At 38.3% G+C, this 114,177-nt stretch overlaps 1 protein-coding gene across 5 annotated transcripts; it reads left to right on the forward strand.

Moving 5' to 3' along the window:
• Positions 1 to 6,095: 6,095 nt before the first annotated feature.
• Positions 6,096 to 110,240, forward strand: LOC113045332 (retinoic acid receptor alpha-B). Of its 5 annotated transcripts, none has more exons than XM_026205667.1 (11): positions 6,096 to 6,264; positions 35,691 to 35,761; positions 48,935 to 49,599; positions 96,326 to 96,474; positions 101,875 to 102,016; positions 105,314 to 105,319; positions 106,339 to 106,499; positions 106,605 to 106,781; positions 106,893 to 107,097; positions 107,630 to 107,788; positions 107,870 to 110,240. In XM_026205667.1, the coding sequence occupies exons 3-11, from the start codon at positions 49,431 to 49,433 to the stop codon at positions 108,064 to 108,066; spliced, it is 1,365 nt and encodes a 454-aa protein (XP_026061452.1). In that variant the 5' UTR covers positions 6,096 to 6,264; positions 35,691 to 35,761; positions 48,935 to 49,430; the 3' UTR covers positions 108,067 to 110,240. The 5 variants fall into 5 exon arrangements, with proteins under 5 accessions (XP_026061452.1, XP_026061442.1, XP_026061460.1 ...); XM_026205657.1 differs by lacking the exon at positions 6,096 to 6,264 and adding an exon at positions 12,167 to 12,511; XM_026205675.1 differs by lacking the exons at positions 6,096 to 6,264; positions 105,314 to 105,319 and adding an exon at positions 12,174 to 12,511.
• The last annotated feature ends 3,937 nt before the right edge of the window (positions 110,241 to 114,177 follow it).

A 114,177-nucleotide genomic window follows, 5' to 3' on the forward strand; every position in this document is an offset into this window, starting at 1 on the left:
TGCAGCAGTAACGCTGTCTCAACAAACGCATAAGTCATATGTCACACTGCACTGTTAGTACAAGCATACAAAGCAGCTTAGCGTCAACTCACTGTCAGGAACACCACAGTATGATGATCATGAACACAGCAGCCAGTGGATTTTGAGCACAACTGAATAAATATCATTTGCCAGTAAGTATTGGTTTAAAATGTGTCTAAATAACTTGTGTTTTTGTTTGTATATTTTATTTCAAATTGTGTTTTTATTTAATTGCTATTATTTTAATAAATAAAAAAAATATATATGAAAATCAAGTGTAGATAGAAGCTAGGGGTTATATTGGAACTGGATTGGGACATGATCTTTTAAAAAATAAAGCTATTAAAATGGTTTCGCAGCGATGCCACAGAAGAAGCAACACCCTGATTCTTAGAAGAACCTGCTCATTTCAGCAACGGTATCTTTTCTGCACACTGTGTTTTGAAGTTGTAAGTGACACGACATACAATCTTTAAAGAAGCCAGGAAGTGAGAGGGGTGAAGACAGGAGCAATGGGTTTGAGAGTGAGGGTGGTGAGTGTTCTGAGATGAGACTGCGGTGACTGCCATTCTCATACGTTTCACTTCCTCTCGTGGCCAGCCTTGTCACGCAAACCTCACTCTCAGCTCATGAGATAAGACAGTCAGCTCTTTTCTCCAAGACCTTCACAGTTTTTCATTTGACTTTGAGGTTCAGCAGTGTGTTGTGTGAACCAGGTATCAGAGCAGAAACAGCTGCCTCTAATTTACTCTTCATCTGTACTCAAATGTTTTGTGATGTCTGCTTTTTTTTTTGGATTTATATTCATAGCATGTTTCTATTTCTAGGTCTTTTGGGTTGTTCCTTGAATCTGACTCACAATCATGTTCTGCAGTTTTGAGAAGTTACTAGGGTGTAACAGGTGAAAAAGAGGAAACCTTTTTTTTGTAGCACTGTACAATAATTTGAGTATAATAAATGACATGTAAAACGATCCAACAAGATGATTATGTTTTCTAAGAATTCAAGTTAAAATAATGACCTGCAAAACAGAACCTTGACATTTTAAACCCTCATTTACTATTATTTATTTTATATATACCTTATCATATATATCTCACAGTTTTGGCCTCAAACTATAGCCACAGTAAGTATGTACACATACACATACAGAGTAAGATCTGGTCTGGTGGCTGTAGTGGTCTCAAATAAACCAGCTGCTGTCTAGAGCAAACCCTCTACCTCTTTCACTCTTAGAAATATAGCTTAGACACTCCCCTGGATCCCTAAACTATTGTGTGCATGTAAATGTGTATGACTGAAAGAGTCAAGACAGCAAGAAAGAAAGAAAGAGAGAGAGAGAGAGAGAGAGATGAATAGAGGAGAAGAGAAAATAGTAGACTGAAAAGAAGTTATTACGGTCATTAGCAGTGGAAGCCAAGCTATAAGCTACTTTGTTAAACTACAGTCAAGCTACTGAAAAAGTAGTTAGCAACAAGTACAGGTACTATGCGAACTTTTATTATTTTGCAAACATTTTGAGACCACTATTAAAGATCAGACTTTAAACAAACAATCTATAAACATTACCAGAAGAACATTTATTCGTAACTTTGAGATGACTTCAATATTAGCTACAGTTCTGAGAATGTTTCCTGTTTGCTGGGTGTATAGCAACAATAATAATCCAAAAATATAATTTCTGATTTAATTGTTAAGATAGATCCTTCAGTAAGGTAGAAAATGCATAACTGATTCGGCAATGCATGGCCTATTCGACAATGCATAAACGCATAATCGATTTAAAAACAGTGTGCCTAGTCCAGAGATTTAAACTGTTGAATAGTTTTAATCAGTTCATTTGCATGAACCACAGAAAAAGAATTAATTCATTACAATGAATCTGACTTTCCAAAGCTATATATTATTGAGAGGATCATTTTGAGAAATAAATAAATTATTCACCTGAATGAACTAGAATGCTTCAGACTTTGCCATGTGTACGTGTGTGAAAGAAGCCCGTTTAGTTATGTGCATTTGATTACTCTGTCAGTTCAGACTGGAAAATAAACACTGTTAAAAGATTTGCTCAGCTACTGTCCTTCTGTTTTAGGTAGGCTAGTAACTCTCTGTCACTTGTCAAATGGTCTATAAATATGACAGACTGATTCACACAGAGTTCCACAGTTACATTATCACTAATAACAATTAGCTTGAAACAAATTCAATATAAAGTAACTTTATACTGAAAAGTGAAGATTATTGTATTTCATATCACATCCTCAAAGCCAGTCAGAGTTCAGAGGTGTATTCATGCCAGACATTTCTCATGACCTTGAATACTGACATGCTCATCAAGACTGAAACTTCTGATGCCTGCCACTTCCTGTCTCAGTATCTACATCCTGTATTTTCACACCATGACCCTGAGTTACCACACCTCAGTGGGTGGCACGTTAACTTTTGTAATCTGCTCTCATGCTGTTTTGTTGATATTTATCTTCAAAGTAAGTGTACCAGGGCCTTTTTTTCACCCCTTGCAATGGAAATTTCATCTTTCGATTGAGCATTAAAAACATAATGACATTCAGTACAGAAACAATATCAGTGTGTGCACAAACAAAATGCAAGGCATGAAATCGTTAAATTAAACTCCCAACAAAATTGTATGTGCCATCAACCTTTATACACAGAGAGTTTTGACCGCTATTTTTCATAGCTGAAAACTTACATTTAGAACATTCTTTCAGCTAATGTGCAGCCTACAGCTTTTTAGGATTCAAACAAGCAGTTGCAGTTCAATGATACTAGAAAATCAACTGAAGAAGATGCATAATAACATTTGCACCAGCCATTACATCCCTTCAGGTTTAATAGCGAAACCTAGACATAACTAAAAACTTTTCTAATTGAATACAAACCTAACAATCTACCGTCTACCCCCATTCCCATATTTACATCCTCTCTCTCTCTCCTCCTCTCTCTGATCCCCCATACTTCCTGTTTTGCTGGCTAGACTTCACTGGCAGATTTACAACTGTGGGGTCAAAGTTTTACAGCAGCGTCCTATAAATCGTGTTCCACCCTCTCCCCATGTGCCCCTCGCTCTTCCTCACAGCACATACCTGTGTGTGGTACTGAGAGAGGCACACAATGCAGTTGGAAGTTATTAGCATTAACTCTTGCAATGTTTCAGTAACATTCACAACTTCATTTTATTATTCAGGAGGGGAGAGCAGGGATAATGGCAACACTCAATAAATGTAACTTTGGGAATAACATGAGACACAAAGCACTCGGAGAGCCCATATCAGGTATGTTAAAGCACAAGTCAAACACTTTTGTTAACTAAACTTGACCTAAAATTACAATAATTTGAGAATGTTCGCATGTTTATGGATCTCTGACATCAGGTAAAGGTCACATGACATGGAGGTAAACAACAAAAATATAATAGTAGTATATTATATTAGAATTATTATTATTATTATTGATTTTTTCCCCCCATTTCCATAACCATAACTATTTCATGATTTAATTAATTAATAATGTTTCATCAATTCGCAAACCCCAGTTTTGGAAACCTTGCTCTACCTCCTTACAAAAAATAACTAAAAATTTAGTTTTTCATTAATAACACACATATTTAAAACAAATAAAAAGTTTTGATTAAGGTTAGCAAGTAAAAATGTCTTATCACAGTAGCTTTTGACTTTATGGTTATAATTTATTAGGAATATTTAATCTTATATGTTGTGGTGTTGTTTTTGGGCCTGATTTAGTGGAAATATTTCAAAATATAAAAATAAACCAGAAACCAAACCAAATCTGTGTTCCTCACTTTAAGTAACGTTTATTAATGTAGGCTCTTACAGCAATCAAAACGAGGGTCTGGCTCATGTACACATGCAGTACAAACAAATATAATACGTTATAAATATATATAGTATATAGAATATTATTAATAGTTAAAATATGTTTGTAATACAATATACAAATATCATTATTACATTCATATTTAAAACATATTTAATCTGCCTTGATTAATTTATGCAGTTAAAAGACACAGGAAGTAGCCGCTAATGTGTCAAAGATGCTGTAGGATATAAACTACATGTTGTCTGCATAAACGAGCAAAACAACCTAGCCATATTTCACTAGCCCACTTTAAAACTCGATTTGCCTTCCCAAGTTACTCCGTTACAAGGCAGACGGTGGGAGACTAAGCCTCGAACCCCCACTTTTTTTTTTTTTTTTTGATATCGTGCCCACAAGCACACACTGAGCACAAATCCGAAACAGATGCAGCGTGATCCCTCACATCTGCACGCTGACACACAGACTCTCACCGCGTGTAGGATCGATAAGGTGCATTGATTATGCCTGGTGCTGACAGGCCTGCTGCAACTCTGCCTGTTCTGATCAATTCAGAGCTGCACTGGGATGGCTTGAGGTTAATTATATTTATCAAGGGGATCTACACAAGGGTGTGTGTGTTGAAACTCAGGCTTAGATAGCACAGTATCAGTTTGAATGGGAGGCTGGGGCTTATTTGAGTTATTTCGTATGTATGTGTTAGTCCAAAGGGTGTAGGTGTAATATTTCATAACTGCAATAGTGTGGATGTATTTGAGTATGTTTGCTAAGGACTGTGGGTCATTGTCGGTTTCCTTTCTATTGAGCTTCATCATTGTCTAAAGGTTGTTTCCATTATATTTTCAGCAGTTAAAGAATTACACTTTGACGTTCAGTTCCTCATGCAGTTGTGCAGTATGTCATATGACGTTTATATCAGTGGTCAAAAATGGTGCAACACATAAATATAAACACACTGGGAGCTTTTCATTTAAATTTATTTATTTATTTAGTTAGCTTTGTTCTTACACTGTGGAGATTGGTGACCAGTACGGGTTTTACTATATATATACACGACTGTTCAAAAGTTTTAGATTTAAAAGGATGCAATGAATTGATCAAAAGTGACAGGAAAGAGATGTATAATCTTACTGAAGATTCTATTTCAAATAGTAAAATCTATTGTTTTGAACTTTCTGTTCATGAAAGAATCCTGACAAACAAATCATAGCTTCCACAAAAATATTACGCAGCACAACGGTCTTTAATAATATTGATAATAATATGCAAAAATGCACATTAGAATGATTACTGAAAGATCCTGAGACACTGAAGTCCGGAGTGTTGACTGCTGAAAATTTACTTTGGCTATCATTACATTTTAAAATATATTTAAATTGAAATTTAAATTGTAATACTATTTCAAAATATTACTGTTTTAATGCATTTTTGATCAAATATGCAGCCTTTCAAAAACATTAAAATATCTTATAGACGCCAACTTGAACTTGAACAGTAGTGTTCTGAATGTTATTGTTTTAATATGAACATAAAGTTTGGCTGCAGTAATTGCTGCTTAATGAAAAAAGGGAGCTTTGTGACTAATATCTTCGTTAACACCTAAACCCTGACACATATACACATTAAAAGCAGTCTTTCGCTTCTGGGAAAACTAAAAATATTGATGACTCATCCAGATTTGTCCAATCAAATGCTCTCTGGAATGATAAGGTCCCGCCCCATATTACTACCTAGCAACGAGCAAATCATGGCGCCACTTTATAAACAAAGTTGACAAGCCCTTCAATTTGTCTCACCAAAACTTCTTGTTTCAACAGGAAGTACATCAACACAGGAAGGAAAGATTTGTCAAGTGATTTCAATAAGTCTTTAAGACACATTTGTATCTCAGGAGACATAATACTAATGCTTGCTCATGCTAAATGTACATGCTAGCTCTGATAACACTATATTTGTGTTACATAATTCAACTTTATGTTATTGCAGAAATCTAAAACTTTGAATCAGATTCATCCATTGTTCAAACAAAGATTTTTTGTGTGTGTGTGTGGGCATGTCTGTGCACCCAGAATGCCCTGAAGTGACCCCGGTTTCACTTCTCTTTTCAGAGGGTGTTGATGATAGTGCTTGGGCACCAAATAAACAGCAAGAGGAACAGGAAGCCCTTGGTGAGGAGCATTGCGTGAGAGACAGTGAGAAGTGGGCTGAGGTTTTGAGCGTATGTGTGTGTACGTGTGCGCTTCTGTTCTTCACTTTAGTTTTGCAGTGGCATGTACTGACGGGTGAATGTTACCCAGTGACCTGACTTTTCATATATAAAATCTGCATATGAAGTATTCTGGATATATGAATCTTTAAGAAGACTTAACAGTGTCACTCTCTCTTCAGGTAAGAAGAAATCGGATCAACTCTAGAATTAATATTACAGCAGTCTCTGTAGCGCTCGTAAGGTGCTATTTTAAGAAAAAAATCTAGAGTGTTACAGTTTCCTCTCACATAGATAGATTTTCAGGACCTCTGGAGGAGAGGATGTGTGTTTTGTGAGGGGCTCCTGCTCGCGAGGGCTGACTGCCCGATGCCTGCTCACTGTAATGTGAAGCGACAGCTAGCCTTCACGCACCAGTGGGCTCCGTGTCCTAAAATGGACACAGGAGGACTCTTTCATGAAAGAAAAAAAAGGGGTAGAGGCAGGAGTATGTGGGAACATCTTTTTGTAGAAAGTGAAAGACATAAAAAACAACCTGATTGTTTGTTGTGCAAGCATTTATTTATTTATTGTGAAGTTTGGACTTGTGTAGAATTTTTTTTTGTTTTGCGCAATTTGGACCAATGTGAAAAATAAACAACATCTCTATTTTATCTTAATCCAAAATGCTTCATATCTGAAAAAGGACTGTTTTTCAGTCTGTTTTGAACACACACACACACACACACACACAAGAAAGCACAAATGTAGGTGAGTTGATTGAGTTCAGAAACAAATGGGAGGAATCGAGAAAGACAAGGTAGGAAGCAGCATGTATACATAATTCACCCCGACACCCACAGTACCATGCGGCTTATATAGTGAAGTTGATGTTTATTTGTGTTACTTTTTACAGAACTAATGTATTCTTACGATGGTAATATCATGGTTGTAGATGATAGCTATATTTACATGCTAGTCCATGGTACCACAAATGTTACTATCATAGTACATTAAACAACATGGTATTAGTCTGGCAGATGTCATAAAAACAGTATTTTGTTATGGTATTGTAACATGTCAGTAGAGCATAGTGCAATGCAATGGAAGTCAATTTGGATAAAAGCATCTGGCAAATGCAATTTTGAAAAAAACAACAACAATACTGTGGTACTTTTTGTTGGAGTACTATATTGGTCCATGTCATGTATTTGTACCTTTGCCATCAACTGAACCCATGTAAACCAAAACAATAAAAATGGGCAGCAGAGTGATCTTTCTCTGGATTGTAATTGAGGCAGCAAAGATCCTTCTCCTGGTCCTTCTCTAAGGCTTAATGATGTGATCAATAACTAATTAAAAAAACGGACCAGCAGATTATCTATGTTAGACTCAAGCTTTCAAACAAGACAAGCAGTAAAAACAGGAACGTCTGCCCGTCAAGTGTCTGAATGCATGTTGTCATGTTTGTAAAGCGTAGCAGTTAGTGCATAAAGAAAACCTGTGTACACTTCCTAAACTTGCGGTCTTTTAACAAGCATCAATTTCCACCTAATTAGTGCCTAGGATTTTAATTGCAGTTTACGGAGTTGTTCGGTTTTATTGAGCTTGTGAATGTGTGTTTGTGTACAGTCAGAAAGGGCTCGGCATGCATCAATTGGAGCAGGCAGCTTCTATTTATGCAACTGTTGTGACTGGTTATATATTAGTGGCACTGACATGTATCTGTGATCTTGCTACCAATGAAAAATTAACTAGAAGAGGTTTGATTTTTTTAGTGATGACAAAAGGTTACGAATATGATTCAGATAAATAACACCACCACATTGATCCAGTAGTCTTGGGCAACTTTTTGATCTTGTTGTGAATTTGGGTCAGTGGATGTTCAGAGAGCACATGAAGAAGACAAGGTAGGATGTGGTAAGTGAGGTGAATAATTCATTTGTCTGTCTTCCATGTGTGCCCTGTCTGCACTTTCATCACCCTCATTATCCCTGTCATCGCTGGGCTCTGTCCTCTCCACGGGCTCCTGGTGCCATTCACTCACTGCCTCTGAGAAGGCAGCACTGTGCCTAATGCGGATCTATTTCAACAGATTAGTTTCCCTGAGAAGAGAGGATGGATTGAGAGTCTTTTGTCCATCAAACTGTACCTACAGTAGCCTAGCTGGAAACATTTACAAACTATCATACAAAATTTATTTCATGCACTACTATTTAAAAGTCTAGGGTTAGTAAAATGACATTTGAAGAAATTAATGCTTTTATTGAGCAAGGATACACTAAATCTATTTAAGAGTGAAAATAAAGACTTATAAGAACCCCATTCCATTCTGAGGTTCATAATCATTACTTGTATTCAGCCTCAGCCAACCATTATTCCAACAATATCAGCTCTTTGAGGGCCATACTGTCAGTCCTGATCTGATCCTACCTTCCTGTTTTGATAAGAAATATGTCAACCAGTCTAGGGGTAAGAAGATGAACATTATGCACTTTGAAAAACAAATAAAACTGAACTAGTGATTGTACAAGAAACTCATTGAAAACCAACCCCACTTCTTTCTGCTCTCCTCAAAGTACATCTCAGTAATTCTACTAGCCTCATCTTATGGCAGTACCTCCGACCTACATTCTGCCTTTTTTCCCCTCTACTTTCTCCCCACTCACTTAGTTCTGTCTATTGTTATCAGTCTGTGTAACAGGCTTCATTCCATGGCTTTGTTCTGGCAGTCGAATGAGCACAGAAAGGGAGGTGGAGGGTTGGCAAGAGAAAGGGCAATCGAGTTTGTTTCTTTAAAGGATATCAGTCACTTCGATACGATCGGCCTCCCAAGCAGCAGATTCACAAACACGAGACTTCCTCTCCCTGAACCAAAGGCACCAACAATCATACTTCAGCTCTAGCACTCACATATGAAGGGTGTTGATACGCCAATAAAACAACTCTAGACATGTTTGAAAGCTAATAAATGGCACAAATAGTCAAATAACAGAGGGATAATCAGTCATAAAATCAATAATGTGCTACTACAACTGTTAAGTATTATGGTGACTAAACAGTCTGTATGTCTGGCGCAACTTACTTTTGATGGATAAATGAAAAATCCAGCGTATTTTCTTTTGCACTATAGACTATAATGACTACAGTGTTAACATTGATATAAGGTTATCAAAGAGAGCCGACAAAGATTTGAAACAGCCCATTACGATCTCTGACGGTTGGCAAGGAAAATAAAGGAGACATAAACGTGCGCTAACACGTGCACTTTAAATAAAAGTAAACCTGACTGCTCTGCCTATAGATGCTAAAGGGTTAAGTACGTTCACTGCCCGCATCTGGGAGTCATTTAAAACATTCCACAAGGCTTACCACATGCTTTCATACAGGCTAAACCCCATGAAGCAGATTTTTCTATCCAGAGCTGGAAGTTTTCAAAGAGTAAATATCAGAAAATTAAACTGTTATAACATTTTAAAGGCTCTAGATGAGATGGTGCGAGGATGGCAAAGAAGAATGTACTCGTCTGGAGATCTGTGACGATCTTTGCCTGTCTTTGTGTACCAGTGCATGTGTGGATCAGTAGTAAGGCTGTCCTCTTTGAAGTGGTGGGATGCTAAACGGCGCTAGCTCTTTCCCACCATCTGATAGGATCTTCACAGGCTTGCGTTCCCAGCTCATTTCCTCTGGTCAAGTCTTGTGACCCGTCAAGACACAGAGGAGTTTTAGGTGTTTGCTCTAGCTGCAATACAAAGGCCATACAAATTAAACCTTGTGCAATTAAACAATGACAAAATGACAAGCACACGTAACCCAAGTAGGCCTAGTAAATTTCCTTCCAGAACTGCAGTAGGGAATCATCTACGAAAAAATTAGAAATCTAATACAGTCCAACATCCAAATAACTCCATTCCTATAGCATGGAGGTAGTAACATCATGTTGTGGGGGTGTTTCTCTGCAGCAGGGACTGAAGCACTTCTCAGGATAGAAGGAAAAATGGATGGGGCTAAATGCCATTAAATACTTGAGGAAAATCTGCTGCCCAGAAAGTTGTCAAAGGGAAGAAGGTTTAACTTCCAACATGACAATGACTCAAAAGCAAACAGCAAAACAGATCACAGAGTGGTTGAAGAAGAAGAAATGTCCTTGCATGGCCTGATCAGAGCCCAAATATAAAGCCCACTGAAAATCTGTGGAATGACTTAAAGACTGCAGTCCACAAACGCTCCCCATCGAATTTACCTGAACTTGAGCAGTTCTGCAAAGAAGAGTGGGTAAATATGAGGTATTATGAAGTGACCATTTAAAACAGGGATCTTCAGATTTTTCTGGCCAAAGACCCAAAGTCAAAAACTAAAACAAAAGATCCCTGTTTTAAATCGTCATATTATAGGCTTCACTAATTTAGTTCCATTATACCTCTGAAGAATTCATAACATGAAGTAACACAACTAAAGACTTTGCCAAAACTGGGTGAAATCCATTTTTTCTCAGAGAGAGTGTCCTGTCTGATTAGGAGTACTCTAAAAACTCCATATAACCTTACACATGGGATATGTTTCTAAATATATAACAGAGAACATTTTGATTTCCCCCCAAATGTCTTGCATTTCATTTTTTTATAGGTTGAAGAAGGGGATTATGGGTCATTAGAACAACCACTGAAGCCCATCAGCCAAGCAAACCACATGTGACATGACTCCATCTAAAGGATAGTTTCTTTTTCTCTTCTATTAATGTTACGTTCCCTCATTTGCAAGGTGATGGGCCATTTAGTCAAAAGGTCTTGGCATTCTTTCAGCAGTTGTACTATTTGCAAACACACTCAGTAGGGAAACCAAGAGGGGTCACTCAGAGTGGGCAGTAATATTGTACACGATGAGCAGCAAACAAGTAGAGGCAAAGGCGGCTCCTAGAAATAGCTCTTGTAAACAAGATGAGAAGAGACAAACTGACAACACTTCCCTGTTGTGGGGAGAAAAAACATATTAAACCAGTGTTTGCTGGTCTCTCAACGTATTTACTCTAGTCCAGTCTGGCTTGAGATTTCTTCTTTAGTGGCTTAATGACTTTAGTCAGCCTGTTTAATTGGTGTTTCACTGTGGATGGCTTCTCTTCTGTTTGAAGTTCTTTGTTGCAAAAGAAGACCTTTTGCCACATTGATACGGTGTCCTTGTTGTCACAGTAAAGTGAAGAAAGGTCATATACTGAGTGTGGATGAGCTTGTGTAAATTCAAGGCATCATCACAAGATCAATGGTGCTTGCAGTTATTTTTCACACAGTGCACATCACCATGTTGACACAAGTGTTCTGAGACCACAAAGGACAGCAATGCAAATGTTGCTTAAAGCCTTTTGGAGCGCTCTACTACCATATTATACACTGTAAAAATGAAAAGATACTTGAGGCACCATTGAAAGTTTTTCAGATTTACACACTGGTGGAACTTCTAGGCACCTGAAGACGGCTCAAATATTCAACTTTGCACTCTAAGAACTTTATTAATTTCTTTAATTTCTTTCAAAAGCCTTTCCCGTATGATTTAGGGTTACTGGAGGTACTGGTGATTGTGTTAAAAGAGTTCTTGTTGAAATGTATGGATTCCATTCGGTTCCTCATATCCCTATTCAATCAAAATGGTGCTGTTTTTTTCACATATATTTGTCAATTCTAAACAATACACTTTAATTTTAGATAGACAAACCTCTTTAATCCATTAACATGCTTATTCTTATTACTTTGATAATCACATCGTTTGATCAGGTTATAATTTGCTAACTTCCAAAGCAAAATGTGTAGTGGTTCTATGGTACCCCTTCATTTTGTCAGGAACATGCCTCATATGTCTCCTTTACAGTGTTTCCAACCAACCTAGAATTTGGGTTCTGTCAGTCTTAGGGACCTTAAATGGTTCATCCAATCTCTTTTCATTTTTTTTTTTTTACAGTGTAATTGTGCAAGAGCTTCCAGATGATGTCTGCAACTGTTTTTTCTAAACAGCAGTGACCTGAAACATAGCCTTGCCCTAATGCAAAAGCACTAAACTTCCTGCATAACGCGCTGTGGTTACATAAAGACAGGCACCAGCTGAGCTTACGTTCAGTGGTATCGTGCCCTGAAGTGACACCGTGCTCAAGGGGAGGATGGGAGGAGACGGCGGCGTGGGCTGGCCGGTGTTCGGTTTCACCAGCTCACACGTGACCGCAATGGCTGCTTGTCTGTTCCTTGCGGTGCATCATTCCTCTACCGCCCAGCGAATGTAGGCTACAGTAGTTTGCTCGCTTCGCTGAACTGTCAGTGCGGCCACTTACCACCCTCCGAAGCGAAATTCCTCTACAGGTTCAGCCGAGCAGCTTACCGGCTGAGAAGAACCGCATTCGGGAGAGAAATTAAACCGTCTTGAGGTTCAACGTCCACCAACCAACACAGCAGTAGGAGGAGTCAACAGGTATTGGCGCTCTCTATTTACGTGACAATGCGAACGCTAGGCTGACAGGTATTCATACTGACAGCGTCTTGACAGATGTGGAGCGGTGAATAGGCGCCTCTTTCGGCGCTCAGGTGCGGTGTGATACTTAACTGTAGCTTTCCGTTGAGTTTGATCGAAACCGCATACCGGGGGTAATAATGACCGGTCCGCGGCAGCAGCGTAATAAAATGCGCTGTATTGTTCCCTCACTTGAATGGCAAACGTGTCGTTGAGAGCGTTTGCAGCAGGTCTTTCGTAAAAAGCGTCGCTGCGCTGCACTAGCTGAGCCTGTATCGACTTTATTCAAGCTATTTGTTTTTTGTTGCTGGTCTTTTAAAATCTTAATCATGTTATGCATCTGATAATATAGGCACATATAACACGCTAAGCGCGATTTAAGTGTGCAGTGTCATGTTAGATCACAATGAATTGAAATAGGTCACAAACAAAAGCTACAAATGCCTCTATATAAGTAATTTCCTGCGTGGATTAACTAAAAATAATTTAAGAGCATTTGGTTCAACATGCAATATTAATACTGAGCATACTGAGACACAACGTCAGGGTTAACTTGTCTTAAGCTGCAATTTAAAGTGATAGTACACACCGAAATTCAAATTATTAGTAATACAGGAGTGGAAAATGTACTCCTTGTCTTGTTGTTTAAACCCTGTATGACTTTCTTTCCTCTGTTGGGAGTCCCTTATGTTCTGTTTAATAACAGTTTACTTTCCTTACAGTGAAAGTGAATCGGGACTGAGACTTTCATGCTGTCTAATATATCTTATTATTTCTTCAGAAAAAAAAGGTCAACATGAGTGAGTAAATGACTATCCGTTTAACTGCAGCAGTATAGGGATGAAATGAGTCACGCTTGAGATGCACTGAAACTGTACAGCATAATTTTGTAAGAAGCGAGGTGTTTTGGGTAAGTTCTGTTTTCGCAGTCAAATGGGAAGTTCCTCAACCATCTGTCTGCAATAGAAAGAGGAATGGGTATGATATTTGCTTCCTCTATGCGCTGTTACTTTTATGCCTGTCGTCTGCAGAGACATCTGTCACAAAGCTTGACATTTAGATTTTTTTTTTTCTACTCGTGCATGCTCACTGTATCACCTCCTGTGGTGTTTGTCTCAAACCTTCCATCAGGGCTCTCTAATGTTCTTCGTTGTTCCAAAATAGCAGGAAGGGGAACACAAATCAGGGTGCTGTCCAAGTCCTTGCCATTTTTTTCTGAAATCTGATATTTAACAGACCATGTTTTCACACTGCTGGATATTACTAGGTGACACGCCTCTCTTTATTTTTCTATACCTGCCCCCCCCCTCCCTCCAGTGCATGGATTTTAGCGTAATCTGTCATTAATCATTTCAAATTGTCCACAGTATTGTTGATTGATGGAAGTGATGATTAAATATGCTGGATCCCGGTCTTTAAAAGCTTAGTTCACCCAAAAATTCTGTCATCATTTACTCACCCTCATGTCTTTCCAAACGCGTAAGACTTTTGTTCATCTTTGGAACACAAATGAAGATTGTTCATCCATTTGAAGTCTTCGTAGTCATCATTTACAAACTGTGTATGGACATTATAAAAGTAATCTAAATGAATTGAGCAATTCAGTTCAGGCTTTATATAGTGAACAGATTTTATTCTAGACTTTTATTCACTTACATTTTAAGAAAAGTTAGTAAAGTATAGGCCCCAAAAAAAATTCTGTATCAATTTTTCACAAGTGTTTCTCCCATAATTTGAATTATGCGTTGCATTGTGCTGTGTTGTAAAGTTAAAAGAAATATCCATAAACTTCAAATAATATAGCTTCCATTTACCATATTTGATGTGCTCTATTTATGTGCATTTATCATTGCTTTCTGTTCTTTCTTTCTTTCTTTCTTTCTTAGATAGACCAGGTTTTTCATGAAATTAAAGATTCTGAATTGCCGGTCAAACTTCTTTATAATGATCCATGTCGGCAAATAAACAGTGCGAGATGTTGTTGGGTGTCAGATATGCACAGACAAACATTGATTTTGATGTTTACAATGAAAGAGAGCTATTAATATAATTAACCAGAGCAAACCCATAAAACTACATTTCTTGAGTCTCAAACCCGTCTTGAAATGTGATGTTTCAGTGTTAATATTACTCATTACATACACATAATGTGTGTGAGTGACTGATACTGATCTTTTCCCATTGTTTTTTTATTTTTATCAGAAAACATGCAGCTGCAAATAAATGACTTTGACCTCCATAATTGTAAAGAAAATAAGTAGGTCATATGAGAAAAGAAACAGAAATCTTGCCGTGAACTCTGCATAGACAGCACTGAGTAAGAAGGTTCAAAGCTGCAACAACATGTAAAAGCTGACATTAGTTTACTGGAGATTTTTTTTTTGTTAATTTTAGCTGTAGTTTTTTTTTTTTTTTTTTTTAATACAGTACTTAAAAGTAGTCCAGATTATGTTTATTTTGGCATCTTTCTCATTTTGTCTTACATTTTTTTCTGTATATGGGACTCATTAATTTAGCTCATCCTGCTCAGAGCCCTGGCAGACCTGCTTCATTACACCTGCTTCTCTTGTTCCCCAGTTTATGTTGTAGTGGAACAGGTGAGAATGGGATTTGTTTTATTAGGGTTTCAGGGATTGTCAGATAAGGACAATAAAAATTGCTGACCTTTCTTGAAATGGGATATTTTCATCTGTCTTTTTTCATAGTCTACCTGACTTGCTCTGTCAGTTTGGTAAACGGACAACCTGTCCATTAGCACCCTGTTATTGGCATTGTCTCTATTTTTACTCCTGTGTAGTCTTTACATGTCTTATTTTTGTTGGTGTGGACTCAGACTACATTCAGCACTTTTGCCTTAAAGGGATAATTCACCCATGAAGGAAATTTCTGTCATCGTTAACTCACATCATTTTTCGTTCCAAACCTGTATGAGTTGCTTTCTTATGTTGAATATAAAATAAGATATTTTGAAGATTGCTGGTAATCAAACAGTTGGTGGTTGCTATAGACTTCCATAGTATTTTTTCCTACTATGGAAGTCCATAGCAACCACCAACAGTTTGATTACCAGCAATCTTCAAAATATCTTCTTGTATGTTCAACATAAGAAAGCAGCTATGTAAATGTGCCCAAGAGAAGCAGGTGATCCTAGTCCTAGATCCTAGAATTATTATTCAAGCTCACTTAAAACAGATTAATCAATAAATCATTTGGTCAACCCACCCCAGAATACACGATTTCGATTTTCTTCCCCCACATGCACTTCTTTTTTACAAGATTATATCCTGGTAAATGTATAAAAGATGTTATGTCTGCCTTCCCATTTGTATATTTGAAAAAGAAAAGGCCACCCAGGCTTTGTTCACATGTCTGCAATGTTACTAAAACATCCCCAGATGAAGACAAGACATTAATGACTAAACCTTTAGAAAGAGAAGCAGGAAGTAGGTGTGTTTATTTCCCGTCAGTCACAATTTCCTTTTGTAAAACTTGCTATTCAGCTAGGCAACATATCTTTGTTTTGAACACATTGCCTGATGAGTGGCATCACATGCAGCCTTGGGCAATGCAATCTGAGGACAGACTCGGTTCTAATGACCGGAATGATTTCACGAGAAACATGCGCTCAGTCCGTGACACAGTCGCTTTGTGTTTTTACTTGATATATATATACCAAAACCTGGCATTTATGACATGTAATTGGAATAGGATTTGATGTTTTCCTTTTAGGCATGTCTCTGTTGTAGGAGTAGTGAGTGTGTCAGGACGGGGAAGCTCATGGGCTGTACAGCAGGAGACAGATGGGTGGAGGGAACTTAAACAAGCTGCTCTGGCCTTCTCTCCTCACTTTGACAGTGTGCCAGCCACGGCGCCGGGTCTCTGTCATTATTTAACGGCCGGCGTTAATGGGCTCTGTCTGCCTGGCTGCCCCCTTGGCTGCCGGGAGAAAGAGAATGAAATTTGAAGGGAAAGGGTTGTGTACTTCCTTGGCCATGCAGTGTGTGTGAATGAGACAGAATTTTCTTGTTTCCTCGCAGAACATAATGGTTTCTATGCTAGTAGCTGGTGGTAATTTAGGTTCTTCTCAAGTCGTGCATGGACCACTGTGACATAAAGTCACAACAGCTTTTCTGCACCAATTGTTTCTTGCCATCAGTGGCGTATTTATCTCAGTCACCCTTGAGCAGTTTTGGTGCAAGGAATGGAAAAACATCTGGATTAGCTCTGTAAACCCCAATAGCACGAAGGGGGAAAGTCATATTCACATCTAGTGCACAGTTGAATGGTGCTTTGTTAGGGCACATATCAGTTGAAAGTGCTCACTCTGAAGCACTGAGCACTGTTTGTGAGTTTCTCAGTCTGAAGGGAATTACTTTTATGTTCATATTTGTCACTTCTTTTTTAATAGCAATGTTATGTTCGTACATAGCAGCAAAATATATCCAAATTGTTGATCCAAATACATTACATTTTTGTATCAAATGTCAAGTTTGTTACAAAACTTGCTGATGGTCTCGCTTTGTCTGTTTTGTAAAACGCACATGGAAAAAATGTAAATATATTTCAGATTCTTCAAGAAGAGGGATTTTATCTTACGAATAAGGCAATTAAATTGCCATTTTATGTGTACATACATACTATTAAAATGTTAACTTAACTTCCTAGGACAAAAGAAGATCTTTACAGAAAGGTGAAACCAACCTGATCCAGATATGACTTTCAGGGTTTTGCATACTTTGTAGTTTCAGAGAACAATGGCTCTCATTGCGCATGCACAAATTTGCATATGAAACCTGCATACGAATGTCTTCACGTACAAATCATTATTCGCTAATACTTTCCTACAATCTTTTTTTCATAAATGTAAGAAAAAATATAAAAACAACTGAAAGCACAAGTATCTTAATCAGTGTAGTTAAAACAAAATGTATATTATGTATAATTTTATATAATTACAATAAAATTTATATTTAATCTTACAATTATTTAATCAGTAAAGGAATAAGAAAATCTGCATAGCTCGAGCTGCAAGGTTTCTCTTGATAACAGCACATGTACAGCCGGCTATTGGGAGCTCTGTAAACTGGATCTATATAAAAGGTGTTTTATTGTGAATGAACTGGTTTTGAGGACTGCGCATGGCATTGCTCAAAGATATGGTGAGATTGTGTCTGTAGAAAGTGTCACAAAGGGTTGCGTGGAGTATTTTTGAGAGAGTGCTGAAAGGCTGTAAAGGAAAGTTTGTGTGGAAAGCACTTATATGGAGATAGTATGGGCGTGTTTTGGAAATGTCTAACCTTGTGCACGCAGCTGCTCATTTAGAATAATTAAAATTCACTAACATTTGGATGAGGTTCAGAACAAATTCAAATGTGTACACACATGTTGTGAATTAGGCTGAGAGTTTTCGTGAGAAGTTCAAATGGTAACACTTTAGTATAGGGTCCAATTCCCACTAATAACTAGTTGTTTATTAGCATGTCTATTATTAACATATTGGCTGTTTATTAGTGCTTATAAAGTGCATATAATGCATGACATCCATAATCCTACCCAATACCCTAAACTTAACAACTACCTTATAAACTATTAATAAGCAGCAAATAAGGAGTTAATTGAGGCAAAAGTCATAGTTAATGGTTAGTTAATAGTGAGAATTGGACCCTAAAATAAAGTGTGACCGTTCAAATATAAATAAAAATAATCTACGCAATTATTAGTGACCCAGTGATTTCCTAATCCAAACTGGATTTCCTTTTATTCGCAGCAGGCCTTTAGTAATGGAAAGAGACTTGGAGAAATAGATAAAATGAGATGAGATGATATGATGAACTTGACAGGTCCAATAAATGGAAACAATTAATGTAAAGTGAACACACTTATGAATTGTTTATGTGATTTTCTAAGTGTCATGTCTGTCTGTTTGCATGACCGAATGAGGGTAAATTAAAAATTTCATGCTGGAGGTGGGTCATCAGTATACAATTACTCAAAGACCCACCACACTTAAATATGTATTCCAGAAATCGGGAGCTGCAAGCACCTTTTCCAGGCTTAAAATCCTCTAGTTGAAAGAAAAATGAGAGAAAAGTGTTTTTTTTTTTTTTTTTTTTTTTGCAAATACAATAGTAGTATCGATTTATATATATGAAAACGTTTATTGGTGTTTTACCACATGCAATTTACAATTTAAAGCTGCAGTAGGTAACTTTTGTAAAAATATATTTTTTACATATTTGTTAAACCTGTCATTAAGTCCTGACAGTAGAATATGAGACAGATAATCTGTGAAAAAATCAAGCTCCTCCCAGTGGTCCTATTGCCATTTGCAGAAAGTCATCCACTCCCGGTAAAAAACAACCAATCAGAGCTGCGGTCTGTAACTTTTTGTTTTGAAACTTTGTTTAAAAATTAAGAAAAATGAACATAATAAGCAAGTACACCATGAATCCATTTTCCAAACCGTGTTTATAGCTTGTCCTGACTCACTAGGGTACACCTATAATAAGTGTTTATATTCAGACTATTTTAGATTGCTTCGGGGATACCGCAGCGGAGTAACCCAGTACCTTTGTGATTCTTCATAGACATAAACAGAGAGAAGTAGTTCCGGCTACGATGTTCTTCCGCAAGACGCAAGCAGTTCTGTTTATTAACCGCTAGAGCGTCAAAAGTTCCCTACTGCAGCTTTAAGTCAATGAATAAAACTTATAATGTATTTTGGAATACATTTTTAGACCCAGACAAACAAATGAGCATCATGACAATAATTCATAAAACAGTTTTTCGATTTACTAGAACTCTGACCAAGAAATCTTAGATACAAAGCAAATATGCTTTAGAAAATGTAATTCATTGTTGTGTTAGGAAATGTTAGTGTTATTGTATTCTTGCACAGTGCAAACCGACTGTGTGGCCTGCAGTCAGAGGTGGGAAAGGTGGAAAATCTGTTGGGACATGTTAGACCGAGCCACTGATCTTTGGAGGTGCATGACAGTGGGCCTCTTCATGTCTCCCCTGTGAGTATTTGAACCTCCTTGTGCCATGACACAACAGTTCAAAGGCTCCTCTCTTAACTCAATGCGCTCGTAAAAAACCAAGATAGCATGTGTGAATATGAAACAGAAGTGTCGCAGCGCTAGTCCCCTCATTTTTGATTTATGGCCCCCAGTGCACCATGGACACTAGTTCTCTAAGTTGTAGCCCAGCCATGGCAGAATGCCCCCATAATGGTGAGCATGTAAAATGCTCTTAGCTTTGTTCATCCTTTGCATTCCTCTCTTGCAGTTCTTCAAACTTCATAGGGGCTTGTTTTTTAATGCTTCATATTGCCATTAGAAACTACAGAATCTAAAAGATCCATGAGTGGTGAGGCACAGGAATATAGCTTTTCTGCACCAGAGTTCAGTCATGAAACTCAATGAAACTCTAATGATATTCAGAGTTAAATGACTTGGCACAAGTTGATTGGTTCATGCTGCATATACAGCCAATTAGCTTACTGCCTTGAATTTAAATGGCTGGCTAGCATTCACTTGAGATTCCTGCAGCGTGCTTTCAGAGTTTTCTGAAACCCTCCACCTTCCCCAGCTCCACCTATATAGATCTGCTACAGGTTATTTTATATGCTATTTGTTCAGCAGCAGTATGTCTTAAATACTGCACTGTATAGTCATATGCATATATAATATATATTGGTATAACCAACAGCAGCAGCAATTTAGCAGCAGTGTAGCAGATCTGTTCTGCCAATACCAAAGACATTAACATTGCCATATTCATCACCATGTTAAAATGTTCCGAGAGCTGTCATGATTGAAATACAGTTAAGCTAGACAAGGGACTACATGTGACACACTCGCTTAAAAACACACGATCATGCTACAGTTATTCTGGCTTTGCTAATACAGTATGATGACTAAAATGGTACTTTGGAAGATTTTATTGAGATTATGCACTGAATCCATATGATGTATTCTTGGATACTAAAGGAGACTCTGACTTATTGCAACTAGCGTTGACTAATCCAAAATGCATATCGGGAAAATCAGGGCAAAAATCTTGTAGTGTATTCCAGCCTTTATTGAAGTGAAATAGATCCGTAAAGAGACTTCTTCAGGTCCATTTTCCATAAACTCAAGTCAGATTTGTGGCATCATGTCTACATCTGATAGTCTGTTTAATGAAATGACTATAAAACAGTTTAAACGGATAGTTCACCCAAAAATGAAAATTCTGTCATTGCAAATTTGTATGACTTCCTTTCTACTGTGGAATATTAAAGGAGACTGAATGAGTGTAATGTACGCACACCCAAAAAAACATTGGGCAGGTGCACGATCATATGAAACCCTTCACAGTCAATAAACAGAAATCGGCACACTGCCGCTAATGCTTTCAAATATTTATTAAAAGACATTTTTGATCACATTCAAGCCCATATGATCCTCAGGGTTACTAATCCCGTGAGGATGTTACTTTGTTTAGTTAGCCAGACTTGATAAACCTCTTTAAATAATGCTAGACTCCCCATACAATCGATTCAGCTTTGTATGATTCTTTTAAAAGGGATAAGTTTGGTTGATCTGAAGGTGGCGTTCTCTTGAGGATGAGACTTGACCGGTGGCTGAGCAAGTGGCTGGTCTGACAGACGTGTCCTATGATGTATGATACCTCTATTCTCCCCTACACTAGTGTGGCCTCAGCCACTCTGTAGACCTTGAAAAGAGAGGCCATTTGGTGGATTATCATGACAATGGAGCAGATCTTCCTAATGGGGATGACAATGAAGCCCAGATGAGCTATGAGAGCAATTCTCCTATCTTGGGCTGTTTCTGTGCTCTCAAGGTTGGGATCATTATGTCCTGTAGTCTGGTCTTGATGTCTTGGAAACTGTATTAAATAAAGCAAAAGGAAGTGCTTTGCTTGATTGTGTGCTGTAAGGACATCCTCATGGTTTAAAAAAAGTAATAGGTTGTTTGCTATTCAGTCATGCTGGAGCTGATGGATTCAGTGAAGAAAACACTGTGATGTTGATCAGTGAAGCGAAGGCTGAACTAGACTATTTCAGTCCACAGTTTAAAGACAACAGCCGCTTTAAAGGAATGCTCCTGGTTCACTACAAGTTAAGCTGTCTTGACAACATCTGTGGCATGCTGTCGTTTACCTCAGAAAATAACTTGGACCCTTCCATCAGTTTGTACAAACAAACAGTACTGTGCTTACAATGGAAATCTCTGGGGAAATATATCCTATTTAAACAAAAATGCGCAGCTCATTGTTTGTAAAAAAAAAACTTTTGACTTTTCTGGGTTATTTTTCATGTATTGTTTTTATTTTTGTATTTTTTTTTTATAGTTTTTTTTTATTCCATAATTTTTTTCTTTGTCTTCATTTAAATAATCTGTTGGCAGCCATATGCATCAAATGCATGTTAAACGGATTTCTGGCTTTGTACGGTCATGACAGGAGTAGGAAAAATATGATATCATTTTGCACAGATAAAGTTAATTTCATATTAATGCATGTAATGTTTTTTTTTTTTTTTTTTGATGCAGTGCCTTGTATGGAGTATAACAGAGTCCATTATGTTTTTCTCTAAAACACAAATCCGTTTGCAAAAACTGAGAAACCCATCAAAACTGTTTTCTGTGGTCAACAACAGCATGTTACAGATTTTTAGAACAGTTCTGCACTTATTAAACCAGGAAAATGTAAGTTGTAATACAAAACAGTTGAATTTTAAGCATGTCCATATTCAAAATGTAAACAATGGTCAGGGATGAACCTTCTCATTTGGAAATTAATCTAGATGAAGAATGAATGCAGCCTGAAGTAGTCACTTAAATTCAGGAAGACCAGTCATTATAGACTGACCATTAGTTTCCAGACATGGTAAAAAAAGAATAGACTCAAAGGAACAAAGTTCCTCTGTGAGTGGAGTTGAGGTTGGACGGGGTCCTCACATGAGGTTTGCTGATACCAGAGACACAGGATATCCTGTGGAGCTGGCTCTGGAATAGGAAGTGCCGCCACGCCACTGGCACCAGTGTAGGAAGCAGCTCTGAGGAGACGCCTGGGATATTGGCAACCATTTTCGAAGTGTTAAGTGCGCCGATGACTTCTGTTTTAACAGAGACTTCCCCTTTTTGGTGACAGTGAGTCGCCTTTCCTCTGGATGATCCTTTTATCGCCATCTGCTCCTTAGTAATGCTAGATGCCAAAAAGGAATTTTAAAGCTGGGAATGGAGGCTTGAGCCGTTGATTGATTTCTAATGCAGTTATTAGTGAAGTTATTAGAAAGAGAGCAAGAGAGACGGAGACACACAGAGAAAAGAGAAAGAAAGTGAGATGGAGAGAGCTCGTGTGAATTAGGCTAACGTTCCTCTGTGCTGACTGTGCATCCCTCAACAGTGTTCTGCAGCAGCTTCTCTAAACAGCGCTGTTATTACCTCGCTAGTGAGAAATGTCATGGGTAGCCTTTAAGGTGCTACACTATATATAGGCTAACTGATAAAATCATCAAGGCAGTCTTGTCAACACCTTTTTGTGCAAACTGCATGACCGTTATTACTGTTAACTACGTGAAGTGATATGAAACCTGAAATGTGGTCAAGAGAGCTGCCTACAGCTTTGTTTGCCATGCATTTCCCTGAAAAATAATTGCACACCTCAGAACATATATATATATATATATGTGTGTGTGTGTGTGTGTGTGTGTGTGTGTGTGTGTGTGTGTGTGTGTGTGTGTATGTATATGTATATGTATATGTATATGTATATGTATGTATATATATATATATGTATATGTATAACAATGAATGGGGAAAAGTGCAATACATAGAATAAGAAATCCAGGCTTTTAATAAGAGCCAGTCACTAATTGGTAATAAGTGCTTGTATTTGTACTTGATATTGGCTATATCAAGATGTGTTTTTATTTTATATTTTAGAAAAAAAAAAGCAACAAAGTATGTTATTTAAATGGGAGTTTTGTTAGTGTTTCTTTTTTAATTTGAGTCTTTCTCAATTCAGATAGTAGTTAATATTTCATGCCTGAAATAGCTGTCCGGAACACGTTGCAAAAATGGTTGCAGAGTGAACTGACTTTATGAAAGGCACTGTTACTCAACAGTGTTCTGCATTACTTCCACAAAATATAGGCTCGAAGGAGGACCGCAAGGGCTTAGGGTGGCACTTGGGACAGGACCCATGTCTGTATCTGCTCATAATCTCCCAAATTACTCTGGGACATGCATAAAACATAAGTAGGGAACACATGAATCAGTTGGTAAGTCCAGCAAATTGCTAGGTACAGTACAACTTAAAGCTAAAACCAAAGATTGGCAGAGATGGATCTGGATCAAATTAGACTAGTAATTAGCATTATATTCTCAGATAATTAATGATAATCTTTACTTATAGACTCAAAGGCACATTGGTCCCCTAAAACTGATGCTAATTCTTACGAACAAAGTGAATTCCCGTAAAGTTACAGTACAAGGGTTTCCTCCTTTTGCAGAAAGCGCTCTCACCGCAGCATGGAAAATCCTTCGCTCTTCCCTTTAGTTTGGGAAGAGGGCCCTAATTTGGCTGCTTACCTTGGCATACCGACTCTAATGAAGTAAGTTCAGCTTGGAGTGTGTGGTCTGCAAAAGCACCTGTGTGTGTGTTCAGGCGTTTGTGTGTGTTTGCGTAAAGGATCGAAGATGTAGATGTCATTGTTGTCTTTTTTTCTGCAAGCACTGCATTGTCTCCGCTCGTCAGTATTGTTGGCTGAGTTAAGCATGTGTTTGACTGCATGTCTGTGATTTGTGAGTGTATAACTGAATGATTTAGGAGGGTGTGCTAGAAAGAGGGAGTGAGTGAGTGCAGGGTGGAGGAGAGCGGAGTACGTGTGGTCTGGATTGGCTTATGAGTCTCATTCTAGTAAAATAAACACTCTAGTCTGCTAGCCCAAGAGATTATGCTACAATTTTGATAGCCACAAAAAAATAAAAAACCCCAGCTGGAAGGTCTGCATCATTTCCTCGACCTCATTCTGGCATGGTATCGTCAGTGTGAGTGTGTAGCGATCTATTTACTTTTTCTGTGTTGTTGAGAACAGAATCTCATAGGTCTACTTAATGATAATGAAAAGTGCCAATATGTTTTATAGAAAAAGGGAACAAAGAACCTACTCTAAAGCTGTCAGTCTCTTCAGTTCAGTGCTGAAACTCGCAAGTTATGTATATAACAAAATCATATTTACGTTGTACAGTATGTTGGTGGTGATGGGAGCATTCGCAAAAGTGCAGAACCCAGCCAGTGAGTTTGCATTTTATATGACATAGAGTGCTGCTGGAATGAGTACTAAAGCCTGAGGTACAGCAGTTTCAAACTTCTGGTTCCATTGTCCCAAAGTCAGTGGGTTTTTTCGAATGCGTTTTTGGTTAAATGCCAGAAGTAAGATCTGTGGTTAATACAAGCTTTTATTCTATATCAGATTTTTTTTCAAGCTTATACTATACTTGAAAAAGGCAGTTGTGGCTATACTGGGCTCCAGAGGTTGTGGGGGACTTTAAACGTCATCACACTGAACGGGAAAACTCATCTGCTCGCTAGTACACTTTTACAGCCTTGTTATCCCTGCAGCACTCGATTGAGCTGATTTCTTCTGCTGCTGTTAAATGCCTCTGTTTGGCCATTACATTCACAGGCTCAACTTGAATGTCTGTGATTGTCTACAATGCTCAACATAGCAAAAATACAGTTCAGAAACCCTTGACACAATAGGAGTGAATCTAAACAGAACTGCCGTAATCGACACTGTTCACGATTAGTTAACCGCGGCAGCTCTAGATTATTGTGATATTTGCTCCCCAAAGTATTCAATAAAAAGCTATATGAGAGTTGATTTGCCAGTGCATCTTATTTATGTGTTTTGTGTATTGTGTGTGAGATGATAAAATGGGCTTCTTTTCTGCAGATGTTGTGTTGTTGTAAGTCCATCCATTCTTACCCAGTAATTCAGTTTGACACGTCTGCTCCGTGCCTGCCAAATACCTGTATTCCCTACCCTTCTTCTCCATGTTTTTAATGTGTGATTGAAGACAGATGTGGCTCAACATCTGTACAGCCCTGGCAGTACCGCTGTGTTTCTACAGCTGATAAATCGGTGAATCTGCTAGTGCTGAATGTTCCCAGCGTTGCACACGCAGTACCTGCAGACGCCTCATGATCCTCTTGCCAGATACTGTTGTCAGAAAGTCCCCCACGGTTATTTGAGAATAGAAATGTGTTTCTGCACAGGATCCTGTTGGGATGATCAAAGGGATCTCCTTCGTCCACATTTAAACACTTTTTAATGATCAACACAATGTTAGCACAGCTATACAATGACCTCTGTTCACAGTTTATTGGGTCAGGTCCATCTGAAGCTGTCCTCTGTTCGTTGGTTCAGATTGTGCAAGATCACGCACATGCTTCAGAATCCCAGTGGAAACACTTAGACAACCAGGGAAACTGACCCAACCCCACCTTTTGTTCTTTTTGTACCCTGTGGAAATGTCTATTATGAATTTGGACACAAGTAATAAGCATAAAGATTAAACAAATATTAGAAATTATAACACAGGGAAAGTAAAAAATAAACCCAAAAGGGCATAAAAAGTAGAAGTAGTAGTAAAACAAATCATGCTACCATATCAGCAAATAAAAATTTAAAGAAGAAACTTGGTGAAAACAAGAAGTGTGCTAGAAGATCCTCTGTCATTACCCGATACAGAGAGGCCCCTAGATAAAACTAAACTTCATTCAAGAGAAACAAATCACCGCGAAATGAACAATCTGTCATCATGTACTTTTTCCAAATTCGTTTTCTGTTGATCTGTCTGTGGGACACAACAGGAGAATTCAGAAAAATCTTTACACACCAGTTTTTGATACAACAGCAGTGACCTTCAGCTGTCAAGCACAATAAAAACAACTTTAAAAGGGGTCCATATGACTCATGTGTTTTATTCCAATTCTGCTTGATTGCTTTGCGAGAACAGAACGACATTGAAGTCATTATTTACTCTCAAATCAAATCATTCATGCACATCATTATACAGCTCTCAAAACAAATACAGTGTTTATGGTGCAGGTTATATATTACCCCCATCAAACGGAATTCATTCTCGTGTGTTTTGGGTCCAAGCATAATGGTGTGAAATCTGCACCATATTTAATCTGAGCACTGTATAATAATTGCATGAAATTGCATGATTTGAGAATGAAAAATTACTTTCAGTCTTTTCTATTTTAATGGTCTTTTTTCACTATTGTTGTATGGAAAATCTCTTTTTAAATTTACGTTTCAACGCCATGGGGGTGAGTATCGAATAACTAGCAATGGAATTTTCCGTTTTGAGAGGTGCAACACTTAAAAAGAAACCCAGTAGACCAAAGTATTTTTTATTTGTTTATTTAATTTTTTTAAAGTATTTATGAACAGTTTTGCACCTGGCAACTGGGCAAGATTTAAAATAATACATTCACAATCAAAATGTTGTTTTCAGGCTAAAGTTTTAGTTTCTTGACTGCTTTCTTCACGTTTTTATGTGCCATTTATTAGTTAACAAGAGCCATTGGTGTTCCTGTGGTCTCAGAGGTCTTCAAGGCTTCCTTTCAAGACGTTCTTATCAATGAAGACCTGGACTTTAGAATTTAGACTGGATTCTGACTGAGTACTTACAAACAAGTGAACAATGCTTCTGTCAACACCCCCAGCAGGCACAGACTGATCTACAATCTAGGAAATCTGGTTCCCTGGGCAGGGCAAGAGTCTCCAGGATTTAATCCCACAGTAATCCTTACCTTCACGCAACGATAGTGCAAGTCTGAGAGAAGGATTGATTTTCCTAGAGGGGGATGGAAAGGAGGGGGAACGACTGACGAAGGCCTCTCTATTTATGCTCATGGGCCCGGAGGGGGAAAGTTTCAATTTTTCATGGCACAGCTCGCTGCCCCACTTTCCAGAGTTAAAAAAAAATACAGCTCTGTCTAAAACGATGAGATTAGTCACGCCTCACTCTGAATTGCTCAGGTTTTCTACACTAACAGAGCTCCTAAAATGAAACACAATCTGGCTGTGATTAGCTCTTGCAAAGGAAAGGTTTATGTGCTCTGATGTGTCATTGATCCTCAACAGAGCCAATAGCACTATTCAGATGGGATTAGATTTCAAAACGATGTTTGAGGCGGTGATTTCATGTACTGATTCAGACGGGATTGGAATCACTGTAGTTTTTACTGAGATGGGAGTGTCTATGTGGACATTATGGATGGTCATGTGATCTGGATGCAGTTGTCATTAAGCCAGCTGAAATAAACAAGACTTCTTCATATTTTGTGATATAATTGGAACATTATGTTTTTATGGGAAGAAATTAATTAACGCAAGACACTGCTACTGTAGTAGTCTGTATGTTTCCATCTAAGCTGTGAAATTAATGTATGAAAAAAATAAAAATAGATCACAGTATCGAATAAAGCCTATTTAGTAAAGCCTTTTATATTTAGTTATCATTGCATTGTTATTATTAAAACAGAAATGTTTTAATAATAAACATTTCTGGAAAAAAATTTATTTTTATTTGGTCAAATGACAATCTGAGATAAAGTAAATGTTTATTTTTATGCATATTTATGCACAAGTCCTCTAACCCAGAATATCCCAGAACTAGCAGAAAATGGATGGAAACCTGGCTCTTTATTGGACTTTCTTTCTTTTTTTTTCTTTTTTTTGTCGCATAGAAAGACGCAAAACAAGAACTATGAAATGTAATTTTACCTGTAAAGTTAGCAAAAAGTCCGTAATTAAGGAGCATCAAGCAGCTATAACTAAAATTTTTTGAGAAGCCTAATTTATTTAGCAAAAATAAGACCACAAATAACAAACAATCTTATCTGATTCCACAGTTTTTTTTTTTTTATGTTTATGAGTAAATGATAAAAGGAATCAGTAGGTAATATACATCAAAATGTTTGCAGACGTTGTTTGAGGAAAAGCAGACATGTTCAGTTTGGACTGTACATCTGTGGTCGCCATGATTTTGTCAAGTAAGACATGTCCCTGGATCAACATAATTACCCAAAAATATAGATGTAACCCAATTCCTATCCCTAAACCTAACCCTACCCATCATTTATTCCTAAAATCATTGGGAAATGATAACTGATTAACAAGACTGTAGAAGCACCTAACCCTGATTGTAAGCCTAAAGCAGATATTTCCTGTGTAGTTCAATTCTGATTGGTTGATTGGGATGTTGATCCAGGAACATGTTGTACTTTGTGAAATCACGCTCACCGTACATCTGTATTACACAGATTTCCCTGACCTCCACCGGGGAAACTAGTCCTCTCCAAACAGAGCTAATGAGTCCAACATTTATTTTCTTTGCATAAACACAAACATTTGTAATTGTTATGATAAATGAAAAAAAAAGATTGATAAAAGATTTGAATATAAATAATTTGTTATATGGATTCAAGTTCAGCTGCAGCACCAGGCTGTTTACCATTTTTTTCTAAGATGTGTTTCCTCACCACTTGAGACACACAGAACAGAAAGTACAGCCATGGAGCTCAGAAATGCAGTCTAGTACTCAGGCGTACACACAGTACCACACTGCCTCAGAGCGCAGTCTCCAGAGGCTATTTCTGGGCAGAGAATCGATTTGCATGTAGTGGAGTCTGGCTAGCTGGTCGATAGCAGCCTATTAAAGAGATGTACCTGCTCAGGCTGCAGTGCCACTATGTGCGGTCACTGGCTGGAGCCACACTATCTTCTGCTATGTAGAAGAGTGTGATTTGTGCTTCGTATTAGTAGGAATTCAATATGGCTACTTACACAATTGTCAATTTATTATAGACCACTGAGGCACTTTACTAATGTGTAGGGACCGACTTTCACAGAAGTAAACAAAACGGCTGAATTTAGAGTGTCTTATTAGAATACCTTCTATTTAGAGCAGAGTATTTTAGTTGCAGTATGTTCTGATCTGTTTGGAGTGTACAAACTCTGTTCGACTGTCACGTCATAGTGCTATGAAGGGTGATTGTTTAAGGTTGAGGTGTGGCCATAAGTAAAGTCAAGTTTTTGATGGAACACAAAAGGTGTGTTGACCTAAGCTGCTTAGACACCACCCAAATGGAGAACGAAGTATGCGCACTACCATTCAAATGTTTGGAATCAGTACATGCATGAAATTTATCAAAAGTGACAGTAAAGGAATGTAAAGGAATCAAATGTTTGTATTAAAATAGGAAACTGTTATTTTGGAATAATCCACAATTCTACTGCTTAACCGTATATTTGATTAAATGACTGCAGACTGAGTGCGCATAAGAGACTTCCTTTACAAATATTTAAAAAAATCGTACTGATCACAAACATTTGAACAATATACAATGGAAGTTGTTTTGTTAAAATACTTTCTATCCCAGCTTAATATGCAGAGACAACCAGAGGTTAACCGTTTGCAGCCGCATCCTAAAGTGGTTCCAAAACCTCTATGATTTGTTTCTTGTGCAGAACACAAAATAAGATATTTTAAGATTGATAAGTTCCAAACAGCTTTGGACCCCATTGAGTTCCACTGTATGGACAATCACAGAAACATTCTTAAAAGTATCTTCATCTGTGTTCCAAAGAAACAACGTTGTACAGGTTGTTGGAACAACTTTATGGTGAATAAATGATAACAGAATATTCATTTTTGTATGTACTGTCCATTTAAAGCTTTGCTTAGAATATTGATTTTTTTTTTTTGCCCTATGGATACATTGGACAGACAAACAAATTTTGATTTTATCAGCATTCAGAGCACCTACAATATGCTTCCCAATTTCAATCCAGATATTTACATTCCCCCTTCCCTCATGCATTGTGCTGTGAAACACTTTCAGAAACCTTCTGATATCCTGACATGTTCTCTCATTATGTATGACTGTATTGTATTGGTCAGCACCACTCCCTCCCCTCTTTACTGAAACACTTCGCCTGACCTTTAAAAGCAACTTTTCAATCTTACGCCTCATTTCCAAATCCACCTACCTTCCTAATACGGTACATTTTACCACTGATCTTTGGAGTAAGGGTTCAGAAAAAAGCCTGACACAAGCCTATCCTGCACCAGCCCTTGAATCCATTGGGGAAACATGTGGCACACACTTCAGCAAATACGGCTGTGTCTCAGACTCCGGGGACTCAAGGACAGTTTTGTTTTTATCACTCGATTCCCATCAATCCTTAGCACCCAAGGACAGAGTGTCCTGTGTGCAGGGGCTTCCCTCCAGGGATCGCCTGTTCCCGTGATTCATCCCCTCTCTCCTCTCATTTCGGCTAAAGCCAGAACTGTGTTGCGTTTAGTCACCCGCTTTGTCCCTGTTGGCCCGGGTGCTGTTACTCATGGCTTATTTTAGGCTACAATTCTGGCTACCACAGGAGGTGTGGCTTGGCCTTTAGACAGAGATGACACAAGCAATGCTCCCTGTCTTTAGACTTCAGTCTGTCTTCTAGCATGGAGACTTGGAGAAGCATGGAGAATTTGGGTGTCTGGATTGTCTTTCGTGTCCTCTGTCTGTTTAGGTGGCAGATTTATGACTAAAATTGTAATTTTGTAATTTTTAAAATACTTTGTATAACTGCAGGTCAGCCATTTGTCAGCAAAATGAACAGTTGTAAACATTCTGGTGCTTTCAGATCATTGTTCCGTTTTTTTCTTTTCTTTTTCTGAGCATTCCAACCAGCCCGCATAGCAACACTGACTCAGCCAATGGCGTGAGTTTGGGGCGGGACTATCTGTTCGACTGACCAGTGACAGATGACATGATTTTTCAGGAAACCTCTTTGTAAACAATCATTAATTTTGCAGTTCTTTTCAGTTATGTTAGTTCATTTCGATGGTAAATTACTTTAGTTTTGTCCCAGTTTTTGCAAAAACTTTTTTAGCTCTTTAAAATGGTTTGATTGAGCTGCTTGACTTATCAGCTTGAGACTGAACCAATGGAATAGTTTAGGGCGAGGGTGCCTGATTGTTGCTGGGCAAAAAAAAAAAAGAAACTGTCGCACATACAATAATTCTTGACAATAAACAATAACTAAAAAGAACTGCAAAATTAATGATTGTTTACAAACAGGTTTCCTGAACAATCATGTCGTCTGTCACTGGTCAGTCAAACAGATAGCTCCGCCCCAAACTCACGCCATTGGCTGAACCAGTGTTGCTATGCGGGCTGGTTGGAATGCTCAAACAAACAGAACAATTATCTGAAAGCACCACAGTGTTTACACTGTTCAGGGGGATTTTGCTGACAAATGGAATATATATATATATATATATATATATAGTAAATATGTATAATATTAACTTTAAAAAGTTCATTGTTATTAGTATTTTTCATTATAGTTATGTAATAAATGGTTTTAAACTTTATATTAACCTTTAGTAAAATAAAAATTTGGAGTATTATATTAAAACTTAATGTTTTAATGAAATCCAGAAACTTTTAAAACTTTTAGCTTAAAGGTAGAGTGCATCAATATTGCATTGTTCCACTGTGACACCTTTTCAAGATTTAATTTTGTGCATACTTTTCCTCACAGTTTCCATTCACTGTGTTTCATTGGCCGTCAAATTGTGTGCCTAATGTGGAATAGATTATTTAAACATGACATATGACAGTTTTAGAGATTTTACTCTTTCACTATTCAAATATATATTATCTGAGATGTAATCACCAGAATGGCTGCCGAGTGAACTGACTTGCTTTAAAAGGGACATTGACAAAATTAGTGTTTGGAAATCTGTTTGGAAACTTTCTTTTTAGTTCCTTTCATCGGCACTAAAAATTTAGACACCTTTTAATGTGGGTGAATTGTCTGGATGAAAGATATCTCTTGACATTTGAGTTTGGTGGCTGTTTTTCCATTATGCTATAGAGATTGGTGTCGTTTAGTGAAGGAGCCCATCTGCTCAGGATTTTTAGATTGCTATTTTGGACAGGTGTTGACATAAAGAATATACACAACTGAAAGTCACCCTGTTGAAAGATATACACACTTACTCAAGTGACTTTTGTATTACCGGTCTTGTACATATCTGTTTATATCTCTCTTTATTTCTATGTCCGTCTCTGTCTCTCTTTCTCCACCTCCCTCCCTTTCTTTTCTCATGCACACAGAAATACACTTTTTTCCTCCCCAAGACCTCCCAATGTATCTCATTCAGACCCCCATTGTAGAAGATTGTTTTCAGAGTTCAGCGGGTAGAGGTGCTTCATCTTGTGTCACTAGAGGGTGGTCCTATTTAGATAGACCAGGTTGAGGGGGGATGAGGGTGACCTTTAGCCTTTACAGGGTCATCACCCATTAAGATGTGATGGGTGGAAGTCACTAGTCACCCTGCTATGACAATTTGTCTTCTATAATATTTTCTTTCTGTCTCTCCAACTGCTCTTTTCAAGCTCAATCTGCCCCCCCCCCCCCCCCCCCCCCCCACAAAAAAATGGTGATGCCCCTATTTCATTCTTTCAGATTGAAGCCCACATATCTCTGTTGTTTCCCCCGATCTCTTTTGTTCTTTATCCGGCTCTCTCTCTCTCTCTCTCTCTCTCCCTCAACAGACAGCTAATAAATTCCAATGTGTCTGGCAACCTTTGGCATATCAGCTTTAAGAAAGGCAGTTTCTTTCAGTTTGATCAGAATTTGAAAAGCCTGGAGTCAGTCATGGGAACTGTGGTCTCATGACTGCTCTGCGTTCTTGTGTAATTGTTATGTAATGACAGGTGTTCTTTCAAACTGCGTAGCTCCATAGCAGTTAATTCATGGAAAGCAGTTTCTGTTCAGCAACACTGTCATCATGTAATCCTAAAAACACGAGTGATGTGATTAAACGACACCACTGACTAGAAAGCGGATTACCTATGGGTAAAAATAAACCCATTCAACCAAGAGTGACATCTACAGTATACGGTAATGAAACTCGCAAGCCTGTCAAGAACAAAATGACCTCAAAAGGTAAAGGAAAGAGTGAGTAATTATTATTACAATACATTTTTATAAGAAAAACAAAGCCTGTATTTAGGAATATAATGTTTGTTTGTTTTTTTTCATTATGACATTATACTGAAAATGAAGTAGCCTACTTTTTACTACAATTCTCATTATCTCAATGTGAAAAAAGTCTGAGACCACTAACAAAAATAATACAAGTATTTTATTAAAAGTATGAAATACAGCTAAAAGTATTTCAATATGGTCTTTTGTACCTGACTGTAGAATGTCTATAGTATTTATACCTCATGTCAGTTATTGTGTGTGTGTGTATGTGTGTGTGTATATATATATGTATATATATATATATATATATATATATATATATATATATATATATATATATATATATATATATATATATATATATATATATATATATATATATATATATTGTATCCTGTAATCATGCTAATTTTAACCCAGGTGTTATTCCAAAATGTAATGCTATAACACTGAATGTTGTTAAAGCCTCTTTCTGGCTTGTGCTTGATAGAGATGTCAAAAGCCTGGAAGAGCTCCCATCAACAAGAGACACTTGACTTTTAATATAACAGAAATAGAAGGAATCTGGTGGGTTGGGAACATTGTGTTTCACTGCACTAATGCTGTCACCCTTTTAAAATGTCATGCACTCTCACCATCTGAAGGTCAGGATGGGTGACGGGACCACTGTTGATAGCAAGAGCACTCGGACAGGACAGGTGACCTGCTGACAAAGCTTGCTCATGTTTGTCAGGCTAGGAAGATGGCACATGTGGCCTTAGCGCTGTGTGAAACGACATTTCAGTGTCCCTGAGCAAACGGCTCTTGAAGGCGCATCACTGGCACCTTGTTTCAGAGTTTGAGTTGAGAGGGAGTGGACAGGTAACTTTGAACCAATCAGATTCTTGTGGATTGATGAGGTCAGATTTGGCAGACAGTGCTTGATATAGGCTGGATTATTTCTGCTATTTCTGTAGCTAAAATACTAGAGCATTTGCAATGCCAAGTTATTGTTGTTAAACCACATACAAGTTGTCAAATGAGAAGAGAAAATGCAGTAAACTTACACAAATGTACAAAAGGAAGTGTGCATCTATATTTTCACTCCAAGCTTGCTGGATTAAGAGAGCAAGTTTTTGAAGACAATCTTTCTGGTACACACACATTCACATATACACTACCTTTCCTTCACTGTCACATTTTTCTTACGAAGCATTCAAATGCAATAAGCGTGAGCACATGATGAGACAGGAAATGTCAGAGTAAGACAAGTCAGGCTCTTCCATCTCTTGTCTTACTGCTGTCTCCTCCTCCTATTTATCAGATGTGTGGCTGCAGTCCCCCTGATGAGTTTGACCTCTAAAATAAGCTTCAGAGATCCATGAATCAAGACCTTCAATATGTGTGAAACACATGACTGTTTGTTGTCACCTCCTTTATAAATCACAAAGCCGTCACAAGATGACAAGCGATTCTTTTAAGCGAGTTCACCTGAATATTCTTTGACAGGAGAAAGAAGCTTTGAAGTCCATGAATGAAATATTCAGTAATGCGTCATATGTTTTACAATAGATCAACACTGAGGATGGTGGGAAAGAGATATGTAATGTTATTTGTGGCCTTTAATTTGATTTGTTTGGGGTTTTTTTTTCTTAATAAATATACTCAAGCCAATAATTGATATTTTTTATTACATTTTTCACATTATTATTTTTGAAAATGTTTGATTTACTACAGTGCAAACAAACAAAACTCCGTGATTTCCACCACCGAAATCCAAACTCCGAACAAGCTAAGATCACAACATGTGACAGTTTTGAATAACTTCTCACAAATTTTTACTGTAATATGTGACTGATACTGAATAGATTTGTAAGTTTAGATTTTTAAGTTAAAAATCATGAAGCTTGCAAATTTTATGTGTTATATTCTACTTCCTTTTTCAGTCCAAGCGTCTTCCTTAAAGAATAAATAAAATGAAATATCTATGTCGGTTTCAATTAGTGTGGATGAGTGCTGGAGCAGAGAAAATATACTAAACCGCTAAATCCTGTTCTCTTTTTCTCTTTCAAGTGTTTCTCTCTGGTGTGGTGCTGTTCCTCTGACTGTCTGAAGAGATTTAAGACGGAGAAATCCAGCAGCAGGTAACTCTACTCAGTCATTAAGAGCGGTTTTATTTGGCCCCTTCTTAAAGGCTTCAACAGCCGGAGAAATGGAGAATAAATGAGGTAGGCGTCAAAATGGACTCATGTCATATTTTATTTCCATGTAGCTTCTAATCAGATTGTAGCATCTTAAAGAGCGTTTCGAAAGCCAACCAGGATATGAGCTTCATGTGGAGTCTGTTTCCCTCCGCCAAAACCCATCAAAATAAATCATGTCACTCTTAGTCGCACGGCACAGATCTGTTAGCGCAGATGCAGAATGCTAAAATGGAAACAAGTCTTTCTGAAAATGAACTAAGATGACTTTGGGCATAGATTTGGGTGTGGATGGTTGAGACGTAAATATCGGTTTAAAGACCCATATTTAAAGTGACCACAGATGTATAATACAATTATTGAACATTTATAAAAATGCAGTGTGAGTGTGCACTTTGCTTATGCTTGATGCCCAAAAGCTTTTTTTTTATTTTCTTTTTTCTCGTTGAAAATTATTGGTTCAGGGTTTCTGGAAGTCTTAAAAAGTCTTAATTCGGCCTTCCACAGGCCTAAAAAGAGTTGAAATCGGAGCGAAAAGACTGAAATTTATAAAGTCATGGCATTAACATCTAATGCACTGCAAAAAAATAAGATAAAATGTAAATACGTCCTCATTATATTTTTGTTTTGTTTTCCAGTGCAAATTTCAAGACATCTTAATTTTTTTTTTAAGAATAATCTTACATCATTTTATTCGTCTTCTGTCAGTGGGATGAAAGCTTATTTTCCTTTTGAAATAAGTTGATTATTCTGAGTACATGGGCAGAGATTTATTCTAGTTTTAATGAAAAACTTAATTTGATCAATGTCTCATTAAACAAGACTTCTTATTTTATGCCATTTCACTTCTCAAGTAAATGCATCTTCATTTGTAAAGAATCCTTCGACAAATTCTTAGACATCTGCACTGGAAGATGACAAAAACACAGAGAAAGAATGTCACATTTTGACTGTGTGCATCAGAAGGTACAGTAAAGTCAATATCATTATGACACCTTGGACCACAAATCCAGTCTTTAGTATAAAGGGGTGTATTTTTAACAATTGCAGTGTTGTTCTGGTGCCCATTGACTTTCACTGTGTAGATAAAAACTGTTCTGATGAAGAAAAAAAGATGTCATAGATGTTTGAAAAAAAAAAACATGAGGATGAATGCATGATGGAAGACTTTGAGTCAACTATATTGCTTTAATTTTGAATGGCACTATATATTTGTTTCCAAGAAGGATTTATGAATACATCAAATTTTTAGTTACCCCTCCCTCAATACATCTCCAGTGCAATTCACAAGCCATTTAGTTAGTTCTTGATAATAAAAAGGAGCATAATGAGCCCACAATGCCTTGTCAGCTCTTAAAAAAAGGTCGCAAATGATCTATTGTCTCTTTCGTTCATTAGCATTTAGTTAACATCCTTTATAAGATAAAAACAAGTGGTTTCTCCTCTCAGAGTGGTTCGCCTGCGGATCTGCAGAGCGCGCATCACCCCAAACACTTCAGTGTTATCTTCTCTACTTCCTCCTCGTTCCCACTGGGACTCTCGTCTTTGCTTTGAAGTGGCTGCACTTGAAAAAGACATCTCATGCAAGCTGAGAGGAGTAATATAAAAAAACGTCATGAGGAGATTGGTTTTGGCTGCTCGAGTTAGAGGGATTTGTGGGTCAGACTCAAAAACTGTGCGCAACAGCAAAAGGATGTAATTGTTGCCGTTGCTCAATATCAAGCGTGTGCCGTTGTGAGAAAAACTTCTAAGCGATGGCAGGAGAACCCCACACGGTACCTTGTCTGTCTCTTCTGGCCCACTTAAAATAACGAGACCTCCCTTCTCATTTGGTTGTGAAAGCATCGCTCAGTCTTGCCAGTGTGTGTCCTTTCATGCATACGATCTGGCAAACAAGTGGATCTTTTGACCCTATAGCTTGTTTGCATATATAGTAAATGCTTTAATGTGCTCGCTCTGCTCGGTTGCTGCTTGCTTCTTTAAATCAGCCTATTTTAGTTGATGTTAAGTGAAGCCAAGGGGTAATGACAGCGCTGGCAGGCACACTTGCTCTTCTTTGCGGCGAGAATCAAAAAGCAGGCTGCAGCTTTCTGCCATTTTCAGTATCTGACACAAGCAATCGTTTTCTATCAGACACCAGGGATTTCATCTGGAATAATATGATGATGCTACGGGCTGTCATAATGAAGGATTGTATGATGGAGGCTTGTTTTGGCACATAACAGCTGGCTGACATCTATTTAGGTAGCCTGCTTTTTTTATGCATGTTCTGCGATTTGTAGGGCTTGTTGAATTTATATGGTTTTGGAACTGTATGGTTAATAAGAGGTGATGTGTTGTGATTGCGGTCGATATTAATTGGAGTCAAAATGCATGGTCAAGCCTTGATGAGTTATGTCTTCATTATGAAAAGCAGGCAAGATATGTTCAGGTTTTAAGAATGTATTTAGTAATATTGTATGGATTAACAGTTTTTTGTTTACATAAAGCTACCAATGTGTTTTCTGAAATGTTAGTGTGATTCATGTGATCACACATTTGAAAAATTCACAAGTTGTCTCATCCTGTGCCAACAATAACACATTCACACAGGAGACATAGGAGAGTTTTATTGTCAAAAAAAATTCAATATTAATTGGCCAGTAAGTTTTCATCACCTATTGACTGGGATAAAAAAAAAATCTGTTTTATTAATTCACTTTTAATTTTTGATCATCTTTAAGCTAAGAGTTCCTGTGAGTGACCTGCAGGAAATGGCAACTCTATGTAAATATTATACATAATTTAATATCCTCATAATAATATCATATGTTTTAAATAATTATATTTCAACCCATTTTTGCATATGTATTTGACATAAGTGCATCAAATAAAAAAATTAAAAAATGAAGGACAACGTATCTGTGGCCTAATATCATTTTCAGCTATTTGTCCTGTTCTCTGTGTATTTTGCTAGTTCAACCATGCATTATTTTGGAAAGAAAAGTAACAGACCAACTGGCAAGTCAAAGCTCAACCGTACCGTTATTTAGTGTTTGAAAACATGTTACTTTTGGATTCTGAAGACTTTAGGGCACATGGAATATTTTTTCTCTCTCAATGCATCCGTATTTCTCATCCAGATAACTTTTAAGGTGGGAAAGGGTTAAAAGTTGTAGACTTGGTTTATGGGGAGGCATGCAGTTTGCGCCAAAGCCATCTGAGGGGGTTTGGTTATTGCCGGTAATAGCATCATTAGGGGGAGAAGCGTTCCAAACCATATTAAAGCCTTATAGCTGTATCAGTCATGTGAAATGATATGCCTTTGTTACGCCAGAGTCAACCCACCGTTTCATCTACCTAACCCAGAGATATGGCTTTCATTGCTATCGGGCCCTCTGCTGTGATAGATGATGCAGTTTCATGTGCCAGCGGAGGCATATGTCTCTGCTTTTCACTTGTTTTTAATTAGCTTTCTGATCAGTGGCGGCTGGTCAATAGGGGGCGCTGGGGTGCCGCCCTCCTAGAGTTAGCCAGGGAAGAAGCTCACTTCGACATGTAAAAAATAAGTGAAATACATATTGCGAAATAATCACGAAATTGCTTTTTCTTTACTCATACTATTTCTGTGTATATTTAAGCACCTATTAAAAATACATAAAAAATAAAAACTCTATTTTGTTTGTTGTGTGTATTCGGTGCGCCGTAAAAATGGGCGTGACCATTTGTAAACTCTATGTGTGTGTGCTATTGGATGGGCTAAATGCAGAGCACGAATTCCGAGTATGGGTCACCATACTTAACAGTATGTCACGTCACTTCACTTTTTCACTTCTTCATTAGCAGTGTGAATCAGTTTTTTATTTTTTATTTTTATCACTAGCTGCCACTGTTTCCAGTGCTAATCAGGATGATTTTATTGAGTCCATCCTCACTCATTTTCCCTGGTATCATCTCAAAAACAGATTGATGAAAAGAAGAATGTTTACTCATGCACTTCGGTGCGATGATATATAACTCCCAGTAAGATCTTTCCTGTTTAATTTTGAGATAAGGTGAAACAGTTCGACCCTCCATGCTAAATCTCTGCACGTCGGCTTCGAAACCGGTGCACTTTAGTGTGGTTTCGGCGAAATAGTGTGAGAAGATATTCCTCTATCTCTCTCTCTCTCTCTCTCTCTCTGGAGTGGAAGGAACTGAAGGGAGGTAAGGTATGCATGAGGGGGAAAGGTTTCCTCTCTCTTCAGTTAGGGTCATGTGAGCCACTTGACGGATAAGCTTTGGATGCTGCGGGCTGAAAGCGCTAGAGGCGCAGTGCTGATTAAAACTCAGACTGCTATCAATCATCTGCTCTCCCCCCTCTGCCCCGGTCTCTTCCACCCTCCTCCAGCGCCGTCTTCCTCGTATTACTCTCTGGTGTGGGCGCCACGTAACAGATGGGTTTCCCAGAATCCAATAACGTTCAGTGGGGTAAAAGCCATTTACATGTGCCCATCACCCTCCTACAGAAGATACCCTTATTCCTTACAGTGTGAGTAGACCTCTGTGTCATGCATCTCTCTCTCTCTCTCTCTCTCTCTCTCTTTCTCTTTCTTTTCTATCCTTCTCGCTTTCACAGACCAATGTGCTAATTTCCCTCAGCCAGTCCTCTTATCTTTTCATGGTGTTAAATATACAATGCTTCTATTTACATTTTAATTTTACAATTTGTATGATTTTAATCATTTTCCAACCTAAAATCAGCAAGCTTTTATTTTGATGGGTTGCCGGCAAGTAAGAGCGTAAGTGAAGACAAATGTGAAGCATGTCAGTGAACGAAATGTCAGTTTTGCATTTTGCTGTGAAATGGCAGCGCTTTCAGTTTGAAGGGAGATCGTAGTTAGTCGAATTAAAATGGTGATTGTGCATTAACTGATGTCAACCATGTTGGTGCGTGAATGAGTGGTCTGAACTTTTTTACACAGTGCATTTTTTTATTTTGGTCACACATGCACGCTAGCGCACCACTTATATGTGCCCCGATCATGACTCTTTTACACTAACAGTGAATCTGAATCTGACCAGGAGCTGTCAAGATCCAGAAATCATAATCCATGACTTTTTTTTGCTGTTCCAAGTCTTCATTTCACAGCTTTTTGTAAGGAACAGACTGACAAACTCATTATTTGCTATAAACTCTCAAATCTTATGAAGTTGTTTAAATTTGACACAATGGAAGAAATGACACTTGGCATCATTGACATCAAACCTGGTATGACATGACTTAACATATACCACTGTTCTAATAAAAAGACATATTTAAAAAAAATATTAAAATGTTATTTCAAATTTCTGTTCATCAAAGAATCCTGAAATAAAATGTATCACAATATCTGCAAAAAGCAGCATAGATGTTTTCAGCATTGATAATAATAAGAAATATTTTTTGAGCAGCACATAAGCATTAGAGAATGTAACACTGAAGACTGGAGTAATGGAAAAGGCACCTTTGTCATCACAGGAATAAATTACAGTTTATTAAAATACAAAACTGTTGTTTCAAATTGTCACTATTACATTTTTACTGTATTTTTCAGCAAATAAATGCAGCCTGGGAGATTATAAGAGAGTTCTTTCAAATCTTAAGGATCCCAGACTTTCGAATGTTAGTGTACACATGTGAATGAGATTTCAAATCTCTGATAATCTTTTAAAATAAATTTTAGTGTCTTCCTCAAATAAAACCTCTGCATGATTCAGAAATGCATTTATCGCCATTTTTCACCAGCCTCAACATTCTCTGTTTCAGAAGAAAGTCAAGGCTCTTGGTAAATGTTGACCAAATGTTCACTTTTGGGTGGACTAAGATATTTAGAATTTCAGGATCTTCATTTGTAAATAAATACATTTTGTCAATGTGTGCCAATTTGTAATCTCTGTATGTGCCCTGAAGGTCATGTTCAGCTTGCTCTTGTTTGTTCCACTGGCTCATATAATACAGCATGGTTTGCACTTCCTGGGAATTTATCTAGATCGATGGAGGCACTTCTTTTCTGCTGGTTTGCAAAATGAGAAAGGTGAACATAACTTTTGCAGTTAGGGCATGAGGTCAAGAATTTGGTTTCTGTCTCATTCTGTGTGATATAAGAGCTCAGCATGCTTCTTTGTAACCAGTTTCTCTCTCTCTCTCTCTCTCTTTCTTGCTCTCATTTTCTGAGTCCTGGTGGCCTGTTTTTGAAGCCCCTCAGTAATAGGATTATGTGTGCCATGGCTGACTTTGTGAGAAAGAAAAAAAAAGATAGAGATGACAACACACAGTGTTCAAGATGGACACAATTGGAAAGACCTTTAAATAAAAAAATCACCTAGTAACAAGAGTACACCGTTGGGTTTCAGGGAAATTGTCTAGGTGGGAGATCACAGAAAAAAGGGCCCAAAAGACAGAAACAATGCATGAAGACAAAAGTTTACCATAGAAACATACTCATACCCAATGGTCTATATACTGTGTATATATTGGTCCATATATGTCTTCATTATAGGATATAGATATTTAATTCCTCTGGTAAATATGTACCATAACAATGGGAGCATTGGAATTTGGGACACACTCTTATCTTTGATGGATGCTACTAATCTTACTGGCCACCCACAGATAAAACACACACACACCATCCAGCCAGTAACTTTTCTCAAATACTGTGTGTGTGTAATTGGCATCATGGAAGTGTACAAAAACCATAGTAACACATGATCCTTTTTGGAAGGATATAGGGCTGCTTCTGACATGCAGGCTGCAGATGCATGGAGTGAATAGTGATCATGTGTGTATCTATAGATCAAGCCTTTCTTCCTTTCTAATTGAAACGCTCCCTTGGCGCGCTCTATATGCATGACGTATACATGCATTTAGCTCTCTCTCCCTCATAAAGGTGATAGTTCTCATTTAGTGCATAGATTTATTACCTCTGCTCATCTCATACCTATAGTAATGACCTTTGAAACTACCTCCCCTCTCTCGCTCTCCAACACCTCCCTCTGTCCCACTTGTCTCCTTTACCACATGTCTGCAGTCTCAATTCATTTCCCTTCATTTCATTTGGCTGTCTTAATGGACGAGGGGAAGGGGAAATAGAGCCCATTACTGGGCTATGGACTTTCATCATCTCTCTCGTTCTCTGTCTGCCCCACTTCTCCTCCACCTCCCTCTCTCTCTCATGGCTCTCTAATGACTAATGCTAATGAACAGAGACATCTTTAACAAAAAGACATTGGAGCAAAAAACAACCTTCGATTTCAGAGAGGAAATTGTGTTTTACGGTTCTCTCTCTCTCTCTCTCTCTCTCTCTCTCTCTTTCTTGGTTTGTGTGTGTGTGTAAGTGTGTGAATGAGTGTGACAGAACACATTTAGGATGTATATCTGATCTGTACATACATGCATGCATATTAAAACATGCTGGTTGGATGTCATTTGAATCATGGATGATGATAATACAGAATCTGAGTCTGTGTGTGAGAGAACAGAAGGTCTGGCAGATGAGGGAAATGTGCAATAACAAAAGGTCAAGGTTTGTGGCCTAAGATTCAGGAACCTTGACCTTTGCTACAGGCATAACTGAGAGAGACATGTGGACCTACTTTAGGAGCTTACACACACACACACACAAACACACACAGTTTCCCTTTCACTTTCCATCGTTGTCTGTTTTCATCGGTCCATGTCTCCTTTAATCTACAGAGGTACAGACTGCAACTGTCAACAGTATTTATTACACATTATCATCCCTAACTACAACCCTGCAACAGAATTGCCCATAAAATATATATCCATAAGTTAACCTAAAACATGTCCAAAATTTTCCATTAACGAGTATTTAACAAAGCACAACTTCAGTACGTATACTGTGGTTCAGAGGTTTGGGGTCCGTCTCAATTTTATGAAAATATAGGAAAAACAGTGATACTGTGGAATATTATTACAATTTAAAGTCTGCTTTAGCAATACTGAAAACAGGTGTGCTGCTTAATATTTTTGTTGAAACTCTGATTTTCTTTTTTTCATTTCTTATTTCATTAAATTTTTTTTTTTTTTTGTCATTTATCGGTATAGCTGTAGCTTAAAAATAATTACCAGCTAGAACTTATGATATCTGCGCATCTCCAAAAGCACTATTTTGTTGAGCACACTTTAGCACCATGTATTTAAACATTACATTTTTAGTCATCACTTATCTTTTTATGGTTACAGAATATCAATGATCGCAAAAATTACAAAAATAAAATAAAAATACTCCCACCCACACACATAGTAACATACAAAATCAGGGTCGACTGCTCTCTTGATACAAACAAACCAAAACCACCGGGAAATAAACCACCTTTATAAAGCACTCCCTAATCTGATAGACATCCACTCCGCACATAGATATAGATATGAAAGCTCCCTCAATACACATATGCAGCCAAACTGTACAGTCAGACACAAAATTATGTGTGAGGGGAGGAATATTAGAGTGAAAGTGGCACTCTTTCCATTTGAAAACTCCTCTGGGGACACTTAAGTGTGCTGCAAGAAACATCGGGCCAAAAGCCCTTGGAATCAGACCACACATTAAAGGGGAGTAAACGTAAGAGTATCTTTCAAAATAAAGAACTGGGTGTGTAAACATACTGCAAGGCAAGTAGAGGGAAAAAATAAAGGGAATTGGCAACCATCCTGACAGATTTTAAGGAGTAAGTGGTTGGATTGAATAAGCCAATGGAAGTTTAGAGTAAAAATAATTCCTAAAGGATCTGGCCGCTGTCTAGACCACAAATGTAGGGGGTTTTGAATGCCGTCCCTGAGGACTTCCTGGACTTGGACTGCAGGATTCATTGATTAGCATTTGTTCAAGGCCAGAAGGGTCAATACATTGTATTTGGCATGGTCATGTCTACAAGCACCACACTCAGATAAAGTGCTCGCTGAACACTCACACACACACACACACACATATCATTGTATTAGATTAATGTAAGTGCTGGTTTAAGGCAACCACTAAAACATGTACAAGATGGGACTGAAAGCACACTGCTGAAGAGCAACGCAATGAATGATGTCAGTGCATAACTGTGCCTGCATTGCGTGGAACTATGGAAATGGGTTATTGACATAAACCTTTTGTTTAGTGGATCATACATGAAAGCACAAAAGTCTGCTAAAATTATCTTTATACTTTAAAAAATAATGGGTTAAAAAAATGCTGGGTCGTTTTAAAGGGATAGTTCACCCAGAAATGACAATTTGATGTGTATCTGCTTACCCCCAGGGCATTCAAGATGTAGGTGACTTTGTTTCTTCAGTAGAACACAAACAGAGATTTCTCAAACAATCATTTGCAGTCTGTCAATCTTATAATGGATGTGAATGGGAGTCACGACTAAAACATACAAAAAAATAAAAAAACATACACAAGCAAAACCAAATTAAACTCTGTGGCTTGTGTCAATACATTGATGCGTAAAGAATAAACCAAACAAACCAAACAATCAGTCTGTGCAAGGAACTGAACAGTATTTATATTGTTTTTAAAAAAACACAAAACACAGCCTGCACGTGAGGCGTCTTCTTCATCTTCTTGCTTTATCTCTCAAATGGACCACTGACACTCCTAATTGAGATTGTAGATAGTCACCTGTCTCTCAAATGGATCATTGTCACTCTGTTCCGGAACAGTGTTTTAGATACAACTGAATCACTGATTTCTAGTGGTGTCTTCTTCTGGAAGGCCAAACCAAGTAGTTTCACTTTCACAATGAAACACACAGTGACTTCACGACATGGCGGCGGCGGCAACAGCGAGAATAAAAGTATGCCTTGTTTTTTAGGGTGAACATTTGGGTGGTGTTATGCAAATCTTCCCACATCGTGACATAGAGATGTGGGGGCGTGTTAGAACGAGACATTTTAGGAGGGTGTGATTTGACTCTTAAATTTTATAAAGAATATCACTTTATATTTGAGACTTTAGTCTTAGCAACTTTACAGATATTATTTATGCATAAACATACAGAATACATGACATAAACCACATTACACTTGATACGTTTAATTTCTATTGTGCAATATGTATATACAGTTTGCATGTGAACATGTGTAAAAAGCAGGCCCTTCTAATGTTTTGGTATGAAACATGGGTTTCTCACTCTTGAGTGAGAGCTTGTCAGTGATTTTGCTGAGCTGTGCATCACTTTCAAGTCTTGCATGTATGATTTGCATGGGAACTAATTTGCCTTTACCCACGCTTACTTTCAGTGACCGAGTATGTGTATATGATTGTGTTTTTATGTCCCTTATCCACTATAAAAACCATAAGCACCTACGATTATGCCCGTGATGTAAGCTGACATTGATTGTAATGTGTGTTGTGTATGTGGTGTAGCCTACATAGTGGAAATGTTAATGTAATTTCATAAAGAGCCAGTGAAATCTCTTTGCAAACTGATTTTTTTCTTACATGTGCTGATGTATTTCCTGAGTTTGAATAGTAATATTATAGGCTATGTATTTATTTATGTATGTATGTATTTATACATTTTTTTTTTTTACCTATACATATTTATATAGCCAATTGGCTTTCATTTACCTCACAGGCACATACCATAATTTGTTAATTGCAATGGCATTAGATGGAGGAACAATCTCATTCTAATAAAAAAAATTTAGTAGACCACAATTCTAGTGTAGGATGAGCCATTAATATTTTTGATCCAGTGCTCGCTAAAATTTATATCTACAAAATATGAATTTGATCAACTGTTAGAAGAATGCTAGCTATAGATTAGCCTCAAAACGAACAGACATGGACTAAAAGCAAAATGTACTTGTTTCCTGTTCCATAAATCTAATGTCAAGTGAAGTTATGCTTAAAACAGAGTTAATCATCTTATGGAAACATTTCACACAAATGTATGGCTAGTCTTTTCTCTCTTTTTCCATCTTGGTTTCTTGAGTCCTGTCTCTCTCTCTCTTTCACACACATACAGTCCTATAATCTCTTTTTATCACGTTCTCACACATTCTCTGGCATTGAATTAGTTTGAATTAGTGAGTCCATTGCTACGGAAAGGAGACCAGTGGGATTTAACCTACTTAGTACGCCTTTTAATAATGTATGAGTGAGATTTGAGAGCCGTGTGCAGCACAATAAGATATCTTCACTTGCTCTTTTTCGGCTTTGATCTCTCCCTCTTGCTGCCTTCTTTTTCTCTCAGTTTCTCATTCCAGCTTTGAGCGGTACCCCCAAGATGCTCTGCACACCTTCAGGGAGAATTATGATCCATATTCCATATGGGAGGGTATTTGAATTAGATTTATATATGCAGTATTTCTATTTCTGTTGTGTAGACTGGAGAATGGATGGGTAGAGTCGAGTAGAAAGACGCAAGATAATACAAATGGACTTGGAAGGTAAGGACAGATAGACGCTGGGATGGTGAAGATGCAGACGTACTGATTACAAATGAGCAGATTTTTTTGCTCATCACTGGTTCTCCACCTCAGTCCGTGCTCTCACATTTCCAGGTTATGCCCAGATAGATAGTGTTAATGAAGGATTCTGACAGACGGTCTGTGTGAAGATCCTGCTCTGTGTTCCTGAGAGAACGCTACAGTTAACAAGCTCACTGGGGAAGACCTTGGCAGCATTTTCCCACGCTGTCAAGCCGAGTTCAGTACTCAAGAACGGGCCCTGGGTGTTAAAATGTCAGGCGTTGCCTATTTCTTTCTCTAATTTCTCAGTTTATTTCCTCTCTGTCTGAAGTATGAAGAATACATTGCTACAATGATCGGCAATCAAAGTGCAGACTGTGGTGTATCAGACTGTATAATATGGGTTATTGGTTTTTCATTGGCCAGTACTGATAACGATATTTAGAAGGTTGGCCAATGAGTAGTCAGATTAGTATTATTATTATTATTATTTTATTTTATTTTTTTTTGGTGGAGATTTCTTTCTGTGGAGATTTAGGGGAAATTCTGTGGAACATGATATTGTGTTGAACAGAGCTGAGGTGGTACCAGTTCGTTCAACATTATGAATGCTGGCCAGAAGAACTGCTCCTTTTTCCTCTTGTTGAAATCAGTTTCCACAATAATATTAAAGGGTCACTCCACCCCGAAATGAAAATTTTGTCATTAATCACCTACCCCTATGTTGTTCCAGACTCGCAAAAGCTTTGTTCGTCTTCGGAACACAATTTAAGATATTTTGGATGAAAACTGGGAGGTTTGAGACTGTCCCATTGACTGCCAAGTAAAATACACTGTCAAGGTCCAGAAAAGTATGAAAGACATCATCAGAATAGTCCATCTGCCATAAGTTTTCCAACTGTAACATTATGAAGAGACGAGAATGCTGAAGAAACAAAAATAACGACTTTATTCAACAATTCCTTTTGTAAACAGTCTCCTCTGTGTCTCTCCACATCACCGTATCCTGTGTATGCTCTTCTGTATCAGCCGCGTCACAAGGATGCGCTGTTTTCTTTTAAATCAAAGCTGAATACACGTAGAAACAGTGCAACCTTGGGGATTAAATAGCTGAATTAAGTCATTATTTTAGTTTTCTTAGCTTACAAAAAGTCCTTATCACTTCATAACATTACAGTTGGAAAACTTATGGCAGATGGACTATTCTGATGATGTCTTTCATACTTTTCTGGAGCTTGACAGTGTATTTTACTTGGCAGTCTATGGGACAGTCTCAAGCCTCCCAGTTTTCATCCAAAATAATAATATATAATATATATAATAATATGACAGCAAAATTTTAATTTAAATTAATGCATTTAGCAGACGCTTTTTTCCAAAGCGACTTACACTGCATTCAGGCTAACAGTTTTCTCCTATCATGTGTTTCCTGGGATTCGAACCTCTAACCTTGTGCTTGCTAACACAATGCTCTACCACTTGAGCTACAGGAACACTAAATTAACCCAAAATTAATTGAAATGAAAAACTGTACTCTATTGAAAATATTGGTAAACAGCAAAAGTTCATTACACATTGACTAGACTGTGTATACACTAGGATTTATAAAATTCCATGCAAACATATCTGACAACTTAAAAAAATATCCTCTTCTCTGTTCCTTTACACTCTTTTTCTGTCTTTCCTAGGTCACTGTGTTGGACTGACTCGTCTGGACAGGTTTGACCCGAGAGCAGTTTGTCACCTCCGGAGCACTGCATCTCATTTCCTTTTGCGTCACATCGTCCTAGTCCGTCCTGCTGAAACCGGGTGGATTGGAGTGAGATCAGAGTAACAATAACCCCGTCAAACAGTGCTGGGATTTACTGCCTCAACACACTTTTATTACAAGAGAACTTTGGGATTGTATCCAGAAAGTTACATAACTCCAAAACAAAGAGCGCTACACCTGTGAGCTGTACACTTTGATCGAATGCCGTCATAACCACTCACAAGCACCCTGGATCACCAGCCATTAACCTGTTTCTGTCTCACAGCCACGAAAGCAAGCGGCCGCACGGACAATCACAGACAAAGCTCTCCTAGTTGGATTACCAAAAGTAGCTCATGATGGGAAAGTAGACATCCGGCAACACGGATAGCCTGCACAGAAGTCTGGGACTCAGTATTGTTTCTGAGCGTGCCATGTCTGGAAACGGCAACCCCTGCCCCAGCCCCGGAGGTCTGGGCACCCATTTAGGGGGCTTCCCTATGCCGCACTACCCTTACTTCTTTCCTCATATGCTAGGAGGGCTCTCCCCTCCAGCGCTTCCAGGACTTCCTGTCAGTGGATACAGCACTCCATCTCCTGCAAGTGAGTACCCTTTTTTTCGGGTGTGAAGCTTCTGCGTCTTTTTATCAGCCAATGCATTCAGGTGTGACACACTTAAAGATGTATCGCAAGATGACAGTAAACACAAGAAGTGCCCGTTATACAAGGTTTCAGTCATCGTTCAAAATAGTAAAAAAAAACTAGGACGGGAGGATAATTAAGAAATAAATAGTTTTTTACAATTATTATTATTATCATTATTGGAGGCAGTTAGATGCTCATGGAAGAGATGACTCTTGAGTTGTTTCTTGAAAATTGTTATGGATTAGGCTGTTCGGATGGATTTAGGTCATTCCACTAACAGGGATCAGCAGAAAAAGTCCTGGAAGGTGATTTTGTGCTTCTCTGCACAATGAGCCACTGCTTGTTTGTTGACCTCAGGCTTCTGCAAAGGAGAGAGTGGAGGTACAGTAGGAGGGTGAGGAGCCTGTGCAGTTCTGTAGGCAAGCACCAATGTCTTGAACTTGATGCAAGCCGCGATTGGACGCCAGTGCAGAGAGATGAGAAGCCGTGTGACATAGGATTTCTTGGGCTTATTGAAAACAAGACGTGCTGCTGCATTCTGAATCATTTGCAGAGGTCTGATCACAAGTGTTAGAAGAGCATTGCAATAGTCCAACTTAGAAATGACAAGCACCTGGACGAGAAGCTTTGTTTTGCATGCTCTGTTAGGAAGGGTGTTAGGAAGGGTCTTTTGGTGAAATTTTTTAGATAGCTTTCAAAAAGGCCATATCTCAGTGTTCAGTGATCTGATTGATTTGAAATTATAGGAGGTATATAGTAACAAACATATCAATTGGTCAAGACATCAGATATGATTTTATATATTTTATCATTTTTTTTTTTATAATCTGAGCTCAAATATGGAAGGTTGCTTAATGTAGATGTGAGCTTAATAGGTGCATTTACCCTAGTTTATTTTCTCCATACTGTAGTTCATAGAATGGAGATCAGTTTCTGCCACAGTGACCAGGGACGAAGAAGCGCCAGGAAGGATGAAAAAAATAGCACTATATGCATTACTTCTCAAAAGTTTTTGAAATAAGTATTTTATGCTCACCAAGGCTGAATCTTTTTTTTTTTTTTTTATACACACATTTTTTAAATGTATGTTATTTCTGTGATGTCAGCTGAATGTTCAGTAGTCATTGCTCCAGTCTTCAGTGTCACATGATCTTCAGAAATCATTCTAATATGATGATTCGCTGTTCAAGAAACATTTCTCATTATTATCATATTTTTTTCCAGGACTTTTTGATGAATAGATGATTACACTGCTATAAAATGAAATCTACTGTATGATAACAGAATTGTATTTTTCGGCTGAAAATTGGAGGGTTGGTAGTAGCTGTGATCGGTCTTTCTACTTGTGTGTTCACTACAGTTTAATTGAGGAATGTAAATCTGTTCTTGACAATATTGTGACTGCTATATCTGTGTGTGCTTTATGAATAACCCAGTGACCATATTAAACCTTAGGAGACCCTTGATTAAATACTGTTAAAGTCCAGCTTTAATTTTTGAACAACCACTATGTGACCATTTTAAAAACCCGTTCTTTGAGATATAGTCTAGCTTTCATAACTTTGGAACTTATCTCTTCATATCTTTTGAAAATCTATTTCAGCGTAGCTTGTGTGTGCATAAATGACTGAAATACAGTTTAAATCATTATGTTAGAGTGACTGACTATTTAAAATCCCTCTGAAGTTTTGGTTCATCGGTGCTTGAGATCTGACAGATGTTTTTATGCTCAACTTTATGCTCTTCTCCGCTGACATGCATTGAATTTGATTATAGCCCAAACACATTGTCCTGCTGTTCCATAAGACCTTGATGTGTCAGAACTCATCGGTTTATTCAGGTTATCTCTGCTATCTGTTGTTTGGCCTGTTCTGCACTTTGAGCTGTGAAAACCACCTAAATGTTCCTGGGCAAAACTGAGATGCCCGCTGCCCACAGTGCCTGGGGTCATGAACGCCCTTATGTGAACTAGACCTGTATGTGTTAGCTCGGGTATGTTTGCACATGAATATTTGCATGCGAGTACTTGAATGAAGCATGAAAAAGCATGGTTTCTTTATAGCTTATATGAAGCATGGTCATAGCAATCACAGCATGGTTTCTTCATTTTTATATTTATTTAATGCTTAAGTAAGCCATTCATATGTCGTTTCCACAGAAAAAAAAAATAAAGAAAAAAAAGAAACTATATTGCTGTGCTTTCAAAACTTTCAAAACAGTTTGTTTGTGTATCCCAAACAGCCCAGAGAAACACTGGCTCAAAAAGTGTGAATTCGGGGGCAGGACTTCATTTGAAAGTAGACAAGACATGCCACAACTTGAGAACAGCCAACTGGAATAATGACGCAAATCACAGAGTTAAAAATGACAGTTTGAACTGATCCACAGAAAAGAACCAAACTCTTACTCTAGTTTTACTACTACTATTAAAGAAAATGGCTTTTTAGAGTAGTGACACAAACCACTGAATCAAATTTCATTAAAAATCGCCAGAATTACAGTATAGATATTAATATATTGTCAAGCAAGACAATAATGATTAAATTACACAGCAGGGCGATTTCTAGTCCAGTCTTCAGTGGTAGTTTCCAGTCAACCCTGGCGAGAGGAAGAGTTGTTGTGTTGTTCTGTAATATGTGGAGACGTTCCCGTCCACTTTGCTCTCTAGAAATGACAGTACATAATGTTTTGACCCGGTGGGTGGGAGCGCATCTCGAGTCAGCTACTGATGCAGTGGCTGCCGCCAACCGCCGTCGGCAGAGGCTTTGGCAGTCAGTCAGCGGCAGCTCCTGCTGGGCCCGGAGCTAATGTGCCTCCCTGCATCGTGCTCTATGACAAACAACCCTCTGACGCTCTCAGGGGCTAATTATTACACACCCCCTGCTGACTTGCGGAAAGACTCTGCACGCAAAAATGTGGTGCCCATTGTGAGAAAAGGGGGTTGGGGGGTGTTGTGGGAATGTTATTTTGCTTCCAGAGGATGATGCAAAAGTTTGCATGGGATTACCTCCGGTGAACCTATTAGTCAGGGAGGCTGCATCACCGTGAAACCCAAATAAGTTTGCTGGTTTGGCTTTGGGCGGTGTATTTGCATGAGGTCCAAATAAGAGAACACGGATCGATGGCGTGCGGAGCATTTATTTATCATCTTGCACAGGAGGTGGGATGGTGAACGTGGAATATGGAATATGGATGGATATGGAGGTGCCTGTTATTGTCAGGCTCTCCTAACTTGACTTAAACAGCCGCTAGAAGGAATCCCCAAGGTGCTTCTTGTCACTTGCTGTGCTGTAATGATGTGTCAACTGCCAGGCACAGAATTCAAGCAGCTGGAAGGTACAGTGATTAGAGCTGGAGCTAGTGGACTTCCACCTCCAATTCGGGCATCTTAGTTAGAAGGATATGCGAGTGTTTCAGTGTGGTTGCTAGAAAGGAAGGTGAAAGGTTCTAATAAAGACCGACAGTGATTCTAAGTCTGATTCTCATGTATGTACAAAGTGTTTTAGTCTCGGCACTGAAGTTATGAATTGCTCAGCTCTCACAAGATGTTTGGTACACTAAAAAAGCAAGTGAGATCTCACAAAGTGTGAGTGAATTATGAGATGAATGACTTGTCTGCTAGACTCACTTGGTTTCCGTTAGTGTCTGGGATGGAAAATGATATATTTTGCAATTCAGCATACTGCTCTGCAAAAACTGTGCTTCCAAAATGCACATGACATTTTCTTGCAGTGTGAAGTTGCTGTACTTCATCTAAAAGCGAACAAAATCTTTCTCTGTTATTTATTGCTAATAGTTTGTATGACCTGAAACGTGCAATATTTGTGCAATTGTGTGTGTGTAAATGTAACATCAGCAAATTTATTTGTCCCCATGTATCAAATCTAGAGGTCTGTTTAGTTGTGGGTAGTTGTCAATGAACACATTTATGTATGTATTTATATGTGTATATATGTATTTGTTTGTTTGTTTTATGAAGAACATTTGTTATATATTTGTAAATAACTTTTTTGTTATTCAGAAATAACAAATTAACGTTTACTTGTAAAAACACATTTGGTATTTATGAATAAAACATTTATTCTTATTTATAAATAACTTTTAAATAATTGATCATTTTTCTAAAGAACTATTTATTTGTTAATGTATAATTATACATAGTTAACCCTAACCTGTTATTTCATTAAGCCAGTTAAGTAAGTTAGTAAGTAAAAGGAAGGAGGGAAGAAAGGATTATTTGTCATCTGCCCACATAACTATCGAGCTCAAGTTAATAAAGGAGATTATTCATATACATAATATCATTTGTTCACATCATGCTCCTAATTTGATTCACTCCTTTGCTACCTTCCAGTTCAATTGATTTGAGAGACTTCTTCAAGGAGCGTGGTATCGAGTAATGTTGCTAATCTCCGCATCATGGACTGTATAGGTTCGCTTTTTTTTTTTTTTGTCCTGCTCTTGATGCAGTCAGCACAGCTATGTGTCAATTAATGCAACTGATCTCACTCTAACTGACTGCAATTAAGATACTGATACATGTAGATGTCAATAAAATACACTCGATGTTAATTTATGTCTGCTGGTTTCTGCTGTCACGCTGTGTGCTCAGCTTCTCAGTTTCCAGCAGTGGTAGCGGAGCTAATGCAGTGCTAATGCAGTGTTCAGCTGATCAGAACTGCCAGGTGTTGTGGTCTGCTCGGTCCTCCAGACGTCTTTTCAAAGATCTGGGCTACTGTGTATTTTAGTATAACCCTAATCCTTGAAAGCTCAATTTCCTCGGATTCATACCTCTGTTCTGCCACCAGTCTCCCCAAGCTCCACTTGAGTTAAATATAGAAGGCAGTGTAATGCCACAAAGTGGTTCGCATCATCAGCTACCAACAACCCCTGCCTGCTTCCCTCCAGGGGCTCTTCAGAAAGAGAAAGCATAGAAATATTCAAAGCACGGCAACTGTGCTCCATTCTGTGTGGAAATGCAGACGCCTCTCCTTGGTTCGGTTTATTAATTTTTGATATGTTGTTGATGCTGTGTGTCACTGGATTTTCGTATGCAAAAGCAGCAGTAGCATGAGTTAACTTATGCGACACAAATGTCTTTTTATACTGTTGCACTCAATGTTTAGGTGACCTTTAGCCTTTCTAGTGTGGTTGTGCTGTGTTCAATCATTTTCAGGTTTGAGATGCATGTCTAAAGTAGCATAAAATGTTATGTGCCTCTCAGCATTGTATGCACCTCATGTCTGTACTTATGTCTTAGTTTATATCGTTACTAAAAGCTTAAAGCACCGGAAGTAAGCTTAACATTGGTTCCCTAAGTAGGACATACTGGATCAATGCCTTTGGTCCTTTTTTTTTTTTTGGTAGTGGATATTTTTTGGCCAATACTGGGTGTCTATTTTAGTTTTTTTAAAATAGTACGGGACACTTACTGTGTCAAAACATTTATTTATGTTGTTATTGGGTATGTTTTAGTTGTTCTCAATACCAAGTATGCGAAGTTCGGACTTGTGTCCTTGGTAGTTCAAACTAGGGAGGATGCAAGTCTGGTAATTCTTCAAATGGAACAGCAGCGAAACCTGATAACGTCACTCAGCTCACCTGGGCTACTCCAGTTATCCTCACTGTGTGTATGTTTACAATAAAATGAATTATGTTATCAAGCACCACTATAGCTAAACATGTTAATAGCCACACAAATGTAGTTCGGTATAAAAATGAAGTATAGTAAAGGCTTGTATAAAAGGAAATAAAAACAAAAGCAAACAATTCAATCAAACATGTGCTACAAAGTCAGTATTGTACTACTGTAAAGTTAAATAAATATAAGAAATTATGAAACTTAACTTTGTGCTCAGCCAAAATGATACAACCTGGAACTAATTTAGTTTGAAAATGAGTTTTCTCCTCAGCCATTACATTTCAGACAACTCACACAAATCAAACAAATCATTCGAATCCATTGGTTTCAATTCACTAAGCTCTATTTTTTGAATGCCTAAATTCACATACAGTACAATCTATTTATTTGAGATTTTAGTTGTAGCTCTTCTTTCTTTTTATTTTTTCAAAGCAGTATTGATTTATAGCAATAGCTATGTAGATCGATCATGACCCATAACATGGAAAAGATAATTGGATTATTGGTTTCTTTCAAAATTATAATGCCAATATTGATCATTTTGTAAAGACCAATGCATATTGATTATCAAGGAACTTTTTTTTTGTCCTATTGGGGAAATCATGTTATGCATGAATCGTTTGTCCATTATACAGCACATTTCTATGTGACTTTTGACCAAACATATCAAGACTTCTCCCTGATGCTCACCAGACTGATGGTTTGAAGCCAGTTCCCGATACAAGAGCTGCCTGTCCTGCAGCAGCTGTCTGGAACACATTTTGCTACAGTGGTTCACTCACAGTTGTGTGTGTGCGAGGTGATGGGTCTGTCAAAGGGTCCCTGGTTTCTCTCTGGCTCCTGGAAGTGTGAAAATGCTGCCTGTCTGCTCTGGCAGTGGCTGCCCATGTCGTTTAGCTTTAGGATGTCATCAGGATTCCCGTCTCCTCTGGACGAGGAGCAGACCACCATTGTTTGTCAAGCCTGCTGTTTCTTCTCCTCGTCACAGGGGATTTTTTTTTCTTGGTGCTGCAAATGTGGATGATGGATCTGCATCTGGCAGACTCTGCCTGGGACGTGCCAGCATTTGGCTTGTCAGGGTGATATTTATGTCTCCTAACCTTCCAACCAGGGCCACCATGTCACTAGTTCATTCATATGTAGGTTAGGATGTTTAATCACACTTCAGTTGCTTATGGCAGCTATTGCAATTAATTAGTCTTGAGTAGTAATTTGCATTAATTTAGATAAATTGGTCATCTTGAAAATGCGAAATGGAACCATGACGCAGACCCTCTTATCTACAGTGGTCAGTGCTGTGGCGTAGTGGTTAGTTAATGTCAAGCTGTGGAGCTCATGTCAGAAATGCTGGTCCGATACTGCATAACGGTACAAAAAATAGTTGTACTGTATGCTTTAGGAATTGTTGTCAGATGCACATGTTCCCGATGCTTGGATAAGGAAATAGCTGAGAGAGTACCTTTGAAGCCGGGAAAATTGTCACTGTCATTTTTGGAGCAGTCTGATTCGATGCGTGCTGATGTTGTTTACTTGCACCTGGCTGAACCGCTCAGCACATTCACTGCAGGCATCGGTAAGGCCCAATCAGTAGTTTTATAAATGTGAGTAGATATTGGTAGATATTATTGGTAGCTAGTGGTAGCTAACTGTTTTGCATAATTTCAACCAAAAATGAAAATGCTGTAATTTACTGGCCCTCATGTCGTTCCACACCTTCAGTGGAGCACCAATGAAGGCTTTTCCTTACAACAGGTCATTGTGCTCTTGTCTGTCAAGGTCTACAACGGACAAAAACAACATAGAAGCAGTAAAACGTAAGTTCCTTCTCTTTTTATGTTGTTAAAAAAAGCTTTGTTTGAAAAAACAGACCAGAACAGGAACAGACTGTTTTTACTATTTTTACTTATGACACACATAATGACCTCAAACCTGACACATCGGAAGGCAAGGCACCATGTTTTATTTAGAACTATTCTATGGCTTCAGAAGGCTGTTCATATATTTCGGGTTGGTAAGGTTTTTTATTATGTTTTTGAAAGTCATTGATGCTGCATTTGTTTGATTGAATGTACCCTTGCTGAATAAAATACTTTTGAAAAGTAGTGATCAGTTTTTTAAATTTCACTGAATACTAATATAAAATAAAAAAAAAATAATAATAATAATTGAAATCGATAATGAATATAATGGAGAAAAATCAGAGAAGTTGTATTTTTGTTGAAGTATTTAATAGCTAAGAAGCCAATGTTACTATTACTCAAAATGTTGAGTATGGAAAAGACAGTGTATGATGGAGAAAAGAGCAGGGAAGAGTTTTGGGAAATGGGCCTCGACCCTGCATCATGTCTAAGCATGCATAAGCATCCACAGCCCTGACAAGTCTCCTCCTCCTTTTCAACATGCCAATTTACCTTAAACCCAGTCAACATCAACCGCAAATGTATGTCTTTACACGTCAGTCCACCACATACGTTGAGTTTGTGTCAAGGTGTCAAGTTCAACCACAGTTCTCTTTCTACTCAATGTGTTGCAAGCTGATGAGAATGTGTCTTGTTGTATTTCAGTGCTGTTCATCATCAGACAGTAGTTGAGCACTGCAGTGCATCTGACCAGTGGCTATATGCTGCTCGCGTGCAGTGCATCTCATGTTGGCTCAGGCGGCATCAACTGATCCCAGTGTCCACATAATGTGCAACGGGGGGCAAGCAGACAGGGTGGCGACGGTGCAGCCTGCAGGCATCCTAAATCACCCTGGGTCAGGCGGCCTCTCAGAGAAGAATCTCTCCTTTGGGTCTTGAATTTCTTGCTTTTTCTCTCTCTCTCTCACTTGTGCTGCATCTTCCTGGCTAAATGACAACAGCCTTTCTGACTATCAGGAACTTGACTGTTTATTTGTGTTTGGTGTTTTTTGGCCTTTTTGTGACCGAGAGAGCTGGCAAATGGGTGTTTCTTCAATATTGCGTTATTTTATACCATATATATATATATATTTACTTACATTTTAAATGTATTTTGTGGCCTTGATAACGGTAAGATACTTATTTAAAGCTGCAGTCCATAACTTTTTTGGCACTTTAGCAGTTAATAAACAGAACTTTCTTTCAGTAAAATCATTGTTTATTTAAAATTAAATCATAAATGGTAACTATTAGAGATGAAAATTAAAATAAAAGATACAAATTAATGGAAAAGATTCAAATGAATACAACATCAGTACTGTGTATATTCTGCTAAACTTTCTAAGATAACAATCTAATAATCTTCAGAAGACAAATGAATTTATCCATTGTTTCTCTGTCTACATCTTGCCAAGTGTTCTCTCCTATCTTAATTAACCGGAAGCTCAGAGCTAGACCAGGTCACGTTGATATGTCATCGAGGGCCATAGATAAGATCTAATAAAACATTTTTACAACTTTTGAGCAGAACAGCAGATCTTGACAATTTTCAGAGGTCAAATAGCAAAGACCAGCTCTTGGAAAAGAGCATGTACCACAAAGAGAGAGGACAAATTTAGCAAATATCCTTGCAGATAAAAAAATATTTTTGCAGAGAGTAAGTTTTCAACATCCTATCCAAATATCAAAACAGGATGTACTTTCTTATGTCAAATGTAGAAAAATACATAACGTCAATGGAGCGTGCGTATTAATGGAAATAAAGAGAATAAATGAATAATACTTGAGTAAATGTGTAACATAAAACAATAATATAAATGTAAAAGAATCACTGAATTATCGTAAAGAATAATTTGCAATAAATATACTGTTTAAATTAATATACAAAATAAGGAAATATTGCAATATTGAAAAAATTGCAGAAACCAAACATGATATTTAATGAGTTTTTAGGATATATAACATGCTTGCTTGGAAACTATCTTTAGTTCAAAGCAAGGAATTGGTGAAACCATTTTTCTCCCACAATTTGTCAAATGTAATTTCTGTCAGTCATTTTTGCTATAGAAGGTTATAAAACAATTCTTGCATCATTCAATGTTGGAGATCATGGAAATGAAGAACAAATATTTATGGCTGATCAGAAAAGCAAAAAAATGATTTCTTCTGCGTCCAAAACTTGCCATAGTTAATGAAACCCATTTGTAGATAAACTCTTAATAATTGAACTTTAAATAGCAGCAATTATATGTTCAGTGAGATGTGTTCAAGTTCACTGCAAAGGATCGGTTTAACATTGAGGACCCTTTGAACCCTCCATCATGATGGAGCTGGATGGAGAGTGGTTTTAGTATAGGAGGGGAGAACCACTGGGATTCCCTTGAGAGTGGGAGGCTCTTATCATGCTCAGGGTGACACTGTTAAAATGCTGCCACTTCCAAGTTGCTAAAAGCCTATTAAAGTAACTGCTTTTTTTGCTCCTATTCTGATTCCTCACTCACAGTCTCGACCTTCATGAGTCCTAGCATTGGAAATGAGGGCAAGCATGAACACTTAGTGCTGAAAGGGAGGTACGTGTGTGGGGGGGTTAAATCTGATTAGTGCAGTATACTGTAGGAGTGTGAAAAGCACAATTTCACTCGTATGCTTAGAGAAAAAGTCTTCACACTCTATAGGCTACAGATCCAGCCCATTGTTTTAATATAACTTTATGCTCATAATTAGAGTATCAGCTAAGGTGGTTGGCTTCTGACTCATAAAAAGTATTTTGTGTGCTTGTATATGAGCAACATCTTCAGAGTCCAGTTTAAAAAAAAAAAAAAAAAACTCTAAGAAAACTCTATTTGGTCCTATGGGAGCATTGCATTTCATAGATGCATACTTATAATTGAATACTGAGAAATAGTTTATTAGTAATTCATCTAATCATTATTATTTTAGTATTTTCTTTATTATTTACAATTGTAGTATTTTAAATTTAATATTTTTTAAAGTATTTTTTAGTCATTCTTATGTTTTTGTAATTTTTATTAGGTTTATTTCATATTTTTATATCTATTTATCTTTTATTTATTTTCATTTTAGTTTTGGTATTTTTAGTGCTCAACTGAAATCAGTTGTGAGTTGAGTCTCTGTTGTGGAGAACTATTTTCGTGGCACACAGACTTGATGTCTATGTTGTGTGTTCCAGAACATTCCCTAATTAGGTTCCATGTATGCAAGAACGCTGCCATAGAAGCCAAATCTTTATCATCAGTTTCTCATCTCGAACACATTGTCTGGGGAGCTGTCTTGATTTGAGCGATTACACATTTTATTTATCGTGTAAAGGCAGTGTTTGTTTTATTCCTTTTGAAACCGTTTGAAGGTTGACATTTTTATATGATTTTATATGAGGACTCATTTTATTGATGAAATAAAAATGTGTGACAGAATGTGGGTAGTTTTTAGTGTAAAAAGAGGGGCGCTAGTCTGCCATACACCGTATCTATACATACAAACAACCACACACACGTACAGACATGCTCACATTGTCCCGTAAATCAGGGTCCCTCGGGGACGCCTGCTGCCGTTAACTCCTTAAGCGATTTAATAGGTCTATTTGGGGATGTATTTATAGAATGATTTAGCATGTGTTGATTTCCTGCACTTGTTTATTCTGACTTCTTCACACAAAACTTTTGTGGACTTTTAAAGGTTTTCTATAGCCGCCGTTGACAGACGGGGAAGTGAATTCAAGCTTGTATCCTCTGCATGTGCCACAAAAGAGAGTTTGTGGGACTGTGACATCATCAGCGTCTGTCCTCACAAGTGTGGCCAAAACCACTACTTCTGCCTCCAGCTCTTTAGAAGGTGTTTGATAGCTGTTTAATTACCCTTTATGTACCATAAACGCACATACTGAAGAGGATCACTATAATTAAATGCCAACATTTGCATTAAGCTGCCTGAAGCCTCCACATCTAATTCTTGCCTGTATAGGCCACAGCATTTCTGTAGGTTATTAGAGAAATGTTTTCATTTCACATTTTGGGGTTTTCTCAGCTGTGATGATTTATTTGACTCAGAAATGAAACTGTAAACTGTTACGCGTGTTATGTTTGCTGTTGACCAGATTCACCAAACGGAAGAAATTATAACCAGGTGTCATTTTCATGCTTCCAGTCCCTCTTTCACTTCTTATTTTCTCTCATAACAGAGCTGGCAGTAGTGACAGAAGCGTACACATGTATGTGTGTGAGAGGTTATTTTTGAGTCTGCGTTGACAGATGTTCCCAATCCAGCTGTGACAGCATCCACCCGCTCTACATTCCAAATCTCTCTCTCACACACACACACACACACACACACACACACACACACACACACACAAAGGGAATGCTGGTATGTAACACGCAGGATTTGTGTTGTAACAGATGCACTGATACAGCAGGTTTGACTGTAGTAGTCCCTGTAACAATCATATAATGAAAGGTTTTAAAGCTTCATATTTTACACATATTACACAAGCAGACATGGAGCTGACTGTGCCGGGCACTTCAGTGGAGAGTGGCCAATAAACCCCCTTTCAATCGAAGAAATGGCACAGCAGACAGCTATGCTTAAAACATGCAATTAATGAGATGCGAAGAGGACGGGGGGGTTCCTGGGTGTGTTTGGAGCACACCTGTGACCAGCCAGACTTCGAAATCGTCAGCTTCCATCAGATGATGAGAAGAATCTGTTCCATTATTGGCTGGATGTTTATGGGTGCATCTGTAAATCGTCTCTGAGCATGTGGTGTTGCTGGACCTCTGAGAGTCTGCTAGACTATTGAAGCTACAGTGTTTGATTTCAGTCAACATTCTTTAGTGTTATAAGCACTTTGCCAACTTATTAGAGCTGTTAGAAGATCGTAGGAAAACAACTTGCCAGATACTGCATCATGGTTCATTCTATTGGTCGGCGAGTGTTGTTGTTGTTTGTTTTTTTTTATGTGGCCAATGCCAGTGCTGAAGATGGCTGTTAGCTCATATAATGCAGATAATACAGTTTCATGATAACAAATGAGAATTGAAATCAAAGAACACAATTTTACTATATATATATATATATATATATATATATATATATATATATATATATATATATATATATATATATATATATATATATATATATATATATATATATAAATTTTTTTTTTTTTTTTTTTTTTTTTGAAAATCTGAATGATCTATCCAAAAATCTGTTGGTAGATTCTGCATCTGACACAGGAATGAACTGCTTGTATGAAATGGCTAAATATCAGGTCAACACAAAATCATTGCTATTTGTAAATATTTAGCCTTTTGGTGAATTAGTAGCTAATTCGTATGATTTTGTACGGTCTCATTTTTCTCGTTTTCATACAGTTTGCTCATGTCCCAGTGACGATTATGTTTAGAGTTGGGTTTCATGTTAACTCTTTTCCTTTTGTACAATTCACATGATATGAGTTCATAAGAAATCACGCCTTGTGAAACTGTGTTTTCCTTTGAGGTTGGGTTGGAACAAAAGCCAATGGGAACTTGTCAAATATTAATGGAAATATAACAAACATTTGTAGTATTTCTTTCCAAACGAATGTGCACATATATTTACACACATAAACAGTGAGTTTATCCTTCACTATATTTGCTATTTCCTACTCAAACATGTGGTTTCTTTCTGCCTGGTAAGTTTTACTTGTTAACTGTGCAGCAGGTGGTATTGCCTTTACTGGATACATTTGCTTGCCAAATTGTAATCTAACCGCTCATTGTAGTGTTAGCCAGTTGCCTTGAGTAAACCACCATAAGTGGGTGTACTGTGGTTTTAGGTGCTATAAAAATGAGCTGAAGCAGAACAGCAATGTAATTATGGTCAATGAAAAATAAATAAAGACAAATTAAGAAATTAGCTTTTAATTTGTGCCTTTTGTGTATGATTAATAAACATTCATTGTATAGTGAGGCTTTCAGAACACTTGATCATTGGTTTTACATGGACATTCAGTTTCTTTCAAGCAAGTTTTAATCAGACGCTTGCTGATTATTGTTTATTTGTGCGAGTGTATATGAATGTGTCTCCTGTGTTTGTTCCTTATTTGGCCTTTGATGTGCATGATGCATGCCACATGTATCTTGTCCCCTTTTAACTTGTTTATCTTTATATTTGTTTATCTTTATGTTTGGGAGTGTGTGTCTGCATTCACTTCCTGCGGCCCTCCAGACCAAAGCCTTCTCGCAGTGAGAGAATAGACTGGTTTATTGGAGGCCTGTCAGGCTCAGTCTGAATTTACTGCCCACAGACAATGTTTATCACTCAACAGAGGGTAATGTGAGCAGAAAGCGCTGCAACCAGAGAGGGAGGGATGGAAATAAAAGACGTGAGGGAGGCGGCAAAGCAGATCCAGAGCCGGGGAGGGCTTTCTGGCCCACTTCTCTTCTCACAATAGCTCATAAATCTCCAGACCCCATCCTGAGATATGTGTACTTACAGAGAAAGTGAAGAGAGGAAAGCAGGGAACAGAAAGGGGAGGTGGAAAGCGGCATGGCACTTTTCTATGCTATACTTTATTTTTTGCTGAAGCATGGAATATTTTGATATCTATCTCTATATCTGCAGTGATTGCACCGTCTTGTGTGTTTGTGTCCGAGTGGGATTGATTTTTCTTTTATTCAGTGTGCATGAATATATTTCATTCCGTTTTAAACACCACTAAGCCTTAAAAGAGGCATCAATCACGCAAAAGATCCTGTTAAAAGATGGTTCCCTTACATGTGAAAAGCCATATTATATTTGTAGTACTATCATGATTTAGTTGCAAATAAACAATAATTGTATGTAATTTTTTTTTTACTATTATATGGTCATTTTATGTTATTCCACTCTTCGATGTCACATGATCCTTCAGAAATCACTCTAATCTATCTTCTTTTATTTATTTGCGATAGAAATCTTTTGTAATATTATAAATGTCTTTACTGTCACTTGTCCTTACTGAATAAAAAAAGTATTAAATTAATTTATTTAAAATAATTTCACTGACGTCAAACATTTGTTATGCAACGCAACGCAACATATAACATAACACATAACACATAACACATAACATAGCATAACATAACATGTTTCAAGTAAATTCAGGAATCACAACTTTGCAGTAGGAAAGCATTGAAAACATGTACTAGTTAAATTAGGGCTTCCAATCAATACAAATGAAGACTCTTGCAGATAATTAACAAAATCTGCAAATACTGGCTGATGGTCCCTGTTAATCTGTTACCAGTTCACATACTGTGAAATCGTATTGTTGTGTATTGTCATATTAAAGTTCTCCGAGCTTCTTTGTGGTGTGTGTGAGTGCCTGATGCCTGGTGTGAAACCCTGTGACCCAAACGCCGTCCTCCCTCACACCTCGCATTCACACTTTCACACTCCACGGCTGCTGACATTTTACTGCGGCGTGGACGGTGTGATGGGTCGACGGAGTGTGAGGTGCATCGTGGGTGTTGTTCATGGAACAGCTCTCAATATAACTGAGGTTTTCTGTTAATATAATATTTAACAATCATTTTCTGTGTGATTTTAAAGCTTAATTTGTGGGGGTTTTTTCATTGATATTAGTGTTAATTAATTTCTTTATTTTTGCATATTTAACATACCGTTTCCTTTAACTGCTCAATATCGGTTTGTATATCCTCTCATACGGTACTCTCCCCTCGCCCTGTCTCTCTCACTCTCCTCATCCCTCTTCCCTGGCCGTAGGGCTCCCTATCCACTAAGGTGTTGAATAATTAATGGAGGCAGGCTTGGTTGATTAAAACAACACATCAGTCTGACCTCATTTAGTGAAGGCATGACACAATGACAGGAACCAGCAGTGTCCTCCTAATGACAGATTACTCCTGACAGCGTGTGCTACTGTAAAGGGATTACATTTTCACACACACACACACACACACACACACACACACTACAAGGTACACTTATGATGGTACCCGTACTAGTTATACCCATTCAACTGTCCAAATGAAAATATGGAATGTTTAGAAACCTGTTTTTTTTTTTTTTTGACTAGTTACAACAAGTAAAGAAAAGGAAGTTATACTGTATGTAAACGTTTTTTTATCAATAAATCCACATTTTTATAGAAAAGTTTCTTAAACAAATTTGAGCTTCAGGAGAACTTTCGCTGACAAAAACATCTAGCACTTCCTGCATTTTGTGTATTTGCTTTTGGCAAGCTTATTTCTCTCTTGAATGTATTACATGACGATTTGCTTTATAAATAGGCCTATGACTGACAGTTTAAAGCCTGGGGTGTCCTCACATTTGTTTGTCAGTATTTTTAGTCTCTGTGGATATCGAGGAGTTAAGGGTGACATTTTTAAAAGGGGGCAAATACAACGTGTGTCTCTGCATGAATTGGAAGTCACTGGCATGAAAGCGGATAGAGATTTGTCAGCAGATGATGACAGCAATGAGCTGTAATTTCCTCACACAGAACATTGTCACATCAAATCCACCACTGATTTCTGCTTGTATTTCTTACACATTCAGGAAATGTCTATTTTGAATATGGGATGAACGCCTATACCATATTTGTTTGGCAAAAAATAAAAATGTGATGCCTTGATTTAGGAACAATTCCATTTAATAAACAGCTTTGCCAGTATTTCTGTATACGTCATGCCAGTCCGACCGCTCACTGGAATATACTGGAAAGAACCGATTGAGGGGGTTTGCAGGAAGGAGGGAGGAATAAGCCACCTCTTTCGTCTGCATCAAAAAAAAAAAAAAAAAACGTTTATTTGTGGCACATGGAGCAAGTTTCTTTTCAATAATTGTGTCCAAGAGTTGCTATTAGTATACCTGCTTTGATTTTGTACTCTGCCCTGTGGCAGCTGACAAAGGCTGCTCTTTTTTTCTTTTTCTTTTTTCAATGAAGACTGACGATTAGAAACTGCTGAAATAAAATGGTATAAATGACTCATTTACATGTACTTTTGGGCCAAAGTCTGAGATTATACATTGTATGCATGAAGCTTAATTGTATGCGTCTAGCTAACATTTCTTTTGTCAGAACAACCAAACCTTACATTTTGATATCCATCATAGAATTAACATATATTTTAGCAGTAGTCAATCATATTTTTGAAAAAAAAATATAATTGCATTCAGCAAAGATGCAAAACATTAATCAAAAGTAATTTCTAAAGGACCATGTTACAATGAAGACCGGATTAATGGATGCTGAAAATTCAATTCAGATTTAAAATATATTAAAATAGAAAACATTGTAATATTTTACTGTATTACAATATACACTGTATGTTATCAAATAAATGCAGCATTAGAGACTTATGCTTACCAACTCCAAACATTTTAACAGTAATATATCTACAAGTGGGAAATGTTCTCAGTAGAGGCCTAATATTTAATTCCTATTGCTAAATCATAGAATGTCCCGAAAACCTTGTAAAAATCAGAGAATCACACAGGAAGCATCACACTGATAAGTATCTATGGATGGCTTGTTTTCAAGCACTTCTGAAGAAGTCTTGTATTACACTGTATCACATCAGTCCCATTGTTGACAGCACACTGAATCATGGCCAACTGATATTGTCATGATTGTGCCAGCTAATAGTTTCGACATGTATTTTTGTTATCAGGTTTCTCTGGGACTTTTATTTCTTTTTCAAAAGCATGCCATCTTTTTTTTTTTTTTTTTTTGCTTAGCAGATATCATAGTCTGAAGAGTCAAGCTTACAGTAAGTTAATAGAGATATCCAATCCTTAAAAACTCAAAGGAAGAGAGGGGGAAAACCCTGTTTAGTGAATCTGCTGAGCTCAGTCCTTTTCAGTCTCAGTGTCCTGGCTTGAAGACAAAGTAAAAATGGTGTATTGACATTTGCAGGAGTGTTTTGCCTCTGGCGTGGAGGGTTTGTATGATCAAATGGTGTGGTTTTGTTTGAACGCTTTCTTCAATTCATAATTAGTTGAGAATTTATGTGCAGTGAGCAGAAAACATTTTCTGACCTCTTTTAATCATCATGCTAAATATTACCTGGACTTTGAATGAATTTGATTAAGAGGTATTGTACTCATTCACAGATCCTAAACAATAATGCTATCATTCAAACATATTATCATAAGAGGCTAAAATATGGATAAAATTGACCTCTCTTCTTGTGTCTGATCTGTGTTCAGGAAGCTAATGTAGAGAACCAAACTGTTACTTGAACTCAAATAAAACAGGGCAAAGTCTTAATGCTCTGGTTTGCTTTTTAGTTTTAGTGGAATAGAAAAGGTGATGTTTTGAAGAATCCTGGCCACCTTTTTGCATGCAGTAAAAGTAAACAGGGACTGGTTATGTCAAGATCCCTAATGCTGAAAAAAAAAGATAGCTTGCAAATAAAATATTACACCTTACGATGCACCGTGTTCAGTATAACGTCAATGTCAACCAGCGGTTACTACAACACGCATGACAACGAGTGCCAAAATGGTTTTGATGTATATTTCAGAGACATTAAATAATAACTTAAATTTGTGTATGTTTCTTGCACAAAGTTATTGTATGACTTCAGAAGACATTGAAAGTAAAGTATGAGTCATATAGTCTACTTTTATGATCCTTCTATGGTGCTTTTTTTGTTTTTATTTTTCCGTCTTGTTGTCCTCTTTGAAAATCTTATGGTTTGGAATAACATGAGGGTCCGCAAATCATGACTGAATTAAACTGGGAACTGTTCCTTTAAGGTTTTCAACCTTTCTAATTTCCTACCACATTTTCCATTGTTAGAACTATGTCATATGTTAATGTTGGATTAACAGACATTGACAGGTTTTGTTTCTCAAGGTGTCAGCACATATTCTTTAACAAGAGAAATCTTAAATGTATTGCATGTGTTTGCATTTGCATGGGGATTAAAGGGCAAATCTATTTTATTCATCATTTCCTCTACATTTTTAGCAGTATTGGAGACCAAATTAATTTTAAAAGGCAATGCCAATGCCTTGTATAGATGCAGACTATTAAATCACATGTAATGTCAAAATTGAGCTGTAATTATACTGAAGCTATATCCTGTAACCCAGTGCACATTTGCTCCAGTTCAACTTTTGTCCTATCCAAAAGAAATCTGGTCTGCTGAAATATGTGGAAGGGCTTCTAGAGTGGCAGCATGCTTGTTTTCTTAGACTGGAGTTTGGAGACGGGAAGTGCAGTGGCTCTCGGAATGGGGACCAGAATGGCTGGCCAATTGGGCCGGGGGTCAGCGTGTTTGTTCCTGTTCATGTCCACAACGCAGCTGCTCTGGAGAATTAGGGGGAATCCCAACCTAACTAATAGTATAAACTGCAGGCCTCACATTAAGCAAGAAGAAAGGAACTCAAAATAGATCATGTCCTGAAAGTAAATGAAGATTGTAATAGAATTTTTTAGGAATGTGACATCTGCATAAAACATTTTTGAGCATTGTGTGTGAGCACTTTAGATGGTTGACTTAAATAAGTCATCTGCAGTGTCTGGAATCATGTAAGAATTGTTTTGCATGAAGTCATGGGAGTTGAGTGTTGAAATTCTTTCAAAATAATGTAAAAACGGCATTATTCATTTGAAGGCAAATGTTAGGCCCCGTCCACACGGAGACAGCGCTTACCCCAATCCGATCTTTTTTTTCCTCGTCTCAAGAAATATCCACGTCCACACGAAACCGCAAAATGATGTAGTATACATGCCAGACCAGTATGTGGCGCTGTAATTCTGCCACAGAGATACACTAAAAACAGAGAAGAAGACTTGGACAATGCTCATAAACCTTGCGCGTGGTACACAAACGAACATGGAACAATAAATTTATTAATCAGTGTTAATGTTAGTTAATAAAAATACAATCGTTCAGTGTTTGTTCATGTTTTTGTTGCTGTTACGTGACGTAGAGGTGTCTGACTAGGGGGGAGACGTGGGCTGATGACGTCATCGTTTTAGAAAATATACGGATTAGCCGTCCAGATGAAAACGCAAAGACGGCGTTTTCAAATTTATCCACTCTGGGACCCGGTTTCAAAAAATAGCGTTTTCACCTTGCGAAAACACCGGATACGTGTGGACGAAACGCCTATCGAAACGCGATAAAAAATTTGTGTGTATTCACAGAAATGCATCTCCGTGTGGACGGGGCCTTAGTTACTCCTTCAGAGGAGGACCCAGATGCGTGAGCTGGACTGTTGATGAAGGGGGGTGGTTCCAGATGGTCCTCCCGGGTCTGGTTAAATATTATCAGTCCATTGGCCTCCCCCATTACCACGCTGAGCCTGTAATCCATCGTAACTACCCAGCCCTCTTTCATCTCCCTTCTCTTCTCTTTTCTCCCTTTGCATTTCCCTCAGAGGAGTGGATTATAGGAGGTACTCATTCTGCATTCAAGAAGCACACTAGAAATGGATAGAGCGAGAGATCTCTTTATATCACACTGTCAGATACAGTGTGGACTGCATGTAGAAATATAATGAGATGTTCATATTATACCTACAATTCATATTATAGCAAAGCTTTTGGCAAACTGAAAAACACATTATATGCTTTGACAAGCACCCACAAATGTGATGTTCACCTTCATAATATAAAATCATATTTACATATAAGATGATAATGCATTTTCTACTGACCATAAGAGCACTGTTAGATGTGTAGATAAGAAAAAATAAAATTATTGTGATTTAATCTCATGAAATTCAATCATTTAAATGTAGAATTAAACATACATTCTATCAAATTTAAAAAATATATATTTATTTATTAGCACCTAATAGTAACAGTAATAAATAAATTGCATACTTTACTCAATTTTTTTTCTGTTTTCATTCATTTCATTCATTCATTTTTTACATTTTCCATGGACCTTCCTTGCAGTTTGAAAACCTATGACCTAAAATTAACCCATAGCCAAATAGCCACTCATGCATTGTTTTAGCAAACTCTAATTCGTTCTGCCTTCATTGCCGTATGTAACACCCTCTATTCACAATCAGTCTGCGCTGATTTTTAGAGCATGCATCATATCACCCTGTACAACATGAGAATTTGATATCCAAACAGCTTATTAACATTTCCCTCTTCATTTACTTCTCAAGGACAAAACCTTTTTATCTCTTCATGTTTGTTCTGAAGCACTCCGCCTCTCTGTGCTCTGTGAGTCCTGATCAACCCATCCCGTTCGTGGCCCCCGTCTGCCCCTCTTCCCCGGCGCAAGTGCATGAGAGCACTTGAAGAATGCTGTGCCTCTATTGTAATTGCATCAAGGGGAGGGGGAAAGATGGGTTAATTACCCTCTCAAAGTGGCCAGTGCACTTGGAGAGGAGGGTCAAACAAGTCATAATGGTGCATTTGCCAGGCCATTGTGAGAGTACTGTAGCAGAGCGACTAGCTCTTGTTCCTGCTTCAGAGCATTTTAGGGGGCTTTCGCTGATTAAAGCGGGGATTTGCGTCGGCTGCTTTCATGGGTCCTTGGCCCGGAGAATCGATGTGTCAATAGGCTCAGTATCTATATGCAAAGCGGAGGTTTGGCCAGCACATTCAGAGCTTTTTGATATGCATGGGGCTTAGGCTTAAGCTACTGGCAGTAAAGACCGAGCATTATCACAAAGGCTGCTTGATGTTCTTATGTGTGGTGATATGGGGTCCTCCATGGGGAGCGGGTCTGCTTTGATAAGATAGAGAGCTGGTGGCCTGGGAGGCTGTGGTCTGCCGAGGTGTGTTTTGATGACTCAGAACTCCTTTAAATGGAGAAATCACTGGCTTTTGTTTTGACTGCCCATCTATAGCCCCTTTCACACTGCACGTCGGACCCGCAATATTCCCAGAACATTGCCGGGTCGCCTTCTGTGTGAAAGCAACCTGTGACGAGCGCTGTGTGAACAAAAGCCAGATCTAATTCCGTGTGGAAGTTGCGTTATCGCGCGACTCTTTTACCGGCTGTTTTGAAGGAAGATCAACATTCGCGACGAAAGCATATGTGCAAACTGTAATAAAGCAGAGATCAGTTAGTTCCTCACTTTCCGTGCTGACGCCGAGATCGTTCGCTTGCTTCAGTGAAAGTATAACGTGCCTAGCGTTGTCGACTCGTACATTACACATCACGCACTGATGTAACGTGTCGTTACGGGATCTTCAAGGTTTTTTGTGTGTGAAAGCACGCACATATACCGGGTCAACACTGGCAGTGTGAAAGTGCAAAATCTAGCGACCCGGGAACAATTACAGGAACACTTTACCCCTATATTTGCCGGAATGGCAGTGTGAAAGGGGCTTATGTAATGTACCAGATTCTTCCTGCCTGAGGCCCACCTTCACAGCGTAGTCCCATTGGGTCCGTTGTGTGTTTGTCTCCATGTGAAAGAGAGCTGGAATGAGAAATCAAGAGCGAGAGTGTTGGGGTTGAGGGTCTTTCCTCTAGGGGGTGTCAAGGTAATGGGCCTGTTTAGAGAGCAGCCCCTATCTGTCTCTAGTCCTCTCAATATATCTCTGTTGTGCCGGGAGTAGAGATGATGGGGTTTCCTTTCATGCTGTTACCATCTGCAGAAGATGGAGTAGTGCGGGGACACCGGTCGGGGTCAGCGGACCTCCCCCACCCTGTACTCAGCTCCAACTCACTCTTAGGCTCTTTGAAATGGTGATGATGATGGGGTGACCCCATCTGCCCCCTGATGCGACGCCCTCAATGAGTCTTGGGTTTGGTAGATCATTCCACTGCCCCCGCTTTTCCCTCCCCAGAGCTCCACAGCAACCGCTGCCCCAGTCTTGGCCGCATTTGTCATGTCCAGACCCCGCAAGCTGCACCTCTATGGGGCTTTTGTTCCCCAACCTGCTGGCTAAGCAGGGGATTTCAGATGGACCATTAACATCTGAACCAGCTCGGCACATTTCCCTATTGCACTCGATCTGTGCCCGGGCAATATCATATAGGTCCCTATACATCGAAGAAGACCAATGATATCAGTTAAGAACTGTTAATTGTGGAGTTGTTAAGGAGACTATATAGTATGATGTGTTAGATGATAATAAAAATCACACTGTAGTACCGGACAAAAAAATCATTTATTTTGGTGGACACAAACATCATATTCAGACAAATCCTACATATATTGAACATACTCGCTGATATATAAACAGCTGACCTTATTCAAATGTGTCACTGAGCTGTTCATCTGTTGTTTGGGTCAGTAGGGGTCCGTAGGTCAAATAGAGTGTTATGGTGCATAGCCAGGGGGACAGGTGTAATGGACTTGACCAGTCATGCTGCACCCTAATCATAGCAGAACATGTTCAAACTGCCCATAACCAGGTCATCAGAATAAGATGAAATCAAATTTGATGACTATGACAAAATAGAGATGTATTAAAAGGAGAGTACACCTAAAAATGACAATTAATTTCGATTGTTTTTGTCCATGTAATCAAAGCCAGTGGGTTCCAAAACAATATTAGTCTCCTTTGTATGGAAGCCTATTTCTGTCACATAAGAAAAGAATGCATTGGTAAATCATAATTATGACATACAATATTTTTAATTATATGAAAATGTTTGGATTTTCATGTCATGATTATGACTTTTTGTCTTATAGTTTAAAGCTTTTGTCTTGATTTTGTCTTGATAATTTCTGAACTCATACCTTATAACTTTTTATCTGGTAATTTAATGACAGTTTTGTCAGTTTGAGCTCATACAAATATTCTGACTTCATGTATCTCATAATGTTAACTCTCTTAGTTCAATTTTAGTATATAGAATTTTTATGACTTCAAATGATTGACAAATGTGTCACAAATATGAATTTTTGTCATAATTGTATGATTTACCAAAACATGATATGTGTTTCTTAATTGGCAGAAATGGGCTTCCATACTGGACTCTCACTGAATATATTCTGAAACATTTTCCAAAATATAGTCTTTTGTGTTCCACGGAAGAAAAAAGTCATACAGTTGACATAAGGGTGAATAATTGATGACACAATTCTTTTTTTGGGTGAACTAACTTTTGAAAGTCTGATGACTGTAAATCTGTAATGACAATGTAAATGTCTCACATATTCCCCCTCGAATACACAAACCCACATTCAAACAATCAAACAACTCACCATAAGGAAGGTAAGAGGCAGGATCTGTTCTCATCACTTAATCCTTGACCTTGAGCCGAGAGTAATGAGACGGGACTGCTCAAGCAATCAGGATCATAAGTGGCCCTGCAGACTGTCAATAGCCTTCACCTGCTAACATTACACATCTGGCAGAGAGGTTCACGATAGCCAATCTCCACCAAATGTTTACCACAGCAGTAAGCATCAGCTGGCATATAGTAACAGCACAAACCTTTCAATGCATTTATATTGTACCATAATTTATAACACACCATGACATTTGATTATTAATGACTATATAAGAAATAACTCTCTTTTTATGTCACTTACTTTCAGGAAATTGCTTCAGCGAGGTTCACTCAAGAGTTAATAGCGTGCATGTCCGGAGATTGCGATCAAGGTTATGCCACTCAGATTAAACATATTGTCTGTGTGATCGAATTTTATGGGAAAATGGTTGACTTAGTCATATGCGTTTTTTTATATAGCTGGAGTTCAAAAGCTGTCACCGTTGAGAATGTTGAATGGCATCTTTCTCTTGACCTTTGTCAGTGTTAATAGCATGCGGCACATCCATACTGTGCTTCTATAATGAGTCAGCACAGGCGCTCATTGTAACAGTATTGAATGATGGCCCCTCCCTATCAGACTATTTAAAGGCATTGTGAGTGAATGCAAACACACATCTGTTCATCGGGGCAGGGCATTCTGGGACAAACTGGGTCATGTGACTGACAGAATAATGATAAGCATTTAAAACTGTATGCTGTCAGTATGCTAACACCTCACAAACCCAATCTAACAGCATTGACATTGCGTTACGTGTGCTCTCGAGAATGTGCATTTCTTCTTAGCAACAAATCACATAGCATTGATAAGAAGTCAAGCTTAATAGAAATTAAAGAAGGTTTTTTATGCATATTTCGAGGAAGTGAGGTGGGGGAGCTGGATTGAGGGTAATAAATAGCCTCACACTTCCAATTTGCCAGCAGGTTTTCTCATGCATTTCCTCCTAAAGCCCCATAAAGTCTTTGAATTCCTAACAGCCGCCATACAACCACCTCCTCCCCGATATAGTGATATACATAGATTAGCAATGTATATATAAAGCACCGATCACACAGAAAATTTGCATGACCAGTTGAACCTAATGTGAAATCTGCCGGGGAAAGCTTTTGCAATAACACGAAGTTCCTAATTGTGTGGATCCCTATTGATATGGCTGGATTTAGCCTGCGAAAAATTGCCAAACAATGCTAAATGTTACCGCACCTTAACTGGTGTTTACTGTTTGTATAGTATTACATTCACTTGGCATGTGTTAAGTCTTCTGTCAAACATTTAAACTGGCACAAATGTAAACCAGTATTATTTCAAGCCAGCCATTTCCCTCCTTCCTGAACATTTCATAGAAAGATTTATATGGGTCTGTTTGGATTAAAAGGACTGTCCATTAATAAACGTGTATTTATTGAATGAGTGGTCTTTTGTGTGGAGGCTAATATTTTAGATGGTGAAAAATCAATACAGTACCTCTTACATGTCAAGGACAAAAATGTGAGGGCTGAAGCCGGAAAATAAGGGGAGGCTAATATGTCGTTTCACTGATGGATGGAGCCATCAGCGGATGGCATCAACCTTGGTGCGTTGAACTGACGGATGCTGTTGGGCTGCAGCCCGAGTGTTCATTGCCTTGTTATGAACACTTCTCTCCAGACGGAGTCTATGGATTTTGTGGTGGGAAACTAGATAGTGTTGCAATGTGTTGTTTACCTCACTTTGTATTGATAAAGCAGTTCATTGAGTGTCTGCTCTTTACAGCGTGGTGGTTTACTGGAAGAGGTGATCTTTATATATATATATATATATATATATAAGCAAAGCGTTACCTCACCTCTATTAATCTACATAAAAACTTTAAAAATTCTTTATTATGAAACAAAGATTTATAAAAGTATACATATATAAGCTTGTTTGGTTTAGAACGTATTAATCCAACTGAAACTAATGTCATGATAACTTTCTTTTTAAGAAAGAAAGTCAAATAAATGTAAACGTCTATGTACAAACTTTATACTTCAGTTTGTTATGGCGGCAGATCCTCGTTAGATGTCACATTGATGAGACTGAGATTATGTTTATCAGCAGCCAATCAGAGAGCGGCACAGTCCGAGTGGGGGTTGACGGGGGCGGGGCTTGTGCGCAGCTGCTGACACTCGTCAAGAGCGGTGTGGGATAGCCTGGAAAGTGCATGCAGTCCAGAGTTAACGTTACACTGTCGAAGAGCGCTTTTGTTTTTCAAGGGAGAATTTTTCCACAAGTATGCGAGGGGTTCGACACAAGATGCAAAAGACATTACTTTGAGCTCGGTCTGGAAACACAGGAGCAAGTTCTTCCCGTGTCTGATCGGCAGACCTCCAACGGGATTATTCACGAGACCGAGCGCGCACTCTCTCGCTTTCATCGACGCGGACGACTGCGTGTTTACAGTAAATATGCGTCAATGCCTGTTTTTATAAAGTCTATGGTCAATGCAGGTCTGTTAACTTTATGCAAAGCTTTTAGAAAACGTTTCGTTTGGAGCAAGGAGGCGCTTGGGAGCTTTTCAAGACTGCTTATACTCATGTAGCAGTTTCACATCGATCATTGGGTCTCAGAGCCACAGTTTCAACAGCACAGTTGTGTTGCAACAACTGGCGCAGGATTTTAAAATCTTAAGAATGTAGCTCCTTCCCCGTGGACCGCGCGAGCTTCATCGACACACCGAGATCATCAAGTTATTATTCACGCGATTGTGCGAAATCCCACTTTTTGTTTTGATTAGGGTGTATTTTATCCCGCTATTCTCCAGTTACACATAACATTTCGAGTCTTTTTGCAGCGATAAGAAGGAATCATTTACTTTTGGAGAATATTTGGTTCTGTTTCACGATGTACGAGAGTGTGGACGTCGTTGGGCTGACCCCTAGTCCGAACCCGTTTTTAAGCATGGATTACTACCACCAGAACCGCGGCTGTCTGATCCCAGAGAAAGGCCTGGTGTCGGGAGCGGCCCGCGGGTTCAGGACCCCGCACTGGAGCGGCTCCAATCACTGTAGGTGGCCTTTTGTTTCCTTTATCCTTAACGCAGTCTCTGATCTATCATTATGCGGACAATTTAATTCTGAGTTCCTCCCCCGACTGCTGAATGTTTGGGGGGTGGGGGTCACTGGGGCTCTTAGAGGGGTCAGCTGATGAGTGTAGGTATTTTCCAGCATGTGTACATGTTGGCTGTTTCTCGAACCTAGTGAGCTGACTATCTAGGTGGCTAATGATCCGTGCGTGTGTGTGTGTGTGTGTATCAGTTAATTTTAGTGCCCGCAATGATAGAATTATGCTCTGTTTGTTCATTTATTTCCAGCCAGTATGCTATAAATTAATATTAGTCTTGTGTGAATACTGTATTTTTGTTATGGCTTTATGGAATGTTACATTTATGGGTTATCAACATCCTTTTAGGCAACACATTACCAGCTTTCTATTGATATTGTTGTCAGGAATGAGTAACAGACTAATCTAACTAAATGTTTGTTGGTTCAAATTCCTTAGGCTTTGGGGTCAGAGGTCAATTGTGAAGCAGTTTCTCACAGTGACCAATGTGTCTGTTCATTCTTAGAAACCATTAACATGTTTTGTTTTTTTTAGTTTGAGTGATTGTGTGCATTTAGTGCAGTAGTTTTTGCATAACATTTTAATTTTGTTAGTTGAAAGCATTATTTTTTTTAATGTCATTGAGATCAGATTGGTTTGAAATTCTATATTCAACTATTATGCACATAAGAATCAGGTATACATTTACATGTGCATTAATCAGTGTTTCCTGTACATTGTGAAACCTACAATATTTTGAACCATTTTCGCCATGTTTTGTTGTTCCTCCCATGTGTTTTGGTGTTCCTCCCATGTGCTTTGTGGTTACTGCGTGTTACCACCTCATTTTTTTAGTGTTGCTTATCTTCGTGGTTACATGTGGAAAAACATTTTACCTTTATGAATTTTGTAGCTGCATCGTTCATTTTACAAACTTTCATTCTGCGACATTTTACCTTCAATAAATGCAGATTAGTGTGATAAACTGAGAGAAATGCTAATGAGCAAGATCTGGAGTTCTATCAGCAGCTGTGTGCAGCCAACTTGAATAGAAGCTACATTAATGCCATCAGTTCCTGTGTGCTAATTTTACTACTGTCTTAAAGAACATTTGACATGCATTTTGACATTTGCCAAATTAAAGGTATGAAAAAAGTGTTTTTTCCCAGTAGCCATTGTGTCTACAATGGTTTAGGGCCTAATTAATCGACTGTTTTAATGCTTTACATTGTATGTTAGTTCTTACCAAGCAAAATACTTGGAAATGAAACTAGTTTGAGTATTTTAAATACCAAGTGTTATTGAATATTAGCATTTATATATTGTATCTATTAAATCTTTAGAGCATAATGGAAAATATTCTTCAGAAGAAATAGGCACCGTTTGCAATTCCACATCTTGTAGAAGGCCACTAGACAACGACGATGTCTTCTCACAGTGTATGGTATGTGTTTGCAACACGAGCGTGACATTTGAGGGGTCCAGAGTCTGTCTGGTAACATGGTCTCTACTGATTGTTGGGGCATGTCGACATTGCTAATCTTGTGTAAGCCTGTTGGAGGGATGATTTGCTCTGCAGCTCAGCATCCTTTTCTTATGGAGAACAGTCGTAGCAGCCAAAGTATTTATGGTCTTTGAAAAGGGCACGTAGAGCAAGGAGACTCTGTGGTGCGTCTCAACCTCTGAGCTTTAAGGAGACGAGATTTAAGTGTAGTCTTGTACAAATGATAAGTGACGGTCCTTAGGGCTGGACAATATATCCAACGATATGATCATGCACAGGGGCGTCGCTAGGCCCTTTTTAGGGGGGCTTCAGCCCCCCTAAACTTATGCCCAGCCCCCCTAAAAATTATTTGATTAATTAATTAGTGATCGCTTCAGTCCCCTTTAAAATCTCATTTGAGACGGTGGCAAGCTGCATCAAGTTCCGGCTCCTCCCCTTATCTGAGTCTGCATGGATTCAGCGCGTTTTTCAATCCACAGGGGCGCCGAGCAGAGCGAACATCAGAGAGTACAAGGTGTGTGTGTGTGTGTGCGTGTGTGTGTGTGCGTGCGTGTGTGCGTGTGGTGTGTGTGTTCTCGCATCCAATACCAGTACGTCTTCGCTGCGTTCACTTTCAGCCTTTATCACAGTGTGACAGATGTTTTTTTTCTTCCAACAAAAATGAAGCGATTAACACCCATGAAAACATACTTTAGAAAACGATCATGATTTATTTTAATTTACTTTTTGAAATTGAAAACATATTATTGTGTATTTCGGCATTACATTATGCAGCCATGCAAAATAAATTATTAATGACACACATCATTGTCTGAAAGTACTAAATGGCACAGAGAGAGAAACATCATGTGGAGTTATTTTGTTTTCTATTATTAAACATAATTTTGTATTAAGTAATAATTAATCATTAGTGTATCATGATACATATATTAGAGTAAGAGTAGGCTAAAGGGATCTGTGATTTTTTTTTTTTTAAAGTAATTGATTTATAGAAGTGGCAAATTGATAATGATGTTATTTTTAATAAATATAAATAAATATAGAACAGATTAAACATATTGCCAATAGACAATTACATTAATACATGTTTTGTCTATATTCTTAATGAATATTAGCTGGTTAGTTAAATGATTTGAAATGAAATAAATGTTCAGGGGCTGACTTGATGTATAACCAACCGTATTGTTGATTATAAAGGCTAAAAAGCTAAAAATTAATAATAATAATAATAATAATAATAATAATAAAAATAAAATATAATAATTTATATTTCATTGTAGATGGATATACAACATTTTTTTTGTCGTGCGGGAGTAGGTCTGCAAATGAGCAACAGTCAGGTGAGAATAGAACAGACAGCCTCACACACACACACAATACCACTGTATTCCCAAGATTCATTGCAGTCATTGAACCCTTATGTTGTTTTAATTTTCTGCCAATTTACACGTACATTTCATAAGAAAAAGCAGTGGTATCATCAAAGGATAAACATGAATGTCCTAATACTGAATCAGGAAGTCTTTATTGTAAAAAACAAAACAAAACAAAAAAAAAAATCTACATTCCCAATTCAAAATTTTCCAGTGACTGGTCACATGTAAAAAACTGTATTAGTTTTTTTTTACAGTGTTATATATGGCTCAGTCAGTACTCCTACTCCCATATATGAAATACAGGGAATACAATGGAATAGTGGATTGCAATAAGGTTAGTAGTATACAACCCTACCCTAATAGTAAAATAATATTTTTTAATCATACCCTTATTGGGGGCTGAGCCCCCCTAAAATCAAAATCTTAGAATCGCCCCTGATCATGCATGTGCATCTCGTCAGTAAAGCCGGTTCCATGATTAGCTGTAAATCCCCAACACTTTTTCTCAAATGGAACAGCAGTTAATACACAGAGCCGTAGTTCACTGACAAGCTACACTATATCGAGTTCATTATTGAAGATGAATCGCCTTCGATAATGAACTCGATATAGCCTAGCTGAAATTTGTGAACTTAAATCTACATTAGTCATTCAAAGATTTGTTTAAATTATATAAATGCGTATTTGCTTAATGCTGACGGCAAATGAGAAAGTATTATAATGTTTTCCTTTCTATTACTAATATTATATTAGCAATCGTTATAATACTTTCTGTATACATTAATTCCTTTAACCGTTCTATCAGATTATTAGACTTCTATCCATATTAGACCGAACTGTTAATGACGACATGAAACGAGAGAATGTGAGCACTGTGTGCCCAGCGACGCCGTTCTCAGCGCTGTCAAAATAAAAGTCAGCCTCGAACACATCGGCCAAACAGAAAAACGTATCGGCCGATGCTGATATTTCCAAATATCAAACTGACCACTAAATGACATGTGAATAATCCCACCCACTCTAAAGTGATACTAAACTGCAGTGAAAACGCAAACTGTGCCATGTCATATTTAACCGGTGGAAATAAGACCAGTATGTGAGAGATGTTTTTGCCTGAAATCCGAAAGAAGTGAGACTGATTGGCTGGTCACCGATCCGGGCCGACAATGGGGAAAATTGGCTGATTCCGACCCCTGGACGATTGATCTGTGGCATCTCTAGTCAGGAATAACCATGTGCTTGCTTTTTTTTTAACCCATTGTAGTTTCCACTTTGCAGGGTAAATCACAAAGTGCATGAAACACCCTAGAGGGCCATTGACTGAAGTGCAATGAATTGCTTTGCTCTTTCGGATAATCCTTAGAATAATTAAAGCCAGACAACAGCTTTTAATGACCACATTCCGAGTCTTACATAAGATCATTAGACTCTGAAAACATCTATTATTCAGAGTGTGTTCCTTTAAGTGACACTGAAGTGTGCTGTAGTGTTGCATTTTTTTGGTACTCCTGTCTGTTATTTTGCTTTCTTCTGAAGCGTGCCATGTGAATAGTCCTTAGTGGCCTTCAAACATGAGCACCTTCATGGCCATCAGGAGCGGATTAGGCCCTGCACTTCCCTGACCTCCGAGCCCTGCTACCTCTGTGCAGTGAGAGACTCTGGTGCTCTGTGTCTCAGGGAGGCATCCATCACGGTGTGTTTGAAAAGCTCTCCATCATTCTGAAGGCTGCCTGGGACCCGGCAAAATGAAAGCAGGCAGTCGGATCTCTCTGCTGTTCCTCCCCCACTAAAAGACCGTTAACTTTCTATTCACAAGCCTCCTCTTGACATTCCAGTGTAGCTCTTTTGTTTTAAGAGAGCTTGATCTGTTGTAAACATGCACTGTTGAGGAGTATGCTTAGATTGTGCATCTCATTGCTGTATCACACTTATGTTTGGTTTTATTTATAGCGTCACAGTATCAATATTTCTATCCAAGTTGTGAAATTGGCTTAAATAGAAAATCTAAATATTGCAAAAACATTTCATAAAAAGCCATCCCCACACCCTTGTGGGAAACGTAAAAAATAGAAATGGAAATTGTAGTTACTGGTAGGGGTGTGCGATATATATCCTCTGCGACTTAATATCAAAATTGTTGTTTTAACTGTGTGATTTAAAATGTTTGAGTGGATTACAAAAAAAAAAAAAAAACGCACCTTCAGAGTGCACACATACGTGACGTGATGAAGTAGGTTAGACTAGTGCGTTCTTTCACTGAGTGATTCGGTCTGTTTAAATAAATAAGGGGAAAATGCGCGTGTGTGTGTGTGTGTGTGTGTGTGTGTGAATAGATTTTTACGTTTACCTCTAGTTTTCTCTTCTCTAAAGCAATGCAGCATGGCCTCGTCCCCTTTGCTGTCTTTTCCTGAGGGTGGGGTTTATCTGTCTTTGTCATGTCACGAACCCGGAAAGTAACTTGTAGTCCCTACTGCCATTTTTGTAGGCACTAAACTGCCAGAATTTTAAAAGACATTTCTATTGAACATTCAGCTTTGTAACCTTGCAGATATTGTTTTTGCTCAAACAGCAACATTGCACACTAACTAATGTTCAAAAAGTGAAATTGCAATGAACCACCCATTTAAGAGACTTTCGAGACATTCGTTTTAGACACAATATTGACTGTTTTTGCTCTATTTCTCTGTTTTTGCTCTACATGCCATTTCCCTGCGATGGGTAGAGCTGAATGTAAAATTTAACACTTCATGCACCATCCTAACCCTCACCAAAGAAGAGCTTAACTTTAGGTTGTTTACAAAAGAATTCTGTCCGTGTTCTTTTCATTTTGTCTCTCCTTCAGCCCTTTTTTGTTCTTGCGGTAGTTAGCGGAAAGCAGTGACTGAGTGACAGAAAATATTGTCTATTTATTGTTATCGGTTAAAATTTGAACCCATTCAGCAGATTTTAAATGCATCCTAAAATTTGCATTACTGCCCTAGAAAAGTTTTTTTTCTTCGTCAATATCATGCATAACACGAAAATAATTATTGGCTTTTTGTTGCATCCCCAATTTGCATAAAATGCCAATGAAGATCCAGCCAGTTAAGCATTTATGCTGTTTTATAGTTGGCTTGATGAGCCTCGCATGGAGCTGCAGTGTGGAAGCCCTAACTAAGGAAACGCATGTGGTGTTTTATTGTTTCCCATGAACAGTGCTGTGCCGGTGGGAGCAATAGCTCTGCCTGGATGCAGCTGGGTGGGGATGGAAAGTGGGGGGGGGGGGGATTCCTGCAAAATAAGGGATGAATTAGTAGAGTTTGAGAGGGAAATAACTGCCCTGGTCCATTGGTTAACCGAGACTTGCTAAGAACGGGGGTTTGCCTGAACTCCAGACAGTGTGGCAGGTCTGCTGTTGGACACAGAACGGGAGAGCTGCTCATTTGCATTTTGCCAGCGGCCCTTTTTGGCACGAGTGACGCTTGTGTTGCTGTGGTTTTGGCTGGCTGACCGAGTGTTTACTACTTTTAGCCATGAATACAGAGCAGGACTTGCAATAGATACTGGGCCTACTAGCGCTCTGGCAGCACACATCCAGGCGGATCAACAGCCCCCCAGCCCACCACCCCATATCTGTGCCCTGTGGAGGGGGTGGATGCTGAGCCATACACAAATATAACCAGCTGGTGGTGTACCATGAATGGCTTTGGCCTGGACTCTGGATAGCACAGTAAAAATGCATGCATTTGTTATGCTTATTTAGTGTCTAAAACAATGACTGGAAGAGAACCCGAATGAAAGCATAGTGCTTCAAAGCCCGGTAGTCATGTAACATGGATTTGTTCTGGTTTTAGTTATGGATGCCTAATATATCTGAATATTTTATGAGTTGTATATCATATTTATTATTTGTTTAATCAAACAAAAATTATATATATTATTCAGAATTGGATATGTTTAAGTCAGTATTAGAGATTGCATTTTTACATTCTAGATTACCTTTCTAAAATGCTCCTTAAGCATGAACTATTTATTCATTATTTAACACGACATAATGTTAAATGCAATCCTTAACAGATCTCTTGATGTCAATTTTTCTCTAATCATCCAATTTTCATAATGTACATTTATAATGTTGTAATGCCTACATTGGTAGTGTATTTTTTTTTTATTTAGACGAAATAATATAGACTAGGATAACTGGACCATCCTCTCTTAGATTCACTGCAGAATGTCAAGCGTTTGTCTTAGAGATGAAGTGGTAACTGTATCATGAATGACAGTAGGGATCTGTATTAGTTTAGTGCCAAAGAATGGCCTTTGACAGGTTAATAGTCAGATGTGTATGTTTAGGATACGACACTCTAAACATCACTCGTCTGGTGTCTTAAAATTTCAGATCAGAGAGCTGACTTTTACCCCAAGGCTGAACATTAGCAGAGCTGTTCTGTAATCATGGCAGGGGAGAACATTGAGGTTTGTACCTGCACAGGGCCATAGGGCAGGATTTTGCAACACATGGCGCCCCTCCAGATCAGATGTGCACCCTCCAGCTGTAATGGCTGTTGCTTCCATTAAAGTGCTGCCATGTGCTGTAGTAGACCGCAAGCACATTTCATACATTAGGTCTCCTCTTAGTCATGTGCTATCAGGTTATGTTGCATTTCTCTATGGCAGCAGAATCCATGGGCGAGCTGTGTATGAGAAGGTTTGTGAGGACAATGTTTACGGGTTCTTTTAGTAGTCCACGCTGACAGACTGTACATCTGTTTTATTTCCAAACGGACCAGAAACAGTCCAAAAAGAGTGTCCGAACTCTATTTGAGCACTGTTGTGTCATCAAAAAAGCAGCAATTGATAATATGCATGAGATAGGAGCGATAAGCACCAAAGTTAAGTTGTAGTTGTAGGAGATGAATGTCATCCAGCTGTGCATGATCCATTTCAGAAGGCTGCGCTTGACCCATTGTGGTGTTTCCTGATGGCCAAAGACATCAAGTGAATTAATGAGAGCCGGATTCTGGTGTAGAGAAAAGAATTTGTATACGAGGTACTTCAACTCAGAGGGGGTGGAGGGCGTCTCTTATATTGAACGCCATAAAATGTCAAGCAAAAGAGGGCAGAAAGAGAAACCAAGACCAGATATAAACACAGGCAATAAAAATAAGGGAGGCCTGGGGGCTGAAACCTGCTCTGGTGAGGGGCCCGTTAGGAAGGGGTTGGGCAGCGCCTCACAGGGACCATTGGGCTGGGGAAGGTGAAAAGGAAAGAAATTGGCATGTCTGTAATGTCCAGCAGTTTTTTTTTATTTTTTTTATCTAGTCCTGAACGTCCCTGGTGGCCTTTCACTTTTTGCTTAGTTTCACATAACCGTGTGATTCATGCCTTAGAATTGTTTTATGGATCCCGTCTCAACTTCCCTAACCTGATGGTGAGAAGAAATAATGACTTTGTGTGCGCAGCTTCACTCTGTCTTTTTTTTTTTTTTTTTTTTTTTTTTTTAGTGAGAGCTCAAAAGTCAGAAGTGTATTGAACACCATCATAGCTGAAATATTCCTCCGGCGAGGGTGCGAAATGGACCACTTTGTCCTGCGGAGCTTGCGTTTTCCTCACTCGCTAGATTGTTAATTATCAGAATGAATTCTGAAGGGTGCTGCAAATGAATGTAGTGGCTTAATGAGGCGCGTACAGTTAATAGAGTTGCGGGAACGACTACTCTTTTCGTCCTGTGATTATCTACATCTTACTGATGGGAGAAATAACTCCGGGTGTCTGATAGCCTTTGCCTCGTAGCTTTAAAAAAAGACAAAGCGCCAAGTGATGAAGCCGCCACTTAGTAATCATCTTTAACACTAATTAAAACAGCCGTCACCAGAAAAGGACCAGAGAGACTGGTGTGGTACATAGTAATGCACATCAAGCATTTTATACTCCTTTGCGAGATGTTTTTGACGAGATGAAGGGCCATTTGTAGGGTCAAATAGCAATAAAGACTCTGTAAACGGATCCTTGACAACCAGTCAAACTAAACAACTCTCTAATCCCACTTCCACAGCGTCTGACATTTGACCTAGTTTGATTTCCTTTACCTGCTGGTTTGGTTCCCTGCCCCCCCCCCCCCTCTCTCTCGCTCTAGATACAATAGCTTTCATTCGCAACATTGTGGCATGAACAGAGCAGCTTGGGCTACACAGTTATTCAAAATAAACCTGAAATTGTGATATGCTTGGTGCAATTTATCAAATCGCAAAGACTGATTTAATTAAATGTTGCATCTTTCAGAGTGAAGTGGAGTACTGTTTTTAACATGCGAGCTGTTTGTGATCAGGTTTTTAGGGCTCCCTGTGATTTTTCTTTTTTTTTTTCTAAAAAAAAGGTTAGTTTAACTGAAAATGAAGAAATTAAACCGACTGAGCTAGTGTTGTCAAAAGACCCGGTACTTTGGTACCAAGTCGGTACTAAAAAAAATGACAATGTCACAGTAGCAGGTTTCTTTAAGTAAGACTCATAGAGTGCTATAATTTCGGCGAAGCAGAAAACGCGGACGGACTCTCAAAATCCAGTCATGAAAATGAAACTCCCATTTTAATCTGGACAGTCACGTAATTTGTCAAAGTTAGCATAAATTAATCAAATCTCCATATTGACCAGTATCTCTAAATGTTAAGCTGCAAAAGTTGGTTGAAATCTGAATCCTGCATGTTCTGCGTGTCTCTGTGTGAATAAATGAATGGCAGAGACGTACAGGTTTGTTTACTACATAGACTGAAGCATGTGATTGCAGTAATTTCAACATCTGTCGTCTCAATGAGGACATAAATACATAAACCGCATCACAAGAATCTTCGAAGTCACTTCACAAGCATTTTACCATTTCATTGGAGTAAAACCAGTGTCAATTTAAAGGTATTCACGGCAACCCGTCAAAATAAGTTCATTTTTACATAAAGGAAATATGCTATAAATATTAGTAGAATGTATTTGATACAGCTATTACTGTCGAAAAACATTATAAAACTTTTTAAAGAAATAAATCACACAATTTCTTCCATGTTTTAATTTTGATAGCAAATATTTTATTTATTTACAAAAAAAGTTTACATTTCATTAATTAAAATGTACTGTTTTTCACAATTATATTACTTGTAGAAAAACTTTAAACACAACTGTAAATCCGTATTAAGAGCGCCATTGGTTTAATTTTTAGTGATAAAATTTACTTTTTTTATTAGCATTTTTTTTTTTTGCTTTGGTACCGAAATTGTTACCGAGAACCATGGACTTTCACTTGTATCGGTACCAAATACTGAAATTTTGGTACCGTGACACCACTGATCACCTATTGTCGTCCCTTTTTTGGACTCAATAAAACGTGTTGTTTTTGCCAAGGTTCAAAAGGCTCTTGGCTTTATAGACTGTGTAAGAAAGGTACTTAACTGGTGCTAACAGTCTCGCAGCCCCTCTTTATGTGGAGTCCCTCTCTATGCGCTCACTGAGGCATGGGCTGTTGCGGATGAATGTAGGTCAGCAGCTATTAGTGGCAGATCAGGGGTTCCCTCAGCTATGACTGAGCTGGCCCCCTTTGCTAGGCCTTTTTGTAAGTTCACAATTTGCTAAGCATGCATGTCATCGAATGAACCATTCTTCGAGCTTTGGGGCTCACGTAACAGGCCGTTTTAGGGTTGGTTGAGATGCAGTGCACGGTGGGACATAACTGGATTTTGAGGGCCAACTCTTCCAACTAAACGAAAAGCTAATCACATTACTGGCCTTGATCTGATTAAAGCCCTTTCCTCTGCCTGTCTTTGTGTTTTATATGCATGGTTTAGGAAGAAGTCTTGATGTAGCTGTAATAAGGCTCTTTGGGAAATGCTAATTTTGTCTCCACGTGCTGCACCACACTTATTTGTTTGCGTTCAGGACTTCCTTTTCCCTTTGCTGTCCAAGGAACCCATAAAAATGTGGCTTAATTGGAAAATTGCTACCTCTTGTTCTTGACCACAATGAGCCCTGGCAAGCGTTCACGCTTCACCCTGCTGAGTTCAGCTGCTGTGATGAAACGGACTGCTTCTCTGTGCTGTTACGCAGCACTGTGGGCTCGCTAGCAGCGCTGGTCTTGGAATCTGCCATTCGCTGCTGTTTGGGCTGGTATTTATACACTCAGGACTGAGGCTGTCAATGATTCTTACATCTACACTGTCAAAATGAATGATTATATGGGGCAGTGGATGTTAAACATCCATCTGCTCTGTTTTGTCACATCAAACTTAAACGAGACATGAACAACACGCAATTTGTGAATTTTACTTTTATACATGATGAGGTCACTATTTTGGAAATGGCCTAAATACTAATCCAGGGCACACTATTGATAGTTTTCCCCCCTGCTGGCTCAATTGGGATAGTAGTACAAATTGTATTTGCACTGCCAATGGCCCTATCACACAAAAAACAAAAACTAATTTTTAGCAACATTTTGTGTGTGTGTGTGTGTTTTAGTATGCATTTTCTGTGCAACGTAATTTATAGGTTTCCATAGTAGTTCCATTAGGCAGCTAGTCTATAAATATATAAACGTGCTTTAATTTGATTTTTTTTTTTTTTTTTTTTTGCAGACCATATTCATAGAAAACCAAAGTTTGCAAGACCAACAGAGACGCATGAATTTGATCAGTGAAAGTGAGACGTCGTGGTACATTTGTGTCCAAACAGGGCAAGTGACCGTTCAGTCAACTTGAGCTATGAAATTCCATGTCTTTGTTAAAGTTGGCTTATTTCAATCAGTCAAATAAGTAGTAGGGATGTTGCGGTGACGGATTTTTTCCACCGGTTAATCGACGTGTAAAAAACAGTAATCCCGGTGTCACTGGGGTTGCATGTCGGGGATATCGTGTGGCCGAAATTCGGTCGTGCAGACGTGCACACGTCTCAATTTACTTTCAATTTAATTAGCTGCAATTCAGTAGCATTTGTTTGAATTAATCATGGGTTAATTTATTTTATTCTTAATAAAAATACTCAAAACAATAAGACACTCGCTTGTATTACACACATCTTTGTTGCAAAATGAATAACTTAACACACCATGCAAAAACTAAACATAAGCACTTATGAAACACTTTTAAAGTGCATTTATTAATAAAACGAACCACTGCACACATCGTGCAAGTATCAAACAAGAAATTATATTTAAAAAAAATCGCTATTCGTTAAATAAAGTGACTGCCTTTTTCAGCAAAAAAAAATAAAATAAAACACTGCACAACCATCGAATATGAAACGAACGAATATTGGCTGTCGAGTGTGGTTATGAGGTCTCTGAAAGATTGATTTTCAACAGTATTAAAAGACACCATTTCTTTGCATATGTATTTCGTCACTGCGTCATTGCACGTGTTCCATCTCGCACTGTCCCTTTTATATTTTGTACATTGTTCAAATGCACCACTTATCGAAGGCTGTGTTTGTGTGTCAGGCTTTTGTGGTCGATTTTTTTTTTTTTTGCCGCTGGACCCATCTTGGCCGCTTCATTTTTTTGGTGTGCTTGAAGATGTGCGTGTAAATTCGAAGTGTTACCTCCGGATGCTGCCACTTTCAACAGGCAAAGTTTACAGGTTGCCTCGTTAACGTTTTCAGGTTCCCTGTTGGCATTTGGTTTGAATCCAAAATAATTCCAAATAGGTGCTTTCGCATTTCGCTTTGAAACCAGATCTTCCGCCATCCTTTGCCAGTTAGCTCGCCTCACTCTCCTCAAATGATACATGAAATCGGACACCTGCTGCTTTACTGCGGCGCTCGTTCTGCTTGCGCTAAATTACGAAGGCACGTAGTCACTAACTAAGTGCTTTATTGCTATAGGCTAAAACTTCAACACGATGGGGACGGTGCCGGTGGTCAAGTGATATGACCGGTAGGTGGGTTAAACACTGTGTATCAAGTGCAACAAGCCTAGTAAGTAGCAAGTCATTGTACATTGCTCACATCCTGCCCATTATTGTCTAGTCTGTGTGTGTGTGTGTGTGTGTGTATATATATATATATATAATTTTTTTTTTCTCATCAGACCAATACCGCCTCACCATACCATTCAGTCCATTCACCAGCTGACTGAACATTTTTTTTTAAGCAGTCTGAAAGCATCATAAAATATATTTTAGAAAATACAAATTACAGAAGGCTTTATTGCTTCAACAACGGTACTGGTTTGTGGGCAAATGCTGTTTTCATGACCTGTTGTGTGCTGAGTAAACAACGACTCGAATCAGAGCATGAGATCTTTGCTTTGCATCTGGGAGCTGCTTAGTAGTTTGCTTAAAAGAGCGATCCTGTTCAGAAGAGTGAGCTGGACATCTGCGTTTCCCCTAAGACATTTTGCAGCTGACGTTATTCAATTGTTGCAAGATGGAATTTGACCTGAAAGCATCGTCAAGCCATTTGTGCTGTGCTAGACACTTCTGAGTCACTCAGACTTTCAGTGCTGCTCCTCTGAATCAATTAACAGCTGACGTTCTCGAGACAACTGAGCTGACTGCAGATAAATAGTTTTAAATTCATGTCTTTGCCTTCATGTTTTCATAAAGTGCCCTGTTTGATCATTTGCTTTAGTAATATATCAAATATACATATTCAAAAATATTTATATTTCTTATGTGTATAAAGTACTGGGAGGCAGAATACCAGCACAAGTGGTATGAGTTAACAATTATGCAATTTCCCTAACTAAAACAGATGACACTTGGTGGGGGAAGCAGTCAATCATGTCCTCATTGACCAATAGGAGAGAAGAGGCGGAGCTTAAAGAGATGAGTCACCAGACTGAGCTACTGATCCAAGCCTGTGACTCACCAGCCACTGTGGTGTAAAGTGACCTACATGGTAGTCTCACATGAGTGTGTGCTTTTCATCCTGCACGCTCCAGCATCTGCGTCTCTCTGTGCCCAGCAGAACTGGCCCATCACTAAATGGTGTTGGAAATGACGTCTTGATTCCAATTGTATCCCTCTCCCGCTCTTACTGGGTTAACTTTTGAATAACCCAAAGAAACGGGACTCATTTTTTATTTAGTGTGTGTCGGGTAAGTATAGGGAGGCTTAATAGTTGTACCAGGATCCACTTTCCCCAAGAGAGCTCCCGCCAACGCTGAGAGGTATGCAGCGTTTTCCTTTCATGGTCTGCCCTATTTTTCCTCTCCCTCTCTCACACGCTATCGATCTTTCTTTCTCGCTCTCTCGCACATAACTCACAATCTTTCCTCCATTTTTCTCACTTAGACCCACACCCACACGCTCAAAGACTTCACACCATAATATTTTTCTCACTCTATGTACAAGTAACATAATTGTGTCTCCCTATATGTGGTGTCTACTGTAGAGAGCTCACAAAAAGTGCTGACTGTAGCCTGTTTTGACATGCCCTGTGAAATGTCAGAGTATGCTAGTACTGTACGTATGAAATACATATTCATGTGGCAATATGTAATGTACATTGACTTCTCAGTTTAGTTAATTTGTATAGCAGTGTTCATAAACCTGTCGTTTGCCACTATTTTTTGTTTTTGTGAAATGTAGAAATTAATCCTTAGGCAACATTGGGAAGGAAAGTGCCCAAACCACACTTGACTTATAATGATTTGGTTTGATTTGATTTGATTTTGACACTTTTGTTTTATTATTGTATTAAAATGAATGGAATATAAGTGACCTTTATTTGTAAAGTTCAATATAGTTGGATACAGTGCAACTGCTTTCAGCCCATGAGCCTCAAATCCAGACAGATTTTTTGCATTAAGATAATTATATATTTAAATTCATACAAATTGGAACACATACATAGTATTAATGTTTGATTATCATTTATGTTGGTGGTGTCATATATAATTAATATTAAGTAAATGCACAGTGTATTTGCTGTGTGTGATTATTTGTCTTGTTTCATTAATAGACAAGGGTCAGGGCAGTTCATTGAGTTCACTTCACAGTCTCTGGGGGAAACCATCTTTCTGCCCTTCACCCCTCTCGACTTCTCCTGCTTTTGCTGTGACGAGAGATGCGTGCCAGCTGCTTGTGCAGGCTGCCATTAATGCCATTGATACTTCTGTCTCGTTCTCAAAAATCAAGTCCTAGTGACTGTGCCAAGATGACGTTTTTGCCCTGTTGGGATTTCAATCCCTCATAAACTGATAAGAAAGGAATGAGTAAGATTACTGAAAGCTACACCTGTGCACCAAAACCTGGCACGTTGCCTACATAGTTGCAATACTTTTTGGGATTGCCTCTTTTATTGAGGATACATTAATTGCTGCCTTAGGTTGTGACTAAAAGCATTTAGAGTATTATAGAAGACGGCATATATTTTGATGCCTTTAAATGCTGTTTAGGCAGACTGTGTGTACTATGTTTTGGAGCAGAGCCTACGTGTTGGCAGTTTTAATGTGAGATTTAACCTGCCTGCCAGCTTTGGAAGTGAGTGGAAGTATGTGGTGATGTCAAACAGCTAAAGAACACCTTGGAAAGTGATGTCTTCTGTGTGCACGAGGGGCGTCTCAGACAGGTGGTAGCCTCACAGCAGTTGATGTAAGGTTACCCTGGGTCGAACCTCTGGGCATAATTAAAGTTTTCATCATGAGGTTGTTCCTTCTAGAGCTACAGGCCAACTCAACAGCCATGACTAAAACGCGTCTCCTCAGAGATGCAACAGAGTGCGTAATTAGAGCGTGCCACGTGATCACAGCTTCACAGGAAGCTGCTTGTGCCGCCAGTTCTGCGGTTATTCAGGGTTATTCGGGTTCAGGAAAGCAGCTTCTAACCCTCAAACTTTCACTTATATAAGAGCGAGGGATTTCTCTGTTCAGTTCAGCCGTTCAATTTTTTATATGCACTATTAATTATAGATCAGATCGAGGAAGTTTGAAGCATTGTGGTATGGGTGAGAGTACACTCAAAAAAATGACTCTTTGGGTGAACATGATTCTTTCATGGACAGTGGTTCCACATGTTTGTACCATGTTATTTGGACAAGAATAAATCAAGTTATAAGGACATGTCTACTTTTAGTTGAGTTTACTCAGTTTGCTTTAGTTCATCCTTCATGAAATATCTGAGTAGAGATAATATGTTTACATCATGTAGAACCACTGTTAACATTAAACATTAGCAAGTAAGATATAACTTTTCTTTACACATGATGTTAGTTGTTTGCAGTTTAAGGATGTTACTATGTGTTCATCATACACTAGCACTCTCATTAAAATTGCTTTTTTCAAATTAAGTATTTTAGACTTTCTTTTAACCAGGTCCTCAACCCAACCACAAGCTCCACACTTCACCACAATGGTAACTCGCACCAAATACACCAATATAAAGTATTTTAAAATGCCCACATAATAGAGCATTAGACATGAAAAAGTCTCCTTATTATCACTTTTTACTAAAAACTGCATAAAATAACACTTTATTTCAACATTTTCTCTCCCCATATCCAGTCCTGTGCAAAGCATGATGGGAAGCGTAAAACTTATTTTGAAGTACTTGATTGAAACATGTTCTTTCAAAATGAAAACTTTATGTTAAACCAGCGAGTGACAGTTTTAAGTCTGTTTAACATGACATAATCATGGTGAAATGAAAAATAGCCAAAATGGCATTAATTCAACATGAATTGTTCAGGTAAAGTGAACAAAACTGAAAATTCATTTTTTTGAGTGAGTAGATGAAGGCATGATTTTGCCCATCGCCCCAGTGTCTGCTGTCAGAAGAGCAGTTCCCATAATGTCCTGGATCTGTGTCGAGCTCTGTCCCTGTTATAGAAAATGTGCCACTCGGATTGGAGCTGAGGTCAGATGGCGCTCTAGGGAACAAGTGAGTGGCATAGTAAGAGAGAGCGAGATTTGGTGAAAGGGAATGAGTGCAACAGTGAGGAGAATTGTGGGAGAGGAACGAACAGTTTGACATCTAAAAACAGTCTTCGTCTTGAAGCTTCATGTTCGTGAGAGCAGGATGTGTGATGCCAGCCCGTAGTTTTTCTCACTTCCTGTTCTCTCTGTGTGTGAAAATAAAAGCTAAAATACCATCTGCAAATGTATCTGTGTTGAGATACCAGTTTGTTTCGTTTATCCAGGGCTGTTGTTTTAATATATATATTTTTTAAATGGTGCAAATTTATATACAGTTGATTTTAAATTGACACATTGTTTGAAGGCATTAGGGCCTTTCACACCTCTAAAGTACTGGGACAATTTTGTGCGAACTATTTCCCAGTACCATTAAAAGGGTTGCATTCGCACCGACAGTGTGTAATAGGAAGTGACATAAGCCGGTCGACATCGATGTCATTTGTGTGTGGCATTCAACAATGTTAACAACAGGAGAATGGAGGATGCTATGATCGGAGCGGTGTTTGTTGTCTTGCGGGTTTCACAATAATGGACAAGGAATGTCGAAGTGTACGTAAAGCGATTTGAAAGAACGGAAAGGAGGACTAATGAGATTCTGCTCCGGAGTAGGAGCTAATTTGGTTCTCGAAAAAGCAGTCTGGTACTAAAATCACACCCAGTTCAGGCGGTGCGAAAATGCCTAAAAGTGGGTACTTCCACAATTAGTTCTGGTCCTATGAAAAGATTCCTGTGGTGTGAAAGGCCCTATTGACACGGCCTTTGGAGGGTAGAACAGTTCCATTAAAGGACAAAGTATGAAATATTTTTTGACAACACTCTCTAAAGATATCTGAAGTATAAATCATTTTTTATTTAGTCATATTGTCAATTTGTCATATTGATTAATTGTAAAATTTCTTCACATTATTTACACCTATTTTATTTTTTTTCCAGTTAAATCTGCCTGCTTTATATTGGTAATCTGCCATTCCTAAAATGTCAGTATCTGCCATAATAAAATCTATATATATTGGTCGACCTCTAATTACCATAGTCATTAAAAAGCTTGGAATTATTAGGGACTCATAGGGAATAATACAATACAATAATACAATAAGCTTCTAGGCCTGGAAGGTTCATGCAAAAAAAATTTCTCAATTGCTCAGCTCTTTTTGAGTGTCATTTCTGTAAAATGTTTTTGTTTTATACAGTGATTGACTGGAAATGCATTGGTCAGAAGATGTATTCTGTATATTTGGGAAAACCCTGAGTTTTCCTAAGTTATTGCTCTTAGTTCTCCATAACTAGTCCATAACTAGCTGGGAATCGCGTTTGTGTTTGTGGGGAGGTCTGCTGTGTGTGTGTGGAAAGGGATAAAAGCTCGACATCCTCATATGACTCTGTGCTGGTGCCAGGATAGGTATTTTTAGCTTTGACTCTGCTTTTTCTGAACACAGGAAATAGACTCCTATGGTTGCCCACTGGCTCCGTCTCGTAATAGACAAAGCTTTGTGAGATCTACCAAACTCACCGTTTAACATTTCACTAATGTTCTTCTACTTAAAGAGGGCATTGACTCGCCATTCAGGCGTTTGTTTGGCGGTCCCAGTGTTTGCATTTGTGAGTTGGGGACTCTGCTGTGGGTAGATTGTCTCTCTGAACAGAGACACGGAGACGAGATATCGAATCAAAACGTAAACCGAAACACAAGCTCACCTCACTGCCTGTCTCTACCACACAGCCACAGAAGTGACCGTAAAGGCTTTTATGTTACAAAAGATTTGTTTTGAGTAAATGCTGTATTTTTCATCAAATGGATGCAGCTGTGGTGAGCATTAGAGATGACTTTTAAACACACAGTAAAATTTTACCATCTCCAAACATTTGAACATGAATGTAAAGGCTAGTGTGTTCCTAAATGCTGACAGAATTCACATTCGGCATGTTTATAATAATATAAAATAGTAAAAAAATATATAAATATAATTAATGGTACTGCAGTAGCAAAAACATTTAAAGGGTCAGAGAGAAAGGCTAAATAATGAAACCATTTCTGATACCCATTGACTTCCATAGAATTTTTCCCCATGCTATGTGGTCTTCCAGTAACTGTTTGGTTCTCCACATATTTCAAAATATCATCTTTTGTGTTCAGCAGAAGAAAGAAATGTGTACAAGTTGGAACAACTTGGGCTGAGTAAAATGTTCTCTTTTGAGAAGAGATGAGCTGTCCCTTTAATGCTGCAGTTACCTCTTTTCACCATTTATTAGGGGTTATTGAAACAACATCTGAGTCTCAGCATTACTGACACCTGCTAACTGCACCCACATAACAGCATGTTCTCCTTCACTAGCAACCTGTGTCTTCCTCATGTTTCTCCACGCCATGGCATTTGTGAGAGACGCAGCGGGAAAGGAGAGGATGGCAGCGGGGGAGACACATGAGGGTTGCGGAGAGGAATGTCTGCGTACATATGTTTGAAAATATACGGGTGCCGTCATTGCCACCATGCAGACAGTCATTTATATGTGGGCATATTCATACAGGGAATCTTCAGTGACGTAGAGAATTTCAGCTACTCAAAATGCAGAGCCATTGTTGTTTTGTGCCCTTGACGTGTGGAGAGGGCAGGGTGTACTCTGGCGTGGGCTTCCCTCATGGTCTATTTAAAGTTGTTTCATAAGCTCTCGGTCATGGCAACTCTTTGACGGAGCAGTGCAGCTCGTGCGCCCCCTCCGCTCAAGCACAGCGTGCGGTTTCTCCCTCTGCACCCTGGCTGACTGTCATGACTTTATTAATTAAAGCTGGCACTCGTCCCAGTCGGTAGCAGCTGAAACTGTGAGGAAAGCAAGAGTGAATGTGTAAGAAGAGCGTGGCACCAGCCTATCTGTCTGCTCGCTCCAGCAATGGAGACGTTCTCCTGAGAAGCTTGACTTTAGCTGCTCATCGGGATGTGCAAGCACTCCCTCTATGAGCCTTCCTGGGGAGCCGAGGCATCTTTTTTTTTAGGTTGAAGTTCACTGCAGACTGTTGCTAAACACAGAATGCTGTTTTCTCAAAGGAAACTAATAATCCTTGAGGAAATTATGGCACATTAATGAGTCAAACTAAAGGCTGTTTCTGTTCTCTTGTAGCTGTTGAGACCCAGAGCACAAGCTCAGAGGAGATTGTACCCAGCCCACCGTCTCCACCTCCACCACCACGGGTCTACAAGCCCTGTTTCGTCTGCCAGGACAAGTCCTCGGGCTACCACTATGGAGTTAGCGCATGTGAAGGGTGCAAGGTAAGGATTTATCCCGTCTCAATTTGCAGAAGGATTGAGGTCTTACATTTTTTGGTCTCTTTAGTTACACTTGTCTGCATCTGTAAAGAAATAAACAAACTAATGGCCATTTTGGGCCAGCCAGTTTACATATGTATAGTCAGATATGAGTGTTGTTTTCACAACACTTTTACTGCAAGGGGGAAAAAGGGCCCTATTTGCACAATGGTAAACTCTTAGGCTTTTAATTCATTGCTACTTAATAATTGAAGACTGGTAGTGTATACAATGCATCTACATCGTGTCTCCCTGAGAAAGTTCATCTCCAAACTGCTGTGTTTCTCCATGAAGGCTACAGAGCCCCCTTATCAGAGCTCAGCCGCAGGGAAGCGTGGGTGGAGAGCACACACGTGTACACGCGCGCACACACACACACATGGTGCTGCTTGCTGAGAAATAAACATGACTTCATTAAATTTGCATGGGCTATCTTCTCCCATCTCGCTGCCTTTGAATGGTGGGAGGACAAATCTGCACTCGTCTCTTCTTTCAAAATCCACCAATCACTCTTGATCAACCCTACTGCCTTGTCTTCTCTGAGATAAAAAAAAGAGGAGTCAGCATTTGGGCTGTATGTCATTAAGTCAAAAATGTGTTTGAGTGCATTTTGTTTTTTGCAAAGCTGTTGTAGTCAACATCGAAGGCAAGCTTCCATGTAGCTACTATTTTAAGAAAGGTTGTTGAAATTGACTTATGAGGGACTGATTTGACAATTCAATTTTTGATTAAAAAACAAATGAATCCCAATGTTTCAGCAACACCAAATCCTACATATAGTATCTTCTCTGATCCATCGATAGAATTGGATTAACCAGGTTAAATGGTATAAGGTGCAACACTGTCACTTTTGTTTGTAAAAGATTTGGAAAATATGAGAAATATTGGCATGGTCAATCATTGTTGTGTTTTCTGTGGCTATATGTGAGAATGGTCAGCCTTTGAGAGCATGTTACATAAGCTGTGCTCCACACCCTAGTAAGATGCCTGCTGCTTAGCACACTAATTATGCCCAAAGTTTACTTCAGTTTTTATGCAAATGTTTGCTGTATGCATACAGCCGAACACAAACTTTCAAAGTATACTCCCTGTGATAGCATGCTGCATAAATTAGCTGTTTACCATTTGGGACAAGCGTAACATCTGAAGCACATCTAAATATTCCCTAGATAGGCAGCTCTCACTAGGTTTAGTAACAGCTGCTGGTCTAAATCCTTCATGGCTACTAAACACAAATAACTATCATGTGCACAACCACTTAGTCACACTAAAGAGACAGACAGCCTTATTTTGATCTCATGGTCTCTACACGTTTCATACACACACACGACGGCTCCTTCGTTATCGCAGTGCGCCTGGGGGTTTGTACTCATGTCCAGGATTAGTGGAGACACTAAAGAGGCTTAGCGCTCCTGCAGACCTCAAAGCGTTTCCTTGCTGCCCTCTTCTGCTACCTTCCACTCACAGGATCTGCCCGGCAGGTCAACACTGGGTCAGTTCAGGGTTCGCAAAGGTCAGGTGATGCCTAGTGAGAGATTAGGATCACAGATCAGCCCTGCATCCATTATGTCCTCTACCTCATCCATGTCTAGTCTCTTAGACAACACTTTTAATTCTTGATTTGAATCTGGATGAAATGCTTTTCTTCGTATTCGATTGATTAAGTCCAATAAAGTAACGAGGCTTTCTTATTCCAAGAAGGCTCCATTGATTTGATCAAAGAAACAGTAGAAACACTATTGTGAAATATTTTTACAGTTTTAAATGATTCTTTTCTATTTAAATATATTTTAAAATGTAATTTATTCTTGCTATGGCAAAGCTGGCTGGGCCACTGCTGGAGCCCGTAATCTAGTGGAATTACCCAGCTGCCCCTCTGTTGCCAGAGCATTCTTCACACCTTGTGATGATATTGAGCTTCATTCCTGTGGCTTTCAGGCCCGACCAACAGCGGCACAGAGCAAAGCGAATGAAGCAAGATGAGGAAAAGAGGCCTTGTGATTGTGGACTGGTGTGACTTTTGTCATGGGTTTGTTATCAGTCAGTCAGCTCTCCAGGTGAGACCGCAGTCGGTTGAACAAAGGCTACCTTCGCTCAGGATTCGTGGAATTCGGCTGCTGACGTAAGCACATTTTGTTGGGCAGTGTATAGAACTAATGCTTTATTTTTAGCTGATCTATGCTACATTTTTATGAAGCCTGTGCAAAGTCAATTTAAATAAATTACTTTTATCATACAAGTGGTCAAGTTTTGAAACTGTGCAAACTCATTTTAGTGTGCAGCGAAATTGCTGCCCACAGCAGCGTGCAACTTCATGTGGTCACTGACCTGCTGAAACTTGTCCAGGAAGAAGCATTTTTATCTGCATCTACCACAATGACATCCAGAAGATCAGAGCTGGCATGAATAAAACCCATCTGATGAATGAGAGCTCCACTGTAGGCAGTTCAGACCTCTGGGCAGTGCATTAGAAAACCATTTCGGCTCGGCGAGGCAAGCACACATTCTGTCATGCGTCTGCCATGCTCACCTTTACTTTACTTTTTCATAGCCAAGACCGTTTTTGAGAGGGACATGTCCTTTCCAGCATGCCGGACATGTCCTTGGAGACGATCTTTCAGTGAAATAACATGAGTGTTTTTAGATGGCAGCCACTGTACAGACCTGTCAAAAGCACACACATACTAAAAGCTTCCGTCGGTGTCCTGACTGATAAGGTGAAGGCTTTTCCACTAAAAGCCTGGGGGGGTTATGGTTTCCAAACCATAGAGGAAGAATGTTGCTTTTTACTTTAGGCTTGCTTTGAAAACTGTAGCATGACTAGGATGCATATTTAGATGCAGTTCATGTGTAGGGAGATGATCACATCAACACTGATTCTCGGAGTTGTGGATATTTAATTCTGTATGTATGGTTTTCCCATATTTTTATATTTAGATTACAATTTATTACCCATCATTGAATGCTTATTTAATTTTGATCTTAAAAAAGGGATGTAGAATAAGGCATTAATATGTTCTTAATTAGTACTAATACATGGCTTATATTCTAGTAATATGCATGCTAATAAGCAACTAATAGGTGTTACCTATTCTAAAGTGTTACCAAGCTTTATTAATGACAGTGAGACTGGACCGAACAGAACACAATGCTATGACTTGACATGAACATCTATGTAACAACAAATGTATATAAAAAAAAAAAATAAACAAAAACAAAATCTACCTATTTACCTTTTGAACAAACTCCAATGTTCCTGTAGCTTTCTCTTGGTTTTGTAAGTTGAAGACAAGTTCTGTGATGAAGCTTTGCTGGATGCGTCACATGATGTGGTTTTCCATATTGATCATCCAACCTCCAGTTGTGTCGTCTTCACCAGCAACTGATGCAGACAACGGTTATAGTTAATGTTCAGAAACTACACACTGTAACACCAAAATAATCTGCTAGACCAACACAGGCTATCTTTAAGGTTCTCTCTGACAGAATAATAAAGTGATTATGCTATAATTATAACTGTTAACATTACTTAAGCACACATTTCAATAAACCCCACAACAAATGGTCAAATAAAGCCCAGTCTATCACATAGATTTGACCAAAAAAAACAATAGAGGATGACATGTACCACAGACATTTGATTAGATTGCAAAAGAACAGAAGTTAAACTCCAATGAACAAGCTAGCTAACTTGGTTTGGATATGAAAATAATAATAACAATAATAATAAACTTCATTCAATAAGATAAGTTTGCTTTTTTTTTTACTTTGGATAATAGTATGGAAGGCCAAAAGTTCTCATGAGCTCTTGACATAACAGGTTTTTTTTATTATTATTCTTTTTAATCTGAAAGATAATGGACTGGGAGTCTACCGTTGTCATGTATGGTATTGACATAATGACATAAGCTTTCAAGGAAAGTAATTATATTGATTCAAGGATAGACCAATTAGAAGTTAACAAATTGTTGGTAACGAACAATGCTGCACAGTAGGGATCACAAAGAAGTAAGGTCTTTGCTTTGTCCCAAAAGTGTGCAATCAGGGCCAATATGAACACAGCTCTCTACTGCCACCTGATGGCACAGTTGTGTAACTTGGAGAAAAACTTATGTCGGGATCCCAAAAAAATGAAGATGTGAAAACGAGAAAACAAGCAAAATAATAATCCTTGGCCTCTTTGAACTATTTAAAGTCATGTCCAGAAGAATCAATTTTATAAAATGTTTTCACCCAGTTTGTCAGGTATAAATCTGCAATATTAAGTAGTATCTCCAGATCTTTTTTTCTTAAATGTATTCACACAGAACCATTGAACCCACATATTGTGTTCCCGCCTGCACCAGTCAGTGAATCCAGCTCAATACCCACGCGCCCAGCGGCAGTCACGAGTGAAGCTCTCACTGTTCTCAGCCAGAGAGCTCTGGTTGCAGCACAGCAGCTGAAATCCCTTCCACAAGTCTAAGCAATCACTGTTTGACATCTGCTCTCAGACCATATGTGGCTTCTGCTGTGTACGTTTGTGACCTCAGACTGACTCTCTGGCTGCATCCGAAAACTTGGCCAGCTGACTTATTGCCTCACTGTCCATCAGGCAATGACTTCCAGGCAGCGCTTGCGCACGTAGGCACCCCATGAAACTGATTTTGGACAGGCTTCTGCTTCTGACAGTTTAATGATCTACAGCAAGAGAGCTTTGGCGATAACTAAGTGGATATTTCATAACTGCAATATTAATTTCTCGCTTGAAATGACATCAAAAGTGCAAAACGTTGATCCAAACGTACATCTACACATAAACTGACCACCGACTGCAACTTTCAGATGCCATCTTTTATTTTTTAGCTTAACTGTCATCGAATGGAATGCACAGGATTGTGGGATATCAAAGGCAGCGAAGCATACATCTATGCTGCCTTCAAAAATCGGCCAGATGAAGGCATCTCAGGAGATAGGAACTGAAGCTAACACTGAATTCGGACGTGCCTTGATCCCTTCCTTCCTTTTTTTTAATTTGCCAGTAGGAACCTCTGCGCACTTGAACTGGGAGATTATACCCAGCAGCCATAATACAGCTGAATCTAAACCGAGCGGAGTCTCCCATTATGCCAAGAAATAATGTGTGACTAGGTGTGAGAGAGCTGTATCTATGCCATGGTTGTCTATTCGCATTTTCGCGTGTTTGTGTATCGTGGCGATGCACATGATGTGAATATAAGATCGACTGGTGAATCATTAGTGGCTTTATATAACCGTTCCACCTCAGTCTTGCTCGCTTCTGGGGGCTGGTGTTAATTTGCTTATGCGTGTCATCTATAAACCTTCCAGCTATAGTAAAACCTCTGTGCTTGCTTTTCTTCTCAGGGCTTTTTCCGAAGGAGCATTCAGAAGAACATGGTGTACACCTGTCACCGAGAGAAGAGCTGTATCATCAACAAGGTCACCCGAAACCGCTGCCAGTACTGCCGACTGCAGAAGTGCCTGGAAGTAGGCATGTCTAAAGAATGTAAGTTGCATAATATTGACATTTTGTAATAGTATTACTGTTTTCACTGTATTTTGGATCAGATAAATGCAGCTTTGGTAAGCATAAGAGACTGTAATTGCTACTATACCACAATTTATTTATTTTTACTAGAAATGCATACTGCAACATACATTTAGTACACTATGCTAGGAAGGCCTCTTGTTAGTCATTAGTCTCTCTGATCCTGCTGTCACCACCTACTGGACGGAGTGCAGAAGTGCTCTGCATGGTTCACCAGTGAAATGACATTTTCCAGCATTATCTAAAGCACACCAGAGATTGTCTGTCATTTCATAGTGATGTTCTAGCATGTTTGTATAGCAGGCATGTGTGCAAGCTGTCTTGTGAGCAATGTTCCCTGTAATATTGTTTTCTTGCTGATCAAATCTTTTCTCTGTCGGGTGGACTTTTCAGCCACCTGAGCAAAAACATTCTTTATACCAGACCTGTACAACGCAAACACAAAAAAAGTGTGTAAATTAATGTGTAATTTATATTTGATTTGACCCTTGATACAGATAAATTATGCACATTCTAGGTTACCTGAGAAAACATTTTTTAATAGTGCTGTTACTTAAAAAAATAATAAAAAAAAAATCTATTAAATTCTTTATAATAATATAGTATAAAAATAGATTACAGTAAAAAAATTTTTTAAGTGTAGATGTGAATTTATCTAAACATCCCCATGTAGTAGAGTTTGTACACTTAACCAGTGTGTAGCTGTAAATGTCTCGGGAGTTTTGTTACCGTTTTGTTACCTACTTTACAGCTTGATAACGTTTTATTTCACATGCCATTGCATTTGCGATCCCTCTCATTAAGCCATTTTTTCTGCAACCTTTAAAGTATTGGTTTAAAGTACACATCACCATTCTCTTTCTATGAAACCTGTAAACCACATTCACCATTTCTTACTCTGTAGCCGTTTGCCCGAGCACTTCAGTCATTTTACATTTATTCGAATTCAATCAAATGGCTTTCCATTTTTTTGTCTCTCTTGTGTGTGGCATATTATTCTTCTGCACGATCGCTAGATAAGTGTGCAGCTGCGTATGAGGGAACATTGTTTGTGAGATGTCTGTGTGTATTTGTGCCACGCAATTGAATATCATAATGAATATCAGCTAAAAAAAAATGAGGAATAGCAATAATAAAGTGCTACTGTATGACAGAAAGCTTTATCTGATGTATCTGTTGTAGTAGGACCTAATTTAGTTACTATATGGGTTTCCATGTACTTTTGTTCTGTTAGTAGCATGAAAGCATGTACGCTTTTCTTTCTGTGCTGTGCTGAACTGAAGTTAGCTTTTTCTGCCAGAGCAAGATAAAATCTCTGCCCCAGATTTGTTATTTTCTACATTCCATTCTCTCTGCTCTGATATGATGGCTCGCTCCTCATCATAAAGTTGTTTGCAAGCAGGTTTCGTCTTTTCGCACATGTCATATTGTGAAAGATTACCTCCCTGTGTTAATAGTTCTTTAATGGCTCCATTAGATTGTGTTTTCTGAGCCCACGCTGGCACCCAGCTCCCTCTGGAGAAATGAATATGTGGCTGTGGGGAGAAGTGAGGGAGAATCATCCTTTACCACCCCTCTCGCTCGCTCGCCCAGTGTGTGTGTGTGTGTGTGTGTGTGGAGGAGGGAGAAGAAGAGCCATTGAGTTATCTTTAGACAAAGGAAGGAGTCCTTACCAAAAGAAGGAAGAAAACATGAGATAAAGGAGTGATTGAGGCTGTGAGAAGTAGAAAAGAGAGAGATTGTGAAGTTCCAGGACAACAGAGCGAGAAGAAATGGAGGAGGGAGGAATGCAGGCGCAGAGGGAGAGCCTGTTTAAAGCGGCCTGATATTTGTCATGTGACGTGATTAGATTAGGTTGGATTTTAGTGAAAGCAGAGGTCGTTTGTCACGGTTATTAACAACAACCAACATTCATTTCTCATCTCTGCACACTGCACACACCATCAGCACATCTGTGTGTGTGTGTGATGAAACACAATGAGTGCGTTTACATGCACTATCTTGCATTGATTATTTTCACCAGTGAAGATTGCAATTCTTCAGTGTCATTAATATTTTCTCATCCCAGTTTAATGTGCAGAAACCGATACAAGTAAACCACTTACATTTCACAGATTTCCCTGAAGAGTAAATACTTTGATCCTATCAAATCAGCAATGTGGATTCATCTGATGGCATGAGATTGACAGGAATATATTTGTGGCCTATTGTCCTGAATTTGGTTGTGAGTGGTGCTGAACTGACACGTGTTTTAAAACATGGTTGTACAATTTTCTTTCTCTTATGCTCACCAAGGCTGCATTTAATAAAAAATACAGTAAAAGCAATACAACTACAGAATAGTTTTACATTCTAAAATAAGCCTTAAAGGTTTAGTTCACCCCAAAATGAAAAGTAGTCTGTGTTTTACTCCTCAAGCCATCCTAGGTGTATATGACTTTCTTCTTTCAGACAAATTCGATCAGAGTTATATAAAAAAATCTCCTGGCACTTTTAAGCTCCATCATTGTATTGGGTGGGTGTTTCTGTTCAACTGTCCAAAACACGTTAAATAAAGCACACACATCTGTTGATTGCGCGATTAGTGATGAACACGGAGAGAGCAAAACAAAAAAAGCAAGTCATGAATCAGAAGCACAAAACAAGGATTTGTAAAGCAAAATGTCAGAGGATTTTGATATAAGCCAAGAGGAGACTGGTTTTCTTTGCTAAAGTAAGGAAACTTTGCATGCTTAAACTCGTGACACTAGCATATCTCAGAGGCAGAGTGCCGGGACAATTTTTAATATAATTCTGATTGGATTTGTCTGAAAGAAGAAAGTCATTAACACCAACGAAATTTGAAGTGTGACTAAAAAAACTGGCAAATTTTCATTTTTGGGTGAACTAAACCTATATTGTAAAATTATTTCTGTGATGGAAAGGTTGATTTTTCAACATCATTACTCCAGTCTTCAATGTCACATGATCTTTCAGAAATCACTTTAAAATGCTCATTTCCTGCTTAAAAACATTTCTCAATATTATTAATATTGGAAACAGGGTTTTTTGGAAATGTGATAAATAATTTCTCAGGATTCTTTGAATAGGAAGTTCAAAGGCATTTATTTGAATTTAAAACTTGGGGGGGGGGGGTGATAAATGACATAACTGTTAATTTTATCAATTTATTGTGTTCTTGCTGAATAAGTGTTAATTGTTTAAACTCTTGCTGACTTTTGAATAGTACTGAATGTCTAAAACTGTCTTTTTCAGGTGAAGGTCATTATTGGTTTTATGCAAAACCTCTTTTTTTCTATTATCCTGATTTCACTTTGCATTTAAACAGTTATTGGTGTTGTGGTGTACTGTTCAGATTTGTTTACATTAACGTCAAAGCCAAAAGGAAAAAGGCATTTTCAAAATCTTCTTGTAAACTCTTTTCTTGCATTGGTGTTTTGTATAATGAGCTCGTCTGTGAGTTACCAGTGTGTTGTATATTGCATCCATGTATAATGCCTCTATAAATATTCAGTGTTTTTTTTAAAAAAATTTTAAGGACTTTTCTATTATTGTGTAGATTACTCTGTATTTTTAAGGCAGGTATATCACTGTATACATGTTTCCATTGTCAAAGAAAGAAGGGAAGACCTCAGAGAATCACTTCCTTGGACGACATCTGTGCTTATTTAACATCTGAGACACTTTTACCTAAAGATCTTTTTGAACTGCCACATCCAAGTTTTTATTCAGCTCTTTTCTCTCTGGAAATATAGCAAGAAATGTATTTCCTTGTTCCTTCTCTCTCTCTCTCTCTCTCTCTCTCTCTCTCTCTCTCTCTCTCTCTCTCTCTCTCTCTCTCTCTCTCTCTCTCTCTCTCTCTCTATCTATCTCTCTCTCTCTCTCTCTCTCTCTCTCTCTCAATATTCATGCATGCATAAACACACACATATATATATATATATATATATATATATATATATATGTATAATATATATGTGTGTGTGTGTGTGTTTTCTGGGTCTTTCACTTAATCTGCCGCCTCTTTCATTCATTATGTATTAGCTGCCAAAATGATTGAATTGGTTTAACTGTATGATCTGCTGTTTTCATCAGGCATCCAAAAAAACACTGGACTTTTACTGCCATCTTGTGGCTAGTGTATATTATTAGTTTTATATTTATTATTATTATTTAGATATTTCTTTCTTTCTTATTGCTACTTTTGGTAAAATATCAGTGGTGTGTATATCGATGGTTGGACCTTTTTTTTTCTCTTTCTTTTCTCCCTGTCCTTGCAGCTGTTCGGAATGACCGGAACAAGAGGAAGAAGGAAGAGAAGAAGCAGGAGTGTTCAGAGAGTTACGTGTTAAGTCCTGATACGGAGCAGATGATCGAGCGGGTTAGGAAGGCCCATCAGGAAACCTTCCCCTCCCTGTGCCAGCTGGGCAAATACACCACAGTAAGTCGGAGGCAAAGCTCTTAACACCAGGCGACATCTTTGTGCTATTGTGATGAAATAATTCACAAACTATGCAAACGTTGTATCTGTCCTGTCCTCAAACAGAATAACAGTGCAGACCAAAGGGTTTCTCTGGATGTTGACCTGTGGGACAAGTTCAGTGAACTCTCCACCAAATGCATTATTAAAACGGTGGAGTTCGCCAAGCAGCTGCCGGGCTTCACCACGCTCACTATCGCAGATCAGATCACGCTGTTAAAGGCCGCCTGTCTCGACATCCTGGTAAGAGCACCACACGCAAGTGTGTTTTTGTCTGAATAGTGCATGAATAGATGCATCACTTTTGTAAGTGTGTAGGTTGAGAATTGACCTGTCTTTAATTTTCTTTTACAGATTCTGCGAATATGTACGCGTTACACACCGGATCAGGACACCATGACGTTTTCAGACGGTCTGACACTGAACCGCACGCAGATGCACAACGCCGGCTTTGGTCCACTGACAGATCTGGTTTTCGCCTTTGCCAACCAGCTCCTTCCTCTGGAGATGGATGATGCAGAGACGGGGCTCCTCAGCGCCATCTGTTTGCTGTGTGGAGGTACTGCAGCTGTTTGACTCTAATTGAGTCAGAGACACTTTTGGCCATATTTTAGTTTGTGAATGTTGTCTTCATGAATTTTTCATTTTTAGTAATCACATAAAACTGACTTTTCTTGGTTTATTAATTGCATGTTATCTGTCAGACCATCACTTATACTAATACATCATTTGTATACCAAACTATGTTCATTCAGTATTTTCTGCAATTTCCTTTTTTAGGGTCTACTGTATGGATATGCAATATATTGGCCCTGTTGTCTTTTTTTATTTTTTTTATTTAATGTCAGACTATTTGTCTACTGACTGGTTTGTTTTTATTTTTTATTTTTAATTTTGTAATTAATCTGCTATTTATATAATTTACCAGCTGGAAATTATAATTAATTATAATTTAAAAAAAACGTTTTCTTCCATTTAGTCAATGTTTAAATAATGTAAACGTTTCTAGAACTCATGAAATTGTTCTTTTTTTTGTGCTTGTGGGACTGTATGTTAGCTGATGTTATAAAACCCTGTGCACTTGTGCTCAGATCGGCAGGATCTGGAGCAGTCAGATAAAGTGGATGTACTTCAGGAGCCGCTGCTGGAGGCCCTAAAGATCTACGTGAGAAAGAGGAGGCCTCATAAACCACACATGTTCCCCAAGATGCTAATGAAGATCACAGACCTGAGGAGCATCAGCGCTAAAGGTCAGATTCACGGTCAGTCTTTGAACATCAAGCTTGAATCAACCAGGGTCCATTCTAACACTTTTATTCCTTCTCAATCAGGAGCCGAGCGAGTAATAACTCTGAAAATGGAGATTCCCGGCTCCATGCCTCCACTCATTCAGGAGATGCTGGAGAATTCGGAGGGTCTGGAGGGTGGCGGCGGGGCGAGAGGAGGAAAAGGAGCGCCGCCAGGAAGCTGCAGCCCCAGTTTGTCTCCCAGTTCAACACACAGCAGTCCCTCAGCTCACTCCCCCTGAGTCTCACCTCCAGACAGGGCTCCGTACAGAATGAAAACTGGTTTGAAACCAGAAATAAGCCACAGCCGACCAGCGCCAGAAAGCAGAATTTGGGTAGACTTTGATCCGGGCTGAATGGACCCGAATCAAACAGTAAATCCGGCTGGCTTTCATTAGCTGAAGACCAATTGAGTTGCACACAGACCGATTCTGCTCAAAACTCACACTGTCATTAAAACCACCAGTGACTCAGTGACTGCCAGAGCCCTGCAGCTTTTAACGTGGCGGTAGTTTGTAAAGATGGCAGAACGAATGCCCTGTGTGTGCAGTAGTGTCTTCCCAGCTCTGCTCCCATCATACAAACTGTGACGGCCCAGACAAGATCTCTTCCTCATCTGATGGACACATTCTCTTGGGCCTGTGATTATTAGTTTATAAATTTCAATCCCTTAAAGCAAGCTAAAGGATGTTAGGACGTCAGATGTCCAGAAGTCAGGGACATTTTGAACTTTCCAGCTGTTTTGGTTCGGTTTCTTTGTTTTCTTACAAAAAGATATATGAAATCTATATTGACAGAAATATGAGATTTGAATCTTGTGTCTTAGGTGGAATGCAGAACAATACTTATCTTTTCTCTCAGAAGTTAAACACGATCAAGGTTGACCCACAGTTATGTTCACGTCATGCACAAGGGCACGCCACGCTAGCACTGAAAACCATGGGGTTAACATGCAGTTTTGTCCAGTGAGGAAATGATTCGGAGATGTATTCACAAAGATCAACTTGGCCGTTTGGGCAAAGAAATGAAGGATCTCATGGAAAAAAGCAGCTTGTAATTTATGATGTGAATGAGATCTCCGAATTTAAGGAGCGATAAATGCCTTTGTGTAGCTTTTTAATATTGTTTCTTAATTTACTTTTAATTTTGTAATTAACTTTCAAAAGACCCCCCCCCCCACACACACACACACACAATGAGATTTCCAAACATAATGACTCACAAACATGTATTTTTAGCTAAATGCCCACGAGAACTTGTCATTTCAGAAATAATGAGAATGTTGAAATTGAGCATTTCACACAGAACGTCATGCCTTTTTTTTTTTTGCCTGCACCGGAGTGGTGAAGCTCTGTTATTGGTAGACTTGTTTCAAATCATCTGTCTGGTTTTAGCTGTCGCGTGTGCTGAGATGCTTCTCCTCTGTACCTTACAACATCACTGCCTCTGCTCTCCTGCAACAATCATTGAACACGTCAACAACAACACTGCCTCTGTATGACAATCACTTTAAAGCTCACAAACAACTTTGCCTCTGTAACACACACTGATCCATGCCAGACATCTGGATTCATGAGACCGCATGCTTAGGTTTTTTTTTTTTTTTTGGTCTAAAAACATCAAACAAGTATTGAATTCACAATTGTGGTTGCGTAGAAGTGCTTTATTAAAGTAAGCCCTTGTTTCGACATTTCTAAGAATGTAGCATTCTTTGGTCATCATTTACTTATCCTCATTTAATTCCAAATCTGTATGAGATTTATTTTTGGATGTGTGTGTGTTCTGCAGAAGAAAGTCAGTCATGCAGGTTTGCAATAACAGGAGGGTGAGTAAATGACAGATTTTCCAATTTTGTATAATTTTATTTTTTAAAAACATTAGCTCAATAAAGTAAGAATACAAGTACATTTGGGAGGCTCTATACAATTCAGCTCTGGTGGATCAGTGTCAGCATATCATTATTGTACCAGTTTACAAAAGCTCTGCCTCTGCTAGACCCGTCTCTATGAACCCTGAACTGTGCAGTAGGCCGAAACCGTTTCCTCTAACACACTCTTCTGAGAGTGATGGGTGAACCGTTTCACTGCAACTATGCACAACATGCACAGAGCTCACTTCTATTTACCTGTTGTGAAAATCACAAGCCTCTTCCAGTAGCTCAGTACTGTTTGTTTCCTCTGATTCTGCATTCAGTCACTGCCCGATGGTTCATTGCTTTGAGCCGTACTGCATCACAGACCTCGACGGGCCTCTTCTCTCACTCAAAGGATGACAGAGATCTACACGACGTACAGCACAAATCCTGTACTGCTTTAACAGTTGTTATACAGTCAAACGCACAAAAATGTTTCTGTTGTGTCAGGTCCCTGAATAATGAGAGTAATGTTTAATAAAGACTTCTGTTTTGTGTTTCTGACCATGCTGGGTTTTTTTCCCCTCTCGCACTTTCTCAGTGTAGAGATACTAAAGCTGTGGTTTCTTTAAAACGTTCTCTGTCCGACCACATCAACATTGTGTTCAGATGACTGTGTGACTTTTTTTTTCATAAAATATATATATATGTATCTGTGTATTGCTATAATGATATAATATCTTTTTCCTGCACAATTTCAACCGCACTAAGTACAGTTATAACTCCTATTGCGATAAACTTTTTATTTATTTTAGTTTTATTGCAATCAATACCCAAACTCACAGTTTTTCTGAATTGCTAAAACATTTATTGAAAACATAACTATTTTTTTAAAGCCTTAAACACAAATCCAAACCTTTAAACTGAATCCCAGAACCCCTGACTCTTCTGACAAAGTCGGGCAATCGCTTCAAAACCATTTCACCTGTATTCAAAATCAAACAAAGCTTTAAAATCATGCATTAGAGTAACACTTTCCAATGTGAGTGCACAAATATGCATTAAATAATGCTTAAATGTTGCACAGTTAATCATGAGTTAATGTAGAACTCATGAAGAACTAAACCATTTATTAGTGCTTACTGTATTAATAACTAATGAACATTCTATGATTCATAGACCAAGCAATCAAAAAACTGTTATTAGTTAAATGTGTTTCTTATGTATTAATTCCCTAATAACATATAACTAATGAATTAAATTCATATGGTAATTACCACAATGGATTGAAGCATGCATTTCAACTTCTCTCTCTTTGTCCTCCTTTGACTCTTATTGCCTCCATGCTTGCAACATTTTCAAAATGGCTTCCCTGAGGCCTATTTGTAGTGCTAAGTCTCAGACCGATTGGGATTGTGTTTTCTGTTCAGGTGTTTTCAGGTGTGTGTGTAAGTGCCTAGAATTGCCAGATGAGTTTTGCATTTTGAACAGGGTGTTTCCCAATGATAACAGGTGAATTAGTTTTTGAACAAAGTGTCTAAAGTAAGAAAACGTGTTTAGTGTTTGCAATAGTTGTGTTACAGGATTGCAAACAAAGTGCAAAGGTGACAATGTGTTTAGGGTATACTACAAGAGCGAATAACTGAAGTGTGAATAATTTTGAATTCTTGTGTGTAAACACTGACAGGCGTGTTGCAGTTGTGCTTAAGTTTTGCTTTCTTGTTTCAAGGGCTTTGCGTCACAAGTTTTATCAAAGTGCAAATTGCATTTTAGTGAGTGAGAATGTGTTTTGCAAAAAAAAAAGTGCATGAGATTGCAAACAGTGTCTAAACTGCCTGAACTTGTTCAAGTTTTTGCTGAAAGTGATTTATTTATTGGACAAATTGGTTTAGGATATTGAAATTTTGGTTCAGATAATGGGGTTTAGGGTCTTAAAACTATAACAAATAGTCACAAATGTGTTTGACTACAACCACACAAGGTACTGTACTTCTCACAGTGGGTATTATATGCACTGTGTGAAGTATGCTAATTTGTGTGGTCGTAGTCTGGTACAAACACATTTATTGCACGATTGTAAATACATGAAAGTAAGTGACTTGCTGCCATACATGAAAAAGTTGCCATGAAACATGTCTTGGTTCACAAAAATGTCTTCCCAATGATGACATCCCTTCATTCTTCCTCTCTGTCACCTAAGGGTGCTATCTCCCACACTGAAATGTTGTTCAGCACTGAAGTCACTGTTATCCATTTTAAGGAGTAAAGAACAAACAGTTTCATTGGTAAATATGACTACAGCACAAATTTCACATGTGCACACCATAATAATGGCAATACTGTGAAAGTGTCAATTTGCATACTTTTTGTCATTTTTTTGGTGAGTCAGTGGATAACTGCTGTCTCCATGAGTCTCCTGTGATGCTGAAAGCATTTCTCCAATCTCAATCCACAGGTGAATTTAACATTTCAGAGGACAGAATGCTGAAAGAATAAACTGAAAACAAGTGCTGCATGTTTAGTGCAGGCAGGCATGGTTCTGGGGATGGGGGTGGCCAGTGCCCCCCTGTCGACAAGCTTGGCCCCCTCTAAATTTGAAATCATATCACACCAAACAATTTTGGGTGAAATGCGCAGTTTGTCCTGTAAACTTTAACATTCAATATGCCTTAACTGCAACTTATTGTGTTATACTTAGTTTGCACATGTGTAGTGGTAATCATGGAAATCTACAAATACTGTAGTTGAGGTCACTTTGCTAAAACCAAGGGACTGCCAATGAAAGGCTGTTGCACACATAAGATGCAACCTTTTCTGACAGTGTATGATTTATATTAACATTACAGAATAGAACATGATCAAAATGAACTTTTAACATTCAATTTAAATAATGTAATTGCACAAACTGTAGGCTACAATTTACTTTTTTTTTATTCATAAAACATATCTGTTCTCTGGTAAGCTTTGATGATAAACAGGGCTGCGTTTCCCAAAAGTATAAGAATTGATGCTTTTCGGAAATGCAGCCCTGTTTGTCATCTGTGATGGAACAGGGAAATAGTTCTATCATACACTATTATTTGCTAACATAGGTATAACATATTCGTCCAATTCAATACATTTGATTCAGTTAAGTTTATTTCAAGTGTATTTGTATAAAGCTTTTAACAATGCAAAAAGCAGCTTTACAGAAAATGTAAGTTTCTACATTAGATTTGGTAATAGCTTATCATTGGTGACTATCTCAAGTTGATGTCCATATGGCAGAAATGTACGGTAAAAATCAAGTAGTTACTTAATGTCATGTAATCAAGCAGACGGTGAGCGCTTTAATAAAGACTTGATTTGCGTGTTTCTGATCATGCTGGGTTTTAATTTGTGAACTTTTTTTAGTGGTGGGTTACAAAGCTGCAGTTTCTTAGTTTCTTTGATCATTTGATATATTAATAACATTCTCAGAGTGTGAGAACACAACATCCTTCTGTTCAGTAACGCCTTCTTCCTCTTTGACACCCAAGGGTGCCATCACCCATACTGCAATGTTGTTAAAAACAAGTCAATTTTAGGGAATAAAGAACAAACCTATGTTTCCTTAGTAAATGTGTCTACAGTGCAGTTTTCACTTCTCTGTGAACACCATAATACTGGAAAGACTGTATTATACTTTTTACATTGCCTGTATGGGTGAAATGATAACTAACTCTATGTGTCCAGTGTTGGGAAGGTTACTTTGGAAATGTAATAGGTTACAGATTATAAGTTAGCTTATTTTTTAGCCTAGTATTTGTTCATAAAATATACAAATGTTCTCCCAACTTTTAAAATTGAGACATCAGAATAAACAGTTTTACTCTGAACAATACTGCAGCATAGTTCCCAGCATGCAAGCAGCTTGAAAACATTGTTAATTATTAAAATATTATAATTGTTTTATAATCGTGGATCAGAGTTGTTTTTTTTACTGATTTAAAATTTGTTGAGAATCATGTGCTGAGCAATATGTGCATCTCATTGCAAAATGTTTTATACACATTGGTCAATTGCAATAAACATTGTTGTAAGTTATAGTTGTAAGAGACAAATACTACCCAAGTTATATAGAAAGCTTTGAAAATAATCTAAAAGAAATAAGAGTAATAAAAAAAAGTTAGCATTGAGAAAATAATCTTTTGCTGCCCTGACAGATCTTTTAACACTTAGAAGACTGGCGTTTATACATTAGATGAACTAAAGTTTTTAAGCTGTCAGTTGCTAGTTGAGTTAACAAGTTGATTGTGATAAGTTGCCTTATTTTTTGAGTTAGGCTAATTATTTATTTATTTATTTTTACAGTGTGTTAATAATTCTCAAACATTTAAAGCAGGCAGGGTTCACCTTATAGTAGGCCTACTCAACACTGATTACTGTCAGACCTTTTTTCCAATTCCTCAAAAATCCACTTGAATTAAGATTATAATAATTCAATTTTAAAATACAGCCACGTAATCAAATTTTAGCACCT

This window comes from Carassius auratus, chromosome 3 (genome assembly GCF_003368295.1).
Source record: "Carassius auratus strain Wakin chromosome 3, ASM336829v1, whole genome shotgun sequence".
In the NCBI taxonomy this organism is placed as follows: Eukaryota; Metazoa; Chordata; class Actinopteri; order Cypriniformes; family Cyprinidae; genus Carassius; species Carassius auratus.

What these genes read in the sequence shown, in the direction of transcription:
- LOC113045332 (XM_026205667.1), top strand. Translation starts at nt 49,431, where the DNA reads ATGTCTGGAAACGGCAACCCCTGCCCCAGCCCCGGAGGTCTGGGCACC. An exon ending in CAGCACTCCATCTCCTGCAA is followed by an intron (nt 49,600 to 96,325) that starts GTGAGTACCCTT and finishes GTTCTCTTGTAG; the next exon opens with CTGTTGAGACCCAGAGCACA. An exon ending in GCGCATGTGAAGGGTGCAAG is followed by an intron (nt 96,475 to 101,874) that starts GTAAGGATTTAT and finishes TTTTCTTCTCAG; the next exon opens with GGCTTTTTCCGAAGGAGCAT.